At 39.3% G+C, this 144,179-nt stretch overlaps 2 protein-coding genes across 2 annotated transcripts; one reads left to right on the top strand and one right to left on the bottom strand.

Annotated features, from left to right (window-relative positions):
- Positions 1 to 31,525: 31,525 nt before the first annotated feature.
- On the top strand, positions 31,526 to 96,882 carry ENPP1 (ectonucleotide pyrophosphatase/phosphodiesterase 1). The gene is made up of 25 exons (XM_058566260.1): positions 31,526 to 31,780; positions 59,872 to 59,944; positions 62,509 to 62,625; positions 63,358 to 63,483; positions 64,399 to 64,459; positions 66,899 to 66,996; positions 68,460 to 68,539; positions 69,458 to 69,577; positions 70,634 to 70,743; positions 72,155 to 72,220; positions 72,514 to 72,586; positions 74,701 to 74,809; positions 75,786 to 75,917; positions 77,716 to 77,747; positions 78,719 to 78,846; positions 80,545 to 80,614; positions 81,348 to 81,435; positions 82,561 to 82,730; positions 83,557 to 83,608; positions 85,141 to 85,292; positions 86,833 to 86,962; positions 88,021 to 88,101; positions 88,959 to 89,091; positions 90,591 to 90,753; positions 92,810 to 96,882. The coding sequence occupies exons 1-25, from the start codon at positions 31,526 to 31,528 to the stop codon at positions 92,978 to 92,980; spliced, it is 2,790 nt and encodes a 929-aa protein (XP_058422243.1). The 3' UTR covers positions 92,981 to 96,882.
- Positions 96,883 to 137,066: 40,184 nt separating this feature from the next.
- Positions 137,067 to 140,118, bottom strand: CCN2 (cellular communication network factor 2). Its single transcript, XM_058566259.1, has 5 exons — positions 139,990 to 140,118; positions 139,671 to 139,893; positions 139,168 to 139,419; positions 138,827 to 139,038; positions 137,067 to 138,447 (listed from the first exon to the last, which is right to left on the bottom strand). The coding sequence occupies exons 1-5, from the start codon at positions 140,053 to 140,055 to the stop codon at positions 138,151 to 138,153; spliced, it is 1,050 nt and encodes a 349-aa protein (XP_058422242.1). The 5' UTR covers positions 140,056 to 140,118; the 3' UTR covers positions 137,067 to 138,150.
- Between the last annotated feature and the right edge of the window lie 4,061 nt (positions 140,119 to 144,179).

The raw sequence follows: 144,179 nt of genomic DNA, 5'->3' as shown, positions 1-144,179 counted from the left end.
GGAAAACATCCACATCGGCTGAGATAGCAGCAGATCCGAATAGGTCATATAATAAGAGGGAAAAACATCAGATCGATCGGAAAGGGAAACACCAGATCGACTGAAGGGAAATGACACAAATCAACCGGAAAGAGAAACACCAGGTTGACCGAAAAGAGGACACATCAGGTCAATTACTTCACAGTAAATCAATTACTCACAACATCCACGCCCCACTGCCGGAAGAGTCCTGTCAATCTACGCGGCTGGGCAAGGATCACACGTCCTGGGCAAGGCGTCCCTTCCACAGGTGGAACTCTCACCGGGTCTCAGTCTCCAGCAGTTTATATAAGCAGTTACAGAGTTTGCAGAGCAAGCATCTAGTGTTCCCATGCACAAAATGGTTATCAGTGACATACGTGTACTGAGCCCCTTGGCTAACGTCCCAGCCCAGTAGTTGTGTACGTGCATTGTTCTCTTTGGTTATCATCTTAGCCTGGCACAGATGGCCAGTCCATCCCGTGCTACGATGCTCCAAGAGCCTTGAAATGTTACAACTTGCAACTTTCTCCGTGGGAGAAGGGCCAGTTCCCACCACGCAGAAAGCAGCTTTTATATTTCTTTTTGTGCTGGTGGCTGTAGGTCAATGGAGCAGCCAAACATGGCTGTACTCATGTCAAGACAATATCCCACCAAAGTTATCTTCTTGGCTCCCTCAACGTGTTCAGTCAATCCGTTGGGAAGACACCTACTTTATTAGGATCCCATGAAAGGCTTTGTCAAATGCTTTTTGAAGATCCGCCTGCTCTCTGACTACAGCATTGCCTTCGTTTACAGGCTACCAAAAAAGAACACGCTGTCGTTTTCCATGAGGGTGGGGATTGTTTTCATTCAAAAGACATTTACTGAGTGCTTGGCGCATGGTGGGCACTCAGCAAGTCACTTTTGAATGAATGAATGCATTTGTACTTCCTGAATTATGTGGGCTTCTATTACTCCCTCTGACTGGTTTTAATACATGTGTTTTAAATTTTCTTTGTATTTGATTGGGTAATGGTACTAGCATTCATTCAGTGGCCCACATCAGAAAAGTGGGACTCAGCCTGAACCCCACCCCCTCTCGTCACCTTCATCCAATCAGTCATTAATGAAAAACATATGTGTTTTAAAGCCAGGCTATGGCTTGTGCAATTTACTTTAGGAAATTGTGACTATAATAAGCCCTACTGTCATCTTCTGTTCCATAATAGTCTATTTCAGTTCATTTCTCAAAAGTGATTAGAAACAACTCGGAGATCTTAAGAGCAGTTTCCCTGGGGACCCACCGCTTTGTGCGGATGAACTGGTTCAGAGGAGCCTCCCTTTCTCTCTCATAATCTCACATCTGTTATGCTTCCATATCCTCTCATTATTGTTTGTTCTACCATTCTTGGTATGAAGTCCATTCTTCCTGAAAGAAAGCAAAAAGCAAAATTGGACAAATTTTTATTCCTGCTTTCTCTTGGTCATTTGTCAATATTACACGACTTACCACAAGGAATGAGCCTGTCTTCTCCAGTCTTCTAACTTTAAATACTATTAGTGGGACCATTTGGTTATCCTTAGGTGTTTATGACTTAAGAAAACCCTGGTGTCAGACAATCGTGTCTTCCAGCCGCTAATACCTTCCAGTAACTAACTGAACTGCTGAAGTTCTCACAGAGAAGCCTGGAAGAAGTTATGCTGTTGATGAGTTTTAACATTTTGAATAGGACCTAGGGTGCCAAAGTGAGCAAGTATTATTAAGTGTTCAAGCTATGTTTATGACTTACAAAACATGGCTTGAGAAAATATAGCATTATATGTTTTGTGAACTATTTCATATAAAAATATTGTAATGATATTAGTAATAACTACACCTATCAAACCTATGTCACACTGGGTGCTTCCCCTGTAATTCTTGAAATGACACAATTGTTTACACTTGACAGTTGGAGGAACTGAAGCTTCAGCGTATGTAGTAACTCACCCGAGCTCACCCAACTAGAAAGTGCAGACCAGTGTTGGGACTCAGGTTTGCCTACGCAAAGCTTGCATTCTTATACTACTTTCATTTGAAAAATATTTTTTGAGTGCATACTGTATGCCAGGTACTGTTCTAAATATTCATGATACACAGGTGAAGAAAGACAAAGCTTCCTGCCCTTTTAAGTTTTAGATTCCAGTGGGAGCAACAGACAAAAGAAATAATATAATTTTATATATAATTATGTACGTGTTAACAGGTGCTAAGTGCTGGGGCAAAAAGAAAAAAAAGAGCAGAATCAGAGGAATGGGGAATGCTGGGCAGTGGGGGCTGGGGCAGGTTGCCATATTAAATAGAGGGTGAACCTCATTGGAAAGGTGTCATTCGAGCAAAGACTTGAAGGAGGTGAGGGAGGGGGTGAGCCACGCAGATCTCCGAGGAGAGGCATTCCAGGAGGAGGAACAGGGGGAGCAAACGCTCTGAAGAGGGGATGAGCCTGGCCAGTCCCAGGACAAGCAAGGAGGGCAGGACAGTGGGGTAGAGGGAGTGAGGAGCAGAGGAGCAGGAGGTGAGGACAGAGGGGAAATGGGGCCCCGGGCTGGGCTGTGAATTTAATGGGTAGGGGGGACTGGAACGTTTTGAGCAAAGATGTGACGCTCTAACTAAGCTTTTAGCAGAGTCACTGCATCATCCACGTTGAGACTAGGCTGTTAACAGTGAAAATGTAGAAGTCAGGCTATTTAGGAGGTATTGTAAAATCCGGGAAAGAGTTAATACCACCTGTATTCTGATAATTGAGACCTCAGTGTCTAGGGAATCAGTGGAGGGAGTGAGAAGTGGTCAGATTCTGCAGGTGTTTTGAAGGTAGATCTATAGATTTGCTGAAGGATTGGATAAAAGGATTGAAGGAGAAAGAGAATTCAGAATGACACCAAGAGTTTTGTCCTAAGCAACTGAATGGATTGACATTTTAGTTGACATCAACTAAAATCACTAAAACAGAAAAGGCCAGGGAGAAGGTAAGGAGCTTAGTATTGACGTACCGAGGTTCAGGTGTTGATTAGACATCTAAATGCAGTGGTTGAGTAACCAGTTGGATACTTCCCAAACAATTTATATGCATCCTAATATAGTTTATTGATAAAAACCATTTACCATATAAATGGTTTGAATTTTTGGTAAACCCTGGATATCTTTCCTTCAGAGTCTTTATTGCTTATATTTATGTTATCAAATTATATAATATAATTAAATTTTATTTGTTTGTGTGATTTTTGGTTAGCACCTTCATTAGACTCTACACTCCATGAGGGCTGGGATCACCTTTGTTGGTGCTCATCTCTTCATAGTATTTCCATTGACTAGCAACAGTGCCCAGCAGGTGGTGGGTGTTCAAGGCACATATCAACCACCAAATAAGTATTTGTTAAATGAATAGATATTTGTTAAAAGAATGAATTCTTTTTTTAATTTAGAAGAGGGATGTTGATCTGAAAATATTTGGAGATAAAAACAGGTCTTTTTGAATTTTTCAAATCTTATTACCATGCTATTTTACCAGAAGTAAACCAACTTTAATTCAAGATTAAAAATGATTTTATTAGAAATTATATTCTTCTTAAATATGAGATTTCAAAAAGTTTGAGGCATCAGGACATGTGACTATCAATATAGCTTGTAAAATAGTATATGTATATTGAACATACAAATTAAAAATATGTATGTATATATATAAATTGTCCTTTTCAAGTGAGATGGCATGTCTGAAATGACGATGTACCCCATTTATTATAAATTATAAATTTATTATTTATAATTATTATAAATTATAAATTTATAATAAAATTTATAAAAATTGCAAATAAGTAAATCAGAACTTTTCCAGAATGCTAGATACTTATAAAGAGAGACTCACTTGATGCAAATGCTGTGGATTTAAGTCATTGGCAATGAAATAAGAGAACAAGGAAATGGCGGGGGGAACAGAGGGTAAAGGATTTTAACACAAAATTCATGGGGAGTTTGGATGTTGAGATTCTAGGCACTCTGTGTGCTCCTAAGTGACCCAACCACTAGGAAAGTAAACAATGTGTCTTTGGATTCATCAGAGTCCCCACTGGGGAGTTTCCTGAAATCTCAGAGCCACTCCTCTGTCAGCTGTGGCTAAGGAAAGGAATGGCCAAGACCCTTCATGGACATCTTCCTTTTTTCATTTCTTGAAGACTTTTCTGGGTTTTTCACTCTGAGATAAGGAAGAGGCAACTAGATCACAGAGAAGCAGTGTTGCATGAACTCCAGCAGGACCAACGGTCTACCTGGGAGTGTCTCAGTTTGTGTAGCTTATTTCCATGATTTTTCCCTAAGCACACAATTCTGACCTCGTTGGTTGAAACTGGGCTTAGATGCGGAAAAAGTGAAATAATGTGTCTGTATCTGTTTTACAAGGTTTGCGGGCCAATTGGCAGCCCTGTACAATTTGAGCAAGCCAAGATTTCCAACGGCTTTCCTGACCTACACCCAGCTCCTGAAGGGAACATACCCTTGTCCATCAGAGAATCTACCAGGGAATAAACTAGACTGAATATCACAAATCTAATGATATCAGTCTGCTCATTGCTTCTTAAATTTGAATGTATTTTACCAGTTCTCCATGCCTCCCTCTGCAGACTAAGTGAAAATGTGTGTCTTTGGCAGCTACACATAGAAACACAGTTCGAATTTCTTAAACTCTCTAAGTATCAATTTTTTCATCTATAAAATGGTATAATAATAGAATCTGTCAGAGATTTTTTATGGGTTATGTGGGGTAAGAGGGAGAATCCCCCTCTGCCCTTTCCCTTAAGGTTCTTATGGCTGGCCAAATAATTAACAAGACAGGTTAGCAGGAGAAAATAATACCAAGTTTAATAACATGTATACATGGGAGAAACCAGGGACACTGAGTTTCTCAACACAATGGCAGAGATTCTTGTCTTAAATACCTTCCTCAGCCAAAGACAAAGGAGGATGATGGGGGTGGGTGGTGTTTTGGGATTTCAGAGAGGAAGAAGACAATTTACATGAAGAGGGAAATGGAAATGTTTGTCAGACAATGTTTTGCAGGGCTACCTATAGAGAACGTGGCCAGATAGAGAGGAATTATAGTAATCTAGAGTATGTAGACTTAAGTCTTCTCCTTCCGTACTGATAAGAGTTTCCAGAGACAAGGCCATCACCCCCTTCTTCCCAGCACACAGACGGAGATACCTTTACAAATGTAAATATTTGGTAAACAGAACTTTGAAAAGAATGGGCTTAGCGAGGACCCTGCCAGTCTGTCCACACCCAGAATTCAATTCCTTTGGGCAGTTTTGGGGAGGTCAAATGTCTGTCAGAAAGTAATTAAGGTAAAGAGATATATTTCAGGGTGGCCAATTTTGATCTCCCACAGTTACTACATGTAAAGAGTTAACATGTGCTTATCACAGCATCTGGTACGGAGTAAGTGTTCTAAATAATTGCTGTTAATACAGAGAAGTTGTATGACACACCATGGTGATTATAAAAAGAGTAGGGTGGGGTTAGAATCCAGAGTCTATTCATCTCTCTTTGCTGCTGACTGCTCCCCACCCTTGGATTCAAACTTAAGCTTTTCTTAAAAGGCCCCTCCTCATTAAAAAATTAAAATGACATCTGGATACTATGAAATATAAAATAGTTCAAAAGGTAGCAAGTCTTAACTGACAAGGTAGTACTAGTTTGTGGAGAATCAAGCATTTATTCAGTGGAGGGGAGACTGAAGAGCAGATCTAGGCACTGTGGACACCTTGCAACAGATGCAAGCCAATTGTGTCCCCTTTAGGATTCATAACCACCTCTGCCATCTTCTGTAGGTGATTATCTCATCTCAATATACTTGGTGACATGGCTGAAAAACACCTGTATCTCTGATTGTGAGTCCTTCGGTATACTTTCTCTGCTCTTGAATCAATTGGCTGAAAAGTCAACAGCAAACAAATCCCCACAAATTTACATCTCCATAGCAACTGAGAGCAAACACAATTCCTGATAAAAACCTACCAACATAACTGCCATTGATACACAAGGATCTTGCCTTAAATCGGCAGAGGCTCCAAACAGAGGGCAGAACATCTAGATGTGTGTAGCCAGTCCTCTGGCTGCTCTCACATAGGAAGGATGTGAAGACCTAGTGGAAGCTCCCTAGCAGGGTGTCCCACAGTGGTACTCCGCATTTGTGGGATTTGGGGATGGTCAGGGTTGTGTCTCACCTCCGAGGCCCAGCCTCTTTACCTCTTTCACCTCACCTGCTCTGATCTTCCCTCACTAACTGTTCCAGCCACATTGGCCTCCTGAGCATTCGTCCTCGGACAGGCCAGGCGGGCTCCGGCCTCAGAGCTGTGCGCTCACTGCTTCCCTCTTTCTGCAACGCTCTTCCCCAGATCTCCTCCCTCACCTCCTCCAGGTCTTTACTTAAATGTCACCTCAGTGAGTTCTATGCTTCCTAAGGCTGAGGATCCTCAAGGCCCTGGAAAGACTGATCTATGTACAAAGGTGCTCCATTTTTTATCAGAGAATGTAGAGACCATAAAATCTTTAGACCTCACTCCTCTGGAATCGCCATTGATCAAGAAGAAATGTCAAGATTTAGTAAATCTTCGGTATAGAAAGCTAGCCAATTCACCATCCTTTTTGTCAATTCCCATTGGTTATTCGGTGTGGTAAACTGACTTCCATCTTTATTTCTTCATAAGAAATTATCAACATCACAATACGTATGCATGAATATTTCCTGATAATTCCAGCACACGTGAAGTTAACTTTGCCTGTGGGTTTTCTGAGAACCATTAGTGCATTCTGGTCAGCAGAGCTGTGTTCCAGGACTTGGAGACTAAGCAGCAATTAATCATGAAAAATACTTTCTGGTTGCAGTAATGAAGTCTGGTTTCATGTATTTTTCTATGGTAACTTAGCAAAAGGCTTAAGTATGCCCATGCTGATAAATGGGAGCCAGGTTTCCCCTCCCCCTCTTCCATCCTACTTCTCTCCTAGGAGATTGATGTGGAAGAAAATTGCTCTGTCTGGGATGGCGACCCCTCTTGTCTCCAAACTCTCTTCCAGAGCTCTGTCAGTTCACTCTGCAGGCAGGTAACTCGAGCCTGATGTGTGCCCCTGAGCTTTGGGTTTAGTTTCTACAGAAAGGCCGGTGGAGGAAGAGAAGGATGGGGGCAAACACGGGGTGTCTGTGCCCTGGGCCAGGGGGCTGATGGAGGCTGGATCTCTTTTTCTGGCACCCTGGGAAGCTGGTGGTCTCAGTGATACCCACCCTCAGTACAGATATTGGCTCCGGCATGAGTCAGGCAAATTCTCACAAGGAGCAGCAAGGGAAAAAAATATGGACAGCATTTCAACATATCAAATCTATGCCTCCCCTGGAAAAACAAATTAATGATAAATGATTTGAAATTTTAAAATAAACATTCTTATTTGGTTTTCCAAATATAAAATTGTATCATAATATTGATATGCTTTGGGGTTTTTTTGAAACACACATGCCTCCCTGAAAGTCTAATATACCCCATAGAAGATCTTTGGTCTGAAAAGTGGGTGATCTCCCCAGGGGTCCTGGTCACCAAGGGCGTGGAAGTGAGGGGTGGGGAGATGGAGAGCCACTGGAATTGCCCAGATCCCTGCTCTGTAGGGGGTTCACCTTTATAAACACTCTTGGTATTTTGGTTCTGTTAGGAGTGTGTGGCATGCCACTCAAAGGAAAGGCTTTAGCAATTATCCCAGTGACTTGATTAAAGGGAACAGCCAACTGAATAATTCAATTTGATAAGCATATTTTCTTTCTTCCCTTCTAGTTTGCCTGTGTTCATGGAAAAAAGGAAATGATTCCCAAATTTAAACTTGAGCACAGATTCGTTCTAATACTCGTTGAAAATTTAGAAACATAGGATGCTATACAAGCCAAGTGATCATTTTTTTATGAGCTTAATTATTTCCCATTGTAAGCTTGTTATACATGCAGGAGAGTCATTTCAAAGTGCTGTTTCTTTAACAGGTTGATATCTTTCAAAGACTTTGTTCTACTATTAGCCAAAGAGTAATTTAGAATCAGCAAAATCTTTAGTTATTCATGATAACAATACATCTTTGTATTATTGTATCTAATTATACTATATATATCATATAGTAATAACACATCTTTGGAAAGAAAAAAACAGAGGATATTGGGGGGATGAGAGGATCAAGGAATATCCAGAATCTTCCTTATGAAAGGATATTTGAATGTTGCTTATTACCTGAAAGCTGATGTCACCTTAGAATAACAGACTCAAAGGGAGTGAAACTAGGCCAGGATGGGGTCAAAAGAAGTAATATTAAGTAGCAAACAAATGGTATGTGATTTCTTTAGGAAAGAAAGTCATTACAGTTGGGGGAGGGGAGCGGGAGAGCAGGTCTGTTTATCTCATCACAGATCTTATAAAAAAGCACACTGACTATTATTTTTAAACTTGAATTTTACTTTGAAATAAAGGATCATTTTCTTGCACAGAGTTCTGTATATTTAGAAATTTACTTTGAGTCCTCAGACATGTGTACAAATCTACACAATTATCACCTCAGAATAGAGTGTCCTTTGGAGTAATTAAGAAAAACCAGTTTGCCTTCTCTGTGGTTACAACCTGTAGTTTTTTTTTTTCAGGGTAAAAAAATTGTTTTTCAACAGTCATGTATTAAATAGTTTTTCAATAGTCATGTATGAAATTAGAAATAAACATTAATTTAAATCATATAATGTTTGCAAGTTATGTTTTCCAATATTTATTGTTTGAAACTAAAGAATAAAATCCTAGGAATTTCAGAGGAAATAAATCACCACCCTGAAGTGGCAAATTCCCCCTTTAGGAATAAGTAGTTTGCCTTTAGTTTGCAACTGCTCCGTAGTAATTCAAACAGGAGCATCAGCACCCACCCTAATGGTTTCTTAAAATTTACAAAGTGCTTTCATATCCAGAATCTTAAAATTTCACACAGACCTTTTTGAAATTGGCAGAATGGATAGTATTACTATCCTTAATTTGAAAATGTGGAAACCACAAACGAAAGAAGTTAAATGACGTGGCTAGGGTCATCCAACTGTTAACTAGAGAAACTAGGATTTCAACAAAGTATTCTCATTCCAAAGCATTTACTCACCACAAAATGATATTTCTTTAACTACCTCTTCAAACAGCTGCAGACCCTTCAAAATAAAGATATTTAGGTGCAGTCCAGTTGGGGTTCACAGATATGAATCTCATCTCCACTCCCCTGCCTTCCTGTCACCACCTCCCCTTCTCTTCACCCCCTCTTCGAACAAAATTTCCTAATAAAATATCTGCGACCAATGGTGGAAGTTGTGTAAGTAAATATATTTAGGAAGCAGATTTTCCAAACATGTTGGAGTCTCAGAAACAGCTATTTTGTAATAGATCTTTAATAGATTGTGTGACTCCTCTGGGATTCCACATGAAGAGATGGACACATAAGTACTTAGGAGATCTTCAGAACATCACAGAAATGATAAAATGAAAACAACAAAAAAGCACATGAAATACTGAAGCAGTAATATGAGCATCCTGACTCAGCAAGAACTTGTCCTGCTGTTCCTTCAAAACATCAAAAATACAGCTTCACGCTCCTCCCAGAGATGATCAGAACAATGAAGCAACAACTCCTAATATGATGTGTTTGTACTGCTTTGGGTCCATGCCCCCCATCTCAGAAGAATTTATCTTACTACCCTTCAAAAGTACCTATTCTCTGCTAGAAAACAGGACTCCAGACCCACAGAATGGGCTCACTCTTCCTTTTTAAAGGCTAGCACTCCCACCTTGACGATGATGCTGAGGCCTTGCAAGAAAACACAAGGCCATCTCAGGATGTGACCTCCCCCCGCTCCCTGCCACCTGCTTGCCAGAATAATAACTAGGGTCAAGTCACACTTGGGGAAATGACATCCAGAGTGGAAAGTGTTCGGCCTGCTAGGAAAAGTCCCTTTTACACCAGACGAGATGTAGAATCCAGCTAACATATACCGGCAGTCTCTAGAAGAGAACTTCTGGGAGTGTGCCAAATCAAGTGGGATGAATATAATATATAAAATTTAATATAATAAAATAAGAGTTTATTGATATGGGAACCACCTCTCTTGACACAGGATTTAACACTGGAAGGGTCCACTGAATATGATGCTAATACGTGCTAGACTGGGGAAATTGTGGCTCACACTCACTAAAGTAGAAATTCCAGAACTCTGTGGTAAATGGTTGAGCAAGGGATCAAGAGGTTCATGAAAGCGGGCCTGCTAGACTGGATGTACTATGTCAGGCCTGAGAGGCCACCAGCTGTGGGAGAGCCCAGAAGAATTCGACCAGTTGACCAAAGCTATAAGGAAGGCACTGGTGAGGGGGCACCAGTATTGTTGTGGAGCTCAGATGTTCTTTTCTGGAGGCCAGGGCTGAGGATAGGAACAGTTTTACAGAACCTGGCTCCCTGAAAGCCATAGTGATGATGGAAGCCAGTTGATGGCGTTTAACCTTCAGGAGGAGCAAAGTGGATGCAATTATCATATTGAACAGCACTGCAGGAGTGGCAAGCAGAAGAGCCTGAGCCACCAAGAACTATGAAGTTAGTTAATGGAGCATGATGTTCCTAGCGCAAGACAGCTGGGCAGACGACAACGGTATTGTTCAATGTAAACTACAAAAGAAATCCTGATGGATAATTAGGAGGGTGAGGGCAGATAGCCCAATAAAATGTCACAGTCCCTAGCCTAATTTCCAGAGCTGAGCCAGTTTTCAGACCCATAACATATTGACTCAAGAATATGCAGGGTCCCCATGAGGATGGACCACTGTAACACCACAGCAAGAGGATACATTAATGATTCTTTCCAATTCTTTCTGAAAGGAATCTACAGCCATTTCCCAGGTAAGTATATTCTGGGAAAAGGGATATACCTCGACATTTTGGGAACTGTTGAACCTAAGATCTGACTTGATATTGATAGTCAAGGACCTGAAGCCTCAACCTGGCCTCTCTAGTAGGGTAGAGGCATATGCTGGCCAAGCAATAAATGGAGTCCAGGCTCATGTCCAGCTCATGTGGGGCCCATAGATTAACAAAGTGTTTGGTTCTTCAGTCTCTGAATGTGTAACTGGAGTGGACATACTTGGTAGTTGTCAGAAGGCTCGTTTAGATTCTTTGGTCTGTGTGTTAACAGCTATCACATAGTGGGAAGTCCAAGTAGAAGCCTCTAAAACTGCCTCCTCAGCCAAAATCCTAAACCTAAAACAATTGTACATCCCAAGGGAAATGGCAGAAATTTGTGCCATTCTTAAAGAACCAAAGGATTCCTAAGTGGTGGTCCCTTTCATGTCCACATTAATTTACTGGCAAATTAAATGTATGGTCCCTACATAAACCAGATAGGTCCCGCCAGATGAGAGTGACTACTGCAAACATAATCAAGTCATAACCCAACTACAGCTGCTGTTGATACGTGGTGGTGAGCAGTGGTGGCCTCCTTAGGTGGTTTGAAGAGAGTTGATAAAGATTAGCATAGCTATAGTTGACAACGGCAAGACTAGAGATATCTTCAAGTCCAGATGAATGATGTTAAGGATCCACCTAAAGTTGAAGGCCATTAATTAATGGTGGAATCCATTCTTTGATTATGAGTTTTAATGCTCAGAAGCCTATATATAGGGTCTAAAGTGCTATATTCATTTCCTAGGGCTGCCATAATAAACTACCGTAAACCATGGGCTTAAAACAACAGGAATTTATTCTCTCACAGTTCTAGGATGCTAGAAGTCTGAAATCAAGGTGTCAGTAGTGCCATGCTCTCTCTGAAGGCTCTAGAAGAGGATCCTTCCTTGCCTCTTCCAGCTTCTGTTGACTCCTGGCAATCCTTGGCATTCCTTGGCTTGTAGTTGCATAATCCCAACCTCTAGCTTTACATGATGATCTTCACTCTGTTTCTTCACATCATCTTCCCTCTGTGTGTGTGAGTAGGAACTCAACTCCTCCTCCTGAGTGTCTCCTTTACTTTCACACTACTACCACGCTCACAACACTTCTGACACCAGATGTGTGTGTGGGAGTTTCCCCACACCAAGCAATTCTCTGTGACACCAGCTAGGAATCCTACAATTTAACTAAATTCTGACACCATTTACCTGGAGAGTGTCAGATCCCACAGGTTAAGGGTTCAGTCCCACAAGACTCTCCTACCCCACTTCAGAGCCAATCACGAGTAGTAGGTCCCCAGGTTACCCACAACTTCTGCCTGACTTGGCTACAAATCAGAGGTTCCCATGACCCCCTCATCAGGTTCAATTAATTTGCTACAGCAGACACTTACTTACATTTATCAGTTTATTAAAGGATATGATAAAGGATATAGATGAATAGTCAGATGAAGAGATACATAGGGAAGGTCCCAAACACAGCAGCTTCTGTCCTCATGGAGTTGTGGTGGGTCACCCTCTTGGTACATGGATGTGTTCACCAATCTGGAAGCTCCTGAAACCCTGTACTATTGGGATTATGGTGGAGGCTTCCACATGTATGCGTGATCAATTGTTAACTCCATTTCCAGGCCCTCTCCCCTCTCTAGAGAAGTGGGGAGGGCAGGGCTGAAATTCCAAGCTTCTGATCATGGCTTGATCTTTCTGGTGACCAGCTCTCATTCAAGTGTCATCTAGAAGCCCATCTAGAGTTGCCACTTTAGAATGAAAGATCCTCGTAGAGTTCTTATCACTTAGGAATTTACAAGGGTTTTAGGAGCCCTGTGTCAGGGACACAATCAAAGACCAAATATTAGAATAAGAGATGCTCCAAGTGTTCTTATCACTTAGGAATTTACAAGGGTTTTAGGAGCCCTGTGTCAGGAACCCGGGGCAGAGACCAGTATATATAACATATTATCTCACAGGCTGAAAATTCCAAGCTTCTAATTATGGCTTGGTTTTTCTGGTGACCAGCTCACATACAGGAGCCCACCAAAGGTGACTTCATTAGAACAAAAGAGCGGGCTGGCCCGTGGCTTAGCAGTTAAGAGCGTGCGCTCCACTACTGGTGGCCCGGGTTCGGATCCTGGGCGCGCACCGATGCACCGCTTGTCTGGCCATGCTGAGACCGCGTCCCACATACCGCAACTAGAAGGATGTGCTACTATGACATACAACTATCTACTGGGGCTGTGGGGAGAAAAAGGAGGAGGATTGGCAATAGATGTTAGCTCAGGGCCGGTCTTCCATAGCAACAAGAGGAGGATTGGCATGGATGTTAGCTCAGGGCTGATCTTCCTCACAGAAAAAAAAAAAAAAAAGTCATCCTGAAGATGTCATTAAAGAAAAAAAAAAAAAGAACAAAAGACATTCCTGTCACCTAGAAAATATCAAAAGATTTAGGAGCTTAGTGTCAGGGACCAGGGTCAAAGACCAAATATTAGACAAAAGATTCTCCTAGTGCTTTTATCACTCAGGAAATTACCAGGGTTTTAGGAGCTCTGTGCTGGGAACTGGGGGCAGAGACCAATTAATATATCTACTATTTCACAGGGTGTCTTCTTTTGGTCTCTGTGTCTGTGTCCAAATTTCCCTCCTTTTATAAGGACACCAGTCATTGGGTTGGAGCCACCCTTTCATCATGACCTCATTAACTTAATGGATCACATCTGCAAAGACTCACTTCATAAGGTCACATTCTAAGGTACCTGGGATTAGGACTTCAACATATCTTTCTGGGCGACACAGTTCAACCCATGACCACTGCAAAGGTCATGAAGTCAAGACATGAGGGATATGATTGGTTGCAGCAAAGAAAAGAGGTCATGATAACGTCAAAGAACAGGGATAGTGGAAATGAGGTTGGGTTGAGGTAACAAGTGCTCTGATCAGAAACTAGAATATTGAAGTTTGCGTTTCCAGAGGATAGGCAATTTAGGTGGATATTAGATCCAGAGTTCAGTCAGGAGCATGGACTGCTGAAGAATGAAGATAATGACTGTCAGACTTAGGAGGTAAAGGAACATTATCCCTGTGAACATTGGCATTGCCCGTGATCATGGCAGGAGTTGGCGCGGGAGGAAATTCTGTGAGCAAGATACCAGTGATATCTGTGAACGATGGGGTGTGAACAGGAGGACTTGAGAAAATAGTCTCGAGAAAGGGGAGAGGGTGCATATTACTAAGGGAAAGACGCCGATCTGAAGAGGCTACATATTGTATGATTCCAACGGTATGACGTTCTGGAAAAGGCAATATATGGAGACGGTAAAAAGATCAGTGGTTGTCAGGGGGTAAGAGGGAAGGGAGGGATGAATGAATCCTTTGTGGAGCACAGTAAAACTTTAGGACAGTAAAACTTCTCCGTATGACACTATCCTATAGTATACTATACATACACTATATAGTGTACACTCTAGTGTGTGACATTTTCTGAAGATGTCTGCAATTCTCTTATAATGTGATTTGACACTTCTCACTTCTAGAGGTGGAGTTTATGTTTCCTTTTCTTGAACCTGGGTGGCCTTTGTGTCTAATGTGGAAGTGACACCATGTGACTTTAGAAACTAGGTGATAAAATGCAATAATTACCCCCTAGCTCTCCTGGGAAGTTTGCTCTTAGAACCCAGATGCCATATTCTGAGGAAGCCCAGGCAGACACATGGAGAGACACACAGGCATTTTGAGCGACAGCCTCAGCTGAGGTCCCAGCTAACAGCCCATATCAACCACTGAGTGAGAGTACCTTCAGACGGCTCCAGTCCCCAGCTGTCTAGTCACCCTAGCCCTCAGGTCTTCCCCGCTGAGGCCCCAAACATTGTGGAGCAAAGACAAGCCTTTCCTGCTGTGACATTTCTGAATTCCTGACCCAAAGAACCTGTGAGTACAATATAACATTGTTTAGTACATACGATGAGTTTTTAAATTATGCCACTAATTTTGGGGTGGTTTATTATGCAGCAATGGTAACTAGAACAGGTAAAGAAAATACAGAGTATTCGATAAATGGTTTGGGAAAGAATAGGTAGCCATTTGAAAAATAAAATCCATATCTCATACCAAAATAAATTACAGATGGTTCAAAGAGTGAAATGTAAAAAACTTAAACAAAAAGTTACTAAGATAACACTGGAGCATTATAAAAACAACTTAGAAGGAAGATTTTTCTAAGTGTGATATAAAATCCTGAAACCATAAAATAAATGATCAATAAATATGATTACATAAAAATAATAATATACTGCTTAGGCAAAAAAACTACCATAAGCAAGAGTCATAAGTAAAGTCAAAAGATCTTGATTATGTTATGAATCAGTAAGAAAAAGTCCAACGACCCAATACAGAAGGGAACAAAAGGAACAGCCAATTCACAGAAAGAAGCAATGCAAACTCTTATATAAAGAATGTCAATCTTACTCAGTAACTGAGAAATGCAAGTAAATACTACAACGAGGTGCCCCTTTTTACCCAACAGACTGGCAAAAATATAACTTGAACTGTATGACATGGGATTTAAAAGCATGGGACCAGGAATCCAAAGCCTGCCTGGATGACTGCCTGTGTCACTTTGGGCAAATTTGTTAATCTCCGTTTGCCTCAGGCTCCTCACCTATAAAACGGTGATGATAACAACAGGACCTAACTCAGGGTTTTGTGAGGATTGAGTGACTTAATGTAGTTAAGCCATTTGGAACAGCGTCTGAGTATAATGGGCACCGAAGTGGGATTGCTAGTATTAATGCTATATTGAGAGGTTGGGGGTGGGGACGGGAACGCTCTTACATTGCTTGTGGGAGAGTAAATTCATCAACTCCATGTAGAGGAGTACATTTGCCACGATCCTTATAAACTAAAAAAAGTGACAATGCGGCATGTCCATGTGTAAGTATACATCCTACAAATGTGGTCACACACATAGGAAATACAGCACATGCAAAGGTATTCATTGTAACACTGTGTGTAGCAGCAGGATCAGAAACAGCCTAATATCCCCATCCATCCATAGGGAATTGGTTTAAAAACGTGGGTCCTTGGTGCAATGGAACATTGTGAAACTACTGAAAACCTTTTAGTCTCCTCATGAGTAAACAGAGTCGAGGAGCTCTCCCTTTGCTCAGGGATGTGGCGGCACAGCTCTCTAGCCCTGGCTGTTCAGTGACTGTGAAGAGAAGTTGGAGTGATGACAGGCAGAGAGTCTGCAAATTGCCTCGATCAGTGCCTGGTGTACGGATATGCTCCAAAGCATAGTATTATTTTATTATTTATCATCATTTATTTTCTCCATCTAATAGAGTCCCATCGCAACAAGGCTCTCTGAGGCGCCCGTGGTTGTCTGCATCAGTGCCTGTCAGAGATGTCGTTGGCTTTAAGCCTTTGCTCAAACAGAGCAACTCCATCCCTCAGCTGCTCGCCAGACGGGCTGTCGCCAACAGCTGTCTCCCAGCCAGCCCCTGTCATGGCCCACCGCCAGGGAGCAGAAGAACACGCTTGAGGGAATCCTTAACGTCCTTTTTGTCTCTAACTGGGATGACCTCCCTGTGTTTACAAAACAGCAACTGCTGGGGAGAGGGCTGCCCGGGCTGCTCACGTGGCAGCCTCCTTCCCAGCTGGGGAGCCAATTGCTTCCTTGTGGATGGACAAAGGCCTAACACTGTGACCCACAGGGTCCACATCCGCCTGTTTTGAAAGACACATAATAATTTACTAAAGTAAAATTTTGATACATTTTACAACTTGTGATTTACAAGTTTCAGATATCTCTATTCTCAAGAAAGTATAAAAATAACCAAAATGAATCTTTATGTTGCACTTTTTCAGTGTTGTCGGCACTCATTCCTGTGAAACTCTTTGCGAGTTTAACTTTCTGTGATTGAGAAGAAAAAGCACAAGACTTCCAATTTCCTGTTATAACCTACCATAGGTCACTTGTTACTTACAGTGTCTCAGAACACAAGTTAAATCAGAACAAGGAATATCTTTACTGATTTCCTTCCTCACTATCATTCTGTGACTTGCTTTCTTTCCAAATCTCCTTTCAGATGTATAACTTTTCTTATTTACTGTGACACCTCTTATTTTCAAATGTATATTTTGCCTGATTTACTGTTTCTCTTATTTTCAAATTGTATATATCTGAGTCACATTTCAAATGTATATTATTGTTGTCATTCCTTTGAAGTTGTGTTTTTACTTATCAATTCAGTGCTCCCCTGCTCTCTGGATCCCAAAACCATTTCTGGCAATGTTGGGGGGATCTTGAATTGTTCTCAAGTATAAAAGGGAACCCATAAAATTGGTGGATGTAGAACTGAAGCGTGAATAGTCTCCAGGTTATGACTCATGGTCGGAATATCTCATTTCTTCCTATATGCAGATCTTACACAACCAACGGAAGCCATGTTTCAAAATCATCTGGGTCTGTGGTCTTATTTCCACTTCCTCTGGTAAAGCCCTACTTATCTCTTAATCTTGGGTCAAGCATCACTTCCTAGCGAAACCTTCCCTGACCGCATCCTCCCCTACCACAGATTTATTCAGACACTCCAGTAATATAATCTAGCCTCTTATGTTTTTTCACCATAGTGTTTATTACAATCTTTTATTATAAACCTCAGCACTTATTTGATTAATATCTATCTTCCTTCGCTAGACTCTTAAACTCCTTGAGGAGACTGATGTTCTCTTGCCCTAATTGCCCTTACTCAGGGCAAGAGAGGCTGGAATAAGGCTTGGCTCATAGTAGGGATTCAATAAATATTTGGTGAATAAATGAATAAATAAATGAATTAATAAAGAGGTGAAAAAATGAATGAATGGTTCTGGTCACCAGAACCATGACCAGAACCTGGTGGCACTCAATAAAATGATAGCCGATATTATTATTGTGAGTCTCCATTCCAGATCAAATCAATTTGCTGAATTTTTCAGTTTGTTGAAGTCCCGATTATGGCTCCGGAAACTGGAAGTTATTTGTTCCTTCAAATATGCTGTTTCCTATAGTTGAATTGTTTTCTACAGCTGTGCAACGGACAGATATGTAGATAGAGGTAGAAAGATTTATATGTGTGTGTACGAGTACCTGTAAAAGTGTTAATAAAGGATAAATCAATGAAATTTTAGTTGTAAAAATATGTGAAATTATTTTTTCTATTTAGTAATCATGCATATTAAAATGTATATTTACCTTGATTTTATTTAATTTTATTAAAACAGTTAAATATTTAGTATAAGTTTTATCAGTCCTTTCAGGATTTCCACAATCAAGAAATATATGACCAGGAGTAAACAAAGTTAATTATTCATACATTTTTTTGAAACTTTGATTTTCTTCATTTTAATTTGGATAATAAAATTTGCAAGTTCAAGACTTCATTTTTCTTTAGAAAAATATGATGACTTCAATAATTTGGGGATTTCTGGGTAATCAATTTTTCTGTTATAATAAAGATAATTTCAACTTTGATTCTCAATTTATTGATAGCAAGAACTCAGAATTACTTGATTTTAGATCCACATGGAAAGTTTGAGGTGTGAATAATTACCATTCCATTCATCTTATATTTAATTTCTTAAAATGAATTTACTCATAACTCATAGACAATGAAGATATGTTGGAAGCATTTTTTCCTCCACTGAAATCATTTTCTAAATAGCATGTTTATACACAGCAATACTTCTGTAAATTTTTCTCTTGGAACCAGAATATCACAACTCATCCCGTCTTTTAATTGTCTTGTCAAACTTTCCAGTAAACTTATTTATCTCTTTTTGAGTTGCAGAAATAACTTTTTCAAGATATGGATGGGCTGAGAGTTCACTGAGTCATCTTATTCATTCAGTGCCCCGAGGACAGCGGCACATCCCTGGTCTCTTTCTCTCCAATGTCATGTGCTTCAGCTGTACCAACTGCTTGTCCTGTGGTTCCTGGAAGGAGCCACACTTCCTTGTGCTTGTGAGTCTTTGTGTGGGCTGATCCTCACCCTGGAACACCACCCTTCTCATTCTTTGCCTCACTAACTCTTACTGGTTCTTCAAGATTTCCTCAGGCATCATTTTCCTTCAGGAAGTCTTCATGACCCCTGTCCTGGTCTTTTTGTATGTAGGGAGAGAAGCCCACTCAAATTAGATGATGGCAAAAAGGAGGGGCATTCTTTCAAGAATACAACAGATAAAATCCAAAGACAGTAAGTAAGGTAGAGCTGAGCCCCACGGTCCTGGGCTGGGCTGAGAATCAGGAGGTCACTTCATGTTCCCTCCTGACTGCTGCTCTCAAGTGTCTGCTCCCTGCTTCCCTCTCTGTCTGTACCAGATTCCTCTGCTGACTCGCCTTGCACACAACCCAACATGATCTCCCTCAGCTGCTCGTTCTACATTACGACTTTCCAGCTATGTCTGATGCAAAATTCTCAAGTGACAGAAAACCTCACAGCTCAAGCCAGAGAAGACCTCGGTCACAGCAGAGTCAATGGATGGGCAGGATTTCTGGGAGGCATCTGTCTCTGAGCAAATCAGTCATGACTACAGGGGCAGGGCCATGTCCCAGGATACGTGGGGCTGCCCCTTCTAGTGGCTCTCGGGGCAATAGGTTTTCTAAAGTGGACTGTGGGAGGTGTAGGCAATGATGATGGCGCTCCAATTCGGGATTGGTAACTTTCGGTGGCCTCCCAAATATCGTGCTGCCCTTTCATAGCTTTCAACATACTGTAGAGTGATTAACTGTTAACATTTCATCTCCCTTCCCCACTGGGCCAGCAGCTTCCTGTGAGCATGGGCCATTCTTGTTTTCCTTCTGTATCCCCAGTGTTTCTAGTACAGCCCTTGGTATACAGTAGGTAATCAGTAAATGTGTGTTCAGAGGACTGGTGTATTATTGGCATTTGGTATGAACATTTTCAATCTATCTACCATCCAAAATATATTATTTTGGTAATTATATGATAACTAATTAAATATATTGATATGATAATTTCCTGCTGCTCAGTTCTGGAGTCCTAGAATCCAAAGCCTCGTTTTTTGTTATCTTCACAGAATAAACCTCCAGCTTTCTGCTGACAAGGGGGGAAGAGACAGTCACCAGCTGCATGGAGTTGGGGAGGGTTTCTGGCCCTCTAACTGCTTCTCAAACAGACTCAACCAATTCTCCTGTTTTTTAGTCCACCTTCCTGTCCTCTAACAGCGGTACCTGGCGCAGCCCGTTTCACACATAAATCTGCTGCTTCTTGGCCTTTGTCACTTCTGGTTTAGGGTTAAGCTTTCTTTGGTCTACTAAAGCAGTCATCAAGTGTCCTTCTGTTTTTCCATCTAATGTTGTGTTATTCTGGTCGTCTCGTCTCCAATTCTACTTGTCCTTGTGGATTTATGCCTTTAAAAAAAATCATTCTGTTGTTTTATTGTGGTTTTGGGAGAAAGTGAAAGTAAATGTATGTGTTTAATCCATCATCTTTTCCCAGAATTCCCTGTTTGCATTATTTCACTTCATTTTTGTCTTTAAAGATCGGCTTTATTGAGGCGTATTTTATATATAGTAAAATTCTTTGATTTTAGGTACTATTCAATGAGTTTTCACGTATGTATACATGCAGACATGTAACCATGACAATCATGATGTAGAGCACTTCTGTCACTCCAAAAAGTCCCCTGTGCCCATTTATAGTCAACACTAACACGCTTTTTGTCACTATAGTTTCGCCTTTCTAGAATTTCACATAAAATTGTTTATAATATTCCCTTATCCTTTTTTTTTTTAAATAATTTTATTTATTTATTTTTCCCCCAAAGCCCCAGTAGATAGTTGTATGTCATAGCTGCACATCCTTCTAGTTGCTGTATGTGGGACGCGGCCTCAGCATGGCCGGAGAAGCGGTGCATCAGTGCGCGCCCAGGATCCGAACCTGGGCCGCCATTAGCAGTGCGCCCGCGCTTAACCGATAAGCCACGGGCCGGCCCACCCTTATCCTTTTAATGTTTATAGGATCTGCGGTATTAGTGTCACATGTTTCATTCACAATATTGGGAATTCGTGACTTCTTTCTTTTTTTCCTGGTAAGTCTAATTAGAGGTTTATCAATTTATTAAGCTTTTCAAAGAAACATCTTTTGATGTCATTGACTTTCTTCACTTCTTTCTGTTTTCAATTTCATTAATTTCTGTTCTTCTCTTTATTATTCACTCTGCCTATCTAAATTTAATTTGTTCATCTCTTTCTAAATCATTGATTTCAGACCATTTAGAAAAGAACGTTTCTTTTCTAAAAGAAAAGATTCTTTTTTTTCTAACTTTATTAATGTCATAAAATTTCCTGTATTAGTTTAGCTGCTTAATACAAATTTTGAAACATTGTGTTTTCATTTTCATTAAGTTAAAAATATTTTCCATTTTCTCTAGGGATTTCTTCTTTGAACCAAAGGCTATTTAGAAGTGTGCTAAGTTCCAAATATTTGAGAATTTTTAATTTTTAGCTTGAATCTGTTGTGTTCAGAGGACATACTTTATGTGATTTCAATCCTCTTCAATTTGTTGAAGCTTATTTTATAATCTATATTGATTTATGTACCATGAGCACATGAAAAAAGGTGCATTTGCTGTTGCTGGGTGGTGTTTTCTATACATGCCAACTATGTCAACTTGGTCGATATTGCTATTGAATTCTTCTACATCCTTACTGATTTTCTGTCTATTTGTTCTATCAGTTACTGAGAGGAATGTTGAAATCTCCAAGTATTACTGCAGATTTGTCTATTTCTTTCAATTCTGTGAGGTTTTGCTCCATGTTCTCTGTCATTGGTGCATACACATTTGGGATTGTTAGCTTTTCTTGATAAGCTGGTCCCTTCATCATAATAAAATGTCCTTTATCTTTGGTAATTTTTTTGTTCTAAAAACTACTTTGTCTAATATTATTACAGCCACGCTAGCTTTCTTTTGATTAGTGTTTGCATGGTATATCTTTTCCATCTTTTTCTTTTATCCTACTTGTCTTTACATTTAAAATGGGTATCTTGTTCATAGCATCAAGTTAGGTCTTGCATTTTTATTCTATAGGAAAATCTCTCCTTTTAATTGGAATAGTTTCCATCCATTTGTTTTTCATGTCATTATCAATTAAGTAGATTTAAATCTACTGCATTATTTATTTTCTATTTTCCTATCTTTTTTTGTTTCTTTTTCCTCTTTTTTGGGGATTAATTTGAACAATCAATTATGATTTCATTTTCTCCCCATTATTGGCATTTTAGTGGTTTTTGTTTTATTTTATTAGTGGATGACCTAAGGTTTACACTATACATCTTTGAACATGACACAGCCTATCCTCCAATAATTTTATAGCACTTGACATATAGGGTATGAACTTGACGACAGTAAATTTCCATTTCAAGTTCCCATCCTGTGTTGACATGTCTTTTACTTCTATATATGCTGTCAACCGCATGATAAATTGTCATTAGTTTTGCTCAAATAAATTATATTTTAAAGAGATTAAAATCAGAAAAATTTCTTTATATTTATCCAAGTATTTACAATGTCCTGTACTCTTTTTACCTTTGTATAGATCTAAATTTTGGTTTGGTATCATTTCCCTTCTGCTGAAGAACTTCCTTTAATATTTTTTGTAGTGCAGTTCTGCTGGGGATATATTCTCTCAGCTTAGTTTGTCTGACAATCTCTTTATTTTGCCTTTATTTTTCAAAGATATTTTTCATTGAGTAAAGAATTCTAGTTTGACAAGTTTTTTTTTCTCTGTACTTTGAAGATGTTTCTCTGTATTTTCTGGCTGGAATAGATTTTAACAAGAACTCTGTTGTAATTCTTATCTTTTATTTTCCCCCTTTTATTTTATTTTCTGCATATAATGCATCTTTTTTCTCTGGCTGCTTTTAAGATTTTTCTTTCATACTAGTTTTCAGCAATTTGATTATGACATGCCTTGGTGTGTTTTTCTTTGTGTCTATTCTGCTTGCAATTTGTTGAAATTCTGGAATCTGTGGGTTTATAGTTTTCTTTAAAATTGGAAAATTTTGATCTATTTATTCCATTATTTTGTTCCATTATTTCTTCAAATATTTTTTCTACACCCCCCCCCTTTTCTGGAATTCTAATTACATGACTGCTAATTACATGTTCCTCAGGTCCCCGATGCTTTGCTTTTTATTTTTTAGTCATTTTTTTTTCTCTGTGTGCTTATTTTGGATAGTTTCTATCGCTGTGTCTTCAATTTCACTGCTCATATTATCTGCTGTTTTTAATATCCTCTTAAACCTATCCAATGTATTTTTCTTTTCAGATATTATATTTTTTATCTCTAGCAGTTACATTTGGGGTTTTTTTTTTCACATCTTCCATTTCTCTCTTCATCATGCTGATGTTTTCCTCTAACTTCTTTAATATATGGAGAATATTTATAACAGCTATATTTATAATATTTATATAGTGTTATAATGTTTATAATATGCTTTTCTATTTCTCCTAAGTGGCTACTTAAAAAAAAAAAAGAAAGAATGGAGTTGTTTGTCATGTTTGAAAAAGCCCTTATCTGCAGTTCCATCGTCCCTGTCATTTCTGAGTCTGTTTCTACTGATTGGTTTTTCTCATAGTTAAAAGTCATATTTGTCAGCTTCTTTGAATGGCTGGTAATTTTTGACTACATGTTTGACATGATGAATTTTATGTTTTCCACTGCTGGATTTTGTTGTATTCCTTTGAATTGTGTTGTATTTTGTTCTGACACACAGTTAGGTTACTTGGAATCAGTTGGATATTTTCAAGGCTGACTTTTAAGATTTTTTAGGTTGGATCCAGAGCCTCCTTTGGTCTGGATCTATTTTAACTTCATTACCAAGCTGATAATCTTCTGAGGAATCTACAGTGCCCTGTGTTATCCAAGGTTTGTCCTCTCTGGCCAGTAGGAACACAAACAATTCCCAGAGTCTTAAGGGCACCTCTCTACAAAGTCTCAGGGCATTCTTCCCCCTTTCATTCTCTCTCTCTCTCTCTCCAGTTCCTTCCTATCTGGTAATCTTCCCCACAGATTATGGCTATTTTGGCTTTTCTGAACACCAAGATCTGACTCTTCAATTCAGTGATGCTACAGAGTTTGTTTGGGTTCCTATTCTCTGCACTGTGGCCTCAAAACTGCGTTTAGGCTATAAGCTGATGCAAATATAAAGACCACTTCATTTATTTCTCTTACATAAAGGATAGCAGTCCTTAGCTGCCTGTTATTCAATACAAACCGGCCCCCCCTTTTTTGTGTGAGGAAGATTAGCCCTGAGCTAACATCCGATGCCAATCCTCCTCTTTTTTGCAGAGGAAAATTGGCCCTGGGCTAACATCCGTGCCCATCTTCCTCTATTTTATATGGGAAGCCGCCACAGCATGGGTTGACAAGTGGTGCATCGGTGCGCACCTGGGATCCAAACCTGTGAACCTCGGGCCACCAAAGCAGAGTGAGCACACTTCACCACTAAGCAACTAGGCTGGTGCCAAAAAAACCCCACTTTTTAAAAATATGTCTTATCTAATTTTATTGCATTGGTAAGTCAGTGTTCCTTTGATTGGTGATTCTATTACTAGTGTGGGCATCAATTTACATGTTTTCTTGGCCATACGCTTTTGTATTTCTGCTAAGTGGCTATGTTTTTTTAAAAAAAGAATTGGCTTGTCATTTTTTAAAGAGTTTAAAATTTTTAAAATGTCATTAACTTTAAATGATTATAAAGCTCCTTGCATATTAATAAAGACAGTACTTTATTGCTCATATTCATTCATTCTTTCAAAAAATATTTGCTTGAAAGTCCAGGAACTATGAGGTAATTTTTGATAATCACCTCTATTTTCTTCATATGCACTTATGGTTTTTTTTTATTTTTTGCTTACATTTTTATCTCTTAGAAGTTTATTTTGGAATAAAATGTGAGATATCCCTTTTTTGTCCTATCTTTCCTATATCTTGGTTTCAGGTGGCTTAAGGTATAGAGAGAATCATCCACCTGCCTCAGAGCCAGGGAAGGAAGATAAGGTAGGGAGCCTTGGCTTTATTATGCCAAATATACAAAGATAAAGGAAGTGTTATTATCAGCTTTCATCTATAAAAATATAATTCTAATATGTAGCAAAGCAATAGTTTTCAAAGCCAAGTGTTTTTTCTCTTTTTTTTTTTTTTGGTGAGGAAGATCAGCCCTGTGCTAACATCTGCCAATCCTCCTCTTTTTTTTTTTGCTGAGGAAGACTGGCCCTGGGCTAAGATCCGTGCCCATCTTCCTCCACTTTATATGGGACGCCGCCACAGCATGGCTTGCCGCCACAGCATGGCTTGCCAAGCAGTGTGTTGGTGCACGCCCGGGATCCGAACTGGCGAACCCTGGGCCACCGCAGCGGAGCACGCGCACTTAACCGCTTGCACCACCGGGCCAGCCCCCAAAGTCAAGTGTTTTAAGAGAGAAAATGATATCTCAATTTCTTAAGTTCCCACAGACATATTAAGAGTGAAGCCTGAAAGATTTGACTACTAAGTTTACTATAAACAATGGAATATAGAACTCAGGAGGTGATGTACGAGCAGTCCCTGCTATGTCAGAATGAAAGAAAGCTGACTCCTTGGTTCTGTGGAGCGTGGAAAGGAGAAGAGTGATAGCACTAAGGAGAGCCCTCAGTTTGAGACTGTTAGGATGGCTTTACCTTCTGCAAGCTGAAATCCTGGGTTGGGGGTAAGTGTTAGGTAGGTTGAACAGACAGCCTAAGCAAAGATGCTTTTACCCTGCTTCCTGATTGGGCATCATGGAGGAACTGTCAGTAGAATGCTCCCCTCATCAATATGGAGGGGCTCCTTCCAAATTAAAAAATATCTGCAAGATGTGGCTAGGCAGAATCTGAGGTAGCACTCTAAAGCTTTCGTTGGCTCTCCTGCAGGAAGGGAGCAATCCAGAAGTTCCCACATGCCTTTTGGGACTGTAGAAGGTACTTGAGTTGAGAGTCAGTGGAGTTACACCATGGGCCTTATAGTTAAAGACGCAGTGACTCAAACTCAGAGGGCCAAATATGAAGAGCTTAGACCATGGTTGGATGGAGGAGGTGGCCGTACTCAGAAGTGTTTGCGTCCCTACCATGAGCTGAAGTAGAGTTTCATCAACTATGAAGGATTTCTGAGCCTTGTTGGCACCAGGAAAACAAGTCAGACATTCACTAACAGTGCTTCAGAAGACACAAGTGAAAGGTGCTCAGGGGCCATATCAGACCAGACACTGTCCACATAAATAAGCAAGGGTAGAAAGAACAACCCAAAGAGAAGCAAGCCAATGCAGGGCCACTCTCACATTGCCTCAAGAACCCTGTCCACCCCCTGCCAACAAACATCACGTGGAGCAGAAATACAGGAGAAAACAGAAAGAATGGGCACAATTACCCCCAAACATTGAGTCAGCCCAAAGCCGCTGAAAGAGATTGAGATAACATGATCTAGTGCCCTCCCTCCACCCCACCTCAATCTAGTTACCCAGTGAGATGAGGGCTTAGAAGAAGGCTGGATCATTTATTTATTTCACACATCTAAATAGTAATGTGTAAATTTGTGTCTCTTCTACACATATTTCCTAAAATTTCAAGAGACTTCCAAAGAACACACGCAATGCCCACAATAAGGAAGAGTGAGTGATCTTTTGAGTAGCAATTTGTCATCTCAGATGAAACTGCCCGTGGAGACCTCGCAGTGCTTAGAGAGTTCCAATAGTACTTAAGGAGCTAAGAGGTTGTGGTGGACATTTATTGTTTTTGCTATCTATCATCCAATCCCCTTTCTTCTGGAACAACACACTATATTGGGGAACCAGTCCCTTCCTCACACCTTAACTCAGCTCACACACATTTGGCTCTTTATATCATACCCCAGTCACTGAGTTACCCCAAAGATACAAAGGGATTGAGGGACTGTGGTATAGTCTTTATAGAATAGACATTGGCCTAGATAGGGAATTCCTACCCTGGAGTTACAACCAAGATGGATGGAGAAGTTCAGTGTTTTGCAGGCACACCTGGTGTACTCCTAGGATAGAGTTTGCAAATCGAGAGCCTGTGAGTCAATCAATCCCTCAGGTATGTTTTGTTGGCCTCCATGGTGTCTTTAAAAATATTGACTCAGTTGCTAATATTTAAAAATTTAAAGAAACATCCCAATTTCCAGCATTTATTTAAAAATCTGGGATGGATTTCCAGCTATGTTAGTGTGAAAAGATTTGCAAATCCTCTCCACAAAATGCAAGTATAAAAATGGACAGAACTCTCAATAACAACCATTTCTGGGTTTTGTAAGTTGACCAAAGGCAGACAAGTTGAGAAGCATTTATTCTTGAAAAACTGCTAGTGCTTTGGGTAAGAACAGTGGGAGTCTGCAGCCTTTAGCCACCAGGGGTGGACTTGATTTGGTGGGGTGATGGTAGTGTGTAAAAATGACAAATTGGTAGGAAACAGCAGGAAAAATCTGTAGCTGTAAGTCTAGGAGAGTACTGAAAAAGAAAATAATCAAAATCCAGGGTTGTTATATCACCTAAAAATCCAATTTTCATCCAAAAATTACAATACATGCAAGGAAACAAGAAAATGTGACGCATTCAGGAAAAAAAAAAATCTGTATATGTGTGTGTGCGTGTGTGTGTGTACCCTGTTCTCTTAATTTCTTTGGAAAACATAAGGTTGTTTAAAACAATGATTATAACACTGCATCGTTGTCTTTATGTCACATTTGGATTAATATATCTGACAATATAGCAGAAGAGAGAGATGAGGAAATGGAGATGTATTACAGAAAACATGCTATATTTTCCCAGAATTGTCAGCATTAATCCGAAGTAGATGGTAAGTTAAAGATGCATATTATAATGTCTAGAGCAACTACTAAGAAAATCACTTTTAAAAAAAGCTAAAATTCAATAGCAGAATTAACTTGGCATAATAAAAAATATTTCTAACACAAATTTAAAGAAGTGAAGGAGAAACAGAGAGACACACACAGAAAAGAGGCATATAGAAAATCCATAGCAAAGTGGCAGGCACCAATTCAAATTGTTGGCAACCAAATGAGGTTTTGTCCCAAATGAGGCATAAGAGACAACGGGGAGTGGCACAGACTGCGGACAACCAAAAACGAAGGATGGGACAGCAGCTCCCGTTAGAGTAGGTGTGCGTTTTCCATTTTCCCACAGTTTTTTACTCACAACTGCATCTTACACTTCTGGGCTCCTTTTACTCATTTTGTTACCTGACTTGATAACAAGGTGTCTCTCCTCCATCCCAGAGGGACCAGCGTCCCTTCCAGACCCCACAGGCTCTCCCCGTGTACACACATATCCAATGGCAGCTCCCAAACCTTCCCAGAAATTATGTATAAATCACTCATAATTTTTGTAAAAATTAAATCATTTCATTCTCTCTCTTAGGGGTAGGGATTAGTTGATTTACATATGAAAAGGATAAATTTAAACTTTTATGTAAAGTTGGGGAAATATTAAACATTTTGCCGCCATTTAGAGATAGCAGTGTAATTCTATGGTATTATTTGTAACACCATTTTTTAAATGAGGAGACCAAGACTCAGAGAGTCCTTGTAATCTGTACAAAGTCATGTACTTATCCAAGCTACTTCCAGAAGGCATATTTTTGTGCTTACAGAAAAGAAAGAGCAATCAGGATGTCATGCAAAATCTTAAAAATAATGCCAAGGAAAAATTTTTTTTCTAAGTCTCATAAAGATTAAAGAGCCGTGTGGTTATTTTCTTTTTAGACTGGGCTAGATGTCTCTGGTGTTTTACTGGAGAATTGGAGGAAGCTGGAGGAGCTCTGGAGCAGCTGCTAAAATAATTACTCTACAGCATATTTCATTTTTAAAAGCTGAGAGGAGCTGTTTCTCAGCTTTGAGAAGTCATAGGTTAAACATAGATAAGTGGGTTTTGTTTAGTGTTTTGGTCTTATCTACATCGAAACTTTCAGGCACCAAGGGAGAAATGTTTAAATCTTTCTGTACAGTAAAACTTCAGGAATCTTATAAAACCTTAAGCTATCACCTTTACTGCTGTACTAGAGTAGAATCCTCATCATTAAAGCAGAAGGGTTTAGGACTAAGGATGGAACATTCGTTGTTAACCTTTGCACAAACCAGAGAAATTGTGTTGCAATCCTATGTCTCATGCCCTTGTTGTACTTTGGAGTGGGAAGCTGTCCCTCGGACCATTTGGAATAGAAACAAGACCAGGCAAGACTTCACTACAGGCATTGCCGTGCCCACTGCTGAACAATATGAGTGCCATACTCCAGCCATTTTTACTCCTCCGATTTCAGAATTTCAACTGGATTTTTATAGTTACCCATAAAAGTCCCAACTGGCACAGGAGAAGCAATGAGCATAAGGCAGAGGCCACATCCTGATGGCCTGGTTGCCAGGCCCACTCTGCAGATGTGTTACATTTTGTTTGGCTGTTAAAGTGTTTAAAGAAATTGTTTTTCTGAGTTTTGTAGACAAAATTTTGCAATCTGGAGAATTCACACAAACATCTAAATTTCCTGTTTCTCTTGAGAAATCTCTCTGGCCACAACGGGCACACAATAGTGCTGAGTGAAAGCTGCACTCTATAACAGGGCGGGCAGTTCACCTGCAGGGTCCGCCTCACTCATCTATGGTCCTCACGATCCCTTGACCTTTGAGTTTGTGACCCTGCACCCTGTTCACTGATTTTCCAATGGGTGAAGCGTTTACAGCAACTCCTTGCCTCGGGATGCAGACAATACACTGATGGCATTTGTTCTGTCAGGTTCATAGCCTCTTTGGAAGGTCTCTGCTGAGTCGCTTTCAGAAGTTCTGACACTCATTTGATCAGTCTCCGTGGAGCAAATCTTTGCCCTTGAATCTGATTTTTGGAAACAGTTAAAGGAAAATTTGGAGCCAAGTTTGGGGTAAAAAATATGTGTGACTATGAAATAGTGAAAACCTGTTTCTCTTGGGTGGTTTGTAAGATGACTCACAGGTAATTAAAAAAAAAAGCTCAATAACACTTTGAGGGATGGCCTTTACTCCTTCCAGCTGTTAGTTTCCCTTTCCATTGAGCTTCCATAATATCCTATTTGTGACTCCATTCTGCAGAGATGACTTGGTTTAAATTTTTTTTTTTTATTGCCTTCGCCCCCTTCCACCAAACTGAAAGCCACTTGGGAGAAACATACTTTTATTCATCTTTGAGATGCTATGCATAGTTGGAGGCCAAAAGATTGAATTGATGGATTCATTATTGAACGAATGAATGAATGAGTCAATATAAGTGGAAAGCATCCCAAGCCGACTATTTTAAAGAGGACAACACACACTCTAACATCCATTCTCATTTTTAAAAACATTTGTACATATTCGTGTAATCAGAATGAGTTGACAGTGAATTGATTTTGGATTGTACAACTTCGCCTGGTCCTTGTAGTTAGGCCCGGGTGCTGCGAAGCAGTTGAAAGTCCCTGGTTTCCACTTGACAGGCATGACTCACTTCACTACACGCCTGTGATTTTTCTAACTGATGAGGAAGGGAATGTAAAAGTTGTAGAATCAGAGGTGAATCAAAACCCACCGAGAATTACGGCCCACTGTTCCCGTCAGTATCAGATTGTGGTAGATTGTCTGATATAGCTAACCAAGTGTCAGCGTCACCTCAGGATGGCGCAACGCCTACACTTTGAAGCCTTCAATGTACAAAGTCTAAAAGGACTAATTAAATAAACAAATTAAAACGAGAGCAGCGACAAATACCCAGAAACCACACAAAACCGTGAAAAACTACACATCCCTTATATGTGTAAAGCCAGATATTTTAAGGGTGGATATTCCTCTCAGATTAGCGTAGGCAGTGGGTGGCAGGGCTTTAGGGAATTCTTGTCCGTTTCTACGTAGGAAAAACGATCGCCATCCCCACGCCCCACCCTATACTATCTGCACGTCCATCCAGAAACACAGGGTCAGGTCTGTCCTGACCCCACTCTCCCGCCTTCCAGAAGCTGTGCAGCCTGGGCGGCCGCGTCCTTGTCCTCTTCCTCGTCCCGCGCTATCTTGGGGCCCCATGAGCTCATGCCCTCTGCAGACTCTGCATTTCCAGTCCTGCCCGCGCCGCCAGGCCACGCAGGGCGATTCCCGCAAGCGTTCGGACGGTGCCCGGGGCGCGAGCAGCGGCGGCTTGGAGGGAAGTTCAAGACGCGCCCACGCAAAGGACCCAAAATAACCGATACGCCGAGTGCCCGAAATCAGACAGGAAGCCAAATAATCCTGGCGTTGGGTTGCTTTCCCCTCCCCCGGAGGGCGGGGCGGGGGGCGTGGAGCCTGGGGGGGGGGGGGGGGTCCCGCGGGAGGGGCGGAGCCAATGGTCTGGCGGGGCGGGAGGGGCGGGCCGGCGGGCCCAGGAGGGGCGGGGCGGGCCGGCGGGCCTATTAAAGGCGCGGCGGGGCGGCGGGGCCGAGCCGGGCCGCGATGGAGCGCGACGGCAGCGCGGGCGGCGGGAGCTGGGGTGGCAGCGACGGGGGCGGCGAGGGCGCGCGCGGCTCCCGGGAGGACCCGGCGGGGGACGCGCGCAACCCGAGCCGCGGCCGTGCGGCCCAGGCGCCCGGGGACCCGCAGGCGGCCGCGTCCCTGCTGGCCCCCATGGACCTGGGGGAGGAGCCGCCGGAGAAGGCGGCGCGCGCCCCCGTGACCAAGGACCCCAACACCTACAAGGTGCTCTCGCTGGTAGGTCGGGGCCCGGCCGGGAGGCGGGAGGGCGCGCCCGGCTCGTGCGCCCGAGCGCGGTCAGCCCCGGCCGGGGAGAGGCCGCCTCTCCGCGCCCCCTGCGCCGCCCCGCGGGCCTCTGCCGGCGGTGTCCGTGCGCCTCCCTCGGCTCCCTGCCCTGTACCTGGGGGAGAGCTCCCGCTCCCCTGCATCACTGGTGCTTATAAGGGCCTGTTCCCGAGCGCAGGCACAAAAGTGTGCTCTTGGGAAATACCACCTCTTCCCCCAGACGGTGCAAGGTTTTCATGGGGGAAAAATGACCAGCCCGAAAGGTGGGGGTCTTAAGAAGGACCAACTAAGTGTTTTTTCCCTCCCCTTTTTGGGAGACTCTGGGTGCCGTATTGATGACTTTCCTTGCGTGAACTGATTCAGCTTGCAAAGATTTAACAGAGATCCTGAAGTTTTATCAGGAACTTTAGAAAATACTTTCTCCTTTGGCTGTGTTTAGGAATTTCCTTGCAACTGTTCACAAATTCCGTCAATCTTCATGTTATGTCAGTGTGATGAAACGGTTATGATTCTTTGTCCACTCTTTTAACCATAGGCCACAGGGGTTTTTATTGCTAACAAAAGTCCCCGTTATTCCTCTGCTGTTTTGTTATGACAGCTGCAGGATCCACAGTCAACTTTAGGAAATGTGGGGGTTGATTTTCATTCTGGATCTATGGTGGGAATTACTGGACTGAGAGAAGCCTGGGTCCGTGGTTTCATGGCCGTTATTAATTGCAGAGGCCTTGTAGAACTCTCCCCAAACCTCATTTTCTGTGTTAAAACCTCAACTCCTTTGTGCGTTGCATAGGACTATCTTGAGGATCAAACGGAACAATGTCTATGGGGAAGTAAATCGAAAACTACAAGGAGATGCAATCATTTTTATTGTATTATATGGAAGTAACAGATTTCTACGCATAGTGTATCCTAAAATACTTTGTCACTTACATATTATGATTGGACATTGCTGGGTGGAGAATATCTTTTCTGATTTTTGAAATCTTTTTCCTTTCGTAAGCATTTCCCTTTTCACTGTATTTTGGGTGTCATGGAGAGGTTACAATACTTTGAGGAACTGACATTCCTAAAGAGATGGTGTCATGTACTTAGTCCTTAAATAAGCCTAAGGTTCAAAGAGTAAGTATCCCAAATCGTAATGTGTGTATCTCAAGATGTATTTTTGCATCATATATCACGTTTGAGTCTAGAACACGTGATATTGATGAGAACTTAGTTTTGTCTATTGAGTCACCTTTTTTCTTTTTGTTCATGGGAGACCTTAGCTTTTACAACAGGGTCACTTAAATTATTTAGTATCAGTACTTGCAGTTGTTGAGCATACTACAAGGTATTCAATAATTGTACATTGAATCAGTGTGTAACTCGAATGTGAAATCATTTCTAAATGCCTGTAGTCTTGAAAGGTTGCTAAATTTCCAGTTGCTAAATTCAGCTTTTAAATCTTTTCCTTCTCAGTAGCTATCAGCACAGGTCTACCTTTGGGACGTGCATTTCAGTCTTTGTCACCTGCAGTCAGCTGGTCAAACAGCATTGTTATGCTCTGATGCTGCACCCCTGGGCATTTGACACGAAAGTGTCTCGGGACTGACTTCCACAAGTAGGACAGTCTGGATACTTTCTATCCCGTAAGGTGGGGCCTTTTGCTGTAACATAAATTGAATTGGGAAGCATTCTTACCTCATGTCTTTTTTTTTTTTTTAATCTTCATTCTGGTTTATTTATTGCCAGACCGAATAGTTACCTCATGTCTTTTGGTGAAATAATGTGGGACATTAATAGACCAAAAGTCATTGCTGTATTTTTGAAATTCTTAATTAATAACTGAGCTGAAAGTGAAACCTCTTACCCATTCTTCTTTCCCTTCCCTGCTTTAATACCCTTCTTCCCCCCAGACCTTCCCCAAATGATGCACTTCCGAAGGGAAAAGTCTCCAAAAGGCACTTGACAGTTGGTATTGAAGTTCTCTGGGACATGTCTTCTAGAAAGGAGCTGCAACGATGGAATTCCATTTTCAGGTTAAACATCAGCACACTTTTCATAAAGCTGAAGAAATGGATGAGTAATTGCATCTGGGGTTGGGATTACTAGAGGCGGACCACTGAGGTGGTCCTCAGCCACACGGTTTCTATCTAGTGGGATAAACCCAGCAGTTGCCTTGCAGACAGATGATCAGTGGCGGTATGACTTGCGTTCTTCTGAACATATTTCAGGTAAACCTGGACGATGTAGGTATGTGCGAGTGGATGCAGAGGGAATATGTTGCCCCCCTTTCGCCCCTCCCCAGTGTAGTGTTGATCCCAGGGGAAGACCAGCAGGCTCTGCTCTGGGGCTTTGGGCCCTGGAAGTGCTTGTGCCTGGACCCTGAGCCAGACCCCGGAAAACAGCCAGAGGGCAAATCCAGGTATTGGTCTCTATATGCTTCAGTGGACGTGTTCAATACCGGATGCCTTTCCTTCATTCCAAGTTAAGTTTTGAACTGAAGTGCCAACCTCCACTGAGGTTGGACTTGAAGATTTATTTGAAATGTCCTTCTTGTTCCTGGCATTGTTTTAAAGGACAGGGAATTTTCAACCACATTGCAATACATTCCTCCCTTCTCTGCTGAGCCCTTGTACAGGATTATTTTGTGTTTGTGACCTTCTGCTGTGCTTATGAATACATATACCCGTGTATGTGTCAAGGCCCTTGTGTGGGGGTGGTGGTGAGTGAAGATTCCTTTCACTTTTAAAGGAAAGAGTTTTTTGTAAGTGGCAGAAGTTGACCTTGTTTATCAGAAATTTGGATATGAAAATGATTAATTCTGTTAGCTTCTCTCCAGTTCCTCTTACAACACATTATCTTATCTCCAGAATACAGCCTGGAGAATATTCAAGATAGTTCTCTGCTCTTGATTTGACTGGGAATTCACATTGCTCTTTGGTTTGTAAAATTTAATATCCATCCAGCCATAGTTTAGCATTTTCTTTCAAAATGACCAGAGCATCTTAGAGGCCAGGGAAGTCTACTGTTTGCCCCTTATGGTATTTGTTTCACATGTTCTAATAAAATGCACCAAACATTTCTAGGAACCCAACAGACCGTTGTGTTTACTACTGGACCCAAGACATTGCCTGACGCTCGGTGTCACCTTTTGGTTGAATGAATGAGTGCCTTGTGTTTTTATTTAGCCTGAGTGACACTTTGACTTGGAAAAGGGCAAGATGGGAAGACTGAATACACAACCAAAGACCCATATGTCCAGTTGAAGGTCTGGAATCTAAATACAGATGCACTAATAGAGGTGACACTTGGGTGTAAATTAGGGATAGGATTAAACTGGGATCTCATTGTGTTAGCGCAGGGGTAGATAGAAGAGGCAGTGAGTGAACTATAAACAGAGGTTCCCAGCTAAGGCCATCGTGCCTGAGAGGCCAGACAGGGCCTCCTTGATAACTTGGGTTCAGAATCAGGATCTAGCCCCTGGGCATCCGTCAGGTTCAACAACCCACATGTGGCCATCTGGCAGGTACAAGTGAGGCCTGCAGTCCTGCAGGTGCAGATGAGAGTCTCCCTCACTCCAGGGCCTCTTCTGTTTAGGTGACTTTGCTGTCACACCTCAAATTCAGTCTTTGTGGCTCTTGTAGGGAACTCTTTTCTCCAGTGTTGCTTTCTGTTACTTCCTGTCATATTCTGGTCTTTCTCTCTCTCACCTTTTATATCTCAGCTATGTCCACTCCATGTAGTCTCTCTCTCGTGGATACGCAGCCACCCTTTACCACCTTTCTGTTTTCTCTTCTTTTCCACTCTTTCAGTTAACTCTGGACACTCAGTTTTGCCGTCTCCTGCCGCATCATTTCCTAATCTTGACTCTGGAGAGAATCCCCAGTGGCCATGTTGAGAGACCTATGCATTCTGTGTAATAAAGAACTGGGACCATTAACCTTTTTAGAAAAGTTACAGAAATTTTTATCTATCAGCATCTCATCATCCTCCAGCTAACTCTTTTTCTCAGATATCAGTATTAAAGGTCAATGAAAATAGTTTTATATTCAATTTTGTTTTTAAGTTTGGTAAATTCCATTGTAAAATATTTGTGTGATTTTTAATGCAAAGCAAATGTATTTCATCTATATTATGGGCTTTTTGGACAAGCCAGAAAACTTAAGTGTGATTTATGCCTTTTTTTCTTTGGTAGGGGGAGAGGCATGTCAAGTTGCAAACAACTTAGGAATAAATAAGCTTTTGGAATACAACTTGTAATTAGAGATCTGCCCCTGGTTAAAATAAACACGCCTCTGCCAACCATGAAATATCTCCCAAACAACAAGAAATAAACAAGAAACCCTTTAACGGTTGAGGTCAAGGCAGAGCCTAGATGACTCTGCTGAGCCTGTCCTGTGCTGCAAGAACCGGTATTCAGAATGCTGACTCCAAATAAAAACCCTTTGGCATCATGTAAGATCCAAGTTATGTATTTACCAAGAAAGTGTAATAATATATTTGAAAGGGCTTTTCAAAAAAGTGACCATAATGTTCTGCTAAATATTAACTAGAACATTCAATTTCTTGAGTATTTTAGTTATCTGAAGTTGAATTACAAGAATTAAGATAACATCTATAGTATTTTTCCTTTTATTCTCCTTTACTTTTAGTTTTTAGAATAAGATTTGGTGGAAATGCAGGTGGTAAAGTTTAAATGATTATCATTCACGTAGTGCTTTGCAGTTTTAGAATGCATTTTCCCATATGTTCTTAACTCATCCCCAAACATCAGCAGCTCTGAAATGGGAAAGCATGGTGACAGTCAATCCTGCTTTACAGATGAGGAAACTAAGGTGCCCGAGGTGGCAATCAGGTTTCTTAAACAGTGTGCATAGGAGCCACCTGGGAACTGTGGAAGACAGATTCCTGGGCTCCAGTCCCAGAGGCTGTGATTTAGAAGATTTGAAATTGTCGTGGACTAAAGTCCCTTGCAAATTCATGTCGAAGCCCTAACCCCCAATGTGATGGTATTTGGACATGGGGCCTTTTAAAGTAGTTAGATTTAGATGACATCATCAGGGTGGGACTCTTAGGATGGGATTACTGGCCTTCTAACAAGGGGAGGAGACAGACGGCATCTAGAGCACATGCTCCTTCTCCCTCCCCTCCACCTCCTCATCCCCTCCCTGCACCCCCTCCCCTTCTTCCTCCCCCAACACAGGAAGGAAAGGCCCTCTGCCAGCTAGGAAGAGACCTTCACCAGGAAGCCAACTGGCCAGCGCCTTCATCTTGGACTTCCGGGCCTCTAGAACTGTGAGAAGTGAATTTCTGTCGTCAATGGCATTTTGTTATAGCAGCTTGAACAGACTAAGATAGGAATGGAATCTGAGAATCTGCGGTTTTTAGACCAGCTCCTCAAGTTACTCAGATGTAGTTGCTTCATTTACTCCACGTCTAGAAACAGTGGCTTAAATTTATAGGCAAAAGTCACACCGTTTGTAGGTAGAAGACTGATCACCAACAGGACTTTTAACTACAGATTGTTATTTGGAGGAATGGCTAATGGCATCCCATTGTTATGCCTTTCATCAGTGTGAAGTCAATAATCATGTTATGAGCTTCCAAAGTGTACAAATTTTGGGGAAAGTGACTTTCTTCTTCTTAATTTGAGTTTCCTTCTTAATGCATTTTAACGTGTACTGGAATAGGAAAATAGAGAGTCATGATAGAAAATCTTTTTGGAGGGAATGAATTTTCGCAAGCGTATCTCGTGTGTGGATTTATCATTTTCTGACCATATTTTAGAACTTTACACAGATTTAGGTGTCTAACATTCTATCACAGGTGTGGTTTAAACTCTTAAAGATCATTCTGTCTGGGTTTTTGGGAAATATTCCTGAGAATGTGGCTTGTTCCTAAAGCTGATTTCTTTCCCCTGAATAGCATTTTGGCATCAGTGAGCCCCTGGAGCCCGTGGTCTCTCCTGGAGAGAGAGAATGGAAAAGGAACTCAAGTAGTTTCTTAGGATGCTATTGTGCAGCAAAATAAATACAACTGTCATTGTGAGATTGTTCCAGATAGAGTCTCACATTGCTCCAGAGTACCTTTACATGATTATGGATAAATATGTTTATAGGCAAAAGGCAACACAGGTAGAACAAAGTTTCAGCCAAAATATTTCAGACAGGGGCCAGCCCTGTGGCATAGGGGTTAAGTACGCGTGCTCCGCTGCTGGTGGCCCTGGTTTGGGTCCCAGGCGCCCACCGACGCCCCGCTTCTCCGGCCATGCTGTGGCGGCGTCCTGTATAAAGTAGAGGAAGATGGGCACGGTTGTTAGCCCAGGGCCAGTCTTCCTCAGCAAAAAGAGCAGGATTGGTATGGATGTTAGCTCAGGGCTGATCTTCCTCACAAAAAAAAAAAAAAAAAGAAAGAAAGAAAAATATTTCAGACAGCATTTCTCAAAGTGTGGTCTGGGGAGTCCTTAAGAGTCTTTCAGAGGGTCTTCAAAGTTCAAACTGTTTTAACAACAGTTTAACAACTGTTTTAAGTAAGACATTATTTGCTCTTTTCCGTGTTGGTGTTCACACTGGTGGTATCAAAGCCTTGGTGAGTAAAACTGTTGGTATCTTAGCACGAATCAAGGCAGTGGCTTCAGTTGCACAAGTAGTCGTGTGCTTGCAATTAAAACAAAAGAAGCCAGTATTTCTTAAAAGTATGTACTAGGGGAAGTAGTAAAAATGTCCTTGATGAAGCAGATTTCATTAAATCTCAACCTAAATTGCCTGCCTTTTTAGTATTCTGTGTGACAAAAGTTGAAAGTATGCATATAGCATATGCTATATATGCATTATACAGACACATCATTATATACACATACATGTTTATCCATATACACATTATACATATGCATTACATACATATACATGTAATGCATAGATGTGTGTTATACATATACCTATACATCTGTTACATACAAAGTACCATTGTTTTCTGGAGGAAAAGCTCTTGTGCTGTTGTTGGCATCGTGAGCTGACCTAGCTACTTTTTTTCATGGAACACCATTTTTATCTGAAAGAAGACCCGACAAACTGGTTATTTAGACTTGGGCATTGGCATGCATTTCTCAAAAATGAATGAAGTTAGCTTGTCACTTCAAGGAAAACAAATTAAGGGACCTGTTGCCTATGATAAAATCTGACCTTTTAGGCAAAAATTAGAATTTTGGAGCACTCGTATCTGCCATTGTAGGCTTGATAGCTTCCTAATCCTTAAAGACTTTTCTGATGAAATCGATGGAGGTAGTAAGGAATGTGATTTTCTCATAGGGTGTAATGACATGTGTCAACCTTTGGAAGAACTGTATAGCTCAGTGAACCAATATTTTCCAAAAGACCAGTGGCTGATTTACAAAATCATGCACGGATATAAGTGCCATTCAAAGTGCAAGACAGACTAATGGATTTTAATGTAACAATATGAAAAGTTCAGTAATATTATTGCAACTTTCATGTTGCATTTTGCCTTTAAGAAATTACCACTCGTAGAATTTTGGTGTAGTTTTAAAGAAGAATGTCCACAACTATCTGAAAAGCCTTCTTAGAGTCCTCACTAATTTTTAAGAGTATAAAGGGATTCTCAGACCAGAAGTTTGAGAATTTTTTTTAAGGAAAAGTGTGCATTCAATATTATTTTAAGAACTGAGGGGAGAGGGAAAGAAGAATAAGACATATAAAAACAATCAGCTAGTTACAACAATTACGTCTTTATGTATGTAGAGTTCTTTATAGATTTCAAAATACTTCTACATCTGCTACCTCATTTGGTCCAAACCACAGCTCTGCCATTACCCCCATGTTAGAGATGAAAAAATCATGCTCACAAAATTTGGAAGACTTTCCAAGATCACAAAACTAATAATTCTCTTAATCTCATTGCTGTAGTTTATAGACAAATGGTTTTGAAGTCAGACAGAATTGGATGTAAATCCTGGTACTGTTATCAGCTGTTTGAATGTAGGCAGATAACTTAAGTTTCCTGAATATCAGCTTCCACAACCATAGAACAGAGGTGAAAAAAACATGTTAGGTGTTAGGAGAATTACATTAGATAATGCATACAAAGTGGCACATCGTGTGCCCTGAGTGGTTGTTTTTCTTGTTATTATTGATAAGCTTCAGTGTGACTGCATTTTTTATTTTTCCCTGTTCAGAAGATATTTTACATCCTTGCTACCCAAAGTGTGGTCTGCAGACTAGCATATCAGTGTCACCTCCTTGGAACTTGTGCAAAGTGCAGAATCTTGGGCCCCACCCCAGACCTGCAGAACCAGAGTCTGCATTTTCACAGATCCCCGGGGATTTGTTGGCACGTTGAAGTTTGGGGAGCAGCGCTCCATAGGGCTGTGAGGTGGTACAGAAGACGCACCAACCTGAATTTCTTTAGCTGGGGTTCTAATCAACCCTTGTTCTCCTTTGACTTCATACAGGATGCTATGATAAAAGAAAAAACACTACTAAGTGTTTCTTAAGGACCCCAGCTGTGTTGGCGTTGGGTTGAAATGGTGCTGCTCCTGGTTGCTTTTGGCCCCTCTCCTTGCTTGGACCTTCCTTGCTAAAGTAGCCCATTGCCCCTGTCCTGCGTCACGGACTCTGCCCATGGCCTCCTACCGCCCTTCACGGTGAAGTTTCCCTCAGGAGCCTGCCTGTGCTCTCTTTTGTTTCTGGCATTTGAATTGCCTTTTCCTGCTCAGCCCTGGCTTGTCCTTTAATTGCTCTTGATTGCTCTCAGCTCTGCCAGTCTTCCGCCTTTGCTGTGATCCCATAACATTGCGATGTTCTTTGCAGTTCAACCAGCCGATCATCAGAGTATCAAGTAGATTTCACTTTGCATCATACCATCAATAGAACTCTTTAGTTCTAAGTTTCCACTGCAGTACCTTCTCAGCAATCTACAATCTACTTAACATAAAACTAAAACAAAGGAATCTTACCCCAGGGCATTTTCAGGTGGGGTTGAATCAGGTTAAATGTCCTTGGCACAGGGTTTATTCCATAATACTTCGTCCGCCAAACACACTGGCTTCCTATAAAGTGCCACCCAGCAGCATTTAGATTAGGATCTTCTGGAGACTAGGAAACAGGTGAATGATGTATATTCAGGTGGGAAGGGTGTGGTTTAGGAGCATTATGAATAGGCTGTGTCAATCTTGTCTCTTTTTGGATTAACCAGAGAAATAAGTACAAAACAACTTCTACTTGTACACTATTTAAATACCTTACTAATTAGCTCAAAGGAAGTAGATGTGAAGAATGTTGACGTATGAAAGACTTTATACATTTGTCATCTCTTGGAAACTTTCAAAGAAAAAGAGGACATTGATTTTTCTGGGATGATTCCGGCAAAGATCTTGAGAGACAGGGGTCATGTAAAAAGTCCTGCAGTTGGAATCACAAGAGTTATTTGCCATGTGACCTTTGAATGGTTGCTTTGCTTCTCTGAGTGTCTCTTTAACCATAATACGAGGGGTTGGGATTAGGTGACTTTCTCCTGGATCTAAAATCTGTGTATAGAGAACTTATAATATTTTCCTCTTGTTATAAAAATACTGCCTATTGCAGGAAGTTCAGAAAATGCAAAAAACTGTAAAGAAAATAAAGATTGCATTCTTCTCCTTATCTGCTATTTAAGTTTTGTTTTTTTCACTCAACTCTTCTATGTGTATGAATCACTTTTTTAACAAAAGTGCGATCGTACTGTGTGTACGCTTCCCTTTTCTTTTTTCACTTATATTCCATTGTGAGGTTTTACCATTGCTGGACAGCTTTTTAATGCACCTTTCACGAATAAGATTTTGAGACTTATTTTACTAACCTTAGTTGATGGGGTAATCTTTGAAACCATCTCTACTCGTAACTCAGGCATAATCAGTCCCTAAGAATTTATTTTTATTTTTTTAGTAGACGTTTTCTGTGTTATTCATTCCTCACCTGCATCTCTCGTGTCTCTTTTTTATGATTCGCTTATTAGTTTTCCTAAACTAATGACTTTCCTTCCTTACGTTTCCACTCAGAATTTCCCAGAGACTGCCACAACGTACATGGGACAACGTGTGCTCCTAAACTCAATCTTTTTTTCAGACTTACTTTTCGTCACTCGAGTAACAGTTACCACTCGAGGGCTTGGCGTGAACAGTTCCATCCATTCCTAGCAGCCTGAAGGCCTGGGACGTAGATGTGGGGCCGTTTGTTAGCCACCATTTGTCAAGCACTCAGAGTGGACCCCTGCACGTAGTCAGTGGATGTGAGTGTTGTTGAGTAATACGTGCCTCTATTGAGTTGACTCTTGTCAGAGCCCATGTTAAACGCTTTATCTCCTTTAATTGGCACAACGGTGTGAGGTAGGAGGGAGCAAACCTGTTGGGTGGTGACTGAGTCTGGTCTGGGACCCACACGTCAGTGGGACTCGGTGTCCCATATGACCTATAGGGCATGCGTATGTTATATGCAGAACTTGGATTTAAGATTTTGAAGGCTCGGGCATTTTTCACTCGACTTCTGCACACAAAACATTCCTTAGCTGCTCTTTGGGTGCATCTCCCTGTCCCTGAACCACTCTATTGCCGCTTAATCATATAGAGGCCACAGGCTTGGTGGTTAAGGGCCAGACTGCTGGAGTTGAATCCTGTGTCTGCCAATAACTGCTGTGTGTCCTTAGGCAAGTCCCTTAACTTCTCTGTGCCTTAGTTTCCTCACCTGTAAAATGGTGATAATAATAGTAGCTACCTCATGAGTATTTAAGGATTAAATGAATTAATATTTGTAAACTAATTATAAAAATGCCTGAGAGATAGTTGATGCTAGATTAGGGGTTATTGTTATTGTTATGGTTAGTAACTTATTCCACAAATATTTATAGTTCCTACTGTGTGAGCAGTCCTGTGCAAGAGACTGGGGACTAACTGGTGACAAGGAGAGACTTACTCCCCGTTCTCATGGTCCATTCCCACAGGACCAGATATTTACCCAAGAATCCTACAAGATTGTCTCATGTTGCAGCTGTGGTAAGTGCTGCCTAGAAACTGTCCACAGGGCTGAGAGAGAGCAGTGAGGAGGAATTGGCTCAGTCACAGAGATCTGAGGAGGCATCCCCAGGGAAGTAATAGGCGAGCAGAAGAGGATTCTAAGGGGAGGCAGTGGCTCGTGCAAAGGCCCTGAGATAGCAGGGACATGGTCTATCCCAGAGTGGGGGAAGGCCAGGCTGGCTGGTGTACAGACAGGTGAGCGATGGTGACGGGGCTGGAAAGGTGGCCAGGGGCCAGGTCCAGGCGGGGCCTTGCAGACCATCTTAGAGATTTTGGTTTTTGTTTTAATTGTAGTTGGAAATCACTGAAGTCTTTTTCTGTTTGTTTGTTTTTATTTCTACTTTTGTTCTTCGTGACAAAATCTGATTTACATTTTGGAAAAGTCATTTTAGCTCTAGTGGTGGAAACAAGTTAAAGAAAGCATGGTGAGCGTAGAAAGCATAGTCCTGTGTTTTCACTTGGCCATTTCATAACTACTTTCTCTTTTCTGCTAGAGTTTAAGTACCACATGTCGCTATCTAAATTAAAGTTTACGTTAGTTAAAGTTAAACAAACTAAAAAGGAATTGAATTCCTCAATCACACTAGCTACTTTTCAAGTGCTCGGCAGTGATATGCTGGTTGCTGTCCTACTGGGCAGCACAGACGCATGGAACAAATTATCGTCTTAAAAACTTTTGTGACGTAGTGCTCAAAGGTTGTGATAAATGTAGGGTTTTTCTACTTTTATAGTTCTTCCGGCAAGTAATAATGAAAATGTACGTAGAACAAATGTTCTTTGTTCAAGAAACATTTGTTAGAACAAAATAAATTGCTTGAAAGGATTAAGTTGTGAATGTTCTTACAAAGATAATTTTAAGATTCCTTATCCAAATGAGTGATTGTAATTAAGTGGACTTAAGGCTAAATATACACATTAAAAGGTGACACATTTATGAAATGATGTTGCCTCCTAAATTATACACCATGTATCCATCCCCAGTTTTTGAGTTACCACTGTAACTGTGAGGGAGTAACCCCTGGGTCTTTGCAGGAAGTAAATGTCATTTGTTATCTCCCTGTTATCCCATTTCCTCTTCTCAGGAAGAATTACCAAAAATCCCCTGGATAGTTGACTTTTTATTGTCTGTTTCCACTGAGCCCGTTCTTCAAGAATAAATACAAGGTGCTATAGTCATTATGTTCCAAAACTTATTTCAGGAAAAAAAAAAAACATACAGAAAGAAATCCCGTAAGCATAACTGAGCACGATGTTCTTTCTTCCCCTTTGTTTCCTCTCTGACCTGCCAACTTTGCTAAGTTTCTCAGATTTTCCTTGTTTTTGATGACCTTGACAGTTCTGAGGAGTCCTGGTCGTAGATTTTGTGGAATGTCCCACAATTGGGAGTTGTCTGATGTTTTTTCTCATGATTAGACTGGGATCATGTGCTTTTGGGAGGCAGCCCGAAGAGGTGAAGTGCCATCTCAACGCTTCATATCGAGAGTCTATGCCGTTAATATGACTTAATCATTGATGATGTTGACTTTAATTGCCTGGCTGAGGTAGAGTTTATCAGGTTTTTCTCACTGCAAAGATACTCCTTTTTGTGCCTTTCCATACTGTACTCTTGGGAAGGAAGTCACTATGCCCAGCCCACACTTAAAGAGTAGAGAGTTATGTTCCACCTTGACAGGGGAGTATCTACATAAATTATTTGGAATTCTTATGTACTGGAGATTGGTTTATTCTTCCCCACTTATTTATTTATTCAATCATTTATTTATATCAGTGTGAACTCATTGATATTTATTTTATACTTTGGCTTATAACCCAATAATATATTATTTATCTTTTTGCTCAAATTGTTCCAGCTTTAGCCATTGGGAGTTGGCTCCTGTATCCCTTTCAGATACTCCCATCATTGTGTGTGTGTGTGTTTAGCACTTCCTAATTTTCTGATACTACAAGATGTTTCAGGCTCTTCTTTTCCTATTTTTTTCCTAAAAGTTTACTAATATTCTTGATAATCTAAAACTAGTAAATATGACCAAAAGTCCGCTTCTCCACCTGAAAATTGGAAGTGGACTTATATAAACATTTGTGCCTAAACTCTGTGCATTTACCAAAGGGAGCAAAGTACGCGTCACACACTCACATCTCCATATCACTGTGTGGAGTCGTTTTCAGGCATTTCCCTTCCTCCCGTAAAGTAATGAAGAGAAGACCTAGGTCGTTACCTCTGAATGCAGCTGTCCAGTTGTGTACTCTCAGCAGAGTCAACTCTTAGATTCCTTCATTGATCATTTCACCTTGGGAATGATTTTGGCATAAAATCTGGGAAAGAGAGAAAAGCGAGAATGTTCGCTCTTGTGGTCAGGGAGCCGTATTTGTTAGTACTACCAACTTGATAAATTCATCTCTGTTCAGCATCTGGTCATCAGCTCCATAGACTCAAAAACCAATGTTACTGCAATAAACAAAAAATTAAAAAAAAAAATAATAAACTCTATGAGAAAAACCAAAAAAAAACCAAAAAAAACAAAACAAAACAAAAAAACAAACAAAAAAATCTCTCACGGGTTTTGATGGGTCAGGAATTCGAGAAGGGTGTGGCTGGGCGGGTGTGATTCAGGGTCTGTCATGCTGTCATGCTGTTGCAGTCAGATGGAGGCTGGAGTGGCAGCAGCAGGGAATGGAGCATCTAGATGCTAGCCAGCATCTCTCTCCCACTTCGTGGAGGTTCAGGACCTCCCCACATGCTCTCGATGAATGGGATGGTTTGGGCTTACTCACAGTGTAGCCTCAGAGTAGACTACTTCTTACTTGGGGGCTGAAGGCTTATAATAGTAAGTATTCCAGGGATGGATGTACATAATTTTAAAGTAATTGGATAGGATTTTATATTGTTTGGGTTTACCATAATGTATTATATTTAGTCAATTGTTTATTAACAGAAATTTAGGTTATTTGCATGTTTTTGCCATTACAAATAATGCTACAATAAATACATATCTCTGTATGGATATTTTTATGTGCTTATGTGAAAGTTTCTATCAGATAAATTAATAGATTCGGAATCGCAGGAGTGCAGGATATGTACATTTTAAATTTAGATAGATTCATCTAAATTACCTTTTAGAAAGAAATTTATGTTTGAACACAGTGTGGAAGCACCTGTCACTCCTTACATCTTTGCCAACACTTGTAATTATCAGTCTTTTTAACATTTGTCAATTTTGTTGGGTAAAAAAGGGACTCTCTGACTTATGGTTCTTTGATTTTTAATGAAGGTGAATGTCTTATATTTTTATTAGCTGTTTTATTTCTTTAAATAGCTAGTTTATTACTTTTGGTATTTTAAACTTTGGGTTATCTTTTTCTACTTGATTTTATATGCTCATTATCTATCATGGACATTAACCTTTTGTCATATGTTGAAAATGTTTTATCCTAGTTCCCTCCCATTCCAAGTTTTCATTTCGTAGATGTTCTTTTTTTGGTTTTACAGAAATTCCTAATTTTTATGGATTCAAATGTATCAACTTTTCCATTATAATTTCTGGATTTTGTGTCAGGCTTGTAAAGATGTTTACCACTCTAAAATTATAAAAATATTTGTCCATCCGTATTTTCTTGTAGTGATTTCATGTTAAACCTTTAAATATTTACTCCATCTGTTATTTTATTTGTTCTAAGGCAAGAGATAGAAATCCAATTTACTAGACACTTTCCTCAAGATCTCTTTTATCAATAGATTGCTTTTCTTAAGAAGCTAAAGTATATCAGAATATTATATATAGAAAGACCATAAAAATGTATTTTGCCTACTAACAGTCCTGTTGAAGACAGTTAAGTTAGCCATCAGACCAAGACCAGTGTTGATATTTAATAATGCTGTGATCACTGTGGACGTTATCCATCTGTGGATGTAACGGACGCTCTAGTGGCAGGAGGCTGTGTCTGAGGAGGGTCCCCAGCCTTAAGAGTGATCCTGCTTTGTCTTGAGGTGTCTTCTGTTACTGATCTTGTTGATTGGGTGCTTGGTCTCGGGATTCAGTGAGGGGTACATGTCATGAAGTGAGGGTTGCCCTCAAAGCTGAGTCTCTCCTGCAAGCATTACTTTATACTACCAGATGGAAGTTGTGTCCTTTAACCTTTAACCTCGGAGAGAAGTGGTCCGTGAGAGCCATCGGTGACACCTGGAGGAGTGATTGGCTCACTCAGGCAGGAGTTATAAGTAGTGGATATTCTTTCCTTTGAAAATGCTTGGTACTTTTGGAAACAAAAATAAGTGACCATGTTTTTCTTTTTATTGTGTCTGTATGAGATGAGGGATGTTAGCTGAACCTATTGTGGTCATCATTTCACAATATATGTAAATCAAATCATTATGCTGTATATCCTAAACTTATACAGTGATGTGCATCAATTGTTTCTCAATAAAAAAATAAATGAACATTATAGAAGAGGAGAATCGCTGCCCTAGATAAATCAGTTCTCTGGAGGCCTTGCAGGGTCCCAGGAAAAACTTCTCATATGAAGAATGTGGCTCAGGTAAGTTCCTAACCCCCTTTCTGCTTTGCCTGGGGAAGGAAGGTTCCAGGGCTGGTATTTCAGGTACTTCTCATGACAGGCCTAATAGTTTATTCCATTGGCCTGTGTACAACCAAGAATTTTAATACATGTACGTATTTGGGGCAATGTTCCTTAAGAGAGGAGGGTACAGGATGTGAGGTCAGAAGTGATCTAAATAAAGGTAGGATCAATTTTAGATTTATTAGGGACCACAGAAAATATTCAGTCCAGCCCAATGAAGGGACTATGGATGACATAGCTTTCTCAATATCACAAAGCTCCAAGTGCAACTCACATCTTAATCTGGACATAAAGGCATGAGAGTTATTGGTCGCTTTGTGGTTAGGGCCACAATTTTGCCATACTTATATTTTTACTTGAAGATAGCTAGAATTTTGATAATTTCCTTACAGTTTATGGTAAAGCAGTGACATTGTTTCTGTTTTCTTAAGCCAGCCTTTCAATTTGATATTTCGTTTTAACCTGTCCTCCAAAAAAAATTATTTTCAGTTATTATTACCAGCACCCATGAGCAACTGATATGCTCTTTCTTTGAGACTTTTCTTCAAATGCTTATTTACTAGGATAAGTCATTGAAAATTAGGGAAATGATGAAATGACTGTTTGCTTAAATATCAAAGGTGCCAAAAAGCCTTTTCTGGACTATTAATTCTAGTTTAGAGAAGAATCTCATAGTTTTATCTGCCCAAGAGACTGATTCAACCAAATATGTACTGTGCTTATTCAAATAACTGTTTTGAACTGCGCTTTCTATCATCGGCAACTCCTAACAGGTTTATATTAGATTGGGGGTCTTGTCTTCTCCATTTTTTCATGTACGTAGTGTCATAGCTGAATATTAAAAAATATCTATCTGCTATTATCTTTCTTTCTCACTTAGGAAAGGATTAAAGCCCAGAGCCCCTGAGTGACACTTGGGAACATTTCAGAGAGCCAGTATTTAAAGTAGTAATGATTTAAGGATTTCTATTTTGTGCCTTACAAATCTGCTCTATCTCCTTCTGACTTTCTCTTCTGTTCTTTTAAATAAAGATATGAGAAAAAGAAGAACATAAAGATCCCCCAATAAAGTATGTGGTTTTTCAACGTGAATATAGTTCTCTTTACTCACAACTAGAATCCACTTTGGTAAAGTCTGTTAAACTCAGCCTGCTGCTGATTTTCCCCACTTACTAAAAATGAGAAGTATTTACCCTTTTAAAAAATGCACCTAATTCATGGCACTATTTCTGAGATAAATTAGAAGCAAGTACTGTTTGAAATGATGGTATACATCCAGCAATTCTGTTAATCATTATTGTAAAAGAATGTGTTGATGGTGGATTCTTGGAAAGTCAAGAAAAATTTCTGTGATGTGTCTTTGAAGCTTGTTTTTGTGGACTCCTGTGTTAACCTCTCTCGTTTTAAAGCCAGTATTTTCCTTTTTATGTTTGTGGAAAGTGCTGTGCTGCTATCCACAGAGCAGAGATTCTTTTTGTCCACAGAAGTAGGAGTCTCTCTGAGGGAAAGTGCTGTGGCTTGTGATCTTCGCTTGCTTGTAACAGAGAGGTCTTAGACACACTTGAGCAGCTGGGTCGGAGCAGGTGGTAACAAGTTCTGCCTCACACGTCTGGGTCTGCATGGAACCAAAGGACCCACCGTAGTGTCCCCTTTGTTATGTTGTCATTATTAGCCTTCTGATTGGTCCTTTGCCATTTTTTAAAATGGCAAATACTTCTTGTATTTCAAGCAGTGGTTTGGTAATAAATGGCCTTGTCTGCCAAACACTAGATAATTTGGTGGTTTTGTTGTCATTCTATATGTGTGTGTGTGTGTGTGTGTGTGTGTGTGTGTGTGTAGCTTAATAAATTGCTAGTTATTGCTTAAAACTTCATAAAGTGACTCTTATATTACTCTTTTATTTTAGCACCTCCCCTTCTGTCATTGTAGTCTTCACCCTCTACTAGTTGTAAGTTGATGGATAGTGCTATAATGATTTCTGTGACTCTTCATTGAGACCTGTTAATGACATAATAAACAATATCACTATTCCCATAATTGCCAAAGCTGACATACTTGTGAGGATAAAGTACATTCTGCTGAAGACAGTTGTCATATTAGATGTTCCCTGGCACGGTACAGGCAGACATTAATATTTCTTAAATTGAATTTGATGGAGTTGAGCATGGGTCAGAGAGACAGATATAAAAGATATATTTTTGGAAGCTATCATAAATCAGAAATGGAGATAAAGTTTCAGTGTCATAATTTCACTCTATGTAAAAATTGTGCATGCTTGTATACCTTATATGCTGTATATTATGTTACAAATGTTTTGTATTATATTTGTATTATATTGTACAAAGTTAGAACAGTATGTGAAGGACATAGCTATTGCGTAATTTGTGGTGTATTCCCATATGTAAAGATATATGCAAGTTGATCTCACTTTACCTCTAGTTGTGAAAGTGGTCTCAAACTTGAAGTTTCCCCAATGTTTTTGGCAGAAGCAAATATAAATCCTTTCTGGAGGAAAATGCTTTCATCCTAGGCTTCAAAGACTGCTAAAAATTTTTAGCATCAATGAACAGAATACAGTTCAAAACAACCAGGCACACAAAGGAAAATGGTACCCTGAGCAAAAACCAGCAGAAATATCACACAGCAGAAGCAGACACACAAAGACTTCAGATGGTGGCATTATCAGACACAGATTATGAAACTCTTGACTATGTTTGAAAAAAAATATGGAAAAAATAATAGTGAATTGGAAGAAGGATAATTTCTTGTGATCTTTCTTTCTGTGATACATGCTAGATAATGTCTTCTAAGCTATCTTCCAGCTCACTAATTCTGTCTTTTACTGTGTCTCTTCTGATGTGAAGCCTAATCACTGAATTAATTTTGTTCACTCTATTTTTCACTTCTAGAAAATTTTATTTAGTTCTTTAAAAAACTTTCTAGGGCTGGCCTGATGGCATTAAGTTTGGGCATTCTGCTTTGGTGGCCTGAGGTTTGCAGGTTTGAATCCTAGGGGCGGACCTATGTACCGCTTATCAAGCCATGCTGTGGTGGCATCCCATATACAAAGTAGAGGAAGATGGGCATGGATGTTAGCCCAGGGCCAATCTTCCTCAGCAAAAAGAGGAGGACTGGCAACAGATGTTAGCTCAGGGCTAATCTTCCTCACAAAGGAAAAATAAAAAAACTTTTTAGGTTACTTATTATAGTTTACTGTTTTCTGTTAATGTTATCCATTTTTCCTTTTATTTTGGACTCTATTTGAAGAGATGACAATTTTCTAGAACTGATGAAAGATACCAATCCTCAGATTCAAGTAGGTCATCAAATCTTAAGCTGAATAAATAAAAGAAATAAATATTAACAAACAACGGAATAACACTATGGAATACAAAGGTAAAAATAAAAAATTTTAATTAAAAGTGTTGGAGAAAAAAGACAGACTTTCTTCGAAAGTGTGACAGACTGACTGCTGAATTAATGATTAATGATTAAAAACATAAGATAGTGTAAGATATCTTCACTGTGACAAAAGAAAATAATTGCCAGACTGGAATTGTATACCCAGAGAAATATCTTTTAAGAATGAGAACCAAAGAAAGACATGTATAGACTGACAAAAACTGAGAGAATCTGCCATCCAGAAAATTCTAGAAAATATACTTTATGCAGAAGGAAACTGATTCCAGATGATTCCAGATGAAAGGTGTGAAGGAAAAATGCATTAAAATGCATAAAATTGTAAATAATTGGGTAAATATAAATGAACTTATAATAAAACAATAATATTTTAAGGAGTTTAAAAGTTAAAATAAAAGTAATATTAAAAGAGAAGAAAGTCTAAAAAGCTATAATCTCAGCATCCATATTAATAACTTAGTAAAAAAACCCCAGAAAATTATACCTTGGTTATGGAAGGAGAGAAAAAATAAAGGCCAGAAATCAGTAAAATAAAAAATAAACATATTAAAGAAAAGATTGACAAAACAAAAAGTAGATTCTTTAAAAAGGTGAGATTACTGGGGCCGGCCCCGTGGCTTAGCGGTTAAGTGCGCACGCTCTGCTGCTGGCGGCCCGGGTTCGGATCCCGGGTGCACACCGATGCATCACTTGTCCGACCACGCTGAGGTGGTGTCCCACATACAGCAACTAGAAGGATGTGCAACTATGACATGCAACAATCTACTGGGGCTTTGGGGAGAAAAAGGGGAAAAAAAAAGGAGGAGGATTGGCAATAGATGTTAGCTCAGGGCCAGTCTTCCTCAGCAACAAAAGAGGAGGATTGGCATGGATGTTAGCTCTGGGCTGATCTTCCTCAAAAAAAAAAGGTGAGATTACTGCTGGTGAGCCTGATTAAGCAAAAAGAGAAAGAAGACACAAATAATATCAGGAATGAAAAAAGGAACACAAATACTGATGTTACAGACACTGAAAAAATAACAAGGGGCTATTATAAATCACTTTATACCAGTATATTTGAAAATGTAGGTGAAATGAAAAACTCCAAGAAAATATACAACTTATCAAAACTGACTCAAGAAAAATTAGAAAATCTAAATAATTCTATAACCCATGAAGAGAGTGAACCAGACATCAATAAACTTCTTACACAGATCTTTCTAGGCCCAGAGAGCTTCACCAGTGAGTTCTACTAAACCTCCAAGGAAAAACTGATTCTGATCTTAGGCATCTTTATTGCTTATTTTATGAAATTGGCATAGCCTTTTAGTTTAAGATCTTTTTATCCTTGGTGTTCTGGAATTTTACAATGATGTGAATAAGTATGAGTCTTCTTTGATTATTCTAGATAGTTGATATTAGGACCTTTTGGTTTAAAGATTGGTGTATATCTTCTTGAATCCCATTGAGAATACTAGCTAGATGTGTTTTTAATATTTTTTTCTCTTCCTTTCCCTTTATTTTCCTTGGCGTTGATCTTAGACCTTTTGTAGCCTGGAGTTTGTTTCCAGTAAGTGTGCAGAGAGGAGCTTCCTATTATGCTGAAAATCCCTGAAATGCCAGAAGGAGGAACACTTTCCTCTGGGTCACTAATATCCGTACTAGTCCCCTTAGTTCTTCTGTATACTGATTCCAAAAGTATGAATTCACTGTGGAAACTATGGAAAATAAACCTAATTACCAAGAAGATAACAAAAATCACTTGTAAGCCCATCAGCTAGAGATAAAACTATTTATAAAATACGTCATGTATAACATAAAATTAGGACCATATTTCCCATTCTGTTTTATAATTTGAAATTCATACTCAGCAATGAGTCTTTCTTCATGTCATTAAAATATTCTTCTAAGTCATCACTGTTAATGGTGGTATAATATTCAATTATATAAATATTCCATATTTTCTTTAGCCATTTTCCTATTGTTGGACATTGTGTATATATCTGTTTTTTCTTATAAATAGCACTGCATGCATATATTTGTATCTAAATATTTGTACATAATTTTTTACTTAGAATAAACTGCAAGAAGTGTAATTTTTGAGCCAAAGAATATGGATATGTTAAGGTGTTTGTTTTAGAATTTTTCTAGAGCTTCTTATACCCGCATGCTTGGATCAGTCTAAGGCTGTCCTTTGTTAACTGTGCAGGCATGAATCTGTAGTCCTCTCTAATATGCAAATTGGTGTTTACACGGATCACTTTTTCAGCAGCCTGGATTAGAGAGCTGCTATGTAGATAGAACTAAAATTACCAGTAACACCATTCCCTGCAAAATAATATTTTGCCTTTCTTCTCTCTCTATTACATCTTTTGGACGGATTTTCTTTACCGCTGCATGGTCTTCAACGACTGCTGAAAACAGATTACTGCAGAATCCAAACCAAAAAGAAAAAGAGAGAGGAAAATGTTACTATACTAGTTTATGGCCTTTCGTTTAAGAGCAAATAAAAAAGAATGCCCTGTAATTTGATTAAACATTGATAAGGTTATATTGTCTTGTGGAAGAATCTCTAGTGGGCTTGTCCTCTTAGTGTGTTAAAGATCCTAGGAGAAACTGTCATATATGGAGCACCTCTGTGCCCCAGGCACCAATGTGGGCACTTTCTGTACATTATGCCCAAGGCTTGTGCCACCTTTGTGAGGTGGGTATCATCACCACTTTATAGATTTAAAAAAATGAGGTTTAATGAGGGTGTGAAACATTGCTGTGTCACGTGGTTGTTGGTTGCCTAGAAGTCTCTATAATGTAAGTTCTTTGAGAGCACTGAAATTGTCTTGTCCACTGGTGTATACCCAGCACTAGATCAGTCTCGACATGTAGTATCCTCTCCAGAAATATTTGTTGAACGCTGAAAAAACATGTTAACAGAGGTTGGATTCAAACCCTAGTCATTTTGAACCTGAAACTTTTTCTACCAGGCAGATGTCAGCTTCTTCAGAGTTTCACTGTTTCACTGAGAGGTTTGCCCCTAAGTAATGTGCTTGTTTAGTGCTTAGTGTCTCCTTTCCCAATTTTCATTTGATCACTTAGGTAAATTGCTTCACATAAAATTTTACTGCCCTTTGGGAGAATCTTCTGTTGAGTCAAATGTAACTAAAACAATACTGAGCATATAAGAACCAAGCAAGAGTTAGAACCTTTCCTGTAAAAAGTTCCTAAATCCACACAAGCAGTTGTAACTTCTACTTTGAACTTTGTAATGCATAACAGTTCCTCAAGAACGTGACACTGTCTTTGAGTCTCTCTTTGAATCTTATGTAGAAGTTTCTTAGCACTGGGCTTAGTGCATTAGGATCTAATCCTCATCCTCCGAGAAAGGAAATCCTTGAAGACTCACAGCAGTGTGCAGGCCTGAGTTGTCACAGAGCTGTTTTCAGAAAGCACACAGCTTTGGTCAAGGTCAGAGGACTGATGGGCAGTGCGGTCAGCTAATTCATCTTCACATCGGATGGGCCTTTCTGTTCCATCTGTCATATTTGACTACCAAATCCAGCAATCTACCATTTCCTAAAAAAAAAAGTTTATCTTGTGTATTTATTACAGGCATCCTTTATATAAAGCAGACACAAAGGCACTTTGACGTCAACTCAGATGAAGAAAAGGGCGAGGTTTATGGGTTTCCCCCAAGTTATGTTTAATTAAATCACAGTTTACTGATTTTCAGCTCAACAGTTGTTTGTTGAATGTCTGCTATGTGCTGGGCACCCTGCTAGACACGGAAAATACAGAAATGGTAAATTACTCCTTCCTGGACCTCACAGTCTGGTCAGAGACAGACAGACAAACAAATCTGGAGTGTGGTCAGGGCTGCAGTGACTGGGGGATGAGGAAGGACCTAGAGGAGGACAGAGCATCTCCTGAGAGGAGAGACGCAGGCAAGTCCAAGCCCTCATTTCACACTTGGACTCACACCACAGCCTTCCACAGTGCTGCCGAAGGATCTTTCTAGAAATCCAGTCACGTCACTTCCATATTTAAATGCCTCAACAGCTGCCCACTGACTACCCCTAAGTCTGCAGCCCCCTTTCAGCGACTCCCATGCCCCCCACTGCCCTGCTCCCTTGACAGCCTGACTCCTAAGTTCACATCTTGCCCTGGCCACTTATCAACTCTGTGATCCTTGGGAGTTACTAACCTCTCTGCAGCTCAGTTTCCTTCAACTGGGTTAATCTCAATAATCTGTCTCATAATGTTATTGGGAGGATTAAATGATTTGATATAAAACTCTTAGAAAAGTGCCCAGCACATAGTGATGACCACAGAAGGGATGGCTGTTACTGTTGTCATTGTCATTCCATCTTCCCCAGGCTGGGGTTATCGTCTGTACTTCCCTGGATTTGCACAAAGCACCATTGCAAATACTGTCACTACTACATAGTTGAATTGTTAGGTTGCTTCTCTCTATTTCAGGTCTTTATCATCAACAAATTCTAGACTTGTCACCCTGATTAGATTATGAACTCTGAGGTTAGCAGTTTTACCACAATTCTTTTTATGTTTTATTTTTGTATTTCCCCACAGATCTAAATACAGTGCGTGGTGCAGACACTCAGACATTTGCTTATTGATGGAGGGGGAAATCTCTTTTTCTCTAAATCTCTCTGTGTGAAGCCTTTTGTAACCATTCTCTCCTTTTCTTCTCTCTATTGTACTATCAGCATGTTAACATTTTTTACATATTTCTGCTGTAGCTCTCGTCCAGTTCCATTGTGATCATTTGCTTGAACTACCACCCCCTACCCCTCCTCTGTCAGGGTAGGAGTTGCTCTCATTTGAGTCTGTGGCCTTTTAGCAAAGGGACTGTGCATAGTAGACACTCATATTTGAGTGAATGCTTGATAAAGAAAGAATAATATGCATTATATTAAGGCCACTATATTTGAGGAAATAGGTGAGAAAAAAATTGCATGATTTCTTTTTTATATCTATTTCTTTTGATTCACTAAATGTCCAAGAAGACCTAATAATTTAGAGATTCTAACTAACCAAGCAAGAAACTCCAAATAAATATTCTTCTAACATAGAAGCAAGCATTCCAACAACTTTACTGGTACTAGTATGTCTCCTAGCTCCATGTTTTCTAGGATAAAATGTTTTATCTGTAGTTTCTAAGAAAATATCAAAATATGAAAACCACCTAAGTTGTTATAGAGGTAAAAATGGATGGTGGATTTTGATGTTGCTGGATTAAACTACTTTCAGAAGAAAATTCAAATTGGGTTAGATTTCACAGCACTGAAAATTGTTGAAGAGGAATTTCCTGCTAAAAACTATTTTGACTGGGTGTTGTGTAACAAGATAGTAGGTAATCTGAATTTCATCTTTTATGAATGTGACTATAGATGAGAAATGATTGTTTTTATTGTCACACTTTTGTTTCAGTTCCATGCTATGCGTTATCATATAAAAGGTAAATCTAAGTAACATCTTTTAGCAATGAAGAGGTGATTAAAAAAGTCAGCATGTGTCTTCTGCAGCTTAACAAGAGGGTAAAACCCTGCATATACCATGTGTGTTTTAAACTCATGCTTAACGATTTAAATGCTTGCTTACCACCAAATCTATCCATAGTCTTCCTCAAGATGAGACTTATTTGTAACAGAACTGTTCACAAGTTCTGTTTTATATTTAGGAAGAATAGTAAAGATATTGGTAATACATCTTCATGGCTGAATTTCTCACAGCAGTGAGGGAATCTGTATTTTAAGTCAATAAATTTAAAACTATAAATAAAGTTCTCTTATTGTGATTTTCATTCATTGGTAAAAGGTTAACTCTGATTACTAGTGAAAGTACTAGAACTTTTGGGTCTTCTTATTCCAGCAAGAACCTTATGCCATTTTCAGGTTTCTACTTTTGGTTTCATCTCTATTCCAAACTGTCCCACTTCTGAGAAGTCAGACCCTGAAATTCTTTTCAGGGCTCTTCTGTTCTTCTTCCTCCCTCCCTCCCTCCCTCGTTCCCACTCCCTGACTCTCTGACCCCCTCTCTTCTCCCGGTTCTCCATTCAAATACCCATGTCCATGTGGCCCTAACCCTGTTCAGCCATGGTAGCCACACCTCAACTCTCTTGTCCCCTTTTCTGCTCTGTTTTCCCTCCTTCCCTTCTCCCCACGCCACATTATCCTTTTATCTTTTTATCTTATTATCCCATTCCTCCCTCCCACTCCTGGAATTCCAGGCAGGTTGGGTCCATTACAACCCATGATCTCAGCTTTTCACTCTTCCCTTATTGACTCAGTGTCCATTGTCCCCACTGATTTGCTGCCATCCTACACAGAGGATGTCCTCAGCTCCCTCCATTACTTCAGAGCCCCGCCTTGACTTCCTCACTCCCAGCAGGTGCTTCTTACTTGCCCATGAAGATTGAGGAGGTCAATCCACAGCTGCCTCCAACTTCCTATGGCTACACCCCAGTTTTTTTGTGTTTTATATCTTCTTCTCGGCCTTTTTCTGACACGCCTATCTGTGAAGCTAACCCCCTGAGAGTATTTCATTGTACAGATTAAACTGACTTTTTAAACCAGTTTCTTAAAATGAACTTAGATTGTTTCTGTTTTTTTTTTTTAGTGAATACAAGCAGTTTTGAAATAAACATCCTTGGATAACTGTATTGCCCACTTGTGAGAGCACAGGCAGTCCTAGCTTTGCATGACTCTCTGACATGCACAATTTCAGCTACCACAGGTTAGTTAAATCACACCAGTCCCCCAACAACATGGTTCAAATTTCAGTTACCAAGATTTATTGACTGTGAGTAATTGCATGAAGTATAATCTTTGCTGCTAGCTTTTTCAGTCCACAGATCCCTATGTAAATAATGGATGTGTATCGTGGTCAGTGACCAATGTCACTTTTTTTAAAGGCTGTCAGGGATTGGTTGCTATGCATCTGTTTGTCAGTTCCACACAGACAGCAAAGCAAGTAGTTGTATTACTTCTTTGTCTCCCAGTGGTAAACCTACATGACGCTTTATAAAACTGGATAACTGAAAGAGGGAGTTGGCTGATGAAGATGAAAGTGCAGTAAAGAAAAATGATAATGCTGAAAGTGAAACTCAAATCAAATGTAAATGGGGTTGTGGAAGAAATAGCTGACTGTGGGAATGTTAATGCTGCTGCTATTCAACAGACTCTGGGATTGCCCCAGAAGAGCTTAGTGACACTGAATTTATTGACATAATGAGGAGCGTGGTTGGGATGAAAAGGGTGAAGATGTCCCCGAGGAAGTGACACTGGCACAAAAAATTCATATTAAAGGGACTCTTGGAGATATTTCATAATATTGAAAGTGCAAAGGTTAAAACATTGGAAACTGATCTAAACTTAGAAAGGAATGTGACAATTTACCAAGGCATAGAAAAGATTCTCACTCTGTACTGTAAGTTATATGTTGAGAAGAAGACAATGCACTGTTCCAACTATTCTTGATGAGTTTATTACAAAGAAATAAAACTTTAATTCTCTATGCTTCCTCTTTAGTTCTTGCATTTACTTGACAGTAGGCACCTTGAGGACAGAGGTCATGTCTGTGTTATTACTGAGTATCCAGTACCCAGCCTAGAGACTGGCATATGATCAATACTCAATATGTTTTATTGGAGGGAATGAATTCATGAAAGCCTCCATCTACCATCTCCTTGCCCCGTTTACTGGTTCCTCCTGTCTCTCTGATCTCTTCATCTTGGCTTTCAGGAAATACCACTCTATCTGTCCATACGGCGTCCATTGCCCTTTGCATGTTCTTTGTTCTTGCCAAATAGGCTGCTCATTATTCATCTGCTGTCTTCCATATGCCTGCTTTCCTTGGAGCCTTTCCCTATGCTGGCCTCCCTCCTAGAAGTTTACTCTTCCTCTCTTCCCTTCCCCCAGCTCTGCCTGGCAATATCATACCATCGGTTCCCCCTTCAGAGCCCAGCCCAAAGGCTTTCTCTTTGAAGCTGTTTCTGATCTCTCTTTCCCCAAGCACCCAACCTTTTTTCTTCCTTAAACAACTATGGAGCTGCAACTGCTTCCTAGAGCCTACCAAATATGAGCCATTCATGCTGTTATTTTTACCTTTCCTACACAAATAGAAGCTCCCCGAGATATCTCTTATTCTTCTCTTCTGTGCATAACCTAGTCTTTACACATAGTTGGTACTCAATGCATATTTTGTTGAAGTGCCCTGCAAAGTGGTGCTCCAGAGAGCCATCAAGGAAACTCCATCCCACTAAAAAATATAGAAGATTGTTTTATGGATTATTCTGCTCTTTTTCCTTCTAACTCACAAATGAAAGTTCTGTCATTGTTCCTAGGAGTTGTATGGTGTATACACTTATTTTAAAATGTCAAAGGCCAGAAGAGTGGAAAATAAGCACATGGTGAAGTGTGAGAGCTGGGAAGATTTTGAGAGATGTATGTAGTCCAACCCTTTAATTTATAGGTGAAGAATCTGAGGTCTAGAATGCTTAAGTGACCTGCCCCAAATCGCACAACCAGTTTGTGGAAACGTCTGGGCCCAGGATGTAATAGCCCAACCCTGTCCAGTGCTTGTCCCCGCAAGCTGCCACAGTGCCTGGGAGGATCTTGTTTAGGTGTGGGTGGCTAAGCTGTTCAGAGAGGCATCTGATGTTCTCATATTGCCTCTTATGGACAACAGGTAGGAAGTTGAATCTCTAAATAGATTTTCCTCTCTCCCACCATTAATCATTACAAGTTCTCTGACTGGATTCATTTACATCAGCTGGGAAATTTCTGGCAGCATTAGCCTTGGATGGCATAGGTTCATTTGCCAACATTTGAGTATACTACATACAGATAAGTGCATAAAGCATAAGTGTGCAGTTTGAATGTTCACAAAGTGCACACATCCGTGTGACCAGCACCCGGATCAGGAAACGGAGCAGCACCAGCAAGTTTAGACACATTTGAAGAAATAAAAGGGTTTTGAAGCTATGTAATTTTCTTTTTTCTCCCCACAGGTATTGTCAGTCTGTGTGTTAACAACAATCCTTGGTTGTATATTTGGGTTGAAACCAAGCTGTGCCAAAGAAGGTAATTAGTACAATGTGAGTGTGTGTGTGTGCGCGTGTGTGCGCGTGCACGCGTGTGTTGATATTCAGCCTTCTTCAGAATATGATTGAGATAAGCACTATGCCCTAATCCTGTGGGTACTCCAGAGATATTGCAAATTTGATGCTGTTTTGAGCCTTCTTCTTGAAGCTCTTTTATTATTTTAGCCACATAATGTTTTATTTACTTGCAAAGTTTCATCCTAAAACAACGAAGAGGGGCTATGACCAAAACACCAACCAACCAAAGGGAAAACCCCCAAAACAACAAAAAATAAATTAAGAACAAAGAAACAAACAACCAGCCATGGCCGACAGGTTCTGGTGGGGCGTCCCTGGAGGCCTCCCCCTGGCTTCCTCCAGGGACTCCTAGGACACTTTCTCCCCAAGGAGTTAGTCACTGAAGTAGCCCTGGAGGTTACCAGGTGACCAGTTAGCATCCCTGGGCAACCAGAAACTTATCGTTATGTGCTCCTAAGGCTCTTAAAATTGCAGACATTGGTAATTTGGAAGGAATAGAGATATTTTTAAGCTTCTTTCTATATTTTTTTCCTTATGTCAAGTGCAGAAATCTATCCAGCACTGACAAGATTACTATAAATAATAAAACCTTGAATCACAGTGCATTGTAGTTGTCATTATTTTGGCTCTGAGGTAGGTCTTTCTTCCCTTTGTAAAATCATTGATGGTCTTCTTAAGGAATTCCCTTTTGAAAATTGAACACATTCTTTTCCTGTTCAGTTCTTCTGGAATTGTAATATTAGTCATTTAAAAAAATTTTAGTGATTGTTAAGCTATCATTTATTGTTGAATGAAATGTAGTAATTTTATGTATTCAGTCAGCCATCTGTTCAGAGCAAATATATCTAAGGTTAACAGAATTAAAAGCTACAGACGTTAGTGTTCCCGTATGTGGTCTTAAGGCATGGAGTAATTCACCTTGAGTTCAGCTGGACATGCAAAAATAAAACTGAAGAATTAAAAATAGCAGTTTTACTCTAAACCTAACGTAGTATGCATAGTATTTTAAAAAATTACTGGGTGCATATTAATAAGCTTCAAGTAATAGCTATTATTCTAAAAGCTCCTCACCCCCACCCGGCTCAGGAAAGTTAGTATTTCTGACTCTAGAAATAATTATTGTCATTTCATGTCCTTAAAATTGCCTAATTTCCCAGTGTCATGAGAATTAAATCTCGTGGCAGTGTCTTATTGGGTCAGGAAACCATTAAAGTCAAGAGCTAGGGGTTATTCCTTTTTTCTGTTGGACTCCTATTATTTTACAAGTAGATTTTTTTTTCTCACCATCCTGACTTTTTAGTAATCCAATAAACACCTATCTTATTCCAGATATCTAGTAGAGTTACAACATAAAATTGTCTTTTTTTTTTTTTTTTTTTGTGAGGAAGATCAGCCCTGAGCTAACATCCATGCTAATCCTCCTCTTTTTGCTGAGGAAGACCGGCTCTGAGCTAACATCTATTGCCAGTCCTCCTCCTTTTTTTTTTTCCCCCAAAGTCCCAGTAGATAGTTGTGTGTCATAGTTGCACATCCTTCTAGTTGCTGTATGTGGGACACGGCCTCAGCATGGCCAGAGAAGCAGTGGGTTGGTGCGCGCCCGGGATCCTAACCCGGGCCGCCGGTAGCGGAGTGCGCACACTTAACCACTAAGCCACGGGGCCGGCCCCATAAAATTGTCTTTTTTAATGAAAAGTATTTTTTTCCCATATCTGTCATTTATCTATTTAACAAAAACATACTAGCACCAACGCTAGTCAAGCATCTTGCTGGGTACCAGGGATACACGATGCTGGGCAAAATCCGGGTGTGCTCTTTGTTCCTAAGAAGTTTGTAGTCTAGGGTGAGACTGGGATACTAACCACATAATCTAGGAATAAATGAAATTATGGTGACTGAAGAGAAGGACAAGGTTTTATAAAATCTTAAAAAAAGGAAAACGGACCTGGACTGGGGAGTTTGAGAAGGCCTCCCAGAGGGAACCAGGCTGGACCTGACGGTGAAACAGGTGTTTTAGGTGATAGTGGGATGGGCAGTCCTGCAGAATGTGGTCTGCACAGATTACTTCTTTTTTACACCGACTGAGAGTAAGTCAGATATTCTTTCTCTTTCTGAAATATTCATAGCTAATCACTTTGAAAATCTTTTCTCACATTTTGAAATTTTAGAGAACTCCATGGCTGTTTAACCTAACCTTTTCAGAGTATAAGATATTCAGAACAAACTTGTATTCTGACTTTTCTTTACCATACCATGAGTATTGAGGTCTTATCAGACCCAGCAGGGTTTCTCATAAATAAAAAAGCTGGTTTTTTCTATGGCAAGAGATAAAATTGCAAACTCTGTACTTAAGGTTACCTTCTATTTGTGTCGCTTTCTGTGTGTATTTGTGAAAAGATTCTTGGGTAACTTATTACCCCATCTGTGTCTTTAACGTAGTATTTGAATCTAACTTAGTTGTCTAGTTGATATTTACTTTGTAGTTATATGATGATTAGAAACATCTAACTCACTATTCAATGTTTTCAGTTAAAAGTTGCAAAGGTCGCTGTTTTGAGAGAACATTTGGGAACTGTCGCTGTGATGCTGCTTGCGTTGACCTTGGAAACTGTTGTTTAGATTACCAGGAGACATGTATAGAACCAGGTAAAGATGTGCAGGGAAAAGATGGAGTCATGGGTAGTAGTAAGAGATCAAAGGAGAGTTCTGTATCTTTTACGTTAAGTGATTTACCTAACTCATATGAGAGTTTTAAAAATTTGGCCTTTATATTTCCTTAGAGAAAAATATTAACATATTGTGCCTTCATTAAACATTTTATGGATAGCAAAGCCATGCCTGTTTTTAAGGTATGCTGAAGGCCTATATAGTCTTATTTGCATTTAAACTAATTTCAAAAAGGCTGCTTCAAATGCATGAATATTCTCATTATGGGCTTATTAAAACAAGAGCTCTTAGATGTCTACCTAAACTTTAAAATATAACTATTGGAATATGGAAATTTTCTGTTTCATTTGGACTTCTCCACATATGACATGGAAAAATATTTAAATGGGAGTGAGCCGGGTTTCAATTAAATTTTGAGAACTCTGAAAATGGCTGGTGGAAGAAGCCAAGATCTACATATGAATTATATGATGATAATTATGTTTGTCCCTGTTTTAAAATGATGAAATTCTGTTTTTTTAGTGAAATAGTAATAATTGTTGCCTGCATGTTTTTCATCTGTTAGTTCAGATTGACCTCTGTGGTGGCAGATTCTGTGAGTGACTAAGAGTTATGAAGGAGTTCATTGTCTCTCATGGATCGTGTTCTGTGCTCTCTTTGGATGTGTTGAATTTGGACCGTAATATGTATTTTGTTGCTACTTGTTTGTAGAACGTATATGGACTTGCAGCAAATTCAGGTGTGGTGAGAAGAGGTTGTCCAAAAGCCTTTGCTCCTGTTCGGATGACTGCAGGGACAAGGACGACTGTTGCATCAACTACAGCTCTGTGTGTCAAGGTCAGGTTTCCATGCATGCACGCACGGGTTCTACAGCAGCCTGATGTCTTCTGGGTCTTAGCTGGCTTTTGCATCGGTGTTATTTTTTATATCAGGAGTCATATTGATTGACCAACTATATTAGCTGACAAAATATTTTTAAAACATTTTATTAAAGAAAATTTCAAACATATTTGTGAGTAAGGAGAGTATGTAGTGAACCTTGTACCCATCAACCAGCTTAATAATTATTGTCTACACATGGCCAGTCACGTTCTATTCATGGTCCTTCACTCTCCCGCTGCCACCCTCTCATGTTCTTTTGCTCTTAGCTATATATTTAATGCTGTATTTGTGGAAAGATCACTTCAGCAGTCTTTCTGACTTCTATGTCCCGGTTGCCTCGTAGTAACTGAGGACAGTGCCTGCCGCGCTTTGGGAGAGCAGATGTGAAATTACTGCCCAAGATTATAGGGTGTTATGTAAACTGATGTTATTTCCGTGTCTTGTCTGGGTGTTACAGGGTTCCTTGAAATTCCTTGACAGAACTTGGCTCTCTGTGAGAGCAACTAAGACATCAAGGATTTAATACCAGAAGATTTTGTTGGGTGGATAGAAGGAGGATTGTAAATTTGGGCTGAAAGTATTAACAATTGGAAAATGGAAACGATGCCTTCAAGTTCTCATAAATACTGTAGTATGTTTTAGTCTTACAATAGTACATTCATTTTTTTCTTCCTGATATCAGCTAACTCTTATTCTGAAACAGAAGGACTCCCTGTATTTGTCATATTTCCCTAGAATCAGGACCCATGTTATCTGTATATCTGTTAACATATTTTGGTTTTGGAATCAGTCCTACTATGTCTCATAGCATCACAATTGTTGTTACTATCAAGTGTCTTCAACTCGTTTTGTTTCTTGAAAATATTTTAGGTGAGAAAAGTTGGGTAGAAGAAAAGTGTGAGAACATTAATGAGCCACAGTGTCCAGCAGGGTAAGATTATATTCTGAGATGCTGATCTTTTCTTTTTTAGAAGTACCATTTGTTTTCTTTTTCCAAATTGAAAAGATAAAAATAGTAATGATTCATTGGTTCATTAAGCATTGTTTTTAGTCGGGCCTTATGTTTGCACTGGTGGTATAGAGATGCTTGTGGCATGATGCCACTCTGGAGGCTGGTGGGAAAAAGAGAAGTCATGAATATTTAGTCTCTAGTATTCATAAGTGTTGGGTGGAAGTATTTGTGTCTTCTTTCTTAGGAAGGAAGGACCTTTACTTTCATTTGGAGTTTTGAGAGTTGAACTTGTAGCAAATTGCTTTACAGCTTCTTTTAAATTTTTGTATTTTGATTCATTTATAAATTTTTAGGATAAGCAACATGTCTGTGAAAGGGTGTCACATAATTTTTAGAATTCATATTTGTTCCTTTTGTCCTTATAGTATTTTGCACAGTATCTTATATATACTGGGCCATCAAAAAAAGTTTGTGTGGAATTCAAAGGGTGGAAATTTTATGAAAGCATTAGGTATATTTATCTTTGATCCACTTGAGATCTACTGCCTCATATAAGTTGAATTATACATCTTCAGAAATATATTTTTACCTTTTTAACATAATGATTTTTCCAAACTATTAAAAATTTTAAAGCTATATTTTAGCTTGTTTTGTTTATATATAATTTATTTTTGCTGTATAAGATGTATAGTTTTTTTCTTTTGAATGGGAGAGTATTTTTTTGTTTAAAATAACAGTAACAACAGCAGCAAAAATTAAACCCAAACCAATAAATTCCAGCAGAAGAGACTTTTTTGCTAAGGGGCTTCTCGTGTACCCTCAGCTGTCTTTTAAGTCGAAGGTATATTGGAAATTTTAGACTTAGTGAATTTTGAATCTTTCTTTTCCTTCTAAACATTGATCATTCTTTTTTAATTGTAATGTTGTCTCTTTTAGTGGAAAATATAATTCCTTCTTTCTTTACAAGAAGATCATAATTTAGAACACATTTTATTATACTGGAAATTAGTATACCAGTATATTTATCTGGTGACCCAGTAAACTGTTTTTATGTTTTCTGTTGTTTGAATATAAATAATTTTGTACAGTTATGGACCATTGTGACTATATGCAGCTGGTTCTGCAGAGTCTCCCAACAGAGCTAAGGTACAAATATTAGTGGAAATTATATACACATTTTCTTCTTTTTGCATTTGTGTTTATCTATGAGAGTAAGCTGGGGAGGAGGTAGAATTGAAAAAGACAAGATAAGGTGAGTATTTGCTCTCAAATTTTAAATTACCAAGTAAATATTCAGTGGAAAGTTTTTTCATGCTTATCCAGGGGTATCCAACTTTGCTGCCACCTCCCAGATGTCATTAGAAGCTGCAAAATTTCTGAACCGTGTCTGTTTTGGTATAGCCATGTAACAGTCGTCCATAGTTCTTTTCTTTTTCTGGGTCCATCATTATACATGTTTTTTTTGCCTCCCTCTGGATTTCCACGCCGCACACATTAACTCTGTTTGTGTGTGTGTGTGTATAGCCTTGTTGCTTGTTCATTGCTAGCTTTGGATCATTTCTTTGTTGTTTATGTATTTAAGTGTAGTAAATACTTCTCAAACTTCTATATTAAATATTAATATCTTTTAAATATATTAGACTTAAAAACTAAATATTGTATATAATTTGTGTGATATGAGGTACCATCTATTAGATTCAAGTAGAGACAATAATCAGGAAGTAGTTGTTTAGGAAAAAAAATTAGTTGAAACAAGAACATAATTTAGAAAATGCTGTTTAAATTTATTCTCCTGCAGATTGGGAAAATATCATTACATTTTGCAGCATCTGGTCTAGCTTTTGGAATAGCAGGAACCATGAATGATGTTCTCTGTAGGGTGGCTCAAAATGTTATGAGTGCTTAATAAATACTATTTGATGATAGATTTATGTGTATAATGAGATACAAAAGCACGCATATAAATATAGATGCTTGTAAAGTATCTTTTATGAGGTTGCTTGCTGTGGTTTTTAGTGTACTTTATTTATTTATTTATTTTTTGTGAGGAGGACTAGCCCTGAGCTAACATCTGATGCCAATCCTCTCCTTTTTTTTCCTTGAGGAAGATTGGCCCAGGGCTAACATCCGTGCCCATCCTCCTCTACTTTATATGGGACGCCGCCACAGCATGGCTTAGCAAGCAGTGCATCAGTGTGCGCCCGGGATCCGAACCGGCGAACCCCGGGCCGCCACAGCAGAGCGCGCGCACTTAACCACTGCGCCACCGGGCCGGCCCCTTTAGTGTACTTTAGGTTACACACCGACCACCGTGGAAAATCCTCCCCAGACCTGTGCACGGGAAGGAGGGAATCTTCACTGGATGGTGTCTTCTTTCTGCTTCTTTAAACATTCTCTTTTTTCTTTCTCCGTACCCAGGTTTGAAACTCCTCCTACCCTCCTGTTTTCTTTGGATGGTTTCAGGGCAGAATATTTACACACCTGGGGTGGACTTCTTCCTGTTATTAACAAACTGAGTGAGTAACTTCAGAGTGTAAAGTACTGTTGGAGTGTCCTGATTTCAGTGAGATAGCCTAGGGAGGCAGCCTTTTTTGGAAAAATACTGGCAGACCCTGTTTGACCAAACTTCTCTCTTGCAAAGTAGTTGAATCTGATGATATGGAACTAGTCTTTCATATTGTAATTACTCTGAAACTGCCCTTTAAATACTGCTAAGATAATGCAGTTATCTTAGGATTTTTACACTTTGATAAAAAATATACATTTTATATATAAGTTTATATATAAATATAAAAATAGAAACATATAAATAAGTATATATTAATATTTTTCTTAGAATTTTGGATTCCTTCTGTGGGAAAATCATTTATTTCTGATATGATACTAGTAGTGTAGACATAGAATATATGCCTCTCATGCTAATGTAGCATCCTTCCAGTTTCTTTGTCTCAATAAAGGCCTTAATTTAATGATTATTCTATAAGTTATTGATGCAGTAGTAGAATGTGTACAGTCAGTCATGCGTCGCATAATGACGGGGATACATTCTGAGAAATGTGTTGTTAGGTGATTTTGCTGTTGTGCGAACATCATAGAGTGTACTTACACAAACCTAGGTGGTATAGCCTACCACACACCCAGACTGTATGGTTATGGGACCACTGTCTACATGTGGTCCATCGTTGACCGAAACATCGTTATGCATGACTGCACACAGTTAGCCTAAGCCCTTGCTTTGGATAATTGGGGAACGTAGCCTGTAATTCTGAACTGTTTGGAAGGCAGTGAGGTATATAGACACATGCCAATCCAAGGAACATTTTTTGGCAATGAGGTATTAAAATGCTAGAATCATGAGTTATGTGTTCCTTCCTCAGTAGCAGAGGCGGGAGAAGAGCATGACACCAGGGCTGCATCAGGAATAGTCTGACTTCTGTGCTTTCTCTGACTTGAAGCCAAAAGATGCCTTTTGTCTTTAGAGCAGCATTGAGTTTGTCCAAAGTTGGCTGGTTCTGGGTCAATGGGTTGGTCCACTGTCAGCCCAGCTACTGCCTCACCCTTATTTTAATTTTGCAGATTTAGCTACTAGTGCAGTTTTTTTTGTTTGTTTTGTTTTGTTTTTTGTACTACCTCTTGTAATTTAGGTATGTCACCACCAAGTAGTATCAAAGATCTAGCAAGCATCATTATTACAACTGGCCATCTGGAACTTAATGTTTTTAATATGTATGGGATTATTTCATTGGCTTAATTATTTTGTTTAATGTTTTTCTGACTAAGAGAAAAATTAGCTCTTATCTTAACATTGAATTTGAATACACAGTGTTGCTTTGTAATTCACCCTGAATTTTAACATGGTTATAAATCCCTCATGGTTAATTTTTTTATACTGTTTAGATTTCTGTGGTACCAGAGCTATGTGAGGTAAACAGATTGTTGGTTATATTTAATAACAATCTTTAATTTGTTTTTCCTGTAGAAACCTGTGGAACGTATACTAAAAACATGAGACCAGTATATCCAACAAAAACTTTCCCCAATCACTACAGCATTGTTACAGTAAGCTCCACATTTCAACTTTTATGTGCTCACAGAAGTGAGATGTTCAGGGGAATAATTAGATATCAGATCAGAAAAAAATAACTTCTTGTCCATTGTGTAGTTAAGCAAGGAAACCTGGGTTCTGGTCTTTGCTCTGCTACTAACTAGCTGTGGTCTTGGGAAGGTCACTTTACCTTCTGAGCCTCCACGTCCCCATCTATGAAAAGAGGTCGTGACTAAAGATCCCAGGAAATGACTTCTTGGTTTTCTTTCAGTTTTAAGATCCTGATTCTTGTGTCCTGTTTCTTCTTGCTGGTTTTATAGCTTAGTTTATTTCAGCCTCAAACTGCCCCGCACTCACATGTTCTCAACTCGTCTTTCCCAGCATCTTGATGAATGAATTTCAGCCAGCCACTTTGCCTGACGTTTTGTTTCAGTAAAAGTTTCCAAATTTAATTTGAATCCAGAAAGAAAGTAGAATTCAGAAAGAAAGTAGAATTCAGGAAGAAAGTAGAATTCATTAGGCCTTAGGGTTGAAGCCAGAAAATTAATACTTTAGCTTGTATTTATACAAGCTGTTCTCAGACCTAACCAAGAAAGAGTTTGTTCTGTAGAAATGCTTTACTCAGCAATGCAAAAGGACAACAGAGCACTTTTTTTCAAATTTGAGAGGCTGTCTATTTATGTAGACCTTCATCCATAGCATTCCTAACTTATTCTCTCCTATTACGTAATTTAAAACACAAATACTACGTAAAATCTTGACGGGTTGGTTGTGTTTTGACAATACCCATTGTTTTGTTCTTCCCTCCTTAAACTATGTTAAGTTCTTTGTAGCTTCAGTTATCTGTTTCTCTTTGATGATTTTGTCCTGTGACTTTATTTCACATGAAAAAACTCATAACTTGCATAAAACCTGTATTTTGTATTTTTTAGGGACTTTATCCAGAATCCCATGGCATAATTGACAATAAAATGTACGATCCCAAAATGAACGCTTTCTTTGCACTTTATAGTAAAGAAAAATTTAATCCTGAGTGGTACAAAGGAGAACCAGTGAGTTGTTTGTTTGTTTATTTGTTTTGGCTACTAAAATAGTTTTTTTATTATGCTCATTTATTTTAATCAGAGTAAAATATCAGATTCCCTGGAGCTTTTAATAACATATTTCATTTACTGTCTGTGGCCGTCCTTTCGTAAGTGGAGGAAAACGCTGGTCATCCTAAACGCAGATTGTATCCTTATGTAATGAGAGTAGTTTATTTCAGAGCTGGGTTTGGGTTGGGCTGAGCCATTTTTTTTTCTACCTTCTTGTACCAATGGCATGTAGCACTAGTCTGGGGGTAATATTTTGACTTACACAAAGCTAATTGTTTCTGAAGGCAGTAAACTTTGACTCCATTTGAACATGCTAACTCAGAAGATTCTCTCTGATTGTCATTTAGATGTGTTCTTTTTATTTTTTTAAATTGCCACAATAATTACATAGGGTCTATTTGAGTAGTCTTGATATTCCTCTTAGAAGGAAAAAGAGCATGATGTTTAATTTGCAGGTTATAAATTCAAATTTTAGCTCTGACATTTAAAGCTGTGTGACTTCAGGCACATTATTCTTTCTGTGTTTCCGTTTTCTCCTATTTACACTGTAGATAATACTATTAACTACTTCATAGGGTTATTGTGAGGATTATTTAAATTAATAATCTAGGATGCTTATAGGAATGCTCTTTAGAACTGTACTTGGCGATAATAAGTGCCTAAGTGTTAGTTACATGAGCAAAAACGTCAGTAAATTAAAGATATGTATATTTGTAAATGTTTCTTCTTTTAAGGAGAACCTATTAAGTAGAGGGATGGCTCTGAAAGTTGCAGGAGTTACCAACTGACATAAGTCCATATTTTTAGGTTAATTTTATCTCTGGTTATTTAATTTCTTTTTCTGCTCTTCAGAGTCATGTTATATGATTAATTTGTAGTCTAACTATTGGAGCTGGTTAACCTTAAAAACATTCCAGCACTCGAGAGGAATGCAGTGGTGTTGCATGAATGCATACTTTCCTAAGAGATGAATGTTTGCATAATTTCCTGACTTGCCTTCTTTATCTTCCCCAGATTTGGCTCACAGCTAACTATCAAGGCCTGAAGACTGGCACATTTTTTTGGCCAGGATCAGATGTGAAAATTAATGGAATTTTCCCAGACATCTATAAAAAATATAATAGGTATGTGTAGATGTACTTTTTCTAGGGCCTATAATATAGAACAGCTTATTTTTATCTCAACTTCTCTTTTTTATCAAGTCCTAAGCTCTAGCATTTGAATGATAATGTTGGCTAAAACATGAGAACTGTCTGAATATGGGAATCTATCTCAAACAGTTTTAGATGGTAAATAGTAAAACACGACAAGTTTTTTTCTAGAGGTTTTCTAGAAAGCAACCTGTGGAGTTGGCATTCAGATCTTTGGGCAGAAATAAAAGATGAAGTCATGGTGAAGGTAGAGGTCTCAGAGTGGAGGCACTGCACAACTTTAAGAAGAAAAAGAACTAGGAGAAGGAGATGAAAGTATTAGAGGACTCAGTAGGAATGACTCTCTGGTATCTGGAAATATGATTTCAAAGAAGATGTTAATGGCGTCTCTGGATTTGCATTTCCAAATTACTTTAATAAATATGCCATCTAGTGTGAGAAACTGATTAGAATAACCTTCCTATGATATTCAAAATCAATGAGGTATTGAGAAAAAAAACAGAAACTTTTTTTCTGGAAAATTCCCTTTGGATAATTTTAGTGAGACTACCAAAATAATTTTATTTATTTTACACTTAGGAAATTTCTGTCACAAAATCAATACAACATTGTATTTGGAGGACTAACAGAAAAGACCATAAATTCCAGACAAGAAGCGCATAGTGATTTTCTTTGGCAATCTTATGCTGTTGTTTATTCTTCAAACCATGAAGAATAAACATGAGCACAGTGCAGTGCCACTTCCCACCTTATTATTTGCCATTATTTTTTTTCCATGGATGGTAATTGATATTTTATGTGCCATGAACTGTGCTAGGCATGTGAGATCCAAAGATTAGTGATATATGTTCTCTGGCTTCTCAAGGGCTAATAGAGAATGCAACTAACTGTACTTGGGTTGAGCAAGGACTCTGATGGACTTATGTAAACAAAATCCTGCGCCCAGAGGAAGGCGTAATTAATTCTGCAAAAGAATTGTTGCCTGGGGAACTGTCTGCTCCTCAGGAACCCACTTCCCAATTTTACTAAGAGACGTCAATGAGCGAGTTCTTCATGAGACACCCTTTGAGGGGTGTATTGACACGTGGGTTTTTCATGTGGTAACAATTGCTATTCTCGGGGACAGGAATAATATCCTCAAGTAGAGTATAGGAAGCAAATTTTTAAGCCCAATTACGACTTTCATATGTGTAAAACCTAACTTTCGTTCCTTTCTTGGGAAGACAGATTTACATTTTCAAATAAAATTGCATTGCTTCAAACACAATTGATACGTTGGATTGTTTTAGTCTCCCTTAATGTAATTTTTGGTAAGAAAAACATTTATATTTTAAACCCAACACTTGTCACAAGTTTGTTTCATTTTGTTTATCCTTAATTTTAGTACAGTACCATATGAAGAAAGAATTTTAGCTGTTCTTAAGTGGCTGCAGCTTCCTAAAGATGAAAGGTATGTAGATGACTGATTTCTGCTGTAAATACGCCTTTGTTTTGTAGAAATTACACAATATTTTAAAATAGATGATAAGAAAACTTGGTTATTGGCTATGATGTTTTATATCCAAATGTGAGCTATTACAGCCACATTGTGAAGAATTCCAAACCTGTAAGTTATTTCTCAGCAAGTTTAGAAATTACCCCCATGTTGTATAATTTGTATTCACTATCAACTGTTGAATTATTCTTTCCATTCTGTTTACAATGTGTTCATAAAATATTACATTTTGATACTGTTTGATTTAGACCACACTTTTACACTCTGTATTTAGAAGAACCAGATTCTTCAGGTCATTCATACGGACCAGTCAGCAGTGAAGTAAGTACATTTTTATCAATGATTACTTCATTAAACCTGGTAACATCTAACTGAACCTTGCTTTGAAGCAGATTTCTAGACCATTCTGTGAGATTCCATGATTTCTGAAGAAAGTGAGTATGAAGCACATTTTTACTAAACCAAAAGATGTACTTTAATCAAAATAAGAGTTGGGAGAATTGTTTTGTTTACACTTTCCACAGTGCTAAATTGACCTGATGATGAATTAAATTCTAGATTTTCAATTCCAAAGCCTTTATCCACTCCATATCTCCCTGCATTAGCCTAAAAAGTAAGTGCTTTTTGAAAATGTTGTAAATGGGTAAGACTCCAATTTTCTATGAAAATGTAAGATAATATGTCAAATAGCAGAAGCAGCCTCCTATGAACTCTCCTCCTTAGGAGATATATCTCTGACTTTCCGAGACCATGCTTACAACAGAGTCCGAGCATGGAAGGGTGGGAGATTTTGTCAAAAGTTTAGGGAAATTCAAGTAATCATTGTTTGAGTGCTTACTAGGAAACTAGAAATGAGGAAACAGTTCATGGACTAATGCTTTCAATCTAAATTCTTATTTGACCTGACACTGTTTTAGGAACTTAGCCTGCTCCTGGCTATGTTTGTGTTTGGTATAGTGCTTTAAAACATCAAATACTGCTTTTAGTTTTCGTGTGGGCATATCATTTTTGTATCTTGGAGCACAGGAAGCATTAGAACAGAAAATGATTTGAGCTTCTTTCCTGGTCCCTCTAAGCTGACTTTCCTTATGATTTATAGTTTATCTGTGACCTAAGATAGGAGAAGAAACAATAAGGAAGGATCTGTGAATATTGTGGCTCATAATGAAAGGGAGAAGAGGTCTGGCCAGGATCCCTAATCTCAGAATCCCTATCTACCTATCTTTTGCCCCAGGTGATTCCAACAGATAAAAGACTAGGAAAACACACTCTTCCTTGATAGAGTTTCACTCCCAAATCCCCATCCCAGGGAGCCCAGGCTGGACAGTTTGTGAGCCTCAGGGACTCTTTAGCACAAGGTCCAGACTAAAGCCTGGCCTGACATGTCCATTGTGAGCCTGTTTCTGAGGGTGCTGCTGCTCTAAATGCTCACTTCAGAAACAGCAGAAGAAAGAGAGAAAACATGCTCATTTTTCTCACTTGAATGCAGCTGCCTAAACCACCTTCGCCTACTTTCCATTACCCTGGGCTTACCCTAGGTTTGCCCCTCTTAAAGAGTGGGTTCCTCATGGGTGCCATCTCATCAGATACAAGAGAACAGAGAGAGCGGGAAGCTTACCCTCATGTGGGTCTATATTTACTGTTGTCTTCTTTCTCTCTGGCAGCTCCCATGTAGTTAGTAACCTATGTGTCCTTCCTTTGATTCTGCCCTTCAAGCAGCAATGCTCCTTCTTAGAGGTGAGGTAAGGAAGGTATGTGGCCAGCAGTGTGGCCAGGTCTAATTGGTCAAAGGGAAAAGTTTCTTGTAGCTATTATCTGGGTTCCAACAATTGCCCAGATGCTAGTATAATTTTTATTCTTTCACTAAAGTCACTGACACTTAAAACCCATGTCTAGGTCAGTGTGGCTACAAGTAAATCTGAGAGTTATTTTGTAATTGTTTGATTATCAGGTCATATAAGTTTTAAAATCAGTGCTACCTTTTGTAATTCACTAAAGATTTTCCAAAGTACCCGCTTTTATCATTCATCTTCATTCAAAGTTGAGCCCATTGGTTTGCAAATCATTCACCAACTTGTAAACTCTCTTAAACTCTCATGTAAGTGGCACATCAAAATCCGTTTTATCTTAAAAATTCCAATTCATGTTGCTTGGATATCTTTGAGTGAATGAAAGATCGTATTGAAAGAGCTTGTTTCATATTACAGTGAAATACACTGACCATAAATAAAGATTAGACTAATTTGGTACATTACAGAAAACACTTGCAAATATCTCATGCCCTTCCTGTCTTACCTGACTGTCTTAGCCTAATGTGAGTCAGTTCATCACAGTATTTGCATCCACTGCACTTTTTCTTTCTTCGCAGAGATAGCTTTATATAGAAGCAGCCTTTAGTATATAATGCATCACGTGAGATTGCTTCCCTTCCTTAGGTCATCAGAGCTTTGCAGAGAGTTGACAACGTGGTCGGCATGCTGATGGATGGTCTAAAAGAGCTGAAGTTGCATCGATGCCTGAACCTAATCCTTGTTTCAGATCATGGTAATCTAAATTTTCATCATTTCCCTTTCAAGTTAAATGGTGCCCCCCAAACGTTTGATTGATTATTGTTTCATTGTTTCCTCTGATTGTTATAGTTAATTCTTTTTTTGAAATGTTGTTTCTTGTGGAAAGTCTTAGGAAAAAATTATATTCAATATAAAGTACAAGTGAAATACAGAATTCACAGAGACCCACCAGCCTGTCTGCCACAGTGCACCCATCTGCTGATTTGGGGAAGGCTTGCACCAGGAATTTGGATAGTTAAAAAAAAATTTTTTTTCAATATTAAATTTTAGTAAATCTACTCTAAGAATTTTAGATTTAATTTGTACAGAATCTTAGGTACTTTTATTTTCTTTAGCATGATTAATCTGACTTTAGAGGGAGCTTGTGTTAATTTTGGCAATATTTTAATTTCCCTTTTACTTGCTGTGATCTTTATAACACATGTTTGTGCATGGCTTTGGGACTATAGAAATGGTATGTATACAAGAAAATAGAAAACAGGTTCTTTTTATTTGTTTGTTTTTTCTTATTGTTATTGTTGGTTTGCTTCAGAAGTAATTATTGAAAACTATTTCTAGAAACAATCCTAAGAGGCTATATTTTAAAGAAGCTCTGGTCCTGGAATGAGACTGAGAGTTTTATACTCCCAGTTAACATCCTAGGTGATTTTGGAAAAAGAACTAGGCTTTCATATTCAGTCTAAAACTGTGATATTCCTCCTCACTCACATAAAGATATTGTAATACATAAATAAGAAGAAACATTAAACTTTGGATGAAGGAAAGGGAAAAGATTTTTTAAAAGTGGTAGAAAAAGCTGAAATTCTGTGTCTTACTGATTGGATGTTCAACTAACATGAGTGCTGAACACATGTTTATTGAATTAAATTCTGGATGTAAAAGAAATTCTATTCTGTGTATTAAATTTTTCATTAAAGTTGCAACATGTTTTGGGATTTTTTTTCTCCTAGGCATGGAACAAGACAATTGTAAGAAATATGTATACCTAAATAAATATTTGGGAGATGTTAAAGATATTAAAGTTATATATGGACCTGCAGCTCGACTCAGACCCTCTGATGTTCCAAATAAATACTATTCATGTAAGTATATCTCTATACTAACTTTGAATATGATTCGGTTCAAAATACATTCCTCTAAATCATCCTATCTCCAAACTAAAGTGGATCAACTGATTTCCTTTTCATGATTAAAAATCCAGTGCAGATCTTCTGCACCCAAAGGGATTTTATGGAACTAGATGTGAGGATACAAGTCTAACTACTTATATATTTGTTGTTCATGGCCTGAGCATGTTATTTGATGAGCTTAGTACAATTTTATGTTGTAGTGTGTGTTTTGCTTGGATTAGGTTCAAGATTACTTGTACTAGGAAAAAAGAAAAAAAAACCTAAAAGTTCAGCTACCTTTATTCAACTTTAATTAATGACATTCCATTAAAATAACTTCCAGATGTTGCAGAATAATATTCTATTATGAGAAGGAATGCTGGCCGAGATGGTTAATTCTATAACCACTGATTTCTGTCCTCAGACATGACTTTATTAAACCATTCCAAAAAACACTAAGAATATATTTAAAAACAGAGGAGAAGAAGAAATTTTACATTCTCTCTTGACCACATGTCGAACCTAAACTTTGAAATATTAATTCTTTTGCAAGTCAAGCCTGTTTCAAAACTGTACCTCTGTTTATGCCACTCTTTTGGATCGCCATCCTTGGTAACTTTCAGATCCCCAGTGCAAATTTTGTTTATCTTTTTGTTACACTGAACTTTGAAAGAGAAAGAAAAAAAAGCTTTTGTACAGTTAGCAGAATTGGGTTAGTTTTGGGCACTGCAGTGCTGTGTTTCAGTGGATTCTGTTGTATATTCATGGGGAGAAACAGATTTCACTGCAGGAAAATGGTTTTGCAAATATATTAACATAGTGACCCAAAACTCTATAGCATGACAAGTTTTAATTAGTATTTTTTAAAAATTTATAAAAGTAGTACATGATGGTTATAAAACCTCTTATAAAAACTATAGGGGCAATGGCAACCCCCAGAGATGTTTAGAATGGGATGGCCAAGCTTTAGCCACACCCTTATCTCAATTAGGCCCTTAAGTTTCCCCAATTAAATAAAAACTTTATCTGTTTATCTACATACATACCTACATAAAATGTATATACAATACATATTCTCTTATCTGGATAATTTTCTTAAACTTATGTAAAGTGTAGCTCAAAGACTCTTAGAAAGCTGGACAGTTACTGATTTGTAGCACAAAGTACGCTGAGTAAGTACACTGTGGGCTTGCTATGTAAATTCAGTTTCAAAACTATTCTGCTTGCCCTCTCTTCCAAGTTCCTCTGTGTCCCTCTTATTTGGAAATTCTGGAATTATCAGTGAATATCAAAGTATATAAAGTGAAAAGTGATAGTTTCCCACCCTAAACCTCCCTAATTCATAACTCAATTCCTCTCTCTGGAGATAAGGGATGGCGTGTGTCTTCCTAAATATTTTCCTTGCATATGTAAAACACATCCATTTTATTTTTACCAAGTGAAATCACACAAGATCTAGATAGATGGATGGATGGATATTTGGATACATGGATAGATACATGAACAGATGGTTGGATAGATGGATGTTTTGTGACTTGCCTTTTCATTTAACAGTTTGACATAATTTCACAGGCATGGCGGGGAGAGTGGTTCTAAAGATCTGTCTTATTCCTGTCAATGGCTAATATATAATGATTTAAATGAGCTGTTTGAAACCCGCTTTAGTATTTAAAGATAGGATTTGGGTCTGACATTCTATATTTTTCTATTATTTTTGTTTCTAATTGTACCATACTGTCAACTATTAATTCTTATCTCTGTCCCCCTTCAGTTGATTATGAAGGCGTTGCCAGAAATCTCTCTGTGAGTATCTTTATTTTTCCATTATCTAATTATTTTTAGTTTTGTATAATATATATTTAGAAAAAAGTTCAGTATTTACTCTTGGGATTGTAGGATTTGAATTTTTGAGGATCTGGGCCAACATTTAACTGCTCTATAGTTCTTAAAGCTCTTTAAGGACACGTCCCAATAATCTAGATTTGAAAGTTTTTAAGAATTTATTTATTGACATTGTTAAATTTATACGACAGGACAAAGAAATAATTGAAAACAATAGAAGGTAAAAACCTATAGCTGTACCACCATAAGCACTGTTAGCATTGTGATATATTTCCTACCAGTCTTTTTTTTATGCCTATTTTTTTTTGTGAGGAAGATCAGCCCTGAGCCAACATCCCTTGCCAATCCTCCTGATTTTTGCTGAGGAGGATCGGCCCTGGGCTAACATCTATGCCCATCTTCCTCTATACGGGGTGCCACCGCAGCATGGCTTGATAAGCGGTGCGTAGGTCTGCACCCCGGATCTGAAGCTGTGAACCTCAGGCCGCCGAAGCAGAGCTTGCAAACTTAACCGCTATGCCACTGGGCTGGCCCCTTTTATGCCTATTTTTTAAAGTAAATTTTTGTCCTAGTGCTGAGTTTTCTATACTACATATTTTTTTTTTTACTTGATAGAATACAAGAGTGTTTGAAAATAGGATCATCTGTAGTAACTTGAATGTAATCTAGTGACCCAGTCTAAGCATCCTGGGACTTTTATGCATTAATTAGGATTTCCTGTAAAAATAAGAGTATTCAATAGCTGGGAATATTGAACTTGTGCATTATACTAGTAGTAAGAACTCCGTTATTTTTGCATGTGTGACTTCCTGGGCATGCTGGTAAAGTATTGTGAGAAAAAATTCATATGGAGTTAGAAAACAATTTCAAGAGAAGTTTACACTTAAGAAAATATGGAAATAATGTTTTATCTTTGCCTTCTACGATTTTAGTGCCGGGAACCAAACCAGCACTTCAAACCTTACCTGAAACATTTCTTACCCAAGCGTTTGCACTTTGCCAAAAATGACAGGATTGAGCCCTTGGCTTTCTATTTGGACCCTCAGTGGCAGCTTGCATTGTAAGTTCTGACAGAGCCCCCGGTAGACTTAGCCCAATCTATTAGGAATTCAAGGTCACCGTGGGGCCCTTTCCAACAATGTTGTTACATGAAAACTGCACAAGTATGATTCTCTTCACTCTGTCCCAGGGTTTCTCAACCTTGGCCTATTGATGTATTGGATCAATCATTCTTTTTCATGGGGAGCTGTCTTGTATATTCTGGGATGTTTGAAAGCATCTCTGATTTCTACTCACTAGATGAAAAAGCACCCTTTCTATAGTTGTGACAACCAAAAATGTCTCCAGACATTGCCCGAGTCCTCTGGGGAGGGGAGATCACCCCCCATCTCAGAATCACTGCTCTGTCTGCTCACATACGTATTGATTCTTTCTTTTTTTTTTTTTTTGAGGAAGATCAGCCCTGAGCTAACATCCATGCTAATCCTCCTCTTTTTGCTGAGGGAGACTGGCTCTGAGCTAACATCTATTGCCAATCGTCTTTTTTTTTTTCCCCCAAAGCCCCAGTAGATAGTTGTATCTCATAGTTGCACATCCTTCTAGTTGCTGTATGTGGGACGCGGCCTCAGCATGGCCAGAGAAGCGGTGCGTCGGTGCGCGCCCTGGATCCGAACCTGGGCCGCTGGTAGCGGAGCGTGCGCACTTAACTGCTAAGCCACGGGGCCGGCCCAGTATTGATTATTTCTTATGCTCCACATTTGTTACCAGTTGTCACTGTATCTTTTCTGCATGTTACAGTTATGCCGAATACCTTCCAAGTCCACAAATAAGTGTCAACAGCTCTTTACTTTATAGTAATGAGCAATTACCTTCATCATTATACAGAGTTGTTTTTTCATTCTTGTTATACTAATCCATCAATACACGTCAGTTTATTGGTGTGTTCGGCAAATTATTTGGGTGGTTAATAGTGTTAACATCTCAAAACTTTATCATTGGGGCCGACCCCATGGCTTAGCGGTTGAGTGCATGCGCTCCGCTACTGGTGGCCCAGGTTCGGATCCCGGGCGCGCACCGACCCACCACTTCTCCGGCCATGCTGACGCCTCGTCCCACATGCAGCAACTAGAAGGATGTGCAGCTCTGACATACAACTGTCTACTGGGGCTTTGGGGGGGTGGGGAAACTTTATCGTTAACTCTTTCTGATGGTTGCCAGGAAGCCGGGGATGATGACTACCCCATCAAGCACGACCTAAGCCGTGAACCAGAATTCAGTCAACAGAGTGGCACTCTCTGCTTTATTAGAGAGCTGAGCTTTTAGTGTTTGGAAGAGAAGAGGAAAGAAGGGATGGTCTTCCCCCTCCTGGGAGAACTAATATTTAGTGAACATCTCCTGTGTTCCAAGCATTTCTTTAGGTTAAACTGTTTAATTTTTACAAACAACCCAACATGACAAAATTGAAACCTAGAGAAGATAAATTGCCAAAGTCACAGCTAGTAAATAGCACAGTCAGGGTTCAGAACCAGGCTGTCTGAAGGCTGGTGGTTTTTCTCCTTTGTACCATGTTGCTTCTGGTTGATTTGTCTACAGAATAAAAGGTAAAGGTGGCCCCTTCATGCTTTTCAAAGCCAGGTGGTTTTATTTACCGTTTTTGCTTTGTTTAACAAAATACTTCCTTATTCTTTATTAATGAAAATAATACTATGGTTATCTATTTTGCTGAATGGACTTATAATTCACATTATGTAAAAATTAGGAATCCTTCAGGAAAGAAACCTTGTGGAGGTGGATTTCATGGCTCTGACAACTTAGTTTCAAATATGCAAGTGAGTAAATCTATTTTACTCTTTAAAAAAATGATAGTTTATATCTGAAGAAAAACTGGTATGTGAAGTTTTAGACTTAAAAACACAGATTGTGATTATATGTCTTGCATAAGAATTAATGAAGCTTATACTTTCATATAGCTATCTTTCTTTGGACATTAAATTAATAGAATTTTGTTAAAGTTTTATATTCACATTTCATGAACATGTGACTTATACCTCCTACTAAATTTCTAATAATTTTTCGTGTATGTTATGCTCCATTGAGATTATTGCTCCATAGTAAATGAAAGCCAGTGATTTAATAGGTGAAAAGATATCATACTTATGTGCTAAGTGAAGATAAGACCTTACACTTACCTAGTACTTTAAAATTATTTAAATATACTCACAGTAATCATCTAATTTGATCCCTACAGCACTGTGTAAGGTGGGCAGGGTGAGGTTGATGTCCCATTTCATAGATGAAAAAGGATTTCATCATCCATTCTGTTCTGACTGGCAAGTCAGAATTGTAGTAAAGCTGAGAGAAATACCCTACATGTCCTTAGATTAAATGTGCAATGGGGGTTAAAATGATATCCTACAAAGTCCCTTGGGCATAGTATTTTTCCCCTTATCTTAACATAGCCACTTTATATATGTACAGTATGGATAACACAAAATAGTTTTTGACCAATTACATACATGACTGAAACGAATTGATAAGCAGTTACTTTTCTGGCCAATCTAGGCCCTCTTCATTGGCTATGGACCTGGATTTAAGCATGGCACTAAAGTGGACTCCTTTGAAAATATCGAAGTCTATAACTTAATGTGCGGTAAGTGTGAACAGGCAGCTTTCATCCCTTCTGAAAACAGAGCTGGAGTAGGATTATCACAAGTAGGTCACACAGTGGGAGATGATGACGAGGCCAGACAGACCCTCTCATTTCCACCTTTCTTCCTCCTGACCCAGAGTCGTTGGAAAAATGTGCAGAACATACCGTCTAATTACTAACCTGTTTCTTCTCCTAGGCTGCCCGCTAGTGGAAGGGCAGGGCCGTGTGTCCATCCCTAGCGCCTAGCACTTTGCCAGGCCCTGGGCTTAATTACGTGACAGTTGAGTCAGATCAGGGCTGGGGGCCAGAGAAATGAGCCTGGAGGCTGTGAAAGGTGGACAAACCAGGCAGAACCACTGGTAACAGTAATCATTGAATGGATGGCAATGTCAAGCTTATAGAAGTGGAGGAGGGCCATTAGATTATTCTTGGTTTACTCTATCCCTTCCTAATTAGTGTTTTTATGGTTGGGTATTGCATTTTAAATATCACTTCCTTTTTGGATAATGATACTGGGCATTTGCAAAACCTTAAATATGTCCTAAATTGAATTCTTTTAGTGGGAGCCTGTGTACTTAAATGAGTTAATATATCCTAAAGCACTTGGAACAGGGCCTGGCATAGTAAATGCTTTACTATATAAGTGTTTGCTATTATTATTATTAAGAGCAGGAGTCCTAGACTCAGAGCTAATTTTGAATCCCAGCTGGTTTTGACTACATTAGTAGCTCTGAGACCTTGAGCAAAGCACTCTGATTACTCATCGACCAAATACTGACAATAACTTATTAAATTGTCTTGAGGATTAAGTAAGAAAGACATATTATTTTAGCACAGTGATTGGCATTTCATAAGCATTCAGCAGGTGACACTATAGTTTTTATACACATGAAAATTCAGAAATTTTTATAGAAAAGTACGGTATACATATCAGTATTTCCAATGAGAATAGTGTAGTCATAAATGCTCTAAAATCTAAGGAAGTTTCATAATTTTATCTTAGGTAAAGAGTAAAGGACTTGCATAGATTTGGTTTTAAAAAAATGGTTTGACTTGTACTATGATTTTTATTTATTTGGTTTTGAAACTTCTAAGTGACTCTTTACCATTCTTGGAATTATGCAGATTTACTGAATTTGAGACCAGCTTCCAATAATGGAACTCATGGAAGTCTTAACCACCTTCTAAAGAATCCTGTTTATACCCCAAAGCATCCCAAAGAAGTCGGCTCCCTGGTACAGTGCCCCTTCACAAGAACCCCCAGAGATAACCTTGGCTGCTCGTGCGATCCCTCGGTAAGTATTGCTGAGAAATTTAGCCCTCTGTGTGTGACTTTATAGCACCCTCTCTGGAGCATGTGCTGTAAAAATACTTAATGATCAAATTGAAACTTATAAGTGGAAGTAAACATATTTATTTGTATTTCTAGTGACACATGCAGACCTTGTATTATTTATTATTCCTCTTCCTAGTTTTTGCATTTTCACCTCTATTTTTATCCTTTGGTGCTGTGACTTGACTTGGGTGCACGTTGAGAGAAGTCTAGCTGAGTCCTTGAGCATCTGGAATCCTGGAATCTGTGTCATATCCTATCAGTGAGGTCTTGATTATGAACCAATCACAATATTCCTTCTGTAGAATACATCCCGACCTATTTTAAATTTAGGGGGAAAATATCATTTTTTGGTATGAAATGGATATATGGCACTGTTCCTTTTTTACCCCTATTTTAATATATAGTTGTTGTACCAAGATAAAAATATGTGACAAGTTATAAACAAAATTGATCGCATCCATAAAGATAGAAATTTGGAGAGTAGCTGATTTGATGCTTTTCATTTTGTTTTAGGCTTGTAGAAAGACTAAGAGTAGAGATAAGAATTTATAAAGCAGCAATTATATTATTTTTCAGTTAATATTGTGCTATGCTAACAATTTTGTCTTTTTGTAACCGTCATTCCTATCCTTTTATCTTCATTAAAAAAATAACTTTCACTTGTACAAGATGGTTTAAAATGTTATCTTTGTTCTATGATGGAATGATTAAGCTATGGAAGTTGTCTGTTACAAAATTAAAACATGTCTTTTAATCCTTAGAAATAGTGTTATTAACTTTTTTAGATTTTGCCAGCTGTGGATTTTCAGACACTGTGGAATCTGACCATGGCAGAAGGTAAGGCGTGTTTACTCTTGAACTTGAAATGTGGGAGCAGGATTTTTCTGAACGGTGTGAGACAGAGAATTGGTTTGGGGGCATTACTTCAGAAAAACCAATAAAATAAAGGGAGTAATGGAGGACCACCTGATGAAACATAGAGATTTCTTTGCTTGACAGTCTAGACTGTTTGTCGTAAGGAAAGGGACATTTGCAGTGGAAACAGCATGTAATATATTTAATGGAAGCTGAATCACTTTTTATGAACATAGTGGAAGTGTTTTTATAGGTTTATAATAGATCCTCAGATTTCCATTTAAAATACCTATTAAATCTCTATTTCATTTGGTTCCTAGTTAATTACAAGAGAGTATAAATTATTCATATAAAGTTATTTCTTCATAACTTTTAAATAAAAATAAAGAATATGCAGCTACCTGATGAAATTAGTTGGTTGTGGCTTCACTGTCCAGCGTCACTTTGATATGGTCTCTGATCCTTAAGTTACTGGGCTCAGAGTTGTTTCCTGCTGGAATAAAAAGGTGAATTCTGCACTATTCCTGATTTAAACTTGTCTATATAAAATTTATGTAAATGTTTGCATTAGAGAAATCTCTGATGATCCCAAGGTAGCAAAGTGTTTTGCTGAAGAATGACACTTCTGGAATTGAATAGATCTAGGTTTGGATATGACCTTAGGAACTATGTGTCCATGGAAAAAGCATTACTCCCTCTAAGCTGCTGTTTTCTCATCTGTAAAATGAGTGTGTAACCTTAATTCATAGGGATCTATAAGAATTAAATCAGATGCTGTAAACAAAGAACTCTACAAAGCACTTGACACTTGGGCAAAGGACAATAAACAGAATATACTATTACTGTTTCATTCAGTTTAGTCTCATAATTTCAGTTCTTAAATTTTGCTTTCCAAGTACACACATCATCCAGAAAATTTTCCTTCTGGAGTGTATCCTGAAGAACAAGTAATTAAAATAATGTGAAAGAATTTTGGTAATATAATTTATGTCCTAAGTGCCGAAATTTCTAGCAATTTCATGTAGTGTCTTCTTGTGACATCTTGATGTTGCGTGGGTCTTTCAGAATCTTCATAGGTAAAAACTGCACTGAATCCCTTTTGTTTTCTTAATTGTTTATGGTTCTGCTCTTTGTAATTAGATTTTTTTACAGTTAAAAATAATTATGTTAAGTGAAATAAGCCCGAGAAAGACAGACGCTGTATAACTTCACTCACATGTGGAAGATAAACTCACACACGGACAGAGAGAACAGTTTGGTGGTTACCAGGGGGAAGGGGGAGGAGGGGTGGGTACAAGGGGTGAAGGGGCGCATTTATATGGTGACTGACAAATAATAATTTACAACTGAAATCTCACGATGTTGTAAACTATTATGACGTCAATAAACAAATAATAATTTTTCAATAGGGTTAAGTAGAGGAAAGAATTAGAGGAGTGTATCATTATATATTATTATATAATGCACACTAAGTACGTTTAAATGGTGGTTTTATTTTCCCGATACAACCTAAGAGGAGATTATTAAGCGTGGCACTCTACCCTATGGAAGGCCCAGAGTTCTCCAGAACAGCACCATCTGTCTTCTCTACCAGCACCAGTTTGTGAGTGGTTACAGCGAGGACATCCTGATGCCCCTTTGGACGTCCTATACTGTCAACAGAAATGCAAGTATTTGTCACCTCTTTAGCTATGGGTGGTTGTTCAAATTATCATTAAGCAAAACATGGAAAAGAGTAGTTTCTCCCGGTTAATCTTGGCTCTATAATCAGTTCCCAAAATAGAAGATCTCTAAACCAGGAGTCAGGAAAATTAAGTTCCAGCTCTGCCCCTAACTAGCTGCATGACTTTGAGACTCAGAGCACCTTTCTTCCCCTGTGAAATGAGGGGTGTGCAGTCAAGAATTCTCCTTTGCTTTTTTTTTTTTTTTTGGTTTTAATATTTTATGATTCTAATTTCTTGAAATCAGTTTTAAATCAGTCACAATTATTCATCTCTAAATACATAGCTGTGTGAGCACAAGGATTTCCCTCAGCTGCCCAAGTCTCAGGGGCTCCCCAGTGATGGAGAAGGAAGGCCATTAAACTCAGTAATGCCACTGCATATGCCATCTATGGGAAGACCCCCCAGACCCAACTGGGGAGAGGCTGGGGATCCTGTCCGTCTCCCAGACCAGAGGAGCTAGGCCTTGAAAGGAGTGGGGAAAATATCCCAGAATAAGACCACCATTCCCCCACCCCCACCCCCTGGGTGCCATGGTGGAAAGAAAAATGGTGAAGGAAATAGACCTGGGAAGAGAGAATAGGGGGAGGAGATGAGATTTACACCTGACCTGGAATTGAAGTTTTAAATTAGACCAACCAGATTTTCAGAAACTGAAAGTATCTGGCAAGCTCTTGGATGCCCTTGGGGGGTGGAAAGGGGATTCCAGAGTGCTTAGTTGAGTTGTATTTAAAAAATAAAGCTATTGTTAATACTCACCGAGATTGCTAAATAAAGAGATAGAGATATGTGTGTATATATGTAGTTTCTGTGTTTAAAAAATATATATATATCATACACATTTACATAAAGTTTCTACCTTAAACTTGATTTTTTAAAATTTTTGAAGACTATCTTCAAACATTTGAAACACTTCTTACTTGACTTTGTATATACAGCAGTCTGCACAATGTTTTATAGGTCCTCATCCTATTTATTGTTGTTTAATACCTTAATTATGGTGTTCTTTGATTCTGTTTGAATTTTCAGTTTTCTTATATAATCAACACTGCATAAATTCACAGTCATCACTACTCCCGAGGTTTTCCTATTGCATTGTTATTCAGTGACTCCCACCCCCCTACCAACTTTAGTCTGTGTAGTCGAGTATGGAAGATAGGCTCAGATCTCTAAAAATCAGCAATTTACTATATAAAAATTTGAAATTGAGTAATCAAGAACATGATAAACAAAATTAGTACAACTTAATAGGAAAATATTTGCACGTATATGACAAATGATTAACATCCTTAATATTGTAAAGAGTTTTTGCACTCCAGTTGGAAAAAAGATGATTACACCACTAGAAAAATGGAAAATGGTGCAGGATGTGAACAGACAACCAGAGCTCCGTCAGTTTTCGATGTGGTTCACCTTTCACTATTTATCGTCTCCTTTTCTTCTGTAGGCCTCATACCTGACGGTTCTTTTCGTTTTGTTCTTCAGGACCGCTTCTCCACAGAAGACTTTTCCGACTGTCTCTATCAGGATCTTCGAATTTCTCTTAGTCCTGTCCATAAATGTTCATTTTATAAAAATAACGCTCAACTGAGCTATGGGTTCCTCGCCCCGCCACGTAAGTTTCTTCCCCCCGACCGTCCCTCTCCCTCCTTTCTCTTCCTTTTCTTTCTTATGGAGGCAGTGTACATTGTCTTGTTTATTTATTGGTGAAAATTGTCAATGAGAAATATAACTATTAGGGAAAGTTTTAAAGTGCTTAAAACTTGAGTTTTAGGAAACTTTTTACTTTTGTTTGGAGGGTGGTTGATTCAGTGCAGACACTGTAGATAGGACATTCTTCACTTGCTGCATTTCTTTGAAACAGAATTTGGGCAAACTCAGGGAGGTCAGAAGGATGCAGCAGGGTTCTTAGGAAGGAGATATCATTTTGTTATTTAAAAAGAAAAGTGTAATTTGTCGGAGAGTTAGGTAAAAGTAGAGACTGATGCGCTTGCCCTTTCACCGAGGCAGAGCCCCTAGGGAATGGCTTTTTTTCCCCAGTTAAGTGTTCTAGTTTTTCAAGTGGCAAATGTGTATGTTAATAAGAAGACATTTTGAGGCTGGCCTTAAAAGGCAAAAATCCAAAGGCTCCAGGTGCTCAAAAACCCGAGTCCAGTCCCCAGAGTGAGTGTCTGAAGTCAGAACTTGGCTATTGCTTTATAAAAGCAGACCAGTTCCAAGCCGGAAATCCATACAAAGAAGTCTTGTGCAGCCTTTCGAGGCGGACACCCTGTGACGTTTTTGCTGGGTAGTAGGTATTGTTCTGAAGCCAGATTTTCTCTTTTTTCTTTTCACTGTGAAATAGTATAAGGAAAGAAGATTGTCCACACAATATGCTTTAGTTGAAATAAGGCTGATAAGGGAAAATTTGAATATATTTAATTTTGGACCTTTCTTATTATAGTTTTTGTTTCTTTCATAAATTCACCTTGAAGAATAAAAGATCTAAATATTTTGTTTTTTTTAAGGGACTTGACCAAACACATTGCATTTTTACTTGACCAGTACCTGGGAAAGTTTTACAGGTTTAAGATGATACTCAGCTAATTTTTTAAAGTGCCCCCCATGAGAGATTATAATTTCTAATGTTATTTGTGAAGAATGAAATAGTTGTTTTCTCTATTTTCTTTGTAGAACTAAATAAAGGTTCCAGTAAAATATATTCTGAAGCATTGCTTACTACTAATATAGTGCCAATGTACCAGAGTTTTCAAGGTAAAACATTTTAACCCTATATCTCATAATTTTAATGATTTTCTGTACATTATAGGTGTAATTTATATGTAATAAGACTGATGCTTTAAATTAAATGACTAAATATTAAATGCATTCTTATAGATTTGTTTAACTTTGAGAATACCAGTACACAGAAAATTCTGCAAGCATTGAATTGCGATGTATTCCAATATCTATTATTCTGCTTTGTATTTAAATGTTTATAAACACTTTTGGTGGAAAAAGTACGTAATGTTATTCCTAAGTTATCTAGCTAATACAGTCTACTAGCGCTTATATTAATTTCAGTCCGTTTCTGTATTTAACTATTTGGAAGTTCTTGATAATTATTTTTGATCTTAAAATGAATAGATTTTATGTCATTATTAATTATTGCAGCATTTGGCTCTTACAAGAATAAATATACATTTACACTTCAAGTGACATAGAATTTCAAAATATACAGCATACAAGGCGATTTTTACTCTACTTTTTATCTAGAATGCTTGTGACTATTTCAAAGGGAATATTCAGAAATTAACAATGAATCTGAATAACCCGCCTTGCTTGTGTTCATGATTTTTTTATGCTGAATGAAGAAATGTGATCACAAATCCATGATGATGTACCTGCTCAGGGAGGCCTGAAATAGAGTTGAATTCAATATTTGCCCGTTAGTCCTTCCAAAGGCCAGAGCCGAACAACGGATTTTTGGCCTCACACTAAGACCGAAGCCTAACTTGAGTTCATCTCTAATTACTACAAATGCTAATTTTGAATCATGGTGTTGATTTATTTCACACGACAGCATGGCACCTTGTTCTTCTGAAACTGCACTGTCTTCCTCCTTATTTCAGTTATATGGCGCTACTTTCATGACACTCTACTGCCAAGGTACGCCAAAGAAAGAAGTGGCGTCAATGTTGTCAGCGGTCCCGTGTTTGACCATGACTACGATGGACGTTTTGATTCCTCGGAGACTCTGAAGCAGTAAGAACGCACTTCCTTTCCTCTTAAAAACAGCTATCAAGTGGGATTACTCTCCAGTTGAGTCAGCAGAACCTTTTCTATCTGATCCTATTGGTGTTAACATAGGTGATATTTCTGATTACACTGGAAGCCCCTTGAAACATCTGGTTAATTTTGATGTTTTGCTCAGTGTTCATAAAATATTTTTTAGGTAAAAGAAGTAGAGTTTCTCCCCCACTCTGCTCAGATGAGTAATTCTTGAGCTTAGATTAAATACTGAACTTGGCCACATGTTAAGAAAATAACTCTATGTGTGGCTAATTGTTAAGATCCTGTTTTAATAAACATACTGCCAGTGAGAAGCTGAAGAACCATATGATGTGGCCAGGGGCATCCTGAGTCAAGGAATCAACAGGAGTATAAGCTGTTGTGCCCAGCTGTAGGTCTTGGGGAAATGTCACAGCTTTTACCCAACTCTGGCTGGAGCGACCATCTTGAGAAAACCATCAGTGATGCTGTTTTTATAAAGGAGAGGGGGAAAACATTTTAGAAACTGGGTGATCTTTATTAAAACAATAACTAAAGATTTTTTGAAGAACTTTTGCTATTAAGGCTACTTAAAAAAGAGACCGAAACCTCCCCTGAGATTCAGCCCCTTTGTGAGAATGACTCTCCCAGGCTGACTTAGGGGTTACGGCTTATACACATATATCAGTGATCACATTTGTTGGTAAAGTGTCAATTTTTTTACTATATCTCTTGAGGCATGAGGGTTCCCCGTAGCTGCCTCCTGGGTCACAGCAGAATGGGGTAGAGAACTTTGTACCTTTCCCATTCACAGCTTCAACCAGAGTTCTCTGTTTTACGTGTTATGGTACACATAAAATTATATTTGAAGACAGTGATCCCACCACCTTAAACTTTGAAAGATGTTGAAAAAACCAACCAATGAACCTAGCTTTGAGACCAAAGGAAACAGGAGAATTAAAATGGTGTAAAAGTGCTTGGGACATCTTTGAGAATATGCTGCAATTAAAAAGAAAATAAAGTTATTGGGATAGGAAGGGAAATCCAGTTAAAACAAAGGAGAGTTCACAGCAACATGGCTTCTCTGAAGGAGCTGGAGTAAAAAAGTCCCAAACCAGTTCTCTCTCTGTCTACTCTCTGCCGATAACTGCAGAGAGTTTAAAAGACTATCAGTCGTGCTTTAGAATCTTGGTTGTAGGTATTCAGAAATGATATTTTCTTTTCAGTGTCTCAAGGTAGGATTAAAAAACAATTCCCAACTTCAATAAATTTCTATAGAAAATAAAAACTATTTGGATCATGTTTATCTGTCTTCTAATTCTTGCTCTCAATCTGGCAGAATATGTTGAGGTATTATGATTACTAATTTCTTATAGTACATTTAATTCTTTGAATTTTATTTTTAGATGTATTAAAAATATGCTTTACTGAAATATTCATTAAAAGGAAGATAGTTATTTCTTTCTTAAAGTGAGTCTTGCTGTATTTTACAGGAACAGCAGACTCATCCATAATCAAGAAGTTCTGATTCCAACTCACTTCTTTATTGTGCTAACAAGTTGTAACAATCCATCGCGGGCTCTCCCACAGTGTGAAAATTTAGATGCCTCAGCTTTCATTTTGCCTCACAGGACTGATAACAGTGAGAGCTGTGTGGTAAGTAGCCTGCGTTAATTTACTTTAAACATTGAATATATAAATATAAGTATATTTGTGTATGTCTTACATCTACCATTACTGTGGGAGCAACCCCATAACTTGAATATATATGTACTTTGAAATTACAGGATGGTTTTAAATTTGATCTTCTCAGATGACATATCTTCAAAGAATACCCTTGTCTTTTAAAAACACTAAAAATCAGATCAAATTGTAAAAACTTAGTGCTTTTGTGTAGCTTAACCACTAAACTCTAGGTTTATTTGAAGTGTGAATTCACTGTTGTTTCAAAACTGGGTTTATAATTCCACAAGTTATAAATTAGTCTTAAAGTTGTGGTTAGGCAACATTTCAAATTAATTTTCTATGTGTCACTTTATTATAAAAATCATGTTTTTCCGTAATTTTCTTATTCTGTTGTCATTCCAGTGTTTAGAAATAGTTGTTTCATGTTATCTTATTTGCTCAGAATTTAAAACATCTGAACTGTAGTCTTTGAATGTCAAGATTGCACTAAAACTTTAGCAATTTTTAAGTTTTTCTTTATGGTGAGCCAAAATGTTTTCCTTTCAAGACTTCTAGTTGTTTTTTTTTTTTTGTCCATTGAAGTTACACAAAGTAAGTCTAGACCTAAGCTGGTGAATAGGTTTGGCTTCTCACCAGCCTCAGTGGGTGGGCGGTGCATACCTGGAGTCTTGTGGTCAAAGGATCTTGAGGCCCATCCAGTCTGAGCTTGGCAGGAAAAAGGGCTGTGATCATTCATTCATTCATCCCATCATTCATTCATTTATCCCTCCTTTGATCCAGCCATTCATTCCTTTAATACATACTTGTTGCCAGGTACTCTAGATACCGAGGCCCAGCAGTGAACAGAACAGACAGTGGTCTCTGCTGTGGGCCCAGGAGTGGATACGGTGACCCAATTGCCATCCCTGATCTCGTAGTCTTTCTGTGTATCATTCATAAAATTAATGAAGATATGTCTCTCTCTAATTGTTTCTCTGATAAGCTTTCAGTATTAGTTGACCAGTCCTCATAGAGCACATTTCTCCTTAAGTTATTTTTTCCTTCTTTTTTAGAATTAAATACAGAATAGCAGGATTTTAACTCTTTGGATGCCTGTTGGGCATCTAACTCTGCTAACTGGTCAATATGGTGGACACTATTGGACACATACCAAGTATTCCCTTCTTCATTGCTTTCTCTTCCTTGAGAGATTAAATTGTCAATAAAAGTATCGGTTAGTGTTGTATTCTGCAGCAAATAACAGACAACCCAGTTACAGTGACTTGAGCATTTAAGGGGATCCTCATGTAACAGAAAGTCCAGAGGGAGATGGTCTTGGGATGGTGCACTGGGACAGCAGCACCATTAGGGACCCAGATCTTTCTTGTCTTCCTGCGCCACTATTCTTAGCACATGGCCCACGTGGGCTAAAGATGGCTTCTACTTCTCTAGATGTCACGTCTGAATTCTGGGCTCTCCCAGAAAAAAGGAAAGCAGCACTAGGCTTATACTTACATCTCATTGACCAAAATGATGTTAAGTGCCATGAGTTAGGTGTTGAATTCCCTTTCCGTCTCTACCATTCCAAAAGCTATTTTACCAATATCTTAAATACAAACATTTTATCAAATGCTAATTGACAATGTACCTAGAAGATGTACCCTGGTAGGATAATGGTAGAATCAGAACTTGAGTCCAAGTTTCTTCATGCTAATTCCTATATTCTTTCTACCATTCCGTGTTGCTTCTCTTTTCCAACATTTTTAAACCCCACACTGTTGAAATTTCTTGCAGCAATGCAATAGATGAGCGTCTGTTCCTGGTATACCTTCCTCTTCCCAGATTTGATATGTCTAATTAAACAAACATGCGTGGTATATATTAGATGGTGAGCTACTCAAGAGCAGAGATTATGTCTAACAAATCTTGTGGCATCTGCCATTTGCAAGCCAAAGTGTCATAGCCGATTAAAGTGGGGAGATGGAGAGCTTGTAGGACTTTTCTCACTTCTCCAGTGACTTTTCTTCTTTATGTCCCACCCTCATAGCACGGGAAGCATGAATCCTCATGGGTTGAAGAGTTGTTGAGGTTACACAGAGCTCGGATTACCGATGTTGAACTCATCACTGGACTCAGCTTCTATCAAGAAAGAAAAGAGCCAGTTTCAGACATTTTAAAGTTGAAAACACACTTGCCAATTTTTAACCAAGAAGACTGATTTTTTTATTCCAGAAACACACCATAAATCTTTTCGAAAGAACCTTCTATTTTATACAGTCCTCTATTCACATTATTGCATTGTTTGGAAACTGTCAACCAGAGTTAGAACTGGGAATCCTCTGTGATACGACCATCTCAGGGAAACTTGTGGCCTTAGCATAGCAGTAGGGGAGTGTTCCTGTTGAGTCTCGCACATGTTTGAATGTGTAAGAGCTGTGTGCATTGTTCAGGTTTGGGGAATAAAGACAGACCATACCAAAAACTGCTCTTCTACTTCTCTTAAGGGCAGAAGTAGCTGTGAACATTGTCTGGACACCAGATAATTTGAATCTTATTATCATTAATAAACTTTTATGCAGCTGGCAAATAATAGACTAATGAATAGGATTGGAATAGTCCATGTTACGTTAGTCTCTTCACAAGAATTTAAAAGTGATTCTGGACTCCTTTTAACTTGGAGTTTCATTTCTTTTAGTTTTAATCAAAAAAATTAATGGAAGCAAAAATATTTCTGGGGTCCTATTTCTGTCTTTTCTGTACACCCCCTGAAAAGCCAAAATATGTAATCCTGTGTTAATTTTTTATTGTGATTGGGCCTTTCCAGATTTAATGTCTGTAACAAGTTAAACTTTGAGGGAAGATCTGTGAATTGATCATATCTACCTGTTATGAAATTTCATTCTACATTTGTAGAAGAGAAGACAAATATTCCCCTCCTGCTCACTGGTAATTAACATAGGTTGAAAATAGCTCTGAAAGTGGTTATTTTAGACTGTTAAAAATATCTTGGTACTACTTCAGAGAACTTGTCAACATATGCAAGGTGGCATTTTTCATCAAGATGGTGGGAATGTTTTCCTGTGTGCACAAAAATGACCCCATCAGCAGCAGAGCTATACTGTGCTGAGCTATTCATTTTGAAGTTTCGTAGATTTGAAGGGAACATGTTATCATCACTTAATATCTTCTTGGTGGGTATGATAAAAGAACTTGATTTCTCCACTGTATGGACTATACCCTTTAGTCCCAGCCTGTGAACCTTTTAATGCTACAGTCACTTTTAGGCTACCGGGGTCTGATTTAGGTGTTATTTTAGTACACCGAAGGTTTGTATTTGTCCTTCATATGATACTCATTGCTCAACAGCCTTGGGGTCACAAAGACCTTTAGATAATACAATTTGCATCTGAAAATTATTTAATAATGTAGAAAGTTTCCTTTGTTTTTGTTTTAGTCCCACAGGTCCCTGAGGTTCTGTACCTTTTTTTTTTTCCAGTCTGTTTTCTCTGCTGTCCAGATTGGGTAATTTCTGTTGTTCTGTCTTCAAGTTCACTGATTCTTTCCTTTGTCTAATCCATTCTGCTGTTGAGCCCATCCATTGATTTTTGTGTTTCAGTTATTGTATTTTGGTTCTTCTTTATATCTTTTATTTCTTTGCTGCGAGTTTTTCTCTCTTTGCTGAGACTTTTTGTTTTTTCATTTGTTTCGAATATGTCCGTAATTGCTCATTGAAGCCTTTTTATCATGGCTGCTGTAAAATCCTTGTCACATAATTCCAACATCTGTGTCCTCTTTATGTTGCCACCTCTTGTCTTTTTTCATTCAAAAAGATTTTCCTGGTCCTTGGTGTGATGAATGATTTTCAGTTGAAACCTGGATATTTTAGGTATTATGTTATGGGACTATGGATCTTATTTAAGCCTTCTGTTTTAGCTAACTTTCTCTGATGTCACCCTAGGAGGGGAATTGGGGGCACTGCCTTATTATTTCCAGATGTGCTAGTGTCCAGGTTCCCTGCTCAGCCTCCGTTGACACTGGGGGTGAGGGGGACCCTGGTTGTTACTGGGCAGGGTGGGAATTCAGCTCCCCACTGGGCATCTGTTGATGCCTCCCTAGTTGGGGGATGTGCAGGGCACCTTGTTACTGCTCCCTCATGGTCTCCACTGATGCTGTGGACAGGGGTGGCAGGGAAGCTTTATTATCACCAGGTGAGGATGAAATTACCATTTCCCTCCTCAGCCTTCTCTGACAGCACCCTGGCACCACCACCAGCCTTCTCTGACACCACCACACTTGGGGCATCTCTTCACAGCCTGGCAAATGTGGAAGTCTAGGCTTCCCACTCAGTCTTTGCTGGCATGGGTGGGGTCCTGGTCTTTTCTGTGGTGTGTGGCTGGAGTGGAACAGTTATTATTTTCTCTCTTGCTGGGCTGCTCCTCTTCTGGTCCTTTGGCTAGAGAGAGAGCAGCCCTCTCAGGGCTTCTTTCCGTCTGCGCTCGTTGACATTTTCAGATTACTGACTACTTCAGCTCCAGGTCTGAGATATATGAGCTAAAAAGCAAACTCGGAGGAACTCGTCGCAGTGTCCCTCCTTGGGTGCCGAGGTCCCTCGCCTGTCTGCCTTTCCTCTCCACCTGTCAGAATCTTCCTATGTTTGTTTTATATGTAATGTCTAAGCTTTTTATCTGTATTTAGCAGAAGGATATCTACTTCTTTGTTGAAGTGTCTCATTGATTTTTATATATTCTTCAAAACGCATGCAGACACGTGATTGCCTCTATATAAAGCATTTTAGTAGATCTTAATTAAGTGGATAGATGTCTCTCCCCTTTTCCAGACACTGGGAATACAAAGAAAAACAAGTTAACAGTCCTTACAGTCCTGGAAAGAGAGTGGAGGCAGCAGAAGTGTAAATGATCCCTAAAGGGTGGTAAATGTTACAATGGAGCCATGGGCAGGGTGCAAGGGGTACAAAGGAGGCCTTGGGTGCTGCTTGGCAGTGTCACCACTGGCTTCCTGGAGGTGATGACATTTGGGCTGGGACTTGAAGGGTGAATTGGAGCTCTCCAGGTGAACAGGTGAGGAAGTGCATTCTGGCCTCCCTTGGATGGTTATGTTTTTGGCAGTTTCCCATTTACTGCTACTTCTGATATTTTCTACAAGTGTCCTTGTGACCAATTTATGATATACAAGTATTTCATTTTTTTCCTTTGTTATAGTAATCTCCTGTTCTTAAAGGAAATGTCAGATTATAAATTCTATGCTGAATTTAAAGGAAAAGGCATCGACGTCTGTTCCTTGCTCTTATACGTTATTTGTTTTTTCAGTTTTTATCTTGAAAGAGACCCCTCCTTTCACTATTTCATCAACTTAAAACATGTAACTGGGCTCCACTTCCCCCATTTGAATGGTAAATTCACAACCATATATAGCAACACCTTTATCCTGCTTTTTTCAGTAAGGGCTATTTTTTGCTTTTCAAGTGCCCAGCAAAATCTTTATTTATCCCTAATTTTACTGCCATGTCTCCAATGGGTATTTCTTAAATGAAGTAAGTAACTTTCACACAAAATTTCGTAGCTAGTCAGTTCATTCATGGCAGAGCAAAGAACCGGGTGGAACTTAAAAATAGTTCCAAGAATCGGAGAAAAGAAGGCCGACCTTTGGGGTAAGAAGGTGAATGTTCAGGTTCCAGCAGGGTAAGGAGATGGAGAGGACCCATAGGCCAGTTGGCCTGGTCCTGTTTAAGGAGATAAGACAGACAGGGATGGAGCTGGCCTTCTTCTCCTCCAGGAGAGGATGTTAGCCCTTCTGACTTTTCTCTGTCGTTAGATGCATCACTGTCCTGCCCGGCTTTGTAGGTACATGCTTATCTATAAAAGAAACTGGTATTTGAACTTTGAAACTAAATGTGGTGGTTATACTTCATGCTGAAGCCTATCACAGGAATTTGGTGCATAGGTGCTTTCACAAGCATTAAGTAAAATTTTACTACGGCTACAGTCCAGGGACATTTCCCCTGATTTTTGGCCAGTCTAAATATTATAAGGTAGAAAAAAAATCTTCTACAAAATATGTGTCTCTAAGCTAAAAAATATGGATTTACAAATAAAAGTTGTCTGTACAGAAGCTTGGCTGCTTTCCTGTGTGGACGTGTGTGTGTTTGGAGGGTGGGGGCAGGGAATGGTTGGTGGTGGTTCACTTGGGATTGGTACTGAGTACAAGTGTTGGGCAATTAACCACAGCTGTATTGTTCGAAGGAGAAAAAAGATCCAAAGTTCATTTCCGCTTCACAGAGTAAACACCCTTTCTGATGTGACCTATATTCTTGGCTTTGGTATTTTAATTACATTTAATTTTACTTCCAGGTAAAAACAAGCAACAGGCATATATAAAATCCTTCCAGTATTTAGAATGGTCTGAAACCAGAGGGAAAGTTTTCATCTTGTAACTTCCATAGATTTTTTTTTTCAACATGAAATTTCTGTGTTTATCCTCTTCATTATATGTAAATAGTGATTAAAGGAAAAATAAAGATGTTTGCTAGAAATCATATCCATACCAGAAACCACAGATCGTTAAGTACGTTTTAGCCTATTAGAAGTAAAAAAATCTCTAGAATAGGTACTGTATCTCTGGGATGCCAAAGGGTGCAACAACCTAAAAGAAACCCCTTTCATTCCACCCCAATGCCATTGTTTTAAATTTAACTTCATACCTGCCAATAACTCCTCAGTTCTGGGGATAATTTGAGGATTTTAATAAAAATAACACATTCATTTAAAATTCATGTCCAATTTCACTATGTATCAGAAATTCAGAACTCAGAATAGACTTCAGCTTTCACAGAATAGACACACAAAGCAATTTAATGAATATCCACGAAATGAGATTTTTACAACATTTGTTGATAATTTTGCCCCATGATGTCCAGGTATTTTTCACTATCAAAAATTTTTTATACCTACACCAGGATGGCATCATGCTGGGTGTATTATAAAGGAAGTGAGACGGGGGTCTTGGAACTGAAAGTTTATAAGTTAATAAAAGCTTGAGAGGATCTTAAATGAGGCTAAAATTTTCTCAGTCCAATGAAGGGATCTCATTGCTCAAATTTTCACAATTTTTAAAGTCTCAACTAACACTTAGAATTTTGAATTCTCTATCAGAAACTATTCTATACCTTGACACAATTTCGCTGTCTTTGGTTTGAAGAGTTACTCACTTGTATGAAGGTCCAAACAGAAACAGAGTGGTAAACAGGGTGGGGCTTTCCTTTGTGTACTTGGCTTAAGGTATCATCACTGCTGAACTCAGTAGCACACTTTCAGACATTATAGCTGGGTGAGAGCCCATTAGATCAAGATTGACAATAGATTTCAGAACTGTGCTGACTCTTGGGGAATGAGGCATTAGGAATATGTTGGAGAACAGGACGGACAGGATGCCTGCCCCCTTGGTGCTCACTTATCAACATCCACCTTTATTTCAAGGTCCAGCCCAAGTCCCCTGTTCTTATGGCACCAGTCCTCCTCTCTGTACCCCTCAGGCATTGGTCCTGTGCTCGAACTCTCCTAGACACTGGAGATAACAGCACACACCCACAGGCTCGTCCTGGTTATGTAGTTGCGATTAATTACACATATCTAATGCAATTTATTGTTCCATAACCTGTGCACAATGTGGTTACATCACATTGTGACCAACTAAGAAGTTGGACCCAGATTCCCGGTGCTAGATCCAGACACGTGGCTTGCTAACGGCAGTCTGAAACCATAAAAGGAAAGAAAATAATTTCAAGGTGGTGTGATTGTAGGTATAAGAGGATTGTTAGCCTCCACTTGGGACTTCCAGAGACCTGGCAGGATCGCATCCTAAAGAGAACACGTTACTGCAAACCTCATAAGGAAATTGGGAAGTCCCAAGAAGCTGCACTATCTAAACATATCCCAACCTGTGGTCTTCTGTTAGATTTCCTAATACTATATCCTTTGAGCTTATTCCCAAAAACTGTAACTTTGGTAACGTTTATGTCAAGAGTGTGTTGTTTCACAAGGACTACAACTCAACGCTGTGGGATTCTTTTTTCCAGTGGTTGTAATTCTCTTTTGGCATTTAGCATATATTTCTTAAATTAATAGATTCCTTTTCATGTATTTACTGTCTTGTCTCCAAAGTCATCTGTCATTGAGACCAGAAATGATCTTTATACCCACTGTTTCTTTCACAGTGTTTGGCACACAGTAGTAACTTAGTAAAAAGAACAAGTCCAGATGAGTGAAAACCAATGAGGTGATCCTACCAAAACGTCCATTTAAGATAGCCAAGGAATCACAGGTTACAGAAATGCAACTAGAGCAATCACACAGAAATTAATTACTCTTTGCATCCCTAGTTTTTAAGTGCCAGATGGTATCTTCAATGGGATATTTTTTAAACGAAGTTCAGTGATAGATATCTTCCTAGTGCACAAGGCAGAATTTTAAAAGATAGTAAATAGAAGACCAGAACGCCTTTCAAGGGTCATTCACAGTTGTGTCATTGACTACATCCCGTGGAAAGTATGATGCCCGGTGAACCAAAGAGGAAAGAATGAACTTTTCAGAGTTTTGACATCTCAAATGAAAACCTCTCTACAAAGCACATAGTGTTTCTCTGACAACAAGCTGCTGTCGTAAACGTTCCCTGCAGAGGTGGAGATGCACGGGATCATCTCTTAGTTCTCTGTCCATTAACTCCTGGTAACACCTCCTGCTGTGAGGAAATGCACATCAGCCTGGAAGGAAATAAGTAGATGACAGCAACCACATTGGAGCATCTGGAACAAACAGATTTCAGGCAACTTCGCTTTACCAAAGAGGAGAGATCGTCCCACTCCTTCCTCCTATCTTTGAAATTCAGGGCCATGAATCTAGCATTGGCTAAGACAGTAGGAAACTAGGAAGTGTTAGGGATGGGTGAAATCATCCCATCCATCAGGTGTCTGATGGAAGGTTGGCAATGATTAAACTTAAATTTCCACATACCGGATGAATCATTAATGTGATTGAGATAACAAAGATCTCTGAAACTAGATCAAATACCATGTAATTGTAATAACTACCCATTTCTGGGTGCTTATTTTGTTCCAGACATTGTACTAAATGATTTACATATATTTTCTCAACAATTCTGTAATGTGAAAATACTAATCCTAACCCTGACTAGTGAGTTATCCCTGGCAGGGATTTGAACAAAGGTCTTGGCAAAGTTCATATGTTTAAACAGTATGTCATAACGGCCTCCTTAAAAAGCACATTGAAAATGTTCGGTTCATCAAGTTCTACTCTATCCGTAACCAAATTCTAAAAATAGTTCTTTAGATAAATTTATTAATAGTATATCAATAGCGTGAAATATCACCAGTAAAAAAAGAGCACTTGAAAACAAAACCAAAAATGTTAACTCTCAATTGAAAAACGGGCAAAAGCCTGGATTAAGACATTCATAGGAAAGAAAGGCAAAGAGCAAACAAATATATAAAAATGTTTTAGCTCATTAATTAAAGATATGCATATGATGTATTTTTGTGCTTACCACATGGGGAAGGATTAAAAAGATGCAGATCTCCAGTGTTGTGAAGTTAACAGGCAGTCAGAATTTGAGGATGGCAGGACAAGATCCTATGACATATCTGAAGCCCATTTGATAATTGTGTTCTGAAATCCTAAAAATTGTTCATAAACTATGACTCATATTTCAGTTCTTCAAATTTATTCTGAAGAAGCCATTGTAGGAAGACACAAAGTGATGCTCAATCTAAATGGCTGACTTTTATTAGAGAAATGGTAATAATATATTCATACAATAGAATATGCTTCTAAAATTTCATGTTTATCAAAGGTTACTGAAGTGGAAAACTTTGCAATATGGGAATTGAAAATGACAGCTTCTGCAATAGCACATGATAATATATCCATTTTAGTGAAAAGAAAAATAAAATCCCTTTTTCCTCCTCCCTCTCCTCCTCTTTCCTCTCTTCCCCTACTTCTGTATCTCTCCTTTTCAGTTTCTCCACGCTCTTTCTTCTCTCTGGAAGTTAATGCACTAAAATGTTGACAATGATTATATCTGCGTGGTGGGATTTGGAGTGATCTTCACATTCTTGTTCTCCTATAATGTATTAATTTTATAACCTGGAAAAAAAAACACTGGTGAAATTCATTTAGGCAAAAAATATTTTTAAATCTCATAAAGTATTTGAAGCGTCTTTGCCCATATCTATATATGTGGTAATAAGTGTCCAAACAGCAGAAAATATCCAGTACCTAAGGATACTGAAAAACTCTATGAAAAACAGTGGAGCATTGTCTGATAGAGCACTGGGAGGTGCGAGCGTGGTGCAGAAAGACCAGGCAGAGTTCTGCTCTGCTGTGCGCAGGGGTGCTAGGACTCCACAGCACAAACAACGGATATCGATTAGGTGCAGATGAAAGTGCATGCGTGATATTCCCTCATTACATCGCTATTCGCCACGGAGATGTTAACACAATTCCAAAAGGCCCCTTCTGACTTGGATTCTGCCGTACCGCACAAGATGTTTGTCTTTTATCATCTTCCTTTCCACTTTCAAGCGTTTCTGTGTTCTCATCTGCCCACCTTCCTTCTAGCCCCTCTAGAGGAAGTGTGATTCTTTTTCTTCAGACCTGAGTCCACACTTCCTCCAGGGCTTTGTTTTCTTGATTATTACCCTTCTTTCTCACACACCTCTGTGATTCCTACCTCTGTGCTGCTTCCATCTCTCTGCTTTGAGCGCGCACTTGTCCTTCCGTTTTCCTAAAGTGCTTACCCTGTTCCGTCTGCCCCTCTGGCTCTCACAGTGGTCTTCTCCTTTACCTGTGGGACAGGACAAATAAGTGATTGCTTTTCATTTCCTGACTTTATTTCCTCACTAACCTCTCCCCTTTTCTTTGAAACTCCAGTAAGCTGTTTTCTGACCACCTCCCCAAACCTTCCCCCTCCCATAACCTCTCTTTTAAAAAATAACAATGATTTCCTAATTGATAGATTTTTATTTTTATTTTAGAAATAAAAAAAGTAATGTAAAGTGTAAGGAGGAAAATCACAATCATCCCACGCAGCCTCCCACTCTTAACATTCAGTCTACTTTATTAGCTTCTCCATTATTGCATTAATCTTTTTCTTTTATATTTTCAATCACTCTGATTATCTCAAGCATCCCTATATGTCCCTGGTTTCATTTTTCAGTGACATTTGTCTCTTCTTTGCTATTTGTAATTTATTTCTATATCATTATTTCTTTGGGCCTGCTAGCCCCTCTTTTTAAATCTATTGTTTTATCATGTCTTCTTTGAGTTTATTTTTATTTATTGGATTCGTGTTCCTATTGACCTGTTCTATAATGTGAAGTATTTCTTTGATGTTTCTTCTCATTCTTCAACTTCTGTTTTCTTCGAGGTGGAATAGGTAGACTGAAGCGTCCATCCCTCTCTTCTTTCCTTCCTCCCCTGTTTTTTATCCTATAGAACATGTGCTAAGCTTAATGCTGTTTCTTTTCTTTTTTTTTTTTTTTTTTTTTGGTGAGGAACATTAGCCCTGAGCTAACATCCATGCTAATCCTCCTCTTTTTGCTGAGGAAGACCGGCCCTGAGCTAGTATCTATTGCCAATCCTCCTCCTTTTTTTTTTTCCCCTTTTCCCCCGCAAAGCCCCAGTAGACAGTTGTATGTCATAGTTGCACATCCTTCTAGTTGCTGTATGTGGGACGCGGCCTCAGCATGGCCGGAAAAGTGGTGCATCAGTGCGCGCCCGGGATCTGAACCCGGGCTGCCAGTAGCAGAGCGCACGCACTTAACCGCTAACCCATGGGGCCGGCCCCCTAATGCCATTTCTTTTTATCTTACTCATGGTTGACATTCTATTTTACCCTGAGATGGAGTGAGTGACCATCTTCCAATTGTGTCTGAGAGTCATTTGTTTTTTCCTTTAAACTACAGTATCCGGGAGGACCATTTTGTGTCCTATATTTTGAAACCCAAGGGTAGAGTAGGGGTCGGAGAAAAGATTGGTGGAGGTTGTCTTAGAGGTTCTATGATATTTGGGCTCTTTCCCTCTTGAGAGATTGTGTCGCACAAAAGTGCACTTCATCTGAGGTATAAACAATTCCTGTGTTGGATGCTCTTGGACTTTGGCAATTTAGTGCATACCCAGGATATTGCTCATCTCTGTCAACCCTATTTTCTCTTTCCTCGTTTCACTGTTTTTTCCTTCCATTATGTCCCCATTTTACATTGTAATAGACTGTTTGCTCTTTCCATCCTGCATGCCCCTTTGCAGTGTGACTTTGCTGCTCCATCCCTTCAATGTGGGCTAGGTCTGTGACTCGCTTTGACCAATAGAATGTGGCAGAAGTGACATTTCCACTGATGAGGTGTCCATTGATGAGGTTGCCTTGCAGCTTATGCTTTCAGCTCTGAAGATGCTCCTACCATTGTGTAAGGAAGCCCAGGCTAAACTACTAAATAATGAGAGACTGTGGAGGAGAGAGGCTCAACTCACAGCCTGCACCAAGCCCGATACAAGAGTAAGTCCATCTTCTGCCCTCCAGCCCTAATGGAGCTGCTGGATGACTGCTGCTTAGTGGCCCCAGGTGAGACCATCAGAAGAACCACCAGCTGAGCACAGCCACGGAATCATGAGAAATATTAACTCATTCTTTGAAGATTTGACATCTTAAAGTGGTTTTTATGCTACGATATATAATTGGTAGCTGAAAGTGGTTGGCACTGTGAGTACAACTGGAAATATGTGACATCAACTTTGGAACCAGGCAGTGGGCAGAGACCAGACAATGGTAAAGAGGCTGTTGAAAGCAAAAGGAAGGGCTATCCAAGTTATATGTTATGTAATCTCACAATTCTTTAAAATCTGTCTCCAGTTGTTTGTGAAGCACTCTGAAGACGACAAGGCTGAGTTAAAAATTGAGAAAAGTCATTTATGTGTGTGTATTGATTCCATATTTAAAAGGACATCTTGCTGCACACCTATGTTCATTGCATCATTATTCACAATACCCAAGAGGTGAAAGCAACCCAAATGTCCATCAGTGGGTGAATGGATAAACAAAATGTGGTATATAAATACAAGAAAATATTATTCAGCCTTGAGAAAGAAGGAAAATCTGTCACATGCTACAACATGGATGGACCTTGAGTATATTAGCCTAAGTGAAATAAGCCAGGCACCAGAAGACAATATTGTATGGTTCCACTAATATGAGGTATCTAAAGGAGTCAAATTAATAGAAGCAGAAAGTGGAATGATGTTTACCAGGGGCTGGGGGAGGGCAAATGGAGAGTTGTTGTTTAATGGATAAAGATTTTCTGTTTTGTAAGATGAAAAAGTTCTGGAGATCTGTTGCATAACAATGTGAATATACTTAGCACTGCTGAACTAAACATTTAAAAATGGTTAAAATGGAAAATTTTATGTTATGTGTTTTTTGTTTGTTTGTTTTACCACAATTTAAAAAATAATTGAGGAGGGGGGAAGGACGTATTGACAGGATAGGTGGTAAGGCTTGATTGTAGATAGGAAATTTGCAAGTTTATGAATATACTTCACAGCAATAATAAATAGTAAAAATAACAAAATCAGGGGCCGGCCCGGTGGCGCAAGCGGTTAAGTGCGCGTGCTCCGCTGCGGCGGCCCGGGGTTCGCTGGTTCGGATCCCGGGCGCGCACCGACGCACTGTTTGGTAAGCCATGCTGTGGCGGCGTCCCATATAAAGTAGAGGAAGATGGGCACCGATGTTAGCCCAGGGCCATCTTCCTCAGCAAAAAAAAAAAAGGAGGAGGATTGGCGGATGTTAGCTCAGGGCTGATCTCCTCACAAAAAAAAAAACAACAAAAAAACAAAATCAGTTGTCACTTTAGAAACATTGTTAGTTCTCTGAATGTAGGCATTAGATCAAATTGAACATAGCAAACTCCTGTAGCCACAGATAGCACTTGTTAGATTCCAACTCTAAACTAAGGAGTAGTTCTCCCCCTGCTGGCCATCTTGGAATTGCTCAGTTTTAGGAAATAATTAAGACAGCTGGAAATAAGCATGTTCCCTGTAAGATTAAGTGTTTTTATTCTCCAAAATATTTACTGTATAGACACTAAAATCTCATAGCTATTATCTGTATCTATTCACTCATTCATTCTTCCGTTTCTTAAAATGAATGTACAGTTTATTTGGATATAACTCACTTATTCACCAACCTTTATTTAATCCCTAATATGTGCCAAGCGCTGTGCCAAACACAGGTTTCAAAGATGACATTGGTGTGGACCTGGGTTTGCCATCTGACAGAGTGACACAGACAGGTAAATCATTAAATCAAATGCAGTGAAGAGTTATACATGTGATACAGTAAAGGAGTTCAGCAGAAGTATAATTAGTAAATTGAACTCCTGCCCTTAGAATTCATTAAGAAGAGGTAATTTGATCATACATAGGCACACAAATATATTAATTGTCAAAGAGCATTCTCTTTTTTTTTCTAGTTGGATTTTTTAAAAACAGCTTTTTATTTTGCAATAATTACAGACTCACAGGAAGTTGCAGAGATAGTTCAGAAAGTCCATGTATCCTTCCCCAGTTTTCCCAGTGATTGCATCTTCCAAACAGGAAGTTGACAGTGGTACAAAATGTGTGCATAGTTCTCTGTCACTCTATCGTATGTTTAGATTTGGGAAGCACCGGCACAATCAAGATACAGAAGTGTTCCATCCACCAAGACCTCCTGTGCTACCCTTGGATAGTCATGCCCACCTCCTCCCTCCACCATCCCAAACCCCCGCAACTGTTGATCTGTTAATAGATGACATTAGCCCCTGGAGATGACATCTAATAGAGAGACATAGACATGTACATCAAATGCAGGAAATACACTAAGGTATATTGTCATTTCATGAATGTTTTATAAATGGAATCACGCAGTAGGTGACTTTTTGATATTGGCTCTTTTTTTTTCACGTAGTACAATGTCCTTGAGATTCATCTAAGTTGTTGCATATATCACTAGTCTGTTTTTTTTTTATTGCTGAGTAGTCTTGTTGTTATGGATGTACATAGTTTGTTTAAACATTCACCCACTATAGGACATTTTGGTTATTTCCAGTTTTTCACTACTACATATAAAACTGCTATGAATGATCATGTGCAGGTTTTTGTGTGGACACAAGTTTTCATTTCTCTGGCATAAATGCCCAGGAGGATGATTGCTGGGTGGTATAATAATTGTATGTTTAGTTTTGCCAAGCTATTTTCCAGAGTGGCTGTACCATCTTACATCACCACCTGCAATATATAAAAGATCTGTTTTTCCTCGCCCTTGCCAACGTTCCAGGTGCCACTAGAGTTCATTTCTGTTGTTTTGATGGGTGTGTAATATCTCATAGTGATCTCAATTTGCATTTCCCAATTTGCTAATATGTTGAATATGTTTTCATGTGCTTATTTGCCATGCGCACATCCTCTTTGGTAATGCATCTTTTCAGGTCTTTTGATTATTTTCTAGTTGGATAGTTTACTTTTTTACTATTGTGCTTTGAGAATTATTTATAAATTCTAGATATGAGTTCTTTATCAGATATGTGGTTTGCAAATATTTTCTCCTAGTCTGTAGCTTGTCTTTTCACCCTCTTAACAGGGTCTTGTGAAGAACAAATGTTGTAATTTTGATGAAGTCTAATTTATCTATTTTTTTTCCTTTAGCATCATGTGTTTGGTATCAGGTCTAAGAAATCTTCACCAAGCCTTATTTCCAAAAGATATTCTCCTATGATTTCTTCTAAAAGTGTTGTAGTTTTATATTTTACATTTAAATCTATAATCCAAAAATAGGAATTAATTTTTGCATAAAGTATGAGGTTTAGGGCAAGGTTCATGTTTTTGTCTATGAATATCCAGTTGCTCCAGCACAGCTGTTGAAAAGGCTGTTTACCCTGCCTCCATTGCATTACTTTTGGACGTTTGTTAAAAATCAGTTGAGTGTATTTTTATGGGTCTATTTCTGGGTTCTCTATTCTGTTCCATTGATCTACGAGTCTATCCCTCCACTGACATCACATTGTCTGTTTACTCTACTTATATAGTAAGTCTTGAAATTCAGTAGAGTGAATCCTCCCACCTAATTCTTCTTTTTCAAAATTGTTTTAGCTATTTTAGGTCCTTTGCCTTTCCATATAAATTTTAGAATAATCTTGCCCTTAGAAAATATCTTGCTGGGACTTTAAGAGGAATTGCAATAAACCTATATATTGATTTGGAGAAAATTGACATCTTGTCTATCTTGAGTCTTCCGATCCATGACCACAGTATGTCTCTGCATTTATTTAGATCTTTGATTTCTTTAATCATTGTTTTATCATTCCAGCAAATTTTTTTATTAGAGATACACCTAAATATTTTTTTAGCAATTGTAAATGGTATTATATTTTAAATTTGGGTCTCCAAATGTTCAATACCAGGGTATGGAAATACAACTAATTTTTGTATATTGATCTTGTATCCTGCAACCTTGCTGAACTCTTATTAGTGCTAGGAGATTTTTTGTAGATTCCTTGGGATTTTTTATGTAGACAATCATGCCATCTGCAAATAAGGAGTTTTATTTTTCCGTTTCTAATTCATAAGCCTTTTATTTCCTTTTCTTGCCTCATTGCATTGGCTAGAAGTTACTGTACCATGTTGAATAGTGGTGGTAAGTGGATATCCTTGCCTTGTTCCTGATCCTACCAGAGAAACGCTATCTTTCACCTTTAAAAATGATGTTAGTTGTAAGGTTTTTGGCATATGCTGGTATTCTCTTTTGATAGAAACATATGTAACAGTGTAATTTATCCATCACTTTAAGGTGCAAGAAACCATTTAGTTTAATTTTTCTCAATCAATTTAAATCTGAAAATTAGTTATGTTTATGATGAGCATCCACTTTTTGTATAAAAAGAGTGGTTATTTTTTTTAAATACTGGAAAAATATTAAATAATACAAAGAAAAACTTGCACTCCTGGTAAAATTTTATAGTAACCATTGGTGTATTCATAAATAATTTTAAATTTCACCTTTTAGTGATTATATGAAAAGCAGTGATCACATTAATAATTAGCTGATTCAGATATCTTTTGTGCCTTCTGTTGAGTGTTGTTTTTTTCTTCTCTTAATGTAGTCCTCATCCTTATGAATTAAAGTAAGAAAAGAAGATGTCAGCAGCTATAGTTGGTTCTTGCAATTTATGTAGAATTGATGAGCTATAATCACTTTGCCAAAAAATTGAACTCTCAGCTTATTGATAGAATAAAGTGGCTAATACAAAAACCTTTTAAATATTATTATATCTCGGTGAAATATCACCATAAGATATCTTCAGTTTAGGAAATATTACAGGCATATGGCTCATGTCCTAGATATACAGATGCCATGGGAATCCCTTGGCAACCACGCCTGTCCCTTTGAGTATCCAATGGGAGCACTGACCACCGGGAGGAACCGTTTGCAGGAGCATCAGATGGGAGAAGTGCCTTCCCTTGTATCTCGAGGGTCACTAAAATCTGGGCAAATCAGTCGAGACCCTCCCCAAGCATGTGGAAGCTCTCAGAATGGCCAGCAATGGCTGCAGATGCCACTGGGCACATTTCTCTGAACTGTTTGGACTATCTTTTTTCAACTGGCTTTTGCTTTATCACCAATAGTGACGTCAGAGGACAAAGAGCTCAGAAGTTATAGCTACTTAGAATTCAACTGGTTCTTGAGATACAATTTGTCCTTGAGTGCTGCATCTCTCCAGCCAGCAGGTGGCAGTGAGGGATCACGGGAAATACTGTAATGAGCATCGGCGTAAAGGACCTTGGAGTTTACTTGGGGCTATTTGCAAAGGGTAGTTCCAAGAGCATATAGGACATCATGCTCATCTGAAGTTAGCTTTTAATTGAATATCACCTGATATACTGTTTTATCTGGTGCCTCTAAACTGGTGACATGGTACCTACTGTTTAAGCATAAAACAGATTTACAGCAGAGCTGCTTTAGTTGAATAGGGGCAGGAAGCCTGGAGCTTAACTTCTCAGTGTCACTCTGCCCAAGAAAATCACACATTTGGGACTTTGAAAACTCTTCTTTGGCTCAGCTTCTCATCAGAACAACAGACCTGTAATTCTTACTAGTCACCTCCACCTAGATGTCTGACAGTCATCTCAAATTCAACATGTTCAAACCAGGCAGTAGTGTGCTGGATCCAGCCTCTATGGGCTCAAAGAAGCCAACTGATAATTTGTCAGAGATTTTGCAAGCTGACTGACTTTACATTGGTAGTTTAAAATTGGCTATCATGGAAGCATTTACCATAGAAATCTATTTCTACCAACCAGGGCCTTCTACCTCCTCCAGCTGGTTGTTAAATATTTACCAATATTCCACTGATCCGAATGCACTTGCTTTGTCCCTTAGCAATACCTCTTCTGCTCACATGTCCTATCAATTCTCAAACCTCTGGGGTTATCTCACTCTCTAAAGCCCAGTTCAATTCACCCTGTCCCATGGTCAACTAATATTTGACAAGGGAGCCAAGAATACTCAATGGAGAAAAGACAGTCTCTTCAATAAATGGTGCTGGGAAAGTTAGATATTCACAAGCAAAAGAATAAAATTGGACCACTATCTTATGCCACTCACAAAAATTAACTCGAAATGGGTTAAAGACTTAAATGTGAGACCCGAAACCATAAAACTCCTAGAAGGAAACATAGGGGAAAAGCTTTTTGATATTGGTATTCACAATTTTTTGAATATGACACCTAAAGCACAAAACAACAAAAGCGAAAATAAGCAAGTGGGACTATATCAAACTAAAAAGCTTCGGCATAGCAAAAGAAATGATCAACAAAATGAAAAGGGAACTTACTGAATGGGAGAAAATATTTGCAAACCACGTACTTGATAAAGGGTTAATATCCAAAATGTATAAGAAACTCATGCAACTCAATAATAACATGATAATAATAATAGTAAACCAATTTAAAAATGGGAAAAGAACTTTAATAGACATTTTTCCAAAAAAGATATTCAAATGGCTAACAGGTACATGAAAAGGTCCTCAACATCACTAATCATCAGGGAAATGCAGATTAACAACAAAAGGAGATATTACCTTACACCTGTTAGAATGGCTATCATCAAAGAGACAAGAGGTAACAAGTGCTGGTGAGGATGTGGAGAAAAGGGAGCCCTTGTGCACTGTTGGTGGGAATGTAAATTGGTGCAGCCACAATAGAAAACAGTATAGAAGTTCCTCAAAAAATTAAAAATAGAGCTACCATAAGATTCAGCAATCTTACTTCTGATTATTTATCCAAAGGATAATGTCTTGAAGAAATATCTGCATATTCACTGCAGCATTATTTACAAGAGTCAAGATGTGGAAACAACCTAAATGTCCGTCAATGGATGAATGGATAAAGAAAATGTGGTATATACATACAAAGGAATATTATTCAGCCATAAAAAAGAAGGAAATCTTGCCATTTGCAACAACATGGATGCACTTTGAGGGCGTTATGCTAAGTGAAATAAGTCAGAGAAAGGCAAACACTGTGTGATCTACTCAGATGTGGAAGATAAACAAACAAATAAGCACATAGATATGGAGAACAGATTGGTGGTTGCCAGAGTTAGGGGGTGGAGGAAATGGGGGAAGGTGGTCAAAAGGTAAAAATAAAAAACACAAAGTTACCTCCTCCTGCAGTGACATTAACTGGCCCTCCATGCCCCTTGCCACTCCCCCCACCCCATGCCTCTGGCTTCCTAAGGCACTTTGTTTATGTCACAGGGTAAAATAGCCTTATTTTGTAATGTGTGTTTCTCAAGAGTCTAGTGATTAAACACTAGACAGTGAGTTTCTATGGGGCCTTTGAGCCCTGTGACTGAGCTATCATGGTAACCCCAGTGGCTATAGTAGAACTTGGCACATGGTAGATGCTCCATGGTTGTGGTTTTGGTTATTGCCACAGAATAACTTTGCAATTCTTTTACGTTCACCATCTGACCCCAACCAACTTATTAGCATCATTTTTTACTTCTCATCTTCACTCATCCTATTATATTTGTTACAGTACTCAAACCATGACCCTTGGTGTGCCCCGCAGCCGTCTCCCATCTTCTGCTCCATCTTTGTGTGCTCTTCCCCAGCCCCATGGAGCATCTGTCCCCATTTCCCTCAAGATCTTGTTCAAACGCCATTTCTTCTACGGAGCTTTTTCTCCTTATCCTTTCTATTCCGCTACTCCAAGTAATCTGATCTCTCAACAGCACGAGTCTTTAAATTTGTCCACTAACTCCTAAAATTCTGTTAAAAGGGGAAACTGAACTAATCCACTGTGGTTGACCAGACCGCAGAGGAATGCTGGAGTTCATGAAGGATATTCTGAGAGCCTTGCCAAGGTCACTCCCTTGTCCAGACCAAACAGGAGTGTGAATGATGGATAGAGATTTTGGATGTGGGGTATAATGAAGGGGAGGAGGGCAAGGCTGCTGGGGCTCGCTCTGTCTATTTAAAGTGGTTGCCTGTTTGGCAGCTCCCCAGAGGAGAGAGGGGTGTTTGTGCTCTCATCCATATCAAAGGTGGCCTCAACCCCTACAGTCCAGGTCTGTCAGCCTCCCTTGTAAAACCGTGTTTGGAGAGATATCTCTGGGGAGGGAATTTTGGTTTGAGACTGGAAGAAAGAAAACCTGAAACTGAATTGGGAAGTAAGAAATATACTGAAGGGGAAAGGCAACAATTTTGAAGTGGAAAATATCTTGTGAGGAGTAAAAATAGTGGCTTTAGGTGGTATCTGAGGCAGTTCTGCTGCTAACCCTGTCATTAGCTGACTCCCTGTGCCCCACTGGGACTGTCTTCCAAGGGCTGATTGCTGTCTTTGATGCTTCTAACCAGCTGGGGTCACTACTCAGCCCATGGACTCTAGGATTCCAGGAAGACGGGCAGCTCAGCAAAGAGTTAAAGAAGCTCTGTTTCGGGAAAGCTGACCTGCCAATCACTTGTCAGGAATTTGTTGAGCCCTGCTCTGTGACAAGAACAGTGACAGGTGCTGGGGGAAGGGGTGTTCAAAAATAAATATGATATTGATTGATTTTTTTGGTGCTTTGGATAAAGTGAACGGTTTTCATTTGTCTGAGAAGATAACATAAAAAATGAAGTAGTTGCTTCCGTTAACAATGATTCTATGGGCCGGCCTGGTGGCCTGCCAGTTAAGTTCAGCGTTCCCCTTCGGCAGCCTGGAGTTCTCTGGTTCGGATCCTGGGTGCAGACCTACTCACTGCTCATGAAGCTGTGCTGAAGCGGCATCCCACACAGAAGAGCCACAACTCTACAACTATGATGCATAACTATGTCCTGGGGCTTTGGGGAGAAAAAAAAGAAAAAGAGGAAGATTGGCAACAGATGTTAGCACAGGGCCAATCTCCCTATAAACAAACAAACAAACAAATAAATAAATACGCTGCATGTGACCCTATCCATAAAAAAAAACAATGATTCTGCTTTCTGACTTTTAACTCCCCTCACTCACTCCTCTTCTTCAGTTGAATTTTGCACACTTTTATTAAACCCAGGCTATGTGCTAAGTACTTCTATCGGTCCTAGGGATACCAACTTGAACTTTTTTCCTCCAAAGAGCTCACTGCCTAGTGCTGGAGGCAGGTTCGTGAACTTCTAAGCTTAGTCCCTGATAAGTGATAATAAACGGGTGTGCACGGTGCGGTGAGAACACACAGGAGGGAGTAAGTTGGGGAAGCCGTTATGGAGGACTTAACTTTTCCCTGCTACTTCTTCCTCTTTTTAGACACAAACTTTTTCATCACTCCCCACCTGACAGGTCCTGGCATCCTTGATCCAGAGAGATAAAGTAAACAAACTTTTCCACTGGGAAGAGAACACTGTACGTGACAATCACGCTTCTCCACTGAGTCTGGACGTGGGCTCCTCTCAAGACAGAGCTCAGGGCCCACCACCAGTCATCTACCATTTGCTTTGAGCAGAGACCTATTTCTCACCCCCATCTCTGTCCCTAACTGATGTTCTATTTCTCTTTTCTGTTAATTCTTAGAGATCTAAAATTCCTCTTTTTGTGTCCTAACATTCCCCCCATGAAAGATTATTTCAACAGATGTTTTGTAATTTTGAATTGTGAACTCATCATAAAGATGGAAATTCTCCACCCACTGTCTAGCTTGGGAATATGCCTCTCTAAAAAGGTTTCCAATTTGCTTTAGTCAGGCACCTTGGACATATCAGCACCTTGAGACTAACTTATATTAATCTCCCAGCTTGGGGGTTCCCAGACTACATAAGTAGTGCTATTTCAAATTTTAAACTGCTTATGAGAAGGCCCACAGTGATAAATGCCAGAGATTTTTTTCCTATCCAGGCAGACCAAACTACTCCTGTGCTAGTGGGTGGTTTTTTTCTAGTCCATCCTTTCACTGAGGGTTTGGTTCAGCAAGTGTTCCAGCTTTATTGGGGCAGGGGCCTGGGATGGTGGTCTTATTTTCATCTCCACCTCCTGGGGTCAGGGCTTCCTATTCAGTGCTCATGTGAGTGCTAAGACCCCAGACTCTTGGATACCGCAAGTGAAAATCCTCTTTCCTCCCAAGTAGCCTCAGTGTTATTTTACACTCATAGCTGTAGTTTTTCATTTCTTATGATTTGAAGGCCCTATAGAATTGCCTTTTTTTTCCTTGAGAGCTCAAAAATGCATTTTAAAGAATGTTGGCTATATTTTACCCGGAATTTCTAGGTTCATAGTGGCAGAATGTTCAGGTTATCTGCTGCCCAGAAACAGAAATCCATCCAGCGAATCTTTCATATCTAAGGATTATTCAAGCAGACCTTAGCATCCATAGACACATGCAACAACAGGGTGGGACCCATGGCAGCTGCCCCTTATCTGATTATTTGTATCTCTAGGGGTGAAGATATAGATTCTATAGTCTTGATTCTGCCTGATTCTCTCCATGGCAGAAACAATAGGTTATAGGCTTGGGTCATCAGTTTTAGTGTAAAAATATGGTCACTTTATTTTTCTGTGTAATCACTTTAAATCTAATGGCCTTTATTAAAAGAATCTGGAGTCTCTCTTTTGAGGCTTCACCCTTTGGAGCAAACTATTCAAGAACTCCTGGGGACTATTTAATACAAAAGGAGTCTGTCCTCTTCCAAGCCCCAGACAGAGAACTGTTCTGTGCCTCAGCGCAGCTATTGTCAGTCATTGCCACATGGTGGCGCTGTTGAACATGAGTCCTGCTGGGTCCAGGGGCCAGTTTACCGCTGCAATTTCATCCTTGCTGGTACCCTCCTTTGGACAGCAAGGTTACAGCTCTTCTAATTCACTACCAGCTTTTCAGCAACTGTTTTCTAGAGCTGTGACAGATTAGCTGGTCCTGAGGGCCTTTTAGCCTCAGCCAACTACTGTGCCAAACCGGCTCGTTCCACCCAGATTCTCCCTGCCCTCCTGCTTTGCAGTATTGTTTAGATGCACATATTTCTTGCAAGAATGTTAAACTCCCCATTTGTTTCACTTCTCATTTAATACTAATAAAAATAATAACTTTCATCGATACAGTGCCTTACCATTTCGTAATTCACTGATACTCAAAACCCACTCTCTGCAGGCAGTACTGAAGCTGAGAGAGGGGAAGTGACTTTCTCAAGAGAATTCTACAAATTAATGGAAAAACTGGAACTCCATGTTTTTGCACCAACACCATGTCGTTCAGACACTAACTCTTGCCACATAGTAAGTGGTTTGGGGTAAAAACAAAATATTTCCTGTATATCTGTACACGTCCTGGCTTATTTAATTGTAGTTCCCTGCACTGATGGTATGTTCTTGATTGTCTGGATTCTCATAGTTGCAAACACAACACCGGTGGTTCTCAAAGTGTCGTGCCTGGACCAGGAGTCTCAGCATCATCAGGGAACTTGTTAGAAATTCATATTCTCAGGTCCCACCCCAGACCTACTGAGTCAACAACTCTAGGGGTGGGGACCAGCAGTCTTTGTTTAACAAACCCTGCAGGGATTCTCATGATCCTAAAGTTTTGAGAAGCCCTGCCATCAGAGACATACAAATACAGCCTTTCATCTGCTAGGTGCTCAAGATACATGGCATGCCCAGGGACACAAGATTTTGAAGGCCTACAAAAATGTTTATAATTTGAAAAGCAAAGTTTTATCTCCAAGTCACAAAAAGAAAATACCAAACTGTAAGTTAAAATTAATAAGTATTTCATTAACGACCTACAACACAAAACAATATGTCAATTAGTCAACTAATCTCAATTCTTACAATTATCTATATAATGTATGTAATTAGGAATGTGGATGTGGATGCATTTTAATATGTTTGATATGATGTGTAATAAAGCCTCCAAAATAAGTGTCTACTTGGGCCTTGTTTTATTTAATTCTTGAATGTCGAGACTCAACTCCTTATATGGCATCTCTGCAGATGAAGGTTAAAAATGTGGGAACAACAATCCTCAATTTCCAGACGTGTTGAGATGACCAACAAACGTCGGTATAATTAAAGGAAAGAGCCAGTGATTTATGGCAGTGAACTCCCATTAAAATGTCTTTTAAAACTAAATTATTACAGGCAAGTGAAATGAGAAAAAACCCCAAAACTATATATAGACCTATTAGCCTGTTGTGGTGGGCGGTTGTGCTTTGTTTCTATTTTCTCCTTATCTCTGCTCTTTTACTTGTGTATTCTCTAATGTAACCAGGTAGATGTTTAAGTAAGATAAGGTGGAAAGGAAAAAAAGAATATTTACTGATTTCTTATTATATATTGGCTACTGTGTGTCTCACACATAAATGCTTAGAATCTGTTGAAGGCACTACTAAATTTGATATTCACATTGATGTACAAGGTATTTGTTATTGCTTCCTTTTACAGATGGGGAAACCGAGGTTTAGGAAGGCTAAGTTATATTCTAAGGTCACACAACCAGTAAATGTGGATCCAGGCTTTAAATGCCAGTCTTTGAAGCACTAGAAACTCCTGATTTTTTCACAGCACCAAAATACCTCTCTGAGAAGTAGCATTAATAGTGAATATTGTCCTGGACAATTTTTCCTGTGCAGGGAATATTGACGCCATTAACTATTGCTTTGGGATCTGGAAATCTGTAAAGAAATTTAGGCTTTCTGTGCCAGTCTAAGTAGGTATACAAACAAAATAATTCTTCCTTATGTCTGAGAAGTCCAGATTTGCTATATTTGAGTTGAACTTCAAAAGTGGACATTTAAGGGAAAAGTTTCTTATAAGACAATCTATTCTGAGGCTTTATTGCTCCTTGTCCTCTTCTAAGACTTGAAATGCAGTGAGTCCCATCAATCTGTTTTGCACGGGTTGCTTGGAGGCAGTCTGTGGCTGCTGCAGGATTCGTCAGCTCTGCAGAGTCACCTCCTAAAAATAGCGCTCTTGCGTGATCATAAGCCTGTAGGAGAGAATAGCCCATAGACACTCCTGACAGACAATAGTCTGTTATTGTTACTGCAACCAGGGCCAGTGTAATATGAAAGGTTTTGCTCATAAACACTCTTTTCATCCAAGCCTACTCAGATTCTGGGAAAAACATCTCATTGAATGGTTTGGGGCTCCTCCACCTGCTAGCTTGCTGCCCTCAATATTTTAGGAAAAAGTCTAATTAAGGAATGGAGATTCAACTCGTATAATTGGCTCAGTAAGAAGCTCATCCGAGCAAACAAAGATCTCTCATTTATTTTATTTATTTGTTTTTTTTGTGAGGAAGATCAGCCCTGAGCTAACATCCATGCCAATCCTCCTCTTTTTTTGTTGAGGAAGACCGGCCCTGAGCTAACATCTATTGCCAATCCTCCTCCTTTTTTTCCCTTTTTCTCCCCAGAGCCCCAGTAGATAGTTGTATGTCATAGTTGCACATCCTTCTAGTTGCTGTATGTGGGACGCGGCCTCAGCATGGCCGGACAAGCGGTGCGTCGGTGCGCGCCCGGGATCCAAACCTGGGCCACCAGCAGCGGAGCGCGCTCACTTAACTGCTAAGCCACGGGGCCGGCCCCTCATTTATTTTAATCCTTATGAGGTTGTAGATGAATACTCTCTATTCATACGACAAGATGTTCTTGACATATTGAGAAGTGGAATAAAGGTTATTAAATAGTTTGTACCGTATTTGACCATTAAAAATTATATTTATTAGACAATCTAGAGGATATACATGAATAGATAATAAAGAAGCTGTTTCTGTTTAATAGAAATATGAGTTACATATGTAATTTAAAATTTTCTAGGGGACAGCCTGGTGACATAGTGGTTAAGTTCACGTGCTCCACTCTGGCGGCCCGGGGTTCGCAGGTTCAGATTCCAGGCACAGACTTATGCACCACTTATCAAGCTATGCTGTGGCGGCATCCCACATACAAAGTAGAGGAAGATGGGCACGGGTGTTAGCCCAGGGCCAATCTTCCTCAGCAAAAAGAGGGGGACTGGCAACAGTTGTTAGCTCAGGGCTAATCTTCCTCACACACACACACAAAATTTTCTAGAAGTCACATTTAAAAAGTAAAAAGAAACAGATAAAATTAATTGTAATGATATATTAATACATTCTAAAAATATTAATTTTACATTTACATAATTATATTTTACATAAAGTATATAAATGTTTAACATATTTATATTTAAATATTAAATATTTAGTATATAAATGATATATTTTAACACTATGTTAATCTATATAATAAAATATATTAGTGATATATTTTGTTTAACCCAATACAATATTATTATTTCAACATAAAATCAATATGAAATTATGGATATATTTCACATTTTTTTCATACCTTGTCTTGAAATATGGTGTGTATTTTACACTTACAGCTCATCTCAATTTGGACACTAAATTTTCATGGGAAATATTTGATGTGTTTAGATTTCATAAAATTTATAGCTGAAAAAAGGTTCATACACCTGAGTTATTCCAGTCACACATAAAAGTTTTCCAATAACTGAACTGAGTATCAATTTTAAAGTTAAATTAATTAAAATTAAATAAAGTTTAAAACTTAGTTCCTCGGTTACCCTAGAGACATTCCAAGTGCTCAATAATGTCGTGTGGCTGGTGGCTACCATTCTGGACAGTGAGGTTATTCCCACGCAGTCTCGAACTGTATGACCACCCCCAGGCCTCGGGTTGGCTCTTCCTGTTCTGAAACCCAGGACAGCTGAGGCTCTGCCCTCTCCTAGCCGGTCCTGCTCCCAACACCGTTTCTCTGGCACCAGGCTCAGTTCCTTTGTCAGGCTCGCATTGTGCAATTACACAGATGGCTCACTGCATAATTCCAGGAGACACCACTCACACTGCAGTGCACTGCTAGCGGCCTTCAAAGATGCTGTCAGCTCAGCCTCCCCACCTAAAGCCTGGCTGGTTGGGAGAATCCAGAGCATCCTCAGCTCCAGGTTCTCCGTCCATCAGCTTCTCTCATGATGTGCTTTCCTCCATCTCCTCAACTTCCCTCCAAATCCACCAGGATTGGAGCAGGTGGCCGTGTCTCCCCTGATGATACTTCTCTCCAGGGGAGCTCTTTACCATGAACAGACACCTCTATAATAGCTCCATGATCAGAGATCACTTGAGAAAATGTCTTGTCCTCATGTTTTATGATAAAGAAAGGAGGAGATTAGGCCTGGGCGGGGGTCAGACTCATAATCTTGGTCCTCATCAATCAGGGCATCATTTCTAAAGGTGAAAAAACATTTTTGTAAAAAAAACGAAACAGTAATTAAATTCCAGAAGTGAAATGAAACGACGCCTGATTTTTATCATTAGGGAGAAGCTGTGGAAACAATTTACTGATAGTATATCAATTGTCTCTGCTTCAAAATCAAATGGAAATCTAGTGGTCTCCTCCAGACTGGAGACATGAATTCAGTGGGAAATGGAAGAAGTCAGAGAGCTGAGATGCTCCATCACAGTCAGAGAAATCCTTGAATCATTGAGGCCACATGACTCTAACAGTAATAGAGTTAGTGTAAGTATAATGGAGTGAGAGTAGACGTGGAAATCGCTTTGAATCCGGGGAGCAGAAGTGCATCTTCACCTACAGAAGGAATCTGCCTCAACAACTCAACAATTTCCATTAGACAAGTCAAATCAAGAAGAGAGGAACACATCAGAAAGGATATAGGCTTTTCTGGGATCAGAGTCAGTGACCCTTCATTGAAAGTTCAGGACAGCCAAACGTCCAAGGGAGGAACCCTCAGGGCCGCTCAGGGAAGAGAGTACCTCCCGCAGCGAGCCCGGAAGGGGACCTGCAGAGATGTCTCAGAAAACTGAGCGTAGGAATGGTGTCAGCGGCGGAGTTCTGGTGTCTAGGAGGGCAGTCATGTGGGGCCAGAAAGTCAAAGGCGTATTTTTGCCCCAGGTCAACCATAAAAAGGAGCTGTCCTTAAAAGCCAGCTTTACAACAGCTCCCATCTCCACAGAGGCCACAGAGCCACGAAAGGCTGCAGCGATCTTACTGCTTAGCATCCCTTCCAACCCTTCCTCCAAGTCACTCCTATTCCTCAGGTTTCCTCTCAAATTTCTCACTTTTCTCCTGCTGTCTCATGCACAGATACTACTCTTTGACATTTGGACAATATCTGACTTTTTGTTTTGGTTTCTTCTCAAGGCTCTGTCTCTGGGATCCATGTTTTGAGGATACATTTTTTGTCACCCAGAATAGTTCTGGGATAAAAGCATCTCCAGGGCTATTTCATCCATTAGGCAGTACAGACATGTATTCTGGAGCCTAACAGCTTTTCAAAGACACACAAAAATGTTTGAGTCCTAAAAAAAGTATGTATGGGCTCCAAGCAATATAAGAAAACTGGAAAATTGAATCTACAAATATAACACTGTGTCAACTGTTTTAATTGTCAAATTTAGTGTTTATACAAATTTCATTGCATTTGAAGACAATTTTGGAAGTTGGAATTTCTTACTTTGAAACACTTCCTTCTTAAGTATACGTGGTGATGGCTGACAAGTCATAGCCAACCAAAAATCAAACGCTACCTGTAGACAAATAATTTCAAAAGTAAAATTATAAACATCTTTTCAAAAACTTTACAGCTGAAAATTATATTTAATGAGGATTTGTTTTGATATGTTTTATATGATGCAGAGGGGAACCTCCATCGTGAAAGAACTCAGGGCATACCAAGGCCGTCATGTGACCCTGACAACTCCTCTCTCCCAAGTCCACACCTGGCCTTCCCGTTCCTGGATAAGGCAAGTCCACATGGAAGGCAGCAAGGTATGTCAGAAACAGGTGGAATTCACATCCTGGACATATCAATTTCTAGCAGTGAGAAGTCTGGCAACTTCATTAGCCTCGCAGACCTTCCATTTATTTGAATATGCAGAGATTCCTGGGAAGATTACATAAGATGACAAATGTGTCTGGTACTTAGTAGGTTGGTAGTAGGGTCTAGGAAAGAGGGAAGATGGGTTAAATCGTTGTGTCCCATGCGAGAACAGAATTGAACAGAGAAATAAAATTGAACCCAGGATCAAGGACTTAACTAGACTTAAAAACTGCAGGAAGCTTCAGAACCTCAAATCTTATATAATTTGGTGCAGTCTATTGGGGGAAGGATACACTTAGGATGATTGTGCTAATTGGGTCTTCTGGTAGGTTGCATTATTGCTCCAAAGACTCATTCCCTTCCCTGTAGGATAATTACGCATTCCCATCCATTGCCCTGTGACTCCCAGAGCCACGTAGGGGTGGAATACACTTCCTGCATCTTATGGGCTTGGTCATGTGACTTGTTTCAGCCAGGGGGAGTGCAAGCGCCACATCGGAGCAACAGCTTTAAGGGCAATGGGTGGTCGGCTCTCCCTCTTGCCCCTTCCCCTCGGCCTCAGTAAGGATGTAGTGTCCCACATAGGGGCTGCTCTTTTAGCCTGGTTCCTGGCATGAGAAGACACGTGGGGCACAGCCTCAGCCGCCGGGGTGCAGCTGCTAACATGGAATTGTGAGAGAGAGAAACGTTCATTGTGACAAGCCACTGAGATTTGGGACTGGTCTGTCACCAAAGGAAAGGTGACTAATACAGGTGTTCAGGAGGAAAACGCCCCCAAGCGAGAGGGTTCCTCTCATTGTCCTTTTATTGATCCCATTTGAAAAAGAGGATTTTTGCATTAATCATCAGTAAAGAAAACCAGCATGTTCCACTCTTCCCAGAATAGTGTTGTACATACTTTATAGTAATTAGCACTTTAACAGAATTAGAAAGTTAACATTAAAGGTAATCCCTGTGTCTCCCATGTCACCTGGCCATGAGGCTCTGTGTCAGAATGCTGGGAGTGAAGTCATGGAGATATTTGAATGACTGATAAAGTCCCTTATTTGTCCCTAGTGACATCTTCTGGGATTTACTGACATAAGCATTTTATGTTTTTCAATTACAAGGGTGAAATATTCTTTGTTGCCAATTTTGCTAGTGTTAGGAATTCTTTGCAAGGTTCTTTCTGCACATCTTAGAAAATTAGCATTAATGAAATCAACTCATCTCCCAACGGCTTAATTTAGCACACTACTTATTTCTCTACAGTGGGTGTGAATCTGTACTTTCTTCTCTGAGCTCTAGATAAATGAGGTACCTTGACTCAGGAGAACACAACCTTTCATCAATTATGGCAAGGTTGCAACCACTAAGATTTTTCGTTGTTGTTGTTTCTGGTTTATTTTTATTTATTGAGTGAATGCTACTTTTAAATTTTCTTAGTTTAGCCATCTGACCAGGCAGTGAAACTTTAAACAGAGAGATTGTCTGTCTTTCTTTAGGAACCTTGGAATCATTGCACCGATCTGAACATTTCTGCATTAGCCCATTGTCTACATATCTGCCCTCATTTGTCTTACCACATTTGCCTCATTCATTCATCCAGAAAATATTTATTGACTACATGTTAAGTACTGTTCTATATCTTACAGATGTAGTGGAGAACAAGAGAAACAACATCCTGTTCTATTGCATTTAACATTGTTAGAAATTCTTAGGAAAAGATCTGCCTTGGTAAAGGGAATAGAAAGTCCAAAGCCATGAGGCAGGGCTGAGCCTAGACCATTGGAGAAATGGCCAGAGACAACATTGCTGGAATGGGGTTAAAAAGGGGAGAGTGTTAGGAGATGAGGCCGGGAAGGTTGAGAAAGTCTAGATCACGGGAGCTTGTGAACTATGCTAAGGAGTTTAGATTTAATTCTAAGTTTATTGGGAAGCTGTGGGAGGATCTATATTTTAGAAAGATTACCCTGACTGCTGAGTAGAGAAAGGATAGAAGAGGAGCAAGAAGGAGGGAGACCCGTGGGGAGGCCACTAGAGAAGGGGGACACTGGGGACGTGGACTGCAGTTGTGGCAGTCAGGGTAGGAAGAGGCGGTCGATTCCGCATGTATTTTGGATGTGGAGCTTGCTGACCGCTTGGCTGTGGAGTGTGAGCCGGAAAAAAATCAAGGATGACACCTCAGCTTTTGGCCTGAATGACTGCGCAAAAGGCAGTACCATTACCTGACATGGGAAAGATTGGGGAAGAAGCAGATTGTTTTGGGGGCTGGAGGGAAAGATTATATATCTTAGCATATAAAAGTGTTGTATCCAGAGGCAAATTATCTGTTGCTGGAGCTGCTACAACCCACAGGCTTGTTGCCATAAAGGCTGTCACCTCTCCTTCTGGGTTCCAAGTGTTTGCAAGAGCCACCTGGACACTCCGAAGACCATTTTAATTTGAAGCCAAGTGAACTTGGAAGAAAAGCAACCTTCTCAAGTCATCTGTTAAGATTCTTATTATAAAGAGGGAGAAGGGCTAAAGACCCAGAGAAGCAGGCCTATCTATATTGTAGGATGCATGTAGTAGATGTCTACTCTTTGTTTTTGTTGCCTGACTTCCATCCTGATAATTGTACTCAATTTCTCTCTAGAGCAGGCGTTGGCAAACTACGGCCTGTAGGCAAAATCTGGCCTGCCTCCTGATTTTGTAAATAAAGTTTTATCGGTACCCAGCCATCCTCATTTGTTGATATAACGTCCACGGCTGCTTTTGAGCTACAAAGGCAGAGTTGAATAGACAGAGACTGTATGGTCTGCAAAGGCTAGAATATTTATTATCAGACCTTTTGCAGAAAAAATTTGCTGATCCCTACACCACTGGAACCATCCTCCCTCAGCTTTCAGCCCAGGTGCTTTGGGTAAATCTTATTCCATTCATAGACTCCAGGGTTTGCCTGGGCTAGACAGGTCTCCACATTCCCTCCACTGGCACGAGTGATCGGTTCAGGGGTGAGCGTTGACCCCAGCTTGTCTAATTCATGAGAGGTCAGAATTTTGCCTGAAATTCTGGAACAAGACTGTTGCTTTTTGTGCTGGTTGTGAGTCCAGAAGGTTGTAGCCCTAGGAGTGCTGCATGGGACAACTTGTTGGAAACTGGATTAACACAAGACAGACAAGAAGAATTCTGCAGAGAGAGAGAGGACTAAGTCTTGGTGATGTTCATCAAGTCCTGTCTGAAGCCAGTGTACCAAGGACTCTCCTGTTAAATTCCCTTTTCCCCAGTCAATTCCCCTTTTGCTTAAGCCAGGTTAGATTGAGTTTTTTGTAATGTGTAACAGAAAGAAATTTAATGGATATAATGCTGGATCATAATGTACCTGATTTGTTAGATATTAAGATGACATTAAGATATGTATGCCTTTTGACATTCTACCTTTCCTATAAAACCCAGCTCAAATGGTTCCTTTGTCACAAAGTCTCCCTGAGAGTGAATTTTCATTCTTTTACCCTCCTGTAGAAGTTTTTCCCATGCAACTCTCAGGATATTAACATATTCTACCTTATTTCATGGTTATTTGAGGGGAAGTATTTCTACTCTATATGTTTTAAGGTCTGTGAGAGAAACCACGTCTTACTCACTTTTGCATCTCCCCTAGTACCTAATGTACTGCATAGTACCACCATGGTCAGGACTCAAAAGATGATGAGTGTGCCTTGGTAGTAGATTAATTCAAAGCTACAAATTAAAGAGGAGACAAAATGAGGTAGAGCAGTGGAAGGGAAGACTAGTGCTATCCCCCTCCCCACCACCTGGCAGCCTTCCTTTCCGCTTCCCTGAACTTGGAGGAGAGAATGTTTAAATTAGACACCAGATTAAAGTTTTGATTTAGATTGGAATAGAATTTTTAAATACCTGAATATGAAAATAGTATAATAGCCAAAAATAACTCAAAAGCTCTGGAATCTACACAAAATGTTGTAAAGAAATAGGATCAGCATATCTATCAAAGCATGTTTAATGGCTCAGGGTTGGGAGTGGGTGGGGAAGGAAACTATTTCCTAAGTGTGTCCTACTGAGTTCAGTCCATTCCATAAGCTATTTACATATTCTATGCCTGACTGTTTTGTTTTGCATTTATGGCTTTAAATGCAAAATATCAACTCTTAAGAAGATATTGAAGGGCTGGCCCAGTGGCATAGCAGTTAAGTTTGAGCATTCTGCTTCAGCGGCCTGGGGGGCTCCTGGGCGTGGACCTACTCGCTGCTCATCAAGCTGTGCTGAGGCAGCATCTCATATAGAAGACCTATAACTCTTCAACTATGATACACAACTATGTACTGGGGCTTTGGGGAGAAAAAGAAAAAAGAGGAAGTTTGGCAACAGATGTTAGTGCAGGGCCAATCGTCCTCAAAAAAAAAAATCTCTCTCTCTCTAAAAAAAGAGATATTTAAATTCTTTAAATTATTTACTAATAAATATTAGACCTGATAGAATAATTTATTTTTAAAGATATGACCCATATATTCCTGTAATAATATAATTAAATAACCTATTTAATTTAACCCACGTTTATTGAGAATCTTCTATGTCTAAGATGAGTTTGAGCCCAAGACCTTTGGAGCTGATGGGCAAGAAATAAATCTGTAAACAACTAGAACAGTGCTTTCAAGTATAACTTTCTGTGATGATGAAAATGTTCTATATCTGTGTCGTCCAATATGGAAGCCATTAACCACATATTGCTTCTGAGCGTTTGAAATATTGCTAGTGTGACAGAGGTGCTGAATTTTACACTTTATTTAATTTTAATTTATTCAAATTTAATAACCACCTTTGTCTATTGGCTGCCACCTGGACTGCAAAGAACTAGAATATGGGTGACATAACAGTTATAAACAGAGTGTTTGCTTGAGCCTTTTAAAGGAAAGAGGACTGGTACCAGATTAGGGAATTCGGGAAAGGATTTGTGGAAGTGCTTCTGGGAAGGGCCTTAAGAGATGGGTAGGATTGATTTATAGATAAATGTGTGTATGCTTGTATATACACACACACACACACACATATTACGGAAGGAGCAGATAAAGAATTTTACAGGCAGAGGGATTAGCTTGAGTGAAGACAAAATGTGGAAACTATTTGGGAAATATGAGTAAGTCCAGTTTGGTTTTGGCACAAAAAGTATGTACAAGAGTAATATGAAATTATTCTGAGTAGATCTTTTGACATCACTTTGTAGAAGATCTTGAATACCCTGCTGAAAAGACAGTATTTACCTTGATAATAATTTTTGCATCTTTTTTTGGAGCATCAAACTTACGTGACCAGAGATGTTACTCTGGTGGCAGTAATTAAGAAGGAGAATTGTGAAGGAACAGGAAAACTAATTAGCAGACTCATACAAATATATTGCTGGCAAAAATAGTGAGATCTGTAATAAGAATGGAAATGGAAAGTTGAGGGTGGTTAGAATTTTCTGAGTTTGGAGGCATGTCCATAGAGATTGGTATGTACTTCTTGTCTAGAGATTTCTGAAGATAGGATAGCTGGCAGTAGTAGCTTTCACCATCAAGGTGAGAGGGGACCTGAGAATCTGAGAATAAGATGAAGGAAACCCCAAACCAGTATCAGTTTTATAAAGAGACGGTTTCCACTGTTCACTGAGCAATTTCCACTGTTCACTGAGCATCTGTGAGGGTAGAGAAGGGTCAGAAGTGGTTGAACTAATGGGTTACTGCTTGGGCCCCTTAGGAAGTCTACTTAGAGAGTCATTTAGTTCAAAATACTTGTTAATGTCTCTTGGGATTTCTTCTTTGACCCATGTGTTATTGAGAAGTGTGTTATTTAATCTCAGGTATTTGTCCATTTTCTAGCTATCTGTCGATTTCTGATTTAATTCCATTGTAGTCTTTGAGCAGACGTTGTATGATATTTATTCTTTTAAACTTAAGATGTATTTTATGGCCCAGAATGTGTTGTATCTTGATCAATGTTCTGTGTGAGCTTGAGAAGAATGTGTAATCTGTTGTTGTTGGATGAAGTTGTCTATAGATGTCAATAATATCCAGTTGATTGATGGTGCTGTTAAGTCAACTATGTCTTTACTGATTTTCTGGATCTGTCCGTTTCTGGTAGAGAGGTGTCCAAGTTTCCAAGTATAATAGTGGATTCATCTATTTTTCCTTGTACTTCAATTAGTTTTTGCCTCTTGTATTTTGATGCTCTGTTGTTAGGCACATACATGTTAAGGATTGTTATGTCTTCATGGGATATTGACTTCTTTATTATTATGTAATGCCCCTCTGTGTTCCTAACGTTTCTTGCTCTAAAGTCTGCTCCCTCTGAAATTAATATAGTTACCCCTGCTTTCTTTCTTTTTTTTTTTTTTGTGAGGAAGATCAGCCCTGAGCTAACATCCACGCTAATCTTCCTCTTTTTGCTGAGGGAGACCGGCTCTGAGCTAACATCTATTGTCAATCCTCCTCCTTTTTTTTTCCCCCAAAGCCCCAGTAGATAGTTGTACGTCATAGCTGCACATCCTTCTAGTTGCTGTATGTGGGACGCGGCCTCAGCATGGCTGGAGAAGTGGTGCCTCAGTGCGTGCCCGGGATCCGAACCCGGGCTGCCAGTAGCGGAGTGCGTGCACTTAAACGCTAAACCACAGGGCCGGCCCAGCCCTGCTTTCTTTTGATCACTGTTAACATGGTATATCTTTCTCCACCTCTTTACTTTTAATCTATATGTGTCTTTGTATTTAAAGTGGGTTTCTTGTAGACAACCTATAGTTAGGTCTTATTTTTTGATCCATTCTAACAATCTCTTTTAATTGGTGTATTTAGAACCAATTTGACATTTAAAGTGATTATTGATATAGTTGTATTAATAATCTTACATGATTCCATTTTCTCTCCTTTCTTAGTGTTATCAGTTATACTACTTTTTAAACTTTTTTAGTAATTGCCCTAGAGTTTGCACTACACATTTAAAACTAATCCAAGTTCACTTTCAAATAACACTATTTCACTTCACGGGTAGTACAAGTACCTTATAATAACAAAATAATCCTAATTCCTTCCTCTCATCTCTTGTATCCTTGCTGTCATTCATTTCACTTATACATAAGCATACATAATTGCATTGTTGCTATTATTATTTTGAACATATCGTTATTTGTTAGATTAACTAAAACAGGAAGAATAAAAGTTCTTATTTTACCTTCACTTTTTACTTCTTTGATGCTCTTTCTTTCTTTATGTAGATCCAAGTTTCTGGCCTATATCATTTTCCTTCTCTCTGAAGAACTTCTTTAAACATTTCTTACAAGGTGTTTCTACTGACAACAAATTCCCTCAATTTTTGTTTGACTGACAAAATATTTATTTCTCTTTCACTTTTGAAGGATAATTTCACAGGGTATAGAATTTCTAGGTTGGTGTTTTTTTTCCTCTCAATACATTAATTTTTTCACTCCCCTCTCTTCTTGTTTGCATGGTTTCTGAGGAGAAGTTGGATGTAGTTCTTATCTTTGCTCTATAGGTAAAGCATTTTTTTCCCCTCTGGCTTCTTCCAAGAATTTTTCTTCATCTTTGGTTTTCTGAGGTTTGAATATGATATACCTAGGTGTAGTTTTTTTTTTTTTTTCAGCCTTTATCCTGCGTGGTGTTCTCTAAGCTTTCTGGATCTGTGGTTTGATGTCTGACGTTAATTTGGGGGAAATTCTCAGTCATTATTGCTTCTGTTCCTTTCCCTCTTTCTTCTCTTTCTGATATTCCCATTATGTGTATGTTATACCTTTAGTACTTGTCCCACAGTCCTTGGATATTCTGGGTTTTCTCTCCAGTCTTTTTTCTCTTTGCTTTTCAGTTTTGGAAGTAACTATTGCCATATCAAGCTCAGAGATTCTTTCCTCAGCTGTGTCCAGTTTGCTAATGTGCCCATTAAAGGCATTTCCATTTCTGCTATAGTGTTTTTGATCTCTAGCATTTCTGATTCTTTGTTAGAATTTCCATCACCCTGCTTACATTATCCATCTGTTCTAGCATGTTGTCAATTTTCCATTAAACTCCTTAGCATATTAATTATAGCTTTTGAAATTCCAGTCTGATAATTCCAACATTCCTGACATATCTGACTGTGGTTCTGATGCTTGTTCAGTCTCTTTGAACTGTATTTTTTGCATTTTCGTATGCTTTTTAACTGTTTGTTGAAAGGTCGATATGACGTACTGAGTAGAAGGAACTGCAGAAAATAGGCCTTTAGTAATGTGGTAGAAAGGTGTGGGGGGAGAGGAAGTGTTCTAGAGACCTATGATTAGGCCTCAGTATTTTGGTGAGCCTGTGAACTTCACCAGTGCTTCTCAGTTTTTTCCCCACCTTAGGTATGACTGTGTAGCTAAAGGGAGCTAGAGTTAGGTATTTCCCTTCACCCACATAGGCTAGGCTCTGACAAAAATCCCAGTAAGTTAGGTTCTGGTAAAGTAATTTCTCCTGAGGGTTGGCCTTCTTAATAAGAATAGAGTGCTTTGGTGTATTTAAAAATGGTCACTTTTACCTTCTCCCTGCATGAAGCAAGAGGGGATTTTCCTTTAATATTCACAGAGCTCCTTGAGGTAAAACTCACTGAAGTGTGCCCCCCCCATGACTGGATATGGGACTAGTTTGTCTGTAAATGAATTTCTAAATTGAAGTTAAAATACTTGAGTGTGGGTAAAAGGGAAGTGGAGGATTCCATGATAACGGAGTGTTTCCACTTGAGTAACAAGTAGATTAATAGTGCTATTAATAGCAATGCAGGATCACATGGAGAAGCTGGTTTTGAGGGAAACTATGACTTTCTCTTAGGGTAGAGCATCATAAAATCAATAGTATTTCTCTCTTTCCCTAACATCAAGGGTGATTCACCTAAGCATGTTTAAACAAAACAAACAACCTCCTCTCCCCCAAAACTCTTCAAGTAGATGATTCCCAAACCTAGCTCTCTGTTAGATACACCCGTGGTGTTTCCAGTCAACATCTCTCAGAGGAGCCTCTTGGCAGTTGCTCCTGGCAATGAGAGCTGCCACTGGCCACAGCTTCCAACAGTGTTAGCATGAGTTTCCATGGCAGCAGCTTCCAGTGGCCACCCATATTGTCACAGATCCTAACCAGCAGCAACACCTCCCGGTAGATCCTCCTGCTTCAAGTGATTGCCAGCAGCTCCTGACTTCCATTTCCTTGGAATCCCATTAAATTCTAAAAGGTTTAATTTTAAAGGACCTCAATCCCAAATATCTTCTCAAGCAACCTTCTGGTTTCTCTCAGTGGCTAATGGGAGCATCAGACTCCCAGCACCACTCCTCAAGGCCAGCTCTCAAAAAGCTCCCTATTAAGCCCTTTAGGGGCGCTTAAGATGACACACTGTTTTTTCAAAGCACTTTATGTCTCCATTGTCTACTCTACACACCTCTGGTAGAATACAGATGGAGCCCATAGATGGAGATGCTGGGCTTCTGGCTTGAAAGACTGATAAGTGTTTTCTCACTGTGGGGTCCTCTCTGTACTCCAGCTGGCTGAGCAATCTGTGTGTCGTAGAAGGTCACTAGACAGCCATATTTGAAACAGTGGAACAGCAAGACTGTCACAACAGATAGCAGAAAATTGACAAAGACTCATATCAAAAAGGATGAAAGCCACCAAGAGTTGTATGAGTGAACTAAGAGTATGTATAATATTACTCAGGACCCTGTTCCTGTTGCCTTTCCCACTTTCTTTTGCTGTTCACCGAGGCAGAACACATGAGCTCACTTTCCCAGAGCTCCAGCAGAGATCCTGTCTTCCCTAGAAGGTGTCTTCCGAAGGTCACACTATAAAGCCCAGAACTCCCTCCCCAAAGCTAGGGAACTATAGTGTTGCTTCATGCCCCACACATGTCCCTTCTCTCACCACATCCCTGTATTGAGACATCTATGCAAATGGAGTCCTGGGAATTGCCCTAGACCTCTCAGAGCTCCTTAATGTAAACGTGCAAACTTGCCTAATAGCCCTGAGTTAAAAATTATGAATGACATGAAATAATGTTTGCACTGGGATTCATCAGCCCAAATTATGGGTAAAGTTTACAAGTCAACAAAATGAAAAAAAAAGCAGTCATGGAGAAAATATTTTGTAAGCCCTTGGGTTTAATGTCATTTTCAGTACTTCATAATAGCTCACTAGAGAGGGTATAACAAATACTGACCACAGATCAGAGAGAATTTAGCTAGAAAGGAATTCAGATTGGGGAGAAAAATAAGGAGTTGGGCCTGTTCTCATTAAAAAAAAAATTCCTCTGGAATGATATAAAAGAACATTTGAAAAAAGTACAAGAATAGTAGTTTATCTGTTATTTTTTTAGTGCTAAGGGTTTCAATTTTAAAAGACTTCGATCCCAAACACAGAATAAATCAGTATAAAATAAATTGAAAAATGGAGACTAGTCAACATGGTTAGCAGTGAATGAAGATGTATAAATTAAAATTTTTGTCACAATTTCCCAATTCAAGTTGCTGTACTGAATCTTGGATTATACATGGTTTGTGTTAAATCTATCTTTATTTCCTAAATTCTAACTTCTTTGTGTAACACCCATCACATCAGCAGTTAGATTTGGGTACTTTATGTGGTTTGTATATTATTTTTAGAAAGACTATCTTAGACTGGAGGTGACTTGAAAATACAAGATAATGGGTACAAGATGTGCCTCAACCAATTAGATTCGTGGGCTTTATTATTATTCCCTTTGTCTTTATTACGTCTTAGACTAAAATTGTAATCACTGTAGTATTTATTTATAGCCCAGCCTTTTCAGGGAAAGGACCCAGATGCCCTAAGTGACATTCGTGAAGCCTCGTTTCTTGTATAAAAGTGAATCTATGCAGAGTAACTATTTTTTAAAAATCAGACAGCTGGGCTTGGTTTGAAATTTTTATTTATTCTCATATGAGTAAAAATTATTGAAAATATCACCTCCTCCTCTCTTCTCTTAGCTCCTTCCACCCTGCCCCAGGATGCTTCATTAGCTGATGTCTCTAGTTTTTTGGGTTTGTTTGTTTGTATTAATTAGGTAAAGGCAGTGTGGATAAGAGCAATTTTTGTTTTCCATAAAAGTATTATTTTCTATCCATTTGCCTTCCTGTGTCCTGTTGAAATACACACACACATAACGTAATGTGTTGATAACTGACTGCTCAAGTGGAAATTTACTAGTGAGACGTTATTTTCCACGTGGGACTCCAGACATCTTAAAATCTTGTTGTGCTCTATAATTAAATGATTCTTATCGAGTCCCATTAAATATACATCAAATATAGAGTTTCATGGATTCTATTCACTAGTTTCATTTTGGAATTATATTGTAATGAATGAGCCTGCGGATAAGCTAATAAAAAAATAAATGTTGGAAGAGGTCAATCTGTCCTCTGAGATTTAAATAAAAATTGGCCTGAGTCCATCTGATGTTAAATCCAATGTCTCCTTAAGATATTTGTGTTAAATCCAACGTCTCCTTAAGATATTTGTGCATTTGGGGGGACTTTCTTCTTACAGGTACTTCTAGCTTTGAGGTTCTATCCCGTTAATTTCTCAAACTCATTTTCCATACATATGGCACTGTGGGAGTTTCATTACGCAATAAAACCTTATATGCACTAAGTGTTATCTTTGGAGCTATCATTTGAAACATTAAAAATAAGGTTTTTTTTCTCATTATAAAGTAATAACTATTCTTTGTAAACTATTTGGAAAATCTAGAATATTATAAAGATGGGAAAAAATACCCCCCAGATAATCCCTTTTAATGTTTGGACAAGTTTTTTTTGAAAAAGTGCTTAATTCATTTACTTAATTTTTAAACCTTTTAATTAAAATATAATATACACATAATAAATGTATGCCAAATTTTCTCATGCCCCCACCTCCAAAGTAACTAATATTCTGAATTCTACCACTGTTGACTAGTGTTGCCTATTCTTCGATGTCATTGTAGATGAGATCATACTGTGTGTATGCTTTTGTATCTGGCTTCCTTCATTCAGCATAATGTCAGTAGTTCTTTTTTGTTGTGTATTATTCCATTGCACGAATATTCTACATTCTATCCATTTTCCTATTGATATACATTTGGGTTGTTTTCAGTTTGGGGGTGGATAAAACTTCTTTGAGAATTTTGTATATGTATTTCATTCATTTTCTTGGATCTATACTTAAGAGTGAAAGTTTTCTATGTCACAGGTGCTATATGTTTAGCTTTAGTAAATACTGCCATACAGTTTTCTAAAGCTACTATATTTCTCTAAGTTACACATGTTAACTGCGCTGACAAATTTGTATTAGAATTTGTTGACCTAATGAAAGTCTTAGTATGTTTTATATTCTTGAGATGTAAATTCTAATTAATCAATGATACTTTACATTTCTTACTAACTCTTCTTTGACTATCTTTTATTTTTTTATAATTTTATTTATTTATTTTTCCCCCAAAGCCCCAGTAGATAGTTGTATGTCATAGCTGCACATCCTTCTAGTTGCTGTTATGTGGGACACGGCCTCAGCATGGCCGGAGAAGCAGTGCGTCGGTGCGCACCCGGGATCCGAACCTGGGCTGCCAGTAGCGGAGCTCAAGCACCTAACCGCTAAGCCACGGGGCCGGCCCTTGACTACCTTTTAAACATCTAATATAGAAGATGGGTCTCCATGTCTATTGTTTTGGATCCCATATTTAGATGTGGAATCTGACTTAGTATTTTAAGGATATATTTTACATTGTTTACTTTATTCTTAGTCTTAGCAACAGTTTGTATATAAATAGTATGATTCATTAAGTAAAGAAAAGTTATTGTAAAGTTATGGAGGAAAATCTTCCATGATTTTATTTATGGCATGGGAAAATGAGGTAAGAGAATACACGGAATAGACATAATTATGTGAAGATTATAAGTGAGTTGCACATGCTCCTAGGCATTCCTTATTATGGAATAGTGACTTAAATAGCTAAGCTATGTGTTGATTTATGTATTGTGAACTGTTTATCTGAATCCAAAATCATGAAAACTCAAATACTTTTTGGCATATTCTTTGCGATTTCTTAATAAGGAGAAGAAAGATTTATTTCAAAAATCTTTTTTTGATTATAAAATAATACACGTTCATTTCAGAAAATTTGGAAAAATACAGAAAATTATTTTAAAAAGAATATAAAATTACTTCAACCATCCTGAGATAAACACTATTGACTAAGAGTGTTAGTTCTTTTACAAGTCATGGATTATGTCTGGGGTTGGTACAGATTTTTTTTCTTTAGCTATCATAATGAGCTAATGAATTTCAGGATAGTTGATAGGCTTAATGCACTGCAATTCGTATCCTTGTAGAAGCTGAAATTGCTCCATCTTTAGTAGGAGTCTCTTCAATTTGTCTCCTGGATCCTTTTGATATGATCTTAATGGTCCTTATTAACTTCATTATTATCCAATATGAAAAGATGTTCCCTGCATAAATGTATTTATCTTACACATTTCTTACCCCAGACCTGAAATCAGCCATTCTCCAAGAAGCCCTAGTTTCTTTTAGTGGAAAGTAACATTTCAAGAGCACGATCCAGGCGTAGGGATGCTCATTGCTCTTAAGTTGTTTTATCTAAGCCTTTTCAGTGAGCACATGTAAGAAAAATATACGTGTGTGTATATACGTGTATGTGTGTGTGTGTGTGTCTTAAAAGGTAAAATACATCATAAATTTATGCTGATATTTCTAATTCAAATTCAGGACTACAGAATTTAACTTAACCACTTTTATATTTCATCTGTATTTTCTGACTTCCTCAGCAAGAATCCCAGTACTCCCCGACACTAGGGATAGAATTAGGATATCCATAATGGTTCGTTTGCTTTATCCCACATTACACACCCACTAGTCTCAGAATAACAAGACCACCACCACCAATAAAAGCGGTTCAATATTGGGGGGGTATGCTATCTCTATTCTCTCTCCAAACCTTTTTTGGTTGCACTCTACACTGTCAGAGTATGTAGCCACTGTATACTATACTTTCTCCTCTTAAGCTTCATTTAGTCTTAGTTCTAAAGATAAGCAATAGTTAATGCTCACCACCAGTCCTTATGTCAATGTCTGAGACGTTTTTGTTTTCTGAGCTTTTTCTCCAGTAGAAGGGCTCACAGGAGCAATACGCCCTGAGTTCTTGTATGTTTTTGACGGTTTGTCTGTGTTTTTATTTTCGAATGTCAGTTTTGGAGGGTAAAAATTCTTTGGCTCACATTTTCTTTCCTCGAGTATCTTAAATATGTTATTCCAATTTTTTTTGTATAAAGTGTTGCTGTCCAAAAGTCTGATGATCAGTTAATTTTCTTTTACTTGTAAAGTTTGTATTATTTTTCCTAGATGTCCTGATGGTTTTTCCTTTTTCTTTATATTTCAACAATTTTACTAGAATACGTCCTGGTGTTAGTTGATTTTATTAGGTACGTGGGAAGCTCTTTCAATATGTGCTTTCAAATCCCTTTTTATTTCAGTCAAGTTTTCTTGATTTCTAGGTTTTTTTTCTTCCTCAGGAACTCCTAGTGTCCATATGTTAGATCTTCTTTGCCTGTCTACAATATTTATCACTTTTTCTTGAAACGTTTTTATTCTTTTTTTATTTCAAAATTTTCCCTCCTCACCATCTGTTCTTCTTAAGGAATTATCTGCTATGTTCATTCACGCTTGTGTTCCTTCTAGTTTGCTTTATTTCTTTTATTTCTAACTCCTTGAGTTTTATCACCATATTTCTAAGTTTTACTAACTCTGATTTATGTTGCTATTTTATGTCATTAGTTGTCTCTTTTTTTTTATCATTTCTAACATCATATTCTTAATGTTCTTTTGAAATAGTAGGTTATAGTTTTGACATGTTTTCTGGGCATTTATTTCTGGCATGCTTTAATTATCTGTTGGGATGTTATTCTGCCCTTTATTATTATTTTTTTCTCATAATAACTTTGTATGGGATTGGGCTTTGATAATTTTGTTTTCCTCTTTTTTGTATGAAATTAGTTTTCCTGACCCTTGTTCAGGAAGGAGGCTTGGTTTAGATAGCTTTTCTAGCTTCACAAACCTCCTTCTTGTGTTGTTTTCAGGCAGTATTAAAAATATGGCAGTTTGCTTCCTGAGATTTCAAACCTCTGTTTCTCTCCTCATTTTCATCTGGACCTTCTCTCTCAGTGTCTTTATTGTCTCTGACCTGCTCAGTTTTGATTCCACCGCCACGAGTATAGAGTCCTTCCATGGTAGAGAGGCCCGTTTGTAAGTTTTGTTGGAGGGCAAAACCCCTACCAGTTTCAGAAGTTGTTGTCGAATCGGTCTCCTGTGTCTCCCTGTTGGCTATTTAGGAGCTCTCCCCATCCCAGAAGCATCAGATGTGTTGCCGTGTCCCTTTGCTTTTTCCCACATGTATGCTGACATGGTGTGGGTCTTGTGGTTGATGATGTTCCCCCACTCATACTTTGGGGTTCAAGGGATACCTTGCCAGCAAATTTTGTTCTAAATATTGCTCATGGGGTTTTGATTTTGCAATCTAGTTACTTTGTTTTTATGTGGAGATTTGGAAAATCTAAAATCTATGCCTCTATTATTACTTCTATCTTCCCAGAATTCTCCCATTCCTTTTAAAACAGTCAGGCTCATTTACCAAGGCCTTTCATATTTGCAGTTAGGAGTCAACTGACAGAAAGGAAACGTCAACCATACAATGTAGTCTGTGCGTGTGCGTGTGCACGTGCGTATGTTCACGTGGGTTTATTTGGGGAAGTGGGGTGCAGCTGCTGACAGTGTTACTATATACATACGTGGGTGTATCCTAAAAGTCCAATGTTTTGACCAGAAATACTTTTCACATTTTGAACACGGGAAGTTTTCCCTTTGGTTTGTGGCATGGGCAGTGTTTGTAGAGCTAGTCTTCATTTTCAGATATATTTTTGTCTCTTGGAATGACACTGGCACTACAACATTGCTAATTACCCTGTGATGGGCTGGTCTGTCTGCAACTATTTTTTTTCCCTAGAAGCTATTCTCATCTGGAAAAAACTGGGCTTCTATTTGTCCGTGGAGTATTTCTTCCGTTTACCACTTACTTCAGTTCTTCACTTCTCAGTAGAGGCCTGGACAGGACCCATATCATTTCCACCCCAGGCTTCTTGAACAATTTCATTTTGTCCATTACAAACCACTTGGTAAGCTATTGATCTTGAGGTCTGTTAGAGTCAAAAATTTGGGAAATGGAGGAGTTGCTTTTAATTTAAGATAAATTTCTATTAATGTTAATGAATGGAAGATCTGCTGTTCCTCCCTTTTCTACTTTTATGCTGTGATCCTTTTGTGATTGGTTATCATGGCAACTGAAAACAGAGTTATACAAAATAAGACATTAAATTGCCCTATTTTAATGCAGATTTAAGTTCAGAAATAGATCTACAATAGAGCACACAAATTAAAAAAGTAGGTGAATATTTTCTATGTGCAAGGAACATAGACTAGGTTGTGATGTAAAGGGTTGAAAATTAAATGCCTGCCAGAAAGGTATTGAATGTAAACAGGACCAAGTGTAACACAATAGGGGCTGGCGGAGACTGAAGTATTCTAGAGAGAATTGAATCGAAGTGTTTATAAAGTACTGTGAAGATAACAAAAAATGCCTCTGTGGTCAGTATAGTGTGTATGCCTGCCAAGTTTGTTCCCCTTGATTCAGTGTGAAATATGTTTATGTAAAAATTCTATTGAAGTGATTAATCAATTTATTAGGATATGTGATAAAACATATTTAGAAAATTATAGGTAAATTGTTTTAAGACAAACAAAAGCTTCCCACTTATACTTAAGAAAACTCAGAAATGTTTAGAGAATAAATGAATAACCAAGCCCTTTATAGAAAAAATATATACTTTATTTTCAACTAGAAAGGTGCAAACATGTAACTTTTGGTCACACTCTCAACAAATAAACTGTCCAAAAAACAGTCATAGTCAAAGTAGAAACAAATGCTTCCAGGTGGAAAAACTGATCAGCTATATAGAGCCACTCATTTTGTAATAAAGGCCATTTGTTTACTAAAAGTGAGGCTACCACATTGCCAACCTACAAATCAGACTTCCAAGGACATCGCTGCCTCACCTGCAGCAGTCTGTTTTGATGGACTGTCCCTCCACCTGCGCAGAATTTCCATTTGAATATCCATTTCATGCTTTGAATTATCAGACAAGCTTTACGTCCTACCTATGGTGTTCAGAACTGAGGCTAACGTTTGAAATATCAAAGCATTAAAAATATAAACAAAAGGCACAAACAACTTTAAATTAACTTAGATAACTGTACAAATATATATATATACACAATATTTACAATATCAATAAAAAAAAAATCTGGCTTGTTACAGGCAAATTAGCTTGCCACAAGCTGTCCAGTCTAATAGACAGGATTCTGATTCCTGAACACCGTCATTCGAATCAGAATGTCAGAGCTGAATCTGCTGTCCTGACTTCAAGAAGAACTTGACTCAGCCTCACGACGGCTGGAGAACAGCCATACTAGCTGTCGCTGGAGCTAGAGGCAGTCAGTGAGCATGCTAAAATTTTCCTTCTCAATAACACTCCAAATAGCAGGCACATGCCAACCTTAAAATGACAGCCTTTCTGCTGGTGCCCTCCCAGCAGAAGCCACACCTTCGTATACATTCTGGTGCTGTGTGCTGCTGGAGTCCCACTGTCAAGTCTCACTTTCTTCAAACCAGTGTCTGGGGTTGATAAACTACTTGTTTGAATATCACATAGCACAACATTTTGAATTTGGTGGGAATTTTTCTTTTCCCCAGTTAGAAAAACAGAATTAAATAACTTGTGCTACTGAAATCATGTTTACACAAAAACGAGATGTGAATCAGTTCAAGTTACAGCCTAATGAGTTCATGTCTCTCACTGTCTCTGGCTTTATGCCATGTCTCCATACATCTTCCTGTAGTTCAGTGACTCAAAGATGTCATTGTCTCCGGGGCAGTTGTAGTGGCAGGCACAGGTCTTGATGAACATCATGCTCTTCTTCATGACCTCGCCATCAGGACACTTGAACTCCACTGGCAGGGTGGTGGTTCTGTGGGGGGTACAGCATCGGCCATCCGTGCACACCCCGCAGAACTTAGCCCGGTACGTCTTCACACTGGTGCAGCCAGAAAGCTCAAACTTGACAGGCTTGGCGATTTTGGGGGTCCGGATGCACTTTTTGCCCTTCTAAGGAAGACAAGAGAGAAGAGGAAAATCAATGACTCTGCGAGGGGAGTGGCTTTCTTCAACCTCTGTGTGTCCTAGTCTAGTGATGTCTGACTTCTGTTTATATTCTGAGGAGAGCAAGTTTGAGTTTTATTTGCTAGTTTTCCAAAAATAGACATAGCCTCTCTTGGGATGTCTTGAATTAACTAACACTGTGGAGGATTTTATAGTGGAATGCTGGTGGTTCCTATTACATAACATCTCACTCCAGCAAAACAGCTCAATGGTTAGATAATTCTGGAGACAGCAAGCCTATAATAACAAGGGTGGCAAGAGACCTAACTTTGGTCCTATCCACTATCATTCCAAGGAAATTAGTTACTAGGAGCAGAACACGTACCTTAATGTTCTCTTCCAGGTCGGCTTCACAAGGCCTGACCATGCAGAGGCGGCTCTGCTTCTCCAGCCTGCACAAGGCGTTGTCATTGGTAACGCGGGTGGAGATGCCCATCCCACAGGTCTTGGAACAGGCACTCCACTCTGTGGTCTGGACGAGGCAGTTGGCTCGAATCATAGTTGGGTCTGGGCCAAACGTGTCTTCCAGTCGGTAAGCTGTGAAAGCAGAGGACACAAACACGAGGTAAGACGCCAGGATGAGACATTTCCCCCTCCTCTTGGCAAAGGTGGGACTCAGCCCCCGGGGGAGAACCACACACTGACTTAGAGGAGGACTCAACTCACCGGCCAGGGCAGGGCCAACCACGGTGTGGTCCTTGGGCTCGTCGCACACCCACTCCTCGCAGCACTTCCCGGGCAGCTTGACCCTCCGCGGGAAGGGGCAGTCAGGGCTGGGCAGGCGAACGTCCATGCTGCACAGGGGCACGCAGCCCACCGCCCCGTCCAGGCAAGTGCACTGGTATTTGCAGCTGCTCTGGAAGGACTCCCCGCTCCGGTACACCGTCCCTCCGAAGACGCAGGGGGCACCATCTTTGGCTGCAGGAGAGAAGAGAAAAAGGGGGGATGCAGGGGTCAGGCATCCAGCAGTAAGCGCGTCCGGGATGCGAGTTGGGAGCAGGGCTCCAGGGGGCGGGCTGGAAACAGCCAGAGGAAGGGACTCAATTCGAGCGGCTGATTTTCCGGCGCGACGGTGGGCGTGAGGGAGGCGGTGGCCGGTCCCCAAGTGCGCTGGGCCCTCCGGCCGGCGCGGGGCGAGGGGCCCGGGGGGCGGGGGCTGCGAGTCTTACCGGTGCACACGCCGATCTTGCGGTTGGCCGGGGAGCCGAAGTCGCAGAAGAGGCCCTTGTGCGGGTCGCAGGGGTCGCGCTCGGTGCACAGCTCGCCCAGCTGCTTGGCGCACACGCGGCAGCAGCCGCAGCCGTCCGGCACGAGGCTGACGCCGGCCGGGCAGCGCGGCGCCGGGGCGCTCGGGCACTGGCACCGCGCGGGGCAGTCCTGGCCGGCGGCGGGCTGCGGGAGACGGGGCGGTCAGCGGGCGCCGGCCCTCCCCTCCCGGCCCGGCCCGCCCCCCCCCCCCCCCGGCGCCGCCGCGGGCCCCCCGCTTACCCGGCTGCACAGGGCGAAGAGGAGGGCGAGGGCGAGGCGGACGGGGCCCGGGCCGGCGGCGGACATGGTGGGGGCGCGGCGGCGAGCGGGCGGCGGGCGGCGGGCGGAGTGCGGCGGGGAGGGCGCGGGATCCGGCGCGGGCTCGGCCGGGGGCGGGGGCCTGGGCGCCGGGCTGCGGTCGCGGAGTGCCGGGCGGGCGGCTGCCGTCGGGGGAGGCGCGCGGCTGCTCCCTGCGGGAAGAGTGGCGGTGTGCGGCTGGGGCGGGCGGCCCCGGCTTTTATACGCTCCGGGCGGCCCCGGCTCGCCAATGAGCTGAATGGAGTCCTACACAAACAGGGACATTCCTCGCATTCCTCCCCACCTTCCTGCCTCATCAACTCACACCGGATTGATCCTGACCCCTTGACACTCAGCATTCCTCCCGTCTGAAAAAGCTGGCACACTCCAGCTCGCCAAAAAAAAAAAAAAAAAAAAAGAGGCTCAGTATTTCCAACACCAAACAGGATTTTTTTCCTCTCGCCTCTTTGCACCACTCCTGATTTATATCATTTAAAAACACATCGGCCCTTATTTTTTCATACCCTCGCTTCTGTTTCTAATAGCTGTGCCTGTACTACCCACTGACATAAATCGTTTTTAGGAGGTAGTTAACAGACAGCAGGGATTCCCAAAAAAATCGAAAGGGTTTCCTTTTGATTATTTTTGTAATGATTTTAGTTTCAGAGGCTGTATGCCCTTGAAACTCTTCAGAGAGAAGAAAAGGGGTCGGTTGCTTAAATTTAACCAGCTGAAGTCCCCAAGAAGCTACCTGCAAACCCCTGGATTCCGTACTGGAGACATGGGAATTTGATCCTTCATTACTTGAGATAACAGTTTGGTGCCCACTGCCAGGCAAGAGAGAGAACAAAGCCAGGGCTCTGAGTGTGGACGCAGTTTCCTGGGGGAGATTTCCAGCCCTCTTGCTTTGTTTTCTCTTAGTATATCTGGCAGTTTTATTGTTGGGGATATAAGGAAGGAAAGGGGATGATTGGGCATCAATATTTCCAGAAAAACGGATCTATTCTTATGTCAGAGCAAATGACTGTATGTTGGGTAGGTGGAGGCTCTGGGTGTTGGGGTGAGAAAAGGGATGAGAAGAGAGGGGGACCACACAGGAGGGGCCAGCAAGAAGCTTGGGCTTTACTTGGAGCATTTTAAACACAGCTGTGAGTCTTTGAGAAATGAGGGATTTTTCTTATACTAAAACCTGTAATCTTCAAATGTGGATTGGACTTGGTTTGTCTTGCAGTAAAAAAAATCTGATTATGTAACAAGAACAACATACAAGAATGGCGTACCCTGTTATATCTGGTTATAAACTAAGAGTGTCAATGAAGACTATACTTTAGTGACTCTCTATACTTTCATGAATCATGGTTGTGACTTCTTATGACCCAAGGACATGCAGCCTAATGGAGTGAGATCAGGTCAAGGAAAGAACAGGTTTTATTCCCTCTGCTTGTGTGCAGATGTAAAATATGGCCAACAAAGTCTGAGCATATCTCCATTTCTTGTTATTGCTAGTTAGCTTCACTGAGGACTCAATTAATTGTGCTTTCATTTAGAATGTACAGTTTAGTTGATTTTTTGTTAATAACTCCAGTTACCACTTTATGGAAAGATAGTGGTTCTAGGGCCCTGCCATTTTTCCTTATTGTAATGCCACATCATTTGATACTGGTGTTACCAATGTGTAGATTCATTTCCGTTGTTGATGCTTTGGTGTATAGGTTTAAGATAAACATATCTATTTCTGGTGCAAAGACAGACTTTAGAAAGAACACTACAGATTTATAATTTGAATACAGCTTGTTTAAAACTGGCCACATTTTTTGAAGTTTCAAGTCATTCTACTGAAAAATAGCCAAGAAAAAAATAACCACTCCAACTTCAGCATAGACCACATCATCTGTGCACAATTACCTCGTTAAGCAGTCCACATGTTGTACAGTGTAGTTGCATGTCAACAGTGTGAATGGCCAGCAAAGGGGGCCTCCGAAGCTCAGGAATAATTTTCATCATTGTTATTTAATGTTCTTTCCAAGCATTCCTCAAAGAGAAGAGGCCTAAAAGTTCCTATTTAAAGAAGGAACATTCCAAGTTATGTTAATAGCCACATGTGTATTAAAGGCAACTTGGCCCCCAACTTTTTCTTCCCTTGTGGATGATTTTAAAAGTCCAAAATATGTGGGAAGCCACAGTGAAATCTTTCAAGACCTAAACCCCCAATTACATCTACCACTAATGGCTGGAAAGGTGTGGTAAATGGGGAAAGGTAGGGATGTGAAGCTCCAACCTCGCCTAAGATGGGATGTGGCTTGGTGGCGAGCTCTCGTGGCTTGCAGGGTGAGGTAGATGGGAGCACGGTGGGGAATTTTTGAATCCTCTGGAGAGTCTGAGAGCCACCGTCAACAGCTTCATCTGAGGCAGAGTGGAGACTCTCATTCATGGAGGGGATAAATTGCTGGACTGGGTTACAGTTGGGTGACTGGGGTTGTATTCTTAGAACTGCCATTCACAAATCTTAGAGAAGTCACAAGTAGGAGCCATATTCCCAAGTTTCCATTTATAAAATGATGATAATAACGAGATGTTTTATTTCATAGGGTTTAAAGATGGTTAATTAGATTAACATTCTCAGGGAATTGGTATTTTTCTTTTTTTTTTGATCTTGATTTTCTCTTTCTCCACAAATATAACAAGTATATTACTATTCTGCTGGATTGTTAAAAATATCAAGACATTATAAAAAGAATTTGGTTTTACTATAAAATTCACATGATCTTTTTGAGACCTATAAGTCTCAAAAAGTCCCTAGTTAGCTCCAAATGGATGGTTTTAATATTGGCTAAGGGAAAATAAGCATACTGAAATATACAGAACATGGAATCTCAGAATAGAAAAATATGCTGTACATTATAATGTTAGGTTGAGGCTTTATGATAAAACTCTTTTGAAGCATTTAAAATAAAAGATTATTAGTAAGACAGTGACTGAGAGAAAGAGAGAGAGAGAGAGAGAGAAGACACCCAAGACATTCACAGACTCAAAAGTATGTTTATATTGTGATACAGACCATCGAGTGCCAGGAAATTCAAAGGGAAAGGCTGACACTCTATCCTTAACTCATGCCATGGGATCTGAATTCTTGCACTATTATAAATGACTCAGCAAATGTTTGTGTGTGCCTAGGCGGTAAAGTGGAAATAGTGGCTTCTTATAACTTCGTCCAACTCTGACTTGTCCCAACCCTTTTGACTGACGGCAGGTCAGAGTTGGGAGAAAAAGGTCTTTGAATTTGTGTGCAAATGGTTAAGATGCACTAATTTTGTCTTGTAAGCAAGTGTTTATCTAGCAAATGCTTTTTAGAGAGCATTTTTTTTCCTAGTGAAATGAGGAATTCACTGAGCTGGCCACTGAGTCCTATTTACAGAGCTATATAAGGTATTGTGTGTCTACCTGGGCATCATTTGTACAGGACGTTTGGTTAAGTCTTGTAAGATGTTCAGCTGTGGATGTACTACATTCCTTCTCTTATGTTTTTTGTTATTTTTCCCCCTAAAAAGAGGTTACTTGATCAGGTATCAGACATAGAGAAAGCCTGGCAGGACTACAGGAAAGTGGCTAGACTTGGAGTGTTTGTGTACTTAAAGAAGGAATCTTGCACATTTTCAACTTTCAGTCGTAGACATTTTCTTATAAGAGCCAGTAGGAGTCTGTGCCAGCCCTCAAAGCGGAAATCAAAGCTCCCAGGGAAACATACCGGAGGAATGTGACCCGGAGCCAAGACCCATACGCAATGCATACACTGAGCTGTCAGATTTATAGGAAGTCTGGCCGTATAAGGGCATCTGGACAGGGAGAGATTTGTCGTTATGATGGGTTGGGAGTGGGCTTCCGATGTTCCTAGCATGCCTCAAATTCAATCATGTAAATGAATTCCACCCAAAAAAATGATGTGCCAGAAGGCTTTTTGAAAAATATTAATAAATATTATCCTAAAATCTTCAGGGACCCTGGCTTGGCTTCCTTACATTGCCTTATATTTGCTTAAGATCAAGGTGAAAGCCAGGCTTGCAGGCTGGGAGTCCAGAGGTGGGAAAGAAGCCCGGATGTTTGCTATCTAAATTACATTCATTTCCTCCTGCTTT

The sequence above is a fragment of the Diceros bicornis genome, chromosome 23 (genome assembly GCF_020826845.1).
Source record: "Diceros bicornis minor isolate mBicDic1 chromosome 23, mDicBic1.mat.cur, whole genome shotgun sequence".
NCBI classification, from domain to species: Eukaryota; Metazoa; Chordata; class Mammalia; order Perissodactyla; family Rhinocerotidae; genus Diceros; species Diceros bicornis.
The sequence above is the reverse complement of the archived record's forward strand: the minus strand, read 5'-3'. Positions and strand labels throughout refer to the sequence as shown.

Coding starts and splice junctions, on each gene's coding strand:
- ENPP1 (XM_058566260.1), top strand. CDS start 31,526: ATGGAGCGCGACGGCAGCGCGGGCGGCGGGAGCTGGGGTGGCAGCGAC. Junction 74,810..75,785: donor AATCCTTGTTTCAGATCATG/GTAATCTAAATT, acceptor TTTTTCTCCTAG/GCATGGAACAAGACAATTGT. Junction 82,731..83,556: donor GCTGCTCGTGCGATCCCTCG/GTAAGTATTGCT, acceptor TAACTTTTTTAG/ATTTTGCCAGCTGTGGATTT.
- CCN2 (XM_058566259.1), bottom strand. CDS start 140,055: ATGTCCGCCGCCGGCCCGGGCCCCGTCCGCCTCGCCCTCGCCCTCCTC. Junction 139,894..139,989: donor TCTTCGCCCTGTGCAGCCGG/GTAAGCGGGGGG, acceptor CGTCTCCCGCAG/CCCGCCGCCGGCCAGGACTG. Junction 138,448..138,826: donor ACCTGGAAGAGAACATTAAG/GTACGTGTTCTG, acceptor TGTCTTCCTTAG/AAGGGCAAAAAGTGCATCCG.